General features: G+C 39.2%; 1 protein-coding gene across 1 annotated transcript; it reads left to right on the top strand.

Annotated features, from left to right (window-relative positions):
• The first annotated feature begins 17,256 nt into the window (after positions 1 to 17,256).
• CPA6 (carboxypeptidase A6) lies at positions 17,257 to 100,238 on the top strand. Its single transcript, XM_077186294.1, has 11 exons — positions 17,257 to 17,573; positions 53,530 to 53,605; positions 66,275 to 66,399; positions 69,753 to 69,867; positions 70,801 to 70,902; positions 71,727 to 71,831; positions 85,558 to 85,668; positions 85,911 to 86,001; positions 91,094 to 91,296; positions 96,289 to 96,373; positions 97,724 to 100,238. The coding sequence occupies exons 1-11, from the start codon at positions 17,488 to 17,490 to the stop codon at positions 97,909 to 97,911; spliced, it is 1,287 nt and encodes a 428-aa protein (XP_077042409.1). The 5' UTR covers positions 17,257 to 17,487; the 3' UTR covers positions 97,912 to 100,238.
• Positions 100,239 to 115,813: the final 15,575 nt, after the last annotated feature.

Genomic DNA, 115,813 nt, shown 5'->3' with positions numbered 1-115,813 from the left:
AGCCATGCTGGTCTGCACCCCACAAGGACTGCTGCAAAAGACAGCTGCCACAGATGTGTATTACAAAATCACAGAATGGTTGAGGTAGCTGAGTGTAAGACAGCTAGTACTTTAAGTTTCTTTCTAGTGTTGATAATTCATTTATAAACCTTGGCAAAATTAGGGGGAGAGAATGAGCAAAAAACTATGTAAAAATTTAGCTTTGTAGTTCAGCTTCAGTTGAGAAAAGAAAAAAATGTGATTACAAATATTTATATTCTTTTAACATTTTGAGCAGGGTGCACAAGTAAAACCTAGTAAGATAAGGAAATTCAATTTTAAAAACAGCATGATGTACATTTTGCACATATTCTGTGGGGATTTAGATCCTACACAACCCAGATACCAGTGACTCAGCACACAGTGTGAATTAAAAATAGGACTTTATCCAAAACAAATAAATATTTGTTACAAAGATCACTGTGCTTCAATACATACCCCATCTTTTACTGTACAACTCCAGGCACTTAGGTCTACAAGGTCAATGATTCAGCTACATTGCCAGAAGCCTCCCTTGTGACAAGTCACCTTGTTGCCATATGGTTATGAAACAAGAGCATTGACACTCTGTCAGAGATCTGTTGGATTTTTTTTCCTCTGTCTTCATCTCTAATCAAGTTAGAGCTACACAAAAGTGTGTGAATGACAGCCCTGGTGTCACTGTATTCTTTTGTAAAATCACAAAAGTGTTCAGCCTGAGCAGAACTGACACCAACCTCCCAGCAATATCTTATCAAGATCCATCAGCCCTGGCCTCCAGTGACCTCTTCCAGCAGTGAGCTTCATTCACACCCAGTTTAGACAGAAGTTTCCTGGGTGGAAAAGGTTCACAGTGCTGGCAGCTCTGTTCAGACCTTGGTTCAGGCCAACTGAACCAAGATCGCCACATTTCACATAATTATCCAAAGAGCACATAGATGGCAATTGTTGGCCACTATTTATCCAACCTAGAATATGTTATTAATTGATTTTCATGTTCATAATGATGGTTATTTGTATATGTATTAGCATCTTTTGAAAGGCAGCTTGGGAACCTATTCCTAGCAAGATGGTAGGTAAATTCATAATGTAATCAAAACTATATAAACTGCAGTAGGAAATCCAAAGGGATTGCCTAAAACCTAAAATTATCCTGTGAAGACTATGCTTTCCAAGCTCCCTCACTTCTCAGCAGTGAAAGAAAGTTTTCTGGGGCACAGCAACTTAAACCAACTTGAGTCACCCTACATCCTCCTCTAGAAAAGTCCCACAGGAAGCCCAGGGTTATATGTTTTGTGAGGCTGAAGTTAACAGGATGTAAAAGACCTTTATGTGGCACTATGTACAGTAAGAAGAATAACAGGAACTTGTGGGATATTTTTGTTTGGTTTTTACTTTATTTTTGACTGATTAAAAATATTCCTTAGCTATGCATTTAATTCTCAATGAAGAACAGTGTCAAATTACTTATAGCACAGACTTGTAAGGGAAATTGTTATTTTTTATTGAATGAATCTCAGGGTATGATGTCTCTTTGACTTCCTCTGTGATTTTTTTTAGTTTCCCAGGCCTACCTGACAGCAGCTGCCTTTTCAGCCTGATAGCTCAACACACCTGCAGAGAAATATAAAAACAAGACCTGGAGAAACAAGTAACACCTATTTTGACATGATTAACATATTAAAAAAAAATAAAATGTCAGATGTCTGGTTCTGGGCATATGAGGTCTATAATTAGATAAATTTAAGTCTAGTGTGGGGAACAAAGGAAAGGAGGAAGGAAAAGCACCTCCTATCAGCATCCACTAATCCCACAGTTACACTGCAGACAGGGTGGGATCCCCTGTTGCAGAACTCATTCCCAGCTACCTTTGCTTCGTAGCAGCTTAGTACTGGTTTACTTACTGGTTTACACTGCTCCACTCTGTCACAGCCACAATGAACCTCCTAGTAAACTGCAATAGCTTAGTCATTACCATATTCTGACTCAAGTAGTATAACAAAATACTACCAGTAAAATTAAAAATGTTGGACTTATTCATGGTCACAGCATGGAAATTCCCATATGTTTTGAGGAGGAAAATAATTTAGAAGTTATCAGTTTGATATCATGATGGTAAAGAAGCTGTGTGGGCTATAAAAACCTTTTAATAAAATGCTTTACCCTGCTAAAGTGAAATGTGCTCATTAAACCTCTCCATGGCCATTTCATGATTGGGTGCATATATTATTCATAATGTTTTCACTATGGTCAATACCCAAGATACATTCCCCAAACCTTACAGTATTTTTTTAATATTATGAAACTGTATTTTTCTACTGCAAGTGCCTATAGGTACAGAAATTAAGCAGCTTAAAGAACACAAAACAAATATACTGATTTTGAAACACAGGCACTTCTGATGGATAAGTGACAAAACTGGATGGAAACATTTACAGTAATCTGGTTAATCATTGGATAAAATATAGCAGACCAGTTCCTGATCCCACATATATCATCCACAGGAGCTGACCCATGCAAGCTTAAATGGCATGCTAGCAAATCCTTATGCTCCAAACCATGCACTCACACCCTAAGGTACCTTAAACACTTCCCATGAAGGAATTTGATGTGATAGAGAATCAAAATAGCCCTTATTGAAAAGAAAGCAATGTACATTTGTATACCCCATGTAGTAGTTCTCCGTGGAATGTAAGAATTTTTAGATGCAGTCTGAGTGATTTTATGACAATAGCAGAGGTACTTGCAAGAATACCTACATTCATGAGACTGCCTTAAAATATTTCCATGATGCTTAGAATCTCTGATACCATTGCAGTGTTCTCCACAGCCACACCAGAATGCAAAGCAAATGGCACACCTTTGACAAATTTTTCTCATTTGGGTTCCTACTCCTACTACTCAGGCAATAAGTGGATTCCTAAGATCTCTTCATATATTGATTGCCAATTTTTTCTTTCTGACAAGCTTTCAGCATGTGATAACATCTGCCTGTTTGTTACCTTGTTCTCTTTTTAAGATCCCTCAAACTGATTAAACAGCTTAGCAAACTGACTTTTCATCAGGTTCAAAGCTGAAACCTGCTCCATCACTATCCATCAAAGAAGGTAAGATTACAAAGGAGTCAACACATTAGTGACCCCTGAAAAATCTCTATCATTTCTACTTTCTCTGCTATTACATTTCCTCTACAAACCCCTTAACTTCAGTCCTAGTGCCATTTCTTCTGAAAAAAAAAAGCAACCAATTACACAGAGTAAAGTGATTCTGAGAAACACTATGCCATTTCAAAAGCATCTGGTAGGTCCTGTTCAAATATCACTGATATTTCTTAAGTTATTTCTTCAAGGTCCACAATTCCTGTAGAAGTCTTATTCGAGTAACCCAAATAGCCTGTTTAGTTATAGTAAATTATATTTCCCATAAAAAGCTTTGCCAAAACTTTGGGATTAATGCAACCATTCTTTGGCAAAGCTTTTTAAGAAAATAAAAAATTAATTTCACAGATATCACTGAGGTATAAAAGCAGCATCATGTGCTTTTATACCTCAGTGATATCTGTGAAATTTTATACCTCCACAGCACATTATCTTATGTTCCTAAAGCAGCTGACAATGTGGTCTCCAAAGCAATTTTGATATTTTGGTTTTTTTGGTTTTGAGGATTTTCCTTCAAGTGCCACAGGACTTCTAAATACTCTTGAATAAAAAATGGTTGCCAATTACAATTATTGCAGTTCCAGAAAAACTTTTTACCAATTTATTTCTCCTGTGCTAAAATGTGAATTTCACAAATAAATTGCATGTATACGTATATAGAACTGAAACCAATCTTCTTAAAATTAACTAGGGACTTATTTATACCCAGGCTAAATGAGGTGCTAAGTACTCTCATTTGCCATCATTTTAATTTAAGGGAAATATTTACCTGTATGTGCTTGGAAATTAACCAAAGATTCCATGGTGCCTTGCCAGAAGCTCACTATGCCTTTTCCATAGAATCCAAGTGGCATATCCTGTTTCTGAATGCCAAACATTATTTACATAACTAATAGGGCGCTGCAAGTTTCAGTTCAAGTGCACGAGTTGGGCAGAACATGCAAAAGGTATCAGTCTGGCTGCTACTAGACTGAGGGAATGTACTAAAGGAGAGCTCATCCCACCTCTATTTTCAATGGACTTTGTGATTTTGAAGTTTAGTTTTAACACAAACATTTATCCATTTTGCATCTCAGTTGAAAGAAAATCCATGTGACGAGTGGAAAACAAAGAGCAGTTTAAAAAGCCACAGGCTAGAAATATCCCTCAGCAGTGATCTTGGGTTTTTCTTCAGTGCTGCTCCTAGCCGGGCTTTAGACAGGCTTGAGAAATGAGATGAACATGAAATCCATCGTCCAACTGCAGTCTGGAAAAGACTCTGTGGCTCAGTCTAGACACAAACTTCTTCCAATTTCCACTTGCTGAAGGGGAAGGAATAATTTGTGGGTGATCTTTGCCTGTTATATGTTCCTTCCATCACAAGTGTTGGGAAGATTCGTGACTCTATCAATTCTCTAATTTCCTTCCCACAAAGCCTCCTTGACACAAAAGCACATTGACATGTGCTTACTCATCACAGGAGTCTTACTGACTGGCATAAGTGTTACAACCTAGTCTTAATATGTATATCTCCTTGTGCATATAAACCTGCAAAGTTCAAAGGGAGATAAATTTTTAAGGGAAGTAAACTATATGTTTTAAGGGTTGGAGGAGCCCATCAGTGCAATAAAACTGTCTCAATGGAAGTCTGTCAAAACTTAATGGGAGTTTGTCTCACCGCTATACCAGATCACCTTGCCCTAGAATTAAAATATATTCTTCAATATTATTTCATGTTTTGACCTCGGGCTCTCTGACCTGAAATAAGAGTGAAACAGTGGCAACAAACTTGAAAGGACTGTCAATCCAAAGTTTAGTAAGTACACAAGGAAGGAGCATCCTGGACTATGTTAACAGGCATGTAGTAGTAGTTTGAAGGCAGTCCTTATTCCCCTTGGCACTTGCTGTCTTGAATACTGTGCCCAGTTTTAGGGCCCTGATAAAGAAAATGCAATCATTAAACCAGTGCACATCCAGTGAAGGGCCAGCACACTGCTGAAGGGCTGGAACATTCCTATGAGAAGAGATAGAGAAATCTGAACCTTCAGCCTTGAGAAGGACAGATTTGGAGGAGAGGGAATAATCCCCTGCTAGTAACTATGAGGAGATTACTGAAAAGACAGAGACAGGTTAATACAGCAGTGCATGGTGGGGACACAGGAAACAACAGATAGATGGACACAAGAGAAGTTCAAACATACAAATTAAATCTTTATCAGGAGAGTGACAGTGAAATAGGCTGCCCAGAGAGGAAGCACAGTATCTGTACTTGAAGATTTTCAAGATGTGACTGGATAAAGCCCTGGTCTCACCTCATATATATGCCTCTTTTGAGGAGAAGGTTAGGTTAGGAACCTCCTGAAATCCAGCAGTCTTAAGAGAAGAGAGATTAACCTAGTTGAGTATTCTCTCTGTGCTCTTATCAAGACATCAATTTTTTGCTGCTAAACTTCATGTCATTCGTCAGTTTCCTTACTGAGGGATAAGGACATGTTGTCACAGGTACAACTGCAATGAATGGACACGTTATCACAGGTACAACTGCAATGATCATACAACAGAGTTTTAGTGCTGCATAGACATACTACCAGTAATTTAAATCAACTCTTTCAGGTAATAGTCACACTGGCTCAAACCTGTACCTGCCAGGGCTGGCAGTGGAAATAAGGAGTTGGGAAAACACTAGGTTTGAAAAGAAAATGATAGCAAGACAGTAACTTTACATACAAATACAGTGGGGATAATTCAGACAGCTCCAACAACTTTCTTAATATAACCTGTACATTTTTATACACTTAAAATTATAAATCTTTATACAATTCATCTGTGTTCCATCTTACTCACTTTACTGCATTTACAACTTTAATGCATTACTTGCACAAATGGTCCCAGACATGAGGAATACCTATCACACTAGCAACTGTATCAACAAATGCTAAAATAAAGAAGTCTGGGGAAGGAAAAGAGTGGAAAACATTATCATTCCTATATTATTATCTACACATGGTTTTCCATTACAATCTTACATTGAACACTCCCCCACACACTCCCAGTTAATAACTTCCTTGCACAGACATTAATGGGTTTGGATAGAGCCTTAAACTGAACAACAAACCCCTCCTCTCTAAGAAAAGGAGTAAGACAGTTGAATTGCCATTTATCACTGAGACACTGGAAATTGCTATGTTGAATGGAATGTAATCAGCTGAGGTTGAGAGTTCAGGAGGCAATTGGAAAAGCCAGCTAGGATAAAAGAGAGAGCAACTTGAAAGGAATCTGCAAAGGATTCACTCACTGCAGAGAGTGAGGATAAAGAGATGTAGTCACTGATAACTAGAGGACCTGAGAACTAATGGACAGTTGGAGTGAAGGAATACACTGAGGGGTGGAAATTCTAACAGGATGCACTTTGCACTAAAGGAAGCACTGGCCACACTGAAGTGCCTCAGGAGTTTCCTGCCTCCCTCTCTTTCTGGCAAGCCAGTCCTTCACTGAGGAAGCCAGCCTGCTAGGAATTGATGTAGAAACCTTCCAAAACCTTCATCCAGGCTGCTGCAACAACAGAATGTCTCAAAACGCCACCAAGACAGTTAAGAAGCTAACAAAATACATTTTAATGAGCACTGGTTAATATATTTCAGATTAACCCCCAAAATATACACAAAAATATGCATGCTTTCTTTAATGACCATAGAGGTTTTCTTAAACTATGCCTTGCTCAGACACAAACCTGCACCTAGTTCCAATGCCAAACAGATCCCAAAGACTGAAGCATGGGTTTAGTGCATGCTTTGGAATCAATAAACAGAGAAAATATATTTTTTCATATATGAAAATATATCTATGTAAACATACACATATTTTTATCATGCTAACATGCTAAACACTGACAAAAAATTACTCAGGACATTTTATAGTTTTTGCAATGTACAATTTAAAGCTGTTGGAAGTGCAAATGTTTATTTCTGACACTAGATGGCAGGCGATTGAAGTAAATAGTTTCTGTGGGTCAAGAATAGCCTTGTTAATAAATCAGTTTAGAAAACAAATGCCTGACATTTTGTTTATCAGGTAATCAAATCAAATTGAGAGATATAGAGAGCATTCTGAAATAAAGCAGAACAGATTTTTAAGTTTTTAAAGCTAAAATATTTCTCAGCGAATGACTGCTCAAACACACATGTGTAAGTTCAGTAATTAAATGGAGTTCACAAAGGATTTAAAAAAATGGTGGAACTGATACTACAAATTTCTAACCCCAGCGTATTTCTTCCAGGTGTGCATAGAAGCTATTTGAGTCTCACTTTTACATTTATCAAGTGTTCTGTTGGTCTGTTTCTTTATCAGAATTATATTTCAGAGCAGTTTCCAGCTGCATCCATCACACAGGGATGTAGTTAGGATAATACAGAGCCAGTAAGATGAGCTGGCACTTTTCACTATTCATTAAGTGCCCTTTGAAAATGGTGAGTATGATTATACCTCCTTTTTAGACAGAGAAATTTGGACTGAAGAAGATGATGTGATTTGTGCAGGATCTTCATTGGGCTAGCTGTGAGGTCCAGTCAAAATCCCTCAGATTCTTGGCCTCAGGTTCTAGCCACTGCCTTCCAACAGCATGGTTGGAAAAAATATTCTGACATCTTTCGTCATCTAGCAATTTTTCTTTCATATTGATATTTTATATATTTTATATATTGATATTTTATATGAAATTTTTTATATTTTACATCAGAAGCCTCATGTATCTGAAGGGAGCCTGCAGGGAAGCCAGAGAGGGACTCTTCATCGGGCACTGTGGTGACAGGACAAGGAACAATGAGTGCAAATTGAAAGACAAGAAATTTAGGTCACACATTGGGAAGAAATTTTTCACTGTGAGGGTGGTTACACTGGAACAGACTGCCCAGGAACGTGTTGGATAACCAAACCCTGGTGGTCTTCAAAGTCAAGTTGGATATGGCCTTGAGCAACTTAGTCTAGTGGGAGTCCCTGCTTATGGCCAGAGTGGTTGGGACTAGGTGATCTCTAAGATCCACTTCAGCTCCTGATTCAATGATTGGGAGTTCAATCAGCCTCTGGTAATGGGAACAGGACTAAACCCAATCTCCTACTAAACAACTTCAGCTGATGGTTCCTTTCACATTTATTATGGATCCCAGCAAATAGAGGACACTTGTCCTAGATGTTATAATTTATCCATTGAACTGTATCCACCGAAATGATTCTCTTTAATTCATTGTTCCCATGCTTTCTGCACTGGTTCAGTTTAGTAGATCAGACTTGTATTTGTGCAGCCTTGCTTAGATGGTTCCCATTAACTTCAATTTTCTAATAACCCCAATTTCCTTTGCTCACCTGTTAAGTAGCCTCTTAACCTGTGAGTTTGCACTTTAGTGATATTTCATACAACTATTCTTGATTTGTGCTATTCAGAACATTGAGCAATACGAAATTGTGTATTGTACTTCTAAAAAGCTGGAATTTATTGCACCTACATGGCAATTAACCCAGCTCCCAGAGGGGTAGCTTATGCTTGTGAACAAGTGTCAAATACACTCGATTTAAATCTTTTGATGTACTGTTTTTCACCATCCATACTGACATCCATTCTGTTTACTTCCACTCCAATCCTCAGATTTCTTTCTAATTGCACCCTGTGTAAACTACTCCTCTGTCTTCCCTAGGACTTGTCAGACCAACAACCTTACGTGGATCAGCTACTCTGCCTTTGTAATACATAATATGGAAATACATGGACTTTTCCATAAACTTGCAGAGACCCATTGTTTACCTAAAATCATGAAAGTTCAGGATACATCTTCTCTGGCAATGATGATTCATATTTTCTTTATCCCTTATTAGATATTGTTCATGGTCCTCCTTGATCACTGCTCAGATGATTCCCAATTCTGTTGAGGTATTAGGTTATAATGTTGATTCTTACAAATACAGAACAGATTTTGCTATTGAACACTTCTGCTAATTCTGCATTATTATTAATAATTTAACCATCAAGCAGCACCTCTTTGCTACAGCTAGGATTTACACTGTACTCAATGTATTTAAATCCTTTTGTTCTTAGGCTTGCCAGTCATTAATTTCTTCCTGGTTTTAAATCCTCTTACAACTCAGATTTTATGAAATATATACTATATGTATCCACTGATATATATTTGTCTTTTTTTTCTTGTTACATATTGCTTTTTCCTTTTTAATCACTGCACCTATTTCACTACTGAACCAGGATGAAGTTTTAGGCAGTACTGTCCTATTTCCTGGGAAATAGAAATCATTGAATGATGTCTTCAGGCCATAAAATAAATTATTCTCAAAGGTTATTCAATTCAATACAGTTTTTATTTTCTTTTGTTAAGGAGATATTTAGGAAATAATAGTTATTTTTCATTTGACCCTTAACAAATCCTAATCAGTGTCCTTCCTGTGCTTTATTAATATACTGATCCACAAATATTCAAGACTCTGTGATTCTTATTTAATCAGCTCTCAAACAGGTAATGGTGTGTCTATTGTAAAAAACCTTGTTGATTTATGCTTTTTACTCTAACTACCTCACTAGATGAGTCAAAAGTAGTTTTTCTACAGAAGAGTAACAGGTTTTTTGAGGCATTACAGAGGAAGACTATTATGACATCAATTGTCTGCATTTCTGGCAGGTTGCTGAAGATACTGGCAGAATATGCCACAGCCTTTAAACACTTGTTGGCATTTGGGACTCAAAGATGTGTGAAATGAAGGAAACATCGTGGCACCTCTCTTGCTCTTGAGGGTAAGAATCCAGCGGTGGGATGGTACAACCTTCAGAGAGCTGGGTGGCAATTTCCTCATAAGTATTGACCTTTCTGGCTGCTAGAGAAAGCTCTAGATTATCAATTTAAATCCTTGGATTTAATCCAGGAGAAGAGTCTCTGAGCTAAGAGATTTTTTGCTATGGAAACAGTTTCCATGGTGCATGGGGAGTCTAATTCTATCAGATATATCAACAAATTTGACAAAATTTGACCAAAGTATATGCAGATTATTTTTATATTTTCTTCAAAACAACAATACTCTCAGATGCAGTCACTTGTTTATATCCAGTGGTAGCTGCATTACAGAATGCAAAATGGTATTACACCAAAATACTTCCATGTTAATGAAGATGTTCCTTCAAAAAAGTGTACTTGGCAGTTCATATGGATCTTCACTACTAAGTTTTGCATTAACAGAGGGCAGAAAATTGTAATTAATTTCCAGGAAAAAGGTCCCAAAGCTCTTTTTTGGTGTCTTAGAATAAAGTTTTCGCTCTATGGAGCCTAGATTCAAAAATGTTAATTGCTTGTCTGGTATGTCAGGCACAAGTTGTGGGCAGGAAAGCAGGACACTATCTGGGCTGGAAAAACAAACAAACACACCAACACTTAGAATTTAGCAAGATAATTAATAATTGATAACAGAATAATTGAGCTGATAATGAATCTGAATTGATTTTTTTTACCTGGAGAACTTACCTACTATACTTTACCTGAGTTAAATGTTACCACAAAGGATTATGCCCTTTCTACAGTCACACAGAGATTGGAGGATGATGTGTGAAACACTTTTAATAGTGTTAAGAAACAACAGAGAAAGTCATCGCTTGGTTAACAAGTTGACATCTGCTGACTGACGACTCAGGGAGGAAAAAGTTTAACAGGCTCCTAAGGGGTAAAGGTATTTTCTGCTTGTCTGCTCCTGCTCTGTTTTCATGTGCTAACCTCTTTGGACAGTAACACAGCAGCTGAAACCCCTTTTTTCCTTCCCAATATATTGCTTCCAGGTTGGGGGTTTTTTTGTTTCTCCAATAGTGGAACAGCCTATCAAGAGATAAGGACATTTTTACACTGGCAGGGGGTGAGTGGGGTGTGTCATTTGCTTAAGAAGGGAATTCTAATCAGTCCAAGGAAAAATAAAGCAAAAGGAAATGGCACATCTTTATCTCAGCCACTGCAGTCATACCTGAAATCACCACATTTAAGAGAGCAATGAGTGAAGACTATGTGCTATCTGAGTTATAAAACACTGAGTACTTGTTCTAAAAGGAAAAAGAGATACTGCATTCAGACATGTACTTTAAGGACTAGCTTGGATATCACATTCAGATAACTCTGCCTACCAACGACAAAGAGAAAAAGCTAAACTGTAATCTAAAATGTTCTTTAACTGAATCATGTGCCCTTCCTGCACTGTCATGCTCTGTGAAACAGCATTACCAACATGGATATCAGGTGAAAACAATGCTTGGTGTGCCCTGGATGAAAACATTAATGGCCATCTTCAGCAATTTTTCTTTCTTTAAACAATTTTCCATACTTTCTCTTCATAAAGAGTTTTGCAGGTTGTTCTTTAAAAGGTTAAAATTAAATGGGTATGTTTAAAGGATCACATTTAAAGGAAGGACCTCCCCCCAACAAAACATTACAAGAGATGACCTTTCAGTGAAAATATATGGATCCCACAACTTCCATCAAATGATGAAATGACAAAATTATGAAATTCTCATTATGAAATTCTTTCCTGAATCAAAATTTTGTAAAGTCAATTCATGTTAAGTTGGTATAATATTGGCCAAAATAACTCAGTGGCTGTAAAACTCAAGTGAGGTGTTAATCACAAATATATTTTCATTAAATATGTTTTTGGCATTCCCCATGTTTTCCTCTTCTGCCATATTTCACCAGACCTAGATTTTATTCCTTGGCTTTTTAATGTTTCAGGACTGACAGAATTCTGTAATGCCAGTACTTTTCACCATTCATATTTTCCAGTCTTTTCAGCATTTTTCAGCATTCAAGTTGCATAAAGCTCTGAAGTACATACTCCCTAATTATATCATTTCAAGCTATTGAGGCATCCAAATTTGAAGGAGGACAATCAAAATATCATTCCAGGCACAGATGGTAAAATGACCTGATAATTATGAGGCAATGTTAAGGGTGAGAAAGAGAGGAGGAGGAAAGACACTTTTCTTGCCAGTGCAGCTGACAGATAAATTAACAACTCTGTAGTTTTTGCTTCACCTACCTCCAGTACGATACTCTAGGTAACGTTCCCTTTCCTCCCAGAAGATGCAATAATAGTTCACTGCAGAATGTCTCAGCCAGGACTTGCCTGGGGAGTCACACAAAACACCACTGTACTGAATGTACTCTTTCAGAAGTACCCTTTCCTTCTCAATATTTTCACATGTGTATATACGGCAAATGCCAATTGTTAGAAATAAATATTTGGCACCTGCCATCTTTTGTGGGCAGTAGCTGCTATAGAGCAGTGTTGATTTGGAAGATTTCTAGCAGTGTTTCAAAATAAATATTGTTATCATTTTTCTTTCTTTTCAGCATTGAAAAAACTAATTATTGGGTCCCCAATTATTGCAAATAACGTGTATTTTAAAACTAGATATTGAACCTACAATGGAGTTGGAAGTGGTCAGTCAATGATTGGACTTGTTGATCTTTTCCAACCTCAATGGTCTTTTCCATTGGTCTTTTCCAACCTCAACGGTCTTTCCAAACCTTGATGATTCTATGATTCTATGATTTTATGACATAAAATCTTTCATTGGGAATATGCCACCTATCCTTGGAGCAAAAGAAGTGTGACTGTATTTAAGCCCAAGTACACTAAGACGAGTTTGAGACTCTGGGAACTAAAATGTTTGCCTTTTAAATTAGAAGTACAATCAAATACGAATTCACAAATTCCATATGTTTGAGTGGTGAAATGAAATCCATATGCTAGACTTAGAGTTGCTAAAGACTTGCTCTTACTCTTGGGACAAATTATCCAGCATCCCTATATCTCAGCATGCCCACCTGCAAAACCACTCCAAAATACTGGTTACATGAAGTTAGAGGAAGGCTGAGGTCTTCAATTACTCTAAAGTGGAGAAGTTCAGAGAAGGATGGAGAAATGTGCAATGTGTTACTACACACAAATCATTTGTACAGAAAGTAAATACACATGATTTGTGTAGGAGGCACAAGAAATTTTTAAATTGCCATTCTCATATTTCCCCAGCATGAAATTTTCAGCAGAACAGAAAAGATAGAGGAGTCTCTTGCCTAATAAAAAGGCTGTATTTTCACTCAAATAAAAATCCTGTAAGTTCAATATAGGGAGTATTTTTATATTGCTTCTTTAAGTGTGTTAGCAGGGGTAGAGACATCTGAGATAAAGTCTAGACACTGGAATTTGTTTATCCAGTTATATACACTTCTTATTTGTCATGAGCAACGCTTTTTTTTTTCAGAATGCTTGGCCAAAAAGTTTGAAACCATGTTGCCATATGTGTCTTAAGGCAGAATCTCAAGATAGAGACAGCTTTTCCTCACAAGGATGCCTCCTGCAGAGCCTTTAAAAATTTTCTTCTCCTATGGTTAGCTCTAAGAATTGCATACATATAAAGAAACCTATGAACAAAAGTATAGCACTCTTTCCAAGACTAAAACTGTACTAAGAAATTGACTTATCAGGTTTGTAATACTGTGCTCTGATGTTATTTATCAGTATGGTTCCTAAAGGCTTCGATAGAGGGCTGATCTGTTGATAATTGTCTATTATACACCTATTTTCCTTTAGCTTCTTCTAAAGCAAACCCATATTTAAATGTCCCTCAATTCTACAAAACAAAAAAGGAATATTTAACCTCTATTCCTGTCCTGCTGCAGAATAACAGAATAATAGCAGAAGACAGAAATTCTCTAAGTGCAATTGCTCATTCTTTCACATAATTTAACCATTTTAAAAAAGTTTAGTGCCATTGACTACATTCAAATAAAATTTTTCAGTTACGGTAATGCAGCATCCACAAGTAAATTGAAGACAGAATGTCAAGTCCAATGCAAGTCCATCCCTTCTAAAGATATTTGTATTTCATTTTAGTAAGAAAATTACATCTGAATACCCTCCAAGGTAATGTCAAGCACCAGTTCATTGTAACAAAACTGTCTCAGGTGCCAACAGCAGCCTGTCTCTCATAGTGCAAATCCCAGCATAACCTGCATAACCAACTCCTAGGAGTGGGAAATTCTCAGGTTATCAGTTCTCTGTTGCTACTGTAAGACTCCTGACTACACAGAGTGGTTAGAAGGCTAACCAGCCATGGCACTAATGCATGGATTATATCGCATTCATTCTTTTAGACCACAAACCTAACCTAGAACATAATCAGCAGGGCCACTTTCACTGTCCTTCATCTGACAAGTTCTCTATGGGAGTTAAAAGAAATGGAGAGCAGATCTTGAAAAGGACATTGCACTCAATCAACTTCAATATTTTTAATGAGTTATAACTGAGAGAAAATGAATGCGCTTCTAGTCTAGTTTATCATTAATGAGTGTGATTTACACTAGAAAATGTAAACCTCTTTTAAACTCCTGTTTCTGAACTGTTATGTCTCTAACAAATGTGCAGCAAGGTTTGTTTATTCAAGCCAATGCAACCTTCTCATGAAGGTGAGAGCTGGCACAACTCAAAGGTATAAAACGTGCTTATAAGAAGCTAATGCCCTTTTTCTGTTCTTCCCAATATGTGGCATGTTCTAAAGACTAGGTACCAAATGTAGGCTGCCTGCCCACTCACTTTAAATGAATCCTTTCTTGTTTCCACACTGTGTAGAACTGCCTCTGTTTCAGCAGCCTGTGTTCCTTCTTAAGTGTAGGATGCTGTGATAAATCCCACAACTTGATTCATTAAGAGGGAAACCATATCTCAGTTTGCTCTCCTCTGTTCCATCCAAAGCTGTTATCACTACCAAGCTGCCCTTGGTGTTGGCAATTTCTCTTTTCTTTTCCAAGAAGAGAAGGAAAAGAAATTCTGATTTTCTTTGTCTCAAATCCTTTGCTTAGCTGGGTGCAATTTTGATAGCCCCATTTTGTCAGGAAAGGAGACTTAGCACATGTGTAACTTCCAGGCTTGACTACAGTGTTTTAATCCTTCCCTAGGTGCCAGCATGACAGAATTCCAGCCCTCCCTCCAGTATGCCCTGTAGCATAGTACAATTTAAACTGATGGATCAAACAGACACCAATGCACCTGTATCCACCTCACTCTCCCCTACTTCCCTTAAAGCCCTATTCAGTAGGTTTGAGCTATTTCTATCTTCAGCTTCTCCACAGCTCTAAAAGTGTTCTTTAAAATTATATTTTAAATGTGTTTTAAACTGCCAGAAGCAGTACATATTAACAAAGGTAGCTAAAATTTTTTTGAGTCTTTCTTTCCCATTGTGTTACTTTCCTTCACTGTTTGGTTTTAGTGCTTGAATTTCCTTTCCATCTCATACCTGCTTGCATTTTACTTTCAGTGAATGTTGCATAAAGGCAGGACTAAAGATTGAAACCTAGAGCCACAGAAGCCCATAATTACATTCTCCCCAATACAAATGGAGCCAAGTTTTCCTCTTGAAAGCAAAGTTTTTAGAATAATAGCCAAAGTATTCTACAATCAGATGCCAAAAGTAAAATTCTTACTAACTCAGATAGAGTCAGGTTTTCATCTGGAAAGCAAATTCTTTAGAATGATAGCCAAACTACATTTTTTAAACATTTCAATAAATCAGTGTGCACTTCAGGTGTAGCAAGGATACACAGTAAGAAAAGTAAATGTGTAATAAAGCAGTGGGTTTTGCTTTAATATCATACTCATGCCCTCCAAAAGTCAGTTGCTCAACTCTACCTTTGAAGTCACTTCTGAACAGAGAGCAGAGCTTTTATGAAATAGATGCTTGTAAAGTTGAAGTTGCATTTATTATAAAACTGAAGATTCACAGAGCAGATTTGGGGGCTTGCCTATAGTTAATGGGAAGTGTTTTCAACAAGAGATGTACAGCATGTAAGCACACACACACATACACCTCTGCATATTCTCACCAGAAATGAATTTGAGATTTTAAGTGGGGCATGTTATGGGGAGATGGGAAGCTCAAGAGAGAGAACACCAATAACCAGACTGAAGAGAATAATCCTGCCTTGGACAAAGTCTTTTCCACCTCCAGACTCTATCACACAACTACTGTCAGATTTGCTGCCGGTGTGAAAAAGAGACAAAGGAAAATGCTTGTTTGCCTTTCAGCCAGAGAATACAAAGTGAGTGTGGTTTAATACAGTCCTTTTTCAAAAGGCTCCCTGTGTTTCTGAAACATTAACAGGGATTTAGAGTAGTTCTCACACGTTCAAATGTCAGCTGGTTTTATTTGTCTACAGCCCACATGTTCATTTTGCTCTCAGAGGCAGAAAATCAGTTGGGTTTGAAACACTTTTTGCTCCTTTTTAGTAAATTCAACATAAAGGTATCAAAGGGCTATCCATTTATTCCATATTGGCATTTTATTTTTACCCATATTTTCTTTAATAGGTACTCCATGTGTTTTCTATAAACTACCATACTTTGCAGAAAAATTCTCCCCATATTCCTTGTTATTCTCAGTGCTCCAATGGAGCACTTTACATGAATCTTTCAATATCACCAGTGTGGAAGAGACAGCAAAAGTCCAGTTTTTAAAACATGCTGGGCTTTTAATTCATTCTATTGTATGAGTGTCTCTTCCCTTCTCACTACTCAGACACAAGATTTTCACCACAGCAGTAAACTGAAATCCCACCTTCTCCTGCCTTTATGGCTCCTAATGGTCTCTCTACCACTCTTTGTTTCATGGAGGTGTGTCCCTGCCCTCTCATCAGCCGCAGCTCTTGCCCAGCCGGGAACCTCATCGATAATCCCCCGATGCCACTGACCGCGCGTTGAGCGGCCCTTGCCCGGCCGCCCCGCCGCACCTGCAGCCGAACCCACCGCGCATCATCCTCGTCCCGCCGGCCCCGACGGAGCCGCCGTGCCCTCGGGGGCCGCTCGGCACCGCCCGGCCCTCGCCGTGCCCTCGGGGGCCGCTCGGCACCGCCCGGCCCTCGCCGTGCCCTCGGGGGCCGCTCGGCACCGCCCGGCCCTCGCCGGCCCCGGGCTCCCCCCGGGCGGGGCCGCGCACCCCCCGCACCCCCGGCCCTCCCCGGCGGGCGGGCGGGCGCCTCCCCGCCCAGTCCCGTCCCCATCCCCATCCCCGTGCCCGGGCGCGGCCGACGGGCGTCCTCCCCCGGCTTTCTGCCCTCGCCGCTGGCGACCAGCGACACCTCCGAGCGCCCCGCTCCTCTCGGCTGCGGCCGCGGCTTTGTGTGCGCGGCACCAGCCGCCACCTGGGGCGGGCGCGGCGGCGGTGCCGGTGCCGGGGGTGCCGGGGGTGCCGGTGCCGGGGGTGGCTGTGCCGGGGGTGGCTGTGCCGGCGGTGACGGCGCGGCCCCGCACGATGCCTCTCCGCGGGCTCCTGCCCCTTTGTCTGCTCTGCCTCCAGGCTGCGCTACCGCTCCGCGGCCACCGCGGCCGCTACGCCGGGTAAGTCCGCTCCGGTGCCCGGGGCGCAGCTCCGCGGCCGCGCTCCCTGCGCTCCGCTGGCCAGAGCCGCCCGGTGTCTGCGGGTCCGGGCGCCCCTCCCGCCGCCGACCCGGTCGTGGGCTTGTTCGCTGGCGGGTGTAGCATGTAGTTCTTGATAAAGGTGCTGCGAGTCTCTGCTAGCCAAAGGAAGGATGCTACGCTGGGGGAAAAGAAAAAAAGTTTGAGTGTCCTTGTGAAAAAGGGAATTGCGATTATACAGGGGGGAAATACAGGGGTTTGAGGTTCCACCGTGCTCTGAAATGAATGAAGATCTGTATTTCCTTTAGGGCGCAATTATACGGGAACCTAAAATTGTTCTAAAAAGTTGAACAGTGTGCGCTCATATTAGAGAATGCATAGGAATCTCAAGCAATAAGGGAACTCCACTGTAAGCAAGTGGAGACTAAAACGTTCACGTGCATTTCAAACTAGACTTTTCCTTTTTGTTCCAACGGCAGTTCAAATTTGTGTTAGAAAGGGAAAGATTGAACTAAGTAGTAGTAAAAAGTGAACTTGCCTCCAAAGTGAATGTTTTTTGCCCAATTTAAAGACTTTGTTTTTAGTAAATATTTAACATAGTAAGTTTATGCGAATGAAAAGGCATTTGAATATAGGAGCATTCGAAGCCAGTGGCATGTGTCAATGTACAATATAAATTTCTTTCAGTCACCATCAAATTCATCAGGAAAAGCACACCTCTCTGTGGAAGTAAGAGCTATATTATTCTTTTTATTTTATTGGAGTAGCCAAGCCAAGCATAGGAATTCCCCTTCTAAAATGAAGTTTAAAAAAACATTCCCTAAGCTTCAAGGATTTGGTAATGTGATATGAAGCAATTGACCCCTGAGTCACTATTAGTGATAGAAAATAGTTAAACACTTGACAGCTGTTTTGCCATCTCTGTTCAGTTCCTTACGTTCCAGTATCTGTCTGCACTGCAAAATCAAACAGGCCACCACAGTCAGGAATGCTCCTGACAGTGCCAAAAAGCAGCAGGACAGAAAACGAAACTTTTCTTTAAAGCCAGGGTCCCGCTGTAAGTTTTGTGCAACAGCTCTGTTCTGTCTGTCTGCAGCCCATAGCACAGGCATGGTCTCCATGGTCTTGAATTTAAATTCAAGATAGCATTCAGTTTGTTTCCAGATGACATAGAGATGAATAACACATTGTCAGGGCTGGTGCTTAAATTTTTCTGAATATTAATCACATAAGTTATCTACTACTTTTGACTAAATGTCAAAACACTCATTTTACTATCCTCTAGGTTTAAGTGACATCATCAACTATCATCAAGTTGGTTCAAATAGAAAAACATACATAAAAATTCAAATATAGTACCTCTGCTCATTAACGTAACTCAACAATTTTGTTGAAAATTTTAAAAATAATATTCGCAAGGTGACACATGAAAGACCAGTCCAAATTCTCCTTTGTTGATCTCTGGTTTAGAAGCTTTTGCATAGACTCTAGTCCAAAAAAATGAGACTTCTCATCAGCTTCCAAAAGTTGGACAAGAAAATCACTGCCAAAAAAAAAAAACAAACAAAAAAAAAAAACCCAAAAAACCTAGAGTTAATAATAAGAACTCTTAGTCAATAGGCAATTGTAGTAGGGGGGCCAAGATACATTTACAAGCCTTGCTGAAAATGTGGTCAATATTTGAAACAGAAACCAGAATGTGTACCACATGTGTAACACAAACTGGAAAAACAAGCTAATATTTTTCCTACTCTACTAATATTTTCCCCCCTCTACTAGTATTTTCCATTTCTACTATCCTGGCATTATTTGTGTCAATAAAAGATGATGGAAAGTTAATTTGAAATGGCATGGAGGTTTCTACAGAATTACAAATATATCTTGTCCATCCATCATCATCACAGTGTCCTGGGCAGGATAATTTAAATTCTTCTCTTTGTGCCATTGATTAGAATCAGTTGAGCAAGTATTGCCATTACTACTGAACTTGACTGCCACTCAAGGGGAAAAAAATTTGGTAGGGTTTTTTGGGAAAGCCAATTAGGAGGTGAGTAGTTTTCTAATGTTCACCATGAAAAGGGGTATCCCAACAAACTGACTTCTTTTTGTGCCAAGAAACATCTGTGAATCCTAGTAATTTCTATTGTGTCAGAAGCTGTACCATAAAGGGAAAAGGCATTAGTATAATTAGGGCAAAAGAATGAGAGGAAAAAAAAAAAAGCAATGGAAATGTTACTCATAAACTTAGTTCAGCACTTGGAGGCACACATTATTGTAACTCTTTAGTTGAGAACTTAGACCCAAGACAATGAAATAACTGGAAGTGCACGTGTTTCTCCAAACTCTGTCAAGCAGGCCAGGTATGCCATATGGGCACATCCTTAAATAAATGTGTTCTAGATACCTTTGGGAAGTCAGCAAATATTTGGGGAGTCTCAGCAAAGAGGAAGAAGCACTCGAAGCTCTTGGAAAGACTGAGGGACAGTTGTATTTGCCTTCTGCCTCACACAATAAGCAGGAGCTCAGCCTGAAGGAACTCAAGAGGAGCTCTCTAGAAGACACTGCTAATCAGCCACCCAACAGCAAATTCAAAACTATACTCACACATACTTTTTTTCCTTCCTGCATTTGTATGTTCTGTCCAAAGGTTCCAGGGGAGGTAGATAAGTGGGAGACAAACACACATATCAGGGTTTGGACAGAGTAGAGGTGGAATATTCAAGGGGATTTTTCTGGAGGCAATTACCAGAAGTTCACACAGGAGCAACAAGGACAACCAAATACATGGGAATACTTTAAGCCCCTGAAATAACCAAGTAAATTAAGTAAATTAGAACTCTTTGGTCTCCAATAGAAACAATTTAGTCTCTAGGAGATGTCTGTAAACTTTGAGTCACATGGACCTAGTAGATAGAGATCAGCTATTTTCTGTTTCTTCCAGTTACAGGAAGTGGGAGACATAAAATGAATCTAGTAGGAACCTTTTGATAGTTTACAAAGTAGGGTGCTGGAACAGATGGAGTTTTGTGAGGGTTTTTTTATCAAATGCACCACTCTTCCTACTCTTGGGAATCATATGAAGAAGAAGATAGCTTCCCATTAGCAGGTCAAGGTTTCTTAGAATAGAAAATATCTCTCTCATTTGTTCTTTAAAAATCACTTCTATGATCTTTTTACTTCAGTTCATCTGCCTCCACCTGTACATGGTGGCTCAGCATGTTACCTCCTATTTCTCCCCCACTTTTTGTTCTTCCGAAGCCTTTTCAGAAGTGGTCCTCATCTCACCTCTTCTCTCACTTGCAAATGACCAAGTGCAGACAAAGGCTGAAATAACTTGTACAGTTTTTCTCTGAGATTTTTGTTGCAAGATTTGGGTCTTTTAAAATACTGGATCAAGATGTTAACTCTTCCAAAATGTTATTCTTCAGTGCGTTGCAGTACTGCAGATAATTGTAATTTCTCTTGGTCAGATAAAGGCTATGGTCCACCACATAAAATAACCTGGGAGTCATGTGGAGGTGGATAGCAAGGAAACAGAGAACAGTAAAGGAATGTTCTGTAGTTCAAGATATAATGTGCTGTAGCTACTGGGACATGACATCCAGAAAATTGCATAAACCAACTGTTCACGTAGATAAGGACAGATATCAAATCTGAGAGCGTTCAGCAAATTTCAGGTATTTTAATGCTCATTAATACCCCTGCATACCATAACTAAGTACCTCTGATCCCACAGTACCTTACACACAATGGCTGGCAATTGTTCTGTCTCATGGAAAAAACACATGGGAGTGTGACGAAAATGAGTTGCTGAGGGAATTGAGAAGTGGAAAGGAACTCCTCCTGTGCTATTCCCTCTGCAGATTTTTTCCAAATGTTTTAATCAGGGACTAAAAGCTCTGCTATTTAAAAAAAGTTCTTTCTCTCTGCTGCTCAGCTCTCCCTCCCCACCCCCAAGTAGAAGTAAAATGTCATGAACACAACTGGCAAAAAAAGCATTTGGAAAGCACACCAACAGCATGAGAGGGAAGGTAATTATATTCATTCAGATGAAAACCAAACTTAATGTTTCTCTGGATGGTGTCAGGGAGCTTCTAAGAGGTGAAAAGCTGTGAGCTCTCTAGCAAAAATAATTTAAGTATCCATTTTTTAAAATAACCAATAATTCTGTAGACAAGCACGGCTGATTCCTAAAACCAGAACAGATCAGTGAAATCCACAACAGCTTTGGGACCACTTACCTATTCTTGTCCCAACACCTCAGCTCTAATTATGTACTTTCTCATTACCTGATATTCCCCCTGCACAACAATATTTATGTTGTCCTATAGGAAAAAAATCAAGTTTTCATTATTTTTCTCCTTTATGTCCAATAAATTTACCTTTTAAAGTTTTTCTGCTCTCCTCATTATAAGTGAAAAATATGAGGTGTTTCAGTCTTACTTTCTTTCCCTCTTTTAATTTCTTTTCCAAAACAATTGGAACAGTACGCACATCCTCGCTACCTCAGTGAAGGGCATGCCAGGTAAGGAGGCTCCCAGTTTGTTATGGCTGTGTCTAAACTGATACACAGGTTCATGTCACCATGTGAGCCTGGTTCCCATGCTTATCCAAACTGGGACACCATTGCCTGGTGCTGTGGCTTCTGACCTCTGCAGCTGGAGAAGATGGGGAAAAAAAGCATGGAAAGTAAGGCAAGATACAAAATATTAAGACATGAGCAAAGTTTGCACCCATACTTAGGAGCTTTGAGCTGTCCTAGGTTTCCTAACTTATGTTCAACCTATGGCCTTTCAGTAAGAATGATTTTTTGGAAGTGTAAAAGAAATTCCAGTATTCCACTTTCCTCATTTTTAGAAGTGTGTATGTTACAAATGGTAATGTAGTCTATTATTAAAGAAAATTAAGTTCAGGGCACAGTCAACAATTATGTTCTCAAAAAAAAACCAAAACCACTGGGATACATCTAAGAGATACTTAGAAAAAGATACTTTTAAAAATAAGGAATTCACATGTAAAATCTGCCTAGACCCTCAGTCTGAAACATCCCCTTTGGATACACCAGCTTCACTGTCTCATGAAACTATGCAGAAAAAGAAATAACAGCTTTTCCCAGAGCTTCTGGAAGTAGTTGCAGTGAACTCCAAAGCTCCCACTTCTACACTATACTCACTTGTAGATGCTGCTCCTGTGAGTTCACACTCATAGCTCCTTAAAATGAGGTTCTCAAATCTGAACGTTTTGTACAGGACTTAGCAAGCACTTAACAGGGGACAGACACTATATAAATTACATATATATTGATTTTATTTTTTTTTTTAGTTAAAGAAAAAAGGAATCTAAAATATGTGAGCAATTAACATAAAAGACAGTGGAACCTACATTTAGTCCAGAAGGAAACTCACAGTTTTGAAAAGAGTGAATTTGAAAAAGGGAGATTAAAGATCTGCTTTTCTTGAATATACTGCTGATATTTTATAGGGAACCCTTACTACTGCATAGGACTGTATCCCACACTGCACAATAAACAGGATCCCAAAGTCTCGTCTCCTGAAATTCTAGTATCTGTATCTGTAAAAATGTCATCCACATGTCTGAAATGGCCTTACATGGTCAAAATGCTGCAGGAAACATTTATTGCTGTATCCAGCTGAAGGTGAACGGACACCATCAATCATCTCTATCTCCTGGAGGTAAACTCTGTCATCTACTCTTCACTTATGTTTCCTCCTTAATTTTACTTCTGAATACATAACAGAAACTGTACTCACTCTTCTGTGGTAGAACATATTATTTAAGAGGGCACAGTGTGCATAACGTTCATGCAAAAGTCAAGAAATAAGCAGTTATATTGATCATATATCAGGCATCTCTTTGGGCATGCATATAGCACTAAAAACTGAGAACAGCAGTATAGGTCAACAGTCAGTATTTTTACTGCCCAGGCAATATGATTTGTTTTGCTCTCAGGCAGGAGATTAATAGAATTTTTCTCAACACAAAATAAAAATAGTAAATAATTTAAAAGAAACAGCATTGTTACTGCCCCCTGTCCACCTAACTTACATATTTATGTTGTCAGTATTGTTTTTCGTGCACAAAACAAGTGAAATCCATGCTCTTCATCCTATTTACCATAAGCAGGTTTAGTTGGAAAATGAGAACCAATAATTATGGTTATACATTAGACCTCTCTCTGAAAATTCTGCTGTGGGTAAAATACCCACATTTTTTGCTGGTTTCAGATTTGCAAGAACAAATCCACAGTCAGCAAAATTCTGGAGACAATTAAGCCTAACTGTATTTTTTTTCAGTTAATTATGATTCTGATTTAAAGGCTTTGTTCACATGACTGTACCTTTGGGTACAGAGTTATGGTTCTGATTTGATGTTGGTATTACAGCAAAATGTGCCTGAATTTCAAGGCATATACTAATTTGCACCTCAGTATATCAGATCAGAATCAGACCTTAAACAGACAATGATTTTCAGGAAAGTATCTGCAAAGAAAACTCCAAAACTGCGTTTTGTGGAAGGCACCTGAGGGTAGGTAAGCCAAAGTACTGTGAAATATACTCAGACCAACTAATGAATGGGGACAATAAATTCCATTTTTAAAAATTATTTTGTACCTTGAACTTGCCAAATTAGGAGGATGGGATGGGAGCTGGAATCCAACAGTGGACAGAGAGTATGAGCTCTTTGCTTCTGTGTCTGCCTGTGCAGGCTGAATGTTCTGAAGAACAATGCTCTGCTAAGCCTCCTCTTCCTCTGGGGAACAATGGGACTTAAAGTCTATTTATTTAAAGAGAATCCACACCATAGAGTTACCACACAAAACAATACACAGAACAGCATTTTCCAAAGAGATGTTCTAGGTTGCCTAAATACAACCATGGAAAGAACAGATGTGTCCTACCAAATCAAAACAGTTTTTCTTTTCTTTAAGTTCTGCAGCTCAGGCAAGACTGTGATCCAGGGGAGACTACCACAGCAGGACCTTGAAAATGAGTTTGTAGGGGGTTTATTTTAGTCAAATTATTGTAAGAAAAAATTACCATTTCTTATACTGTATTTCAAATGTCTTCAGAATAGTAATGATACAGTTAGCAGCACCTCATGGCCAACCCAAAGATAAAAAAATAAGCTCTTTTTAGTTGAGATTAAAAATAATCTCTGGGCATTCACAGCCCAGAAAGTCAGTCATATCCTGGGCTGCACCAACAGAAGTGTGACCAGCAGGTAGAGGGAGGTGATTCTGCCCATCTACTCCAGACTCATGAGGCCCCACCTGGAGTGCTCCAGTGCATCCAGCTCTGGGGACCCCGGCATAAGAAGGACATGGACCTGTTGGAACAAGACCAGAGGAGGGTCATGAAAATGGTCAGAGGACTGGAGCACCTCTCCTGTGAGGAAAGGCTGTGAGAGCTGGGGCTGTTCAGCCTGGAGAAGAGAAAACTCCAAGGAGACCCCGTTGCCACCTCTCAGTACTTAGAGGGAGCTTATAGGAAAGATGGGGACAAACATTTAGCAGGGCCTGTAGCAATAGGACAATGGGAATTGGTCTTAAACTAAAAGAGGGTTGATTTAGACGAGATAGATGAAAGAAATCTTCTACAATGAGAGCACTGAAACACTGGAACAATGTCCTGGAAGAGCTCTGGTTGCCCAGAACTCCATCTAACCTGACCCTGAAGGATTCCAGGGATGTATCATCTACCACCTCTCGGGGCAATCTGAACTAGTGAAAGATGTCCCTCTGGGGACATTGAAGTGGATGGCTTTTAAAGTTTCCTTCCAACCCAAACTATTCTAAATTACTTTAGCAGGCCTAATGAAAAACTCTTTGACTTACTCCACTGTACTCCTACCAAGATTACCACCAGATGCTACTCTGAGGCTGCAGTGCAGTCACACAGCCAAACCCTGCTGTGGCCGCACTAGTGGCCACCCGCTGCCACGGCAGTCAGTTGTGCTTCTGCTCCTCCAGATGTGCAGCCTCTGCTCAGGGACTGGCACATCTCTGCCACAGCAAGACAATTCCAGGAGCACAGAGGGGGGAAAAAAACCACTTCTTCATTTTTTCCCCCAGGACTAATTGACAGCTTATCAGGTTGTGATTTGGCTGTTGCAGAGCCTCTGCAGCAGAGGGAAGGGGAAGGAATGGCTGGGTTTTTGGTACCTGCCTGCTACCTCGAGTCTGTTGTCTCCCTGTGCACTGGGAGAAGTTGTCTGAAACCAATTTATCCCAGGTGTGTATTCCAAGGAGTGCACCTTGGGTTTTCCTCAGCAGAATTTGGTGCCTTGATCAGTCCCAACTGCCAGATTCCTCTCCAGACCTATGTCAATGAAACAATCTCTAATGAGTATTTCAGAACCAAAGAGAGTATGATGCTTATTTTCAAATAAGTACTTTCCTGAAATTGCAAAACCAAAGGAAAATTTAACCTTGGTACTAACCATCACCCTGTGGGGCTTTTAAGCAAAGGGATTTTATTATGCTTGATGTCTGAAGAAGCTGTAAGTCCCTCTTTACCTAGTGAACAAGACTGGCATGATAGGGCCTACAGAAAAAATAGCCTCTATTCATTAAATAGGTTGATGTTAGGCAAACAATAACTATTATATGGCAAGAAAGAGAAGACATTTAATTAGGTACATTTTATTAATAACTCTGTCTTTTTTGTCACAGCTCAGTTCCATATTTTAAGGAAAATAAACTTTGGGAAATAAACCTTTTTCACCTTTCAGGGAAATAATACTTGAACTGTATAGCCCAGACAGCCAAAAACATGCTCTGCCCAAAATTTACACCAAATAACAGGAGTCACTGTGCAAGCACAATGCCAAGTCTGGGCTGGTAACTCAGATCTCTGTGCAGAATGAGCTTGTGTCCTTGCCAGTAACACACAGTGTAAACATACCCAGCAGCCCAAAGACAGCACAGCATGTCCTTATCCAGCTCCTTTATCAACAGGCTGGATCCCTGATCCATCTGCCTGTGCTAACAACAATGGTAAAAAATGTAAATGGAGATCATTAATAGAACATAAAATCTAAGTAATTTGCTTTTCCATGTAAAAAATCAAACAGTTTCACCTTCTGTTTTTTCAGCTCAGGTTCTTTTATTTTGCTTTTACCAGAAGCAGCTCTCTTAGTTTTGAAATAGTCAAACATGTAGTCATGTTTTGACATGACCAAAAAAAAAAGCTTCAGAGGAAATCAAAGAATCTTTTGTAAAAGATAAATAAATGTAAAAGGATAAAACCTTTTGTATTCACTATCCAGCCACATAAAAATAATTCCTGATGTATTTTCCGAGGCCTAGCCTAGAATATAAGGTGAGATATTTAATTATGCATGTTTTGATCACTACGGGAAGGGTTTTTTCTGTTCAACACTAACTTGTCCTGGAGAGGGTGGTGATTCTCCCTCTGAAGCAGCTGCGAGGAGCAGGAAACACAGGAACAGAGGGCTCCAGACCTGTGTCCAGACCAGGTCTTGGGAGGAGCCCTGTCTGCTTGCCATGGGCTGTGCAGTGTCTGAGCACATTTTGTGTATCATATCTCTCAGAGGCCCCAGGCAAAGGGACATCATCTGGTCAGAGAATCATAGAACCATAGAATTGTTTCATTTATAAAAGACCTTGAAGATCACTGAGTCCAGCTGGTGACCTAACACAGCAGAGTCCACTACTGAGCCATGTTCCTAAGCACCACATCCATGTCTTTTAAAAACCCCCAGGAATGGCTGAGAATTGTGATTCAGCCATGTCTGTGGACAGCCTGTTCCATTGCCTGACAACTCTCTCAGTGAAGATTTTTTATCAATTTCTGTCAGACAGACACGTGACAAAGTTGCTGATCTACTCTTGCCAGGTGATTCTGGGCCAACACAGAGACAGAAATGTGGATATTTCAGGCTCAAAATGGGTGAGGGAGGACTCAGGGTCTTCAGCCTTTCCTCCTGTCTCCAGCATATGTTGTTTGCCGCGTGAAGTAGTTACACCTTTCAAGGCCTTCCATCTAGCCTCACCTGCCAAAAAAATCTCTGTCAAATTAGAAAGTAGGTGTCCAGTGAGTTCAGGTGCTTTTGCAGTTCAGAAGCAAGTTAAGAGGTGTCACAGACCTGGACACTACAAGACCATCAGTGCCCCGGCAGTGCCCACTCCCTCTACTCTTAGTTCTTATCCAGTGGATGGCATGCCACCCACCAGTGTGCTATTTTTTTTTCGTATGTTCATCACTTTTCATTGGACCTATCACCCCTTTTTCATAAGATAACTGGTGGTTTTCTTACTGTATGGTGAATGACGGGCAAAAAGGCATCTCAAAAGTCTGGTAGTCAGCACAGACTGCCCCTGTCTGACCAAGGTGCAGGACAATTTGTAATGATTAGCATGTATCATCCACAAGCATGAGAAAACAGTACAGAACCATAAAAAAATTGGTTATCTTAAGCCTCTGGGAGATACTGGAAAAGTGGAGTAAAGTCATTGCCATACATGTTAAGGAGTCAGTATAGAGTAGTGCTCAGGGTGAGTTAAGCCCTTACACCTCCCTTTTAAGAGGGGCAATCTCTCCAAATCCTATGAAAGGTCCATAGAGGAAGAATGGTAAGTGAAGGGCTCCATGGACCAGGAAAACCTGATTTTTTCTTCTGCTGAACAAAACTGTAAGAGTGAGAGCAAAACCCAGAGATTTCACCTTGTCACATGAGATCAGTCCTAACAATTTGCAGACAGTGAGACAGTGCCATGAGCCAGTTTAGGGTACAGAACAGCAGAGAATGACAGATGAACACTTTCCTCTGTGAAATCTGATCTTTCTGCATTGTTTGCCTTTAATCCAGTGACCATTATCTCTGCTGAAAAAATACATGTGAGCTTTTATGTGTGACAACTGCACTCGGGGTGGTCTTTGAATCAGAAGGCGTTTGGTCGCAGAGCCTGCAGCAAGTCACTGCCACTGCAGCCTGCACAGTTATATCAGGAAAAAAAAAGCATGCAGGAGAGGAAAAGCCTTCTCCTGGGTGGTTAAATGGGACAAGTCTGTCAAAACTGAGGAAAGAGCTTCCTAATACTCAGGTGTATTTACTGTGAAGTGACATTAGCTGAGGGAAGAGATGTACATTTTAAATGTTTATGCCACAAGTAATGGATCGGCCAGATTTCAGTTATCTTGTTAGAGCTAATGCAATACAGTCTTAATGGAGTAGTTAATAGCTGGCCAATAAAAATGCAAAATAACAATTCTGCTGAAATAGAAAATAATTTGAACAAACAAACAAAAAGACTAGGCAGAAGGGAAATGCAGGGATCTTACTGGGAGGACCAGTTTTACAGCAACCAATGGAAAAATTAACTATTAGGGTGGATGTAGCAACAAAAGTCCCTCTGGCTTTCTGGAAAATATTACTTTTTTTCAGGAGAAAAAAAAACTAGCACAAATTTCAAGCAAAAAACGGAGTAATTTTAAAATTAGCTGTTGTATAAAGAACTTTGCTTCTTACAAGACTAAATAAATGGGTGAACTTAAGGTAATATTTCTAAAGTTATAAAATTGCAGAGAGAGTATTTCTTTCTAAACTGCATGGCTGTAAAACACCAGATGCCATACAATGAAGTCATCTCAGACCAAGACTGGGATCTGTTGCCTGTGAGGAGCACACAGATGCTTGCTTTTAGCAGTGACGTCTTGCTCATAAAACAGGAACACCACGCGCTCTTCGCTGCATCCAAAACTTGTGTCCCCATTGCGTGTGGGATTTTGTTGTTTTAAGATTAATCATTACTCATGTAAAACTAGGAAGGGGGAGTTTTAAATTACAGTTTATGAAGAGAGAAGTAAGAGTTGTCTTATGTTATGTTAAGGATTAACTGAAGGAAATGTTGCCTCTTGGTTGAGCTTGGCAGCCAAAGAGGCCTCTGTTGTTTTGGCCGCACATTATCCTGATGTATGGCTAAGGTCACTCCTCTCTATTTCACAAAAGCAAAAATGGAAGCACAAAAAAGAGATATGTTTTTCATTTGAGACAGAAAAACCCCAAAATTCCACCATAAACACAAAGTATCACCTCATATATTGTGCTGCTTCTTGCACAATAAAAGTGTTTGGCAGCTTGTTCTTAGCCATGGAGCATGCCAACTCCATTTTCCATGAAACTTGATGTAATGATAGATGGTCACAAAAAAAGTACAATAAGAAAGAAGCTGCAGAAATACAGAGCCAACAATTTAAGGGGTTTTTAAAGCTCTACATTTGTGTGGTATTAATTGACACAGTGTATCAAGTGTCACTCAAAATGCAAATATTTTGCCCATTGCAGCTTTATTGACTGCAATAATTGCAAATGGAAATGAATTCACCCTATGAATTTATCCCAGTGTACAGTGTAAAAAATACAACTTAAATTGAAAGCATATAAAAGCAGAGAATGGGATATTAGCTGGATTTTAAAAAATAAAATCAAAAATAAACACAACTCTCCATCTGGTTTCTGTATTTAGTGTTTAATGGACATGTACTGTTACTGCTAATTTAAAAAAAATCCCATTTGTTTGCGTTTTTGATAAATCCCATCAAAGCAGCTGTCCTTTTCCAGGAGAAAATGTAGAGCAAAGCAGAAGTTCAATACTGATCACAGATTTCATAATTCATGCATTCAAGATAGCATAAAACAATACAAACATTACACAATTTTTTCATCTGAGATTTCATCTCTTTGAGAGCATTTCAGTAAAATTGAGACACATCCTATCTACCTGCAAAAAACTCAGCAAAATCAAATAGACCAACCAACCTTCCCTAGCTCAGCATTTCACCTTTAGATGGGAGTAAGCACACAGAAGCTCTGTCTCATAAAAACACTGGGTGCTACAGCAGCAGCAGGAGATTTTTTTTAGTGAAAATGCTGCTTGGGGGACATATCTTGGCAAGCAGCAGCTCCCTGATGGAAATAGCATTTGGCATCAAAAAGTTCTCTCCCAGAAGCCCTGTGTACTTAGTTTTCTCAGCTGTCTTTTTTCAAAGAACCTTTCCTTTTGCTGGCTGTGCAGGTGCTGAGCTGAGATTACAGCTTGCTGTATAAAAACCTGCTCCTTTTCCTCATACCTGCTCTCAGTTCCCACCTCTCTTGTGCTTCACTGTCCTCATCTTTCCTCCTAAGCATCCTGCTGGACCGTTCTAGGTAGGGATTGAGGTATTCTCCTGCTGGCTCAGCACATAATTCCTGATATTTGCTGTTCTGTGACTGCAGTGTAATTAGGCAATAGCAGTTTCAGCTCTAAACAGGTCTTTTGGACAGTGGGCCCAGACAGTATGATAAATAGCAATCTCATCAGGTGAAAATAAGCCCAACAATTTTTTGCTGTTACAAATGTTTCCAATTTAGGGATTTGGTTTCAGTTGGACAGAAGGGAAGAAATGCTGATGGGATGATTTGTTTAAGGAGCTAGCAGCTCTCTTCAGCATTTCTTTAATTTTTGTGAGTTATTTGATCAAGAGAGATCTTAAATCATACTTAGGAAATTTTCATCAAGAATCAACAGACAAAGCTCTGTTTTGTAATATGTTGAGTAGATGGGAACAATGCTGAGAAATAACTGATACCTGAGCACCAGACTCCACTGACACCCTCTGAACTTGGTATCCTATTCTGCTGGATCCCTCTGGATTTTGTTGGTGTCTTTCCTTGGGTTTAGTGGTTTTCTCTGTGTGGGAGCTGGAAATAGGGATCAAAAAAGAGGAGGAAGCAAGAGGTCATAAACAATAGCTCTGAGTGACATAACCTACCCTGGTCATTTCAGTCCAGTGTAACACATCCTGGATGAAGTTTATAGCAATGTCCCTTTTCACTAAAAGTTAGAAGTATATTTTTATACCTTCACACAAATATGTGCATCATTATCCATGATACCTCAAACCTGGTAAGTCAAAGCAACACCTGCAAAGGGAACTGTCTTTCATACAGAAAGTATGAACAGCATGATGTCATGCAGTCAGGTAGACTAAACAATCTGTCTTTTTCAGATAAAAACTATAAAACCTTAAGAAACATTTACTGTATCAGGTATGTGATGAAAATTACAGTAATAAATCTGACATGATTTAGAAACTGTGTTCCCAGGACAATTACAGAATGCCCTAGGCATTTGCTGTCTGCCTGCTCTTAGGCAGAACATGTTTACATCATGTTTCATAAATCCAACTTCTGCAGCAGGGGGTGGTTTATTCTGAGAGCACAGCAGTGAATTCTCTAAACAAAATGAATGATGTAAACCTCAAAGGGCGAGTTTGGTATCTCAGTGACAAAGACACAACATTCAAAGGAGATCTCTGCATTTGTGGTTTCTTGTAGTTTAGCAAATTATGTTCCAGATTGATGTTAAACAAATAATCAGTGTGGTAATGCTTTTTAACAATCAAGTAATAAACAAATGTAATAGCATGTCTCAAGAAATCAACTGTAAGTTGTTTTAACAGTGCATAAAACATCTGCTTATTACCACAGATCTCCAGCATGGAGAGTGGCACTGGTGGAACTTGCTGTGTGTTGTCAGGGCCCTGAGTCTGTCCTAGCAGCCCCTCACCACCCTGCCTTCTTCCAACAGAAGAGCCAAAATCATCCTGTCACATTCAGTGGCCGAGCCATGACTCAGTTGTAGCCACGCCTTGACCTTTGAGAACACAGAGTCCCTGCTGTGCCAGTCGAGAGTTTGGGAGAGCAGCCAAGGCACTGCAGGGAGGTTTACAACAACAAAATCAGAATCCAGCCAAACACGAATGCTCCTTCATTTGATGGAAAGGTGATTACTGGGCAAATAGGTGAAATTTTCACAAGTTTCAGTTCAGAGCATTAAACCTTTTTTTATCTCTGTGGAGGTAAAAACCTTACCATCCAATAACAGCTCTGGCTTTCCTGTTTAGCAGAGCTCCCCAAAAGTCAATTTTGTTTCTTTTCTTGGTAGCATAAAGGAATCCCAAACCCTACTGCCTTATTTCTCTGCTTAAAGAATATTTTTCAAGTCATACTTTTCCTTCAAGCTTATAGCTTTGTTGTCCCTTTAGATAAAATAAAGAACACTGCCGTCTGATTTTCTGATATTTACCTATTGAATTTCTGGGGGAAAACACAGACATTAATTCAGGAACCTGCATAATTCTGAGCAGTATTGGCTAAGAGGAATCATGTGTTGAACAGATGATAGTAAACAAAATGTTTTCTCCAGAAGTTACTTAATTCTCCAAAGTGAATGAAACCATAATGCATGTTAATTCATCTTAATTCATGTTGTGATGAGAATTTCCTAACCTCACTCCACATTTCTACACAAATATTTGTATTATTTAGCTATAAACTGAGTTCATTAAATGAAATAAGGAAAAAAAGACACTCTGTACTCCATTTTACAAACATTTCTCCATAAGTTAAGTCATATTGGTAGCAGATTTTGAACCCAGCTAAGTCCAAAGCACTAGAAATAGTAAGATAAACTATTTAAGGGTCACTTTTTGTGTGTTTTTAATTGGCAAGAAGTAACTTCAACCTTTTGTTTAAGAAAAAAAAAAAGGAAAAAAACAATTTAGGTATGTTGGTGATGAGAATACCTCCCATTAAATTGTAAATGTTTTATGGTGTACTTTTGGGATATCAATCACAGGACCCACAAGCAAAGAGTCAGTGAAGGAAAGAGTCTTCCAGGCGTGACACATCTGGTTCTTTGGCAGCCTAAACAGACTTTATATTGCCAGCTTTAAATTGGGCCTTTGAGTTTGCCACGTGCTTTATCTGTTGATGGGATGTCTGCACTGCCATCTGTTCCTGGTTGCAGCAGCTTTAACATTTAATATTTAGGTTTATTCCCCTCCCTTCTCTCTCTTCAGATGATCTCTATGCAGGAAGGCTTCACACTCAGTCCTTGTGCTTAGGGCTTATGGCCTTGCTCTTCTAAGCCTCTAAATATTCTGCATTTCTGATCAGGACTTGGACAAATATGCAGTACTACAAGAGCTGTGACCCTGCATCACCAACAGTTCTACACTCAAAGGCATTGAAAAGCATCAATTAAAAGATTTCCATCTGCACAAGACTCTTGATGCATCCATTGACTGGTCAGAAGCTTCTCAATTGCTTTCTTTACTAAACTAAGGCTCTATTATCAAAAACCCAGTACTAGAGGAAGTCAGCTGTAAACTGTATTTGTCAGTTATGAAAATGAATCTAGAATCAAATGAGTATGTCCTCACAGATTGCAAATGGGCCCATTTGTGTATATCTTGATTTAATGTGTTCTTCAGAGAAGCACCTTACTGCTTTTAGAAGTAGGTAGAATTGGCTGTTAGGGAAAAAAGAGCCTTGATTATCTCCTGGTTGCTGAGTCCTAATAAAACATAAAATTCCTTGAAAGGAGTATCTGTTGTTTCCAAATTAGATGATATTGGAAATAGATGAATTTAAATAGTTTGCTCTTAGTCTGTTCCATTTCTGGACTGGTTACAACATCCTGGTACACTTGCCCCTACATTTGATTCTTCAGTCTGTATATAAAATACTTCTGCAGTTATGGAGTCAGTTATATATCATGCTAATCTTAAGAATTACTTTTTTTTTCTGCTCAGACCATGTAATCAAAGGCAACAGAAATATCATGGAAAATAAGTTTCCACTGTGAATCTATATACTCAAAGCCAGCAGGTGAATAGACTAATGCTTTTGTTTTTCAGTATCCATAATTTCTTAAACTTCTCTTGGGAGTCTGCACAAACTGAACATTTAAAGTCAGCAGTGACTGGGAAAACAGAGGATTGCAGATGTCAGCTCTCAGTGACTCCAGGTGCTACTTGTCACAGGTGCCACTGCAGGTGTTATGCTAAGTGACAGTCAAGTGTTTTCATACAAATGTCTTCTAAGCAGCCTTCCCCCTCACTGCCTCCATCTTCCTCATTGCACTCCCTGTTCCTGTGATGCTGGTGTTCCCATTTCTCTTCCAATTTAGTGTTTTTAGTGTTTATTTAGAAATTGTTACTGCCATCAAACCTCAGACCAGCAGTGGGCACAGAATGGATTATCAATCCAATATAAAAAGTCATTGTAGTGTGGAATTACTAAATATGCTGTTAATCTAATTTGAAGTTTAATAAAATATTTTCACTTATGAAATTAGTATCAGAGAGCATAAATAAAAGAGTTCTGCTTCTTCTCTTTTTTCCACTGTGAACAGTAACGTGACAAGGGAATTCAGCATTTTCATTCAAGGGAATGCAGGCAAATTCTACTTTGCCCTTCAGAGGATTCCCAAAGGCAAGTTTTAGGTGTTACTTATTAAGTATAAGCCTGAAGGAGAAGTATAGAATCAGGAATCTCTTCATTTTCACATCCAAAGTAAAAGCAAATGGCAAGCTAGCAGCCACCCTGCCCTGCTCCCTAAGGCAGCCATGGATCTGGTGTATTTCTGTATTATACTGTATTTATCTGGTCATGTGTGAGAACATGGTCACTTATAACAGTGACAACATTGACAACAGTGCACCAGGACAGTGCACTTACTGCTGTGGCAGCTGTATCAAGCTCTAGCAGCTTAACAGGCTTCCTGTAGGCAAATAGCACCCAAAATATTCATCTACCCAGGGAATTAGGCATCTGTTAACTTTATCTGATAGGTTCTTTGTTAAACAGTTCATTCTCTTGGCAATTGACCTTCAAAATAAATGTGAAATGCAAACTTCAGAGAAGGAAAATGAGCCCCAGAAATCTATCAGGTCACTTAGTAAAATGCATCACTATTGGCTCAGACAGAATGCTTCCTAATTTAAGGCTGACATTTATATGTTACTCTAAAATAGCTAAACATGAATGCTGAAGAGACAAAAGAAGCTAGAAACATCAGAAATAGTAGTTAAACTTTTACATCACTTAATTTTAAAAGTTAGGTTAATGGCATGAGGTTCTAAAATCTGTAAGAACAGGGGATTTATGGGTTTGCAAAAGACATTTAGAAAGATATGTACATGTATAAATGAATCATTAAAATGTTTTATGGAGAGATTTTGAGGAAGAGTGCTCCGGTATCATTGACACTTGCTTAAAACTGTAATATTTCACATAAGAGTCTAATGTGGAGCTGAGAAAGATTATTTTACACATTTAAGTGTGTACTGACTTTGATAGCATTCAGATATCAATGCTTGTGTAACATAGTGCCCTTGTAGGCAGAAAACATGTGTCAAGTAGAGCTGGTAAAAACAAAAGTTACTCTGCATGTTTTTTGATTAAATTGGCCTTTGACAGAATAGAAATTTCTGTGAGGCTTTTTTCGTGCTTGTGCTGATGCAAAAAAAAAAAAGAGGCAGTTGAGATATTTAAAATATATTTTAATTTTTTTTCTGAAAGCTAAATAGATTAACTTTTTTTCTTACTGCTTCTCTGGGAATAAATAAATTTCATGAGTAGTTATTGACAAATTAGAATTTCTTTCAATAGTGACAAACGTTTGAGTGTGAAATTTCTCTCTCCAGAAGACAGGATAACTTGTAGCTCATGTGTTAATGACACAGATTTGAGTGGGGAAAAAATGTTTTCCACAAGCAGTGGTGGAGGATATAAATCCACCCTCTCAAACACATGGTCTTCTGTAGGAAAAATGGCTCTCCACGAATTTATCTTTAAAGTAAATTTAAAGTACTTTTGGTTAAATTTAAATCTAAGCAGAGGCCTATTTATAAGTCTTGGCATTTTGAGTCAAAATAACCGCCCTCCCAGGTTCTCTGTGAGCAGGCAGTACTGTGCAAACTTTCTGATCAGACTGGACCACCTGGTGCTGAGGACCAGACATTCTCTACATTACATGGATCTGGCTGGGTTTTGCTTTGGTCTGGCTGATCTCATCCCACAGACTAAAAGCTGGTTTGTGTTTGAGGTGCATTGTATGTACCCCAAGAGCATCCCTCAGTTTGTGTTCAGTCAAATTCATGCACCCTCAGACTGGTCCAATGTGTGTCACAAACCCAGAGGCTGTGTCACAGTGAGAACCACATGTGTATGGGAAGGGACTCTCAGGTTCACTTCAGAAGTGCACTCCTGATCTGAATTAAAAGGTTTGTGTGGCTTCTATCCCTCTCCCAGCACTAGCACCTAAAGAATAAGGTGTCTGAAATACTGCAGCTGTTAAACAGCATGTGTGCAGCAAAGGTTTCTTCCTACTCTCCATCACTTATCCTTGATAAAGATACTGAGATTCTCCTGGAAGAGAATATGGAACTGCTATGTTTGTGATGTCTTGCTTCTGTAATTTGTGGGTATAACAGGGAGTAGTTCCATCCATCCATGATTCCTTTCTTTGCACATTTTTAAAAGTTTTGCTCAGCCATTGGCTCCTTTTTCAGAAGAATGCTTTCACATTGTAAGCAGATTTGTATTGCCTAAAAATGAAGTAATTACACCACACCCAACACAAAAATAGAAAAGCAGGAGCTCTCAGTATCAATTTCTTCCTTTAATTCATTTGCAAAGGTGTCTTTTGAACCCCTCCTTTATGGAAACCAAGATGTCAATAACAAGAAATACAAATTCTCCAATAACAAGAGTGGTTAATACCAGGCTTTCACTTATGAAATTACTATAAATGGAGTCATATTACCATGAGTGGGTTTAAGAAATGCAGGGCAAGTCCCAGCAGCCCTGGAGAGGTTTCTGAGACTGAGCTGAAGATTTAAGAGGAGGCACCTGCTTGTCTGCCCGTGGCAGCTTCCCTTGCAGTAAACTGAGCACAGCTGTCACAGCTCCTTGCTCAAGGGCAGAGGGGAAAACATCCCCTTCCACACCACACCGTGTTCATCTCCACACCACCTTGGATTTCTGGTTTACTGAAAAAAGGTGAACAGAATCCGTGAGGACAATTTCAAATGCTTCAGCAGCACACTGCTGTTCCTTGTGCAGGTGACACTGTCCAGCCAAGTATTCAGCTGGCTGTCACCTACCACAGGTATGTCCAGCTAACTCTGGGTGAGAACACTGTTCCAAAATGGAAATGCTCTGATAAAGATACTATGATAAGGATAACAACCTTTTGTCACATACTAACATTCAGAGAATCACAAAGCAATTTTATATTGCATATGCTTTCTGGAAACCCATCAAGAGTTATTTAAGGAATTTAAAGTGCTTGAGGCATGAAGTGAAGGCAAAGGGAATTGTCTTGCTTTAGGCATCCTGACAAAAACAGTTGCTGGGGGCAGGAAACTGTCTCTGGTCAGGGCAAGTGGGATTACTGCAGATATCTGAGGCTCCTGCAGTACAGCCCTTCATACAGCACCACTGAACACTTTGCTAACTCTGTAATGCAGTTGTTCATTTAATACTCATTTGTACTATGTGTTTCTTATTGCTCAAGACTGTACTCCTTGAGCTAAACTCAGAGTTTTCTGTTTACAAAAACAAGCAAAAAAATGCACTGATTTTCTCCTTTTTCTTTAACATTGTTCAGCAGTTCCTTGTTGTGCTGGAACTGCCTTACCCAAACTTCTACTTGACATCATTTTGGTGTGAATATTTTAATCTGCTGCTTGGATGCATTTACTGTGCTGTTTCCCAGTTGAATAGTAGTTTGGAAAAAAAGTTTGGAAATCTACTACTAAAGAAATATTTCATTATTATTTATTTTATATTTATGTTGTCTCTAATTATAATATTAGAAAGATTTATTAACACCATCTTTGCTGCTTCTGTAAAAAAAAATATTAAAAGCAGTTGATCTAGTGTACCTGTGTAATTTATTTTTCTGTACACCTGGCAAAGATTTAGAAAAGACTGGCTTAACTTCCAACATGTTTCCAAAATCAAAATGTGACAGATAAGCTAAATATGAATGGTGAGGTCTGAAAGTGACCTTGTTTTTTCTCCAGCAAACAGGCAGACCTGAGCAGCTTTAATTGTAGTGCTCACTACAAGCAGTTTATGCCTGTATTAACAGACTACAAAAAATATGTAATTACCATGTTGAGCACAACAATATGAGTCTGTTAGGAATGGACTACAAATTTGGATTATTCCAACATTCAGAGTGTAACCTAATAATTGCTAACCATCACTGATCTTGCTATGAGAAGTCAGGAGACCACAACTCATTTCATGCAGACCACATTAATGTGGTTGATTCCAACTCTAGAGCCCCTTTCTGCCACAGAGGAAGTTTCAAAATAAAACAGAACAGTGAAAACAAAAAAGAATCCTTAAAATACACTGTATTAAGGATGTTTAGGTGATGTAGTAAACTCCCTTCACTCTGCCATTAAGCCCAGACAGGAGATTTCACATGCTGCCTGAGTTATCTCCATGCTAATTTGGGCTATTGGTTGGATTTACCATTGGGTGGTTTGCATTGGAAGGGACCTTAAGGATCATCTGGTTCTGACCAGAAACGTTTTACTTTTCTCTCCATGCAGAATGGGAAAGTTTTCTGAATGTCACATAATTTCTCACTTGTCCACATTGTTGTCATTGTCCAGCTGTGTTTCAGGTGTAGACTTTTATTGCAAAGTGCTCCATCTCAGCCAGCCTTCTGGTACAATGGGGAGAACTTTGATATTGGCAGCTTTGTTGGGTATTACATCAACTCACCCTACAATCAGTATATTTTTAAATAGAACAAAAAAAAAAAAAAAGGCCATCAGAATTAAAAATGTTGCTGTGAGGACTGTACTGCAGAAAGATTTATTTGTCCATGTCCCCATAATGATCTTTGGATTTTTGGGTGATAAACATCCTGCAATGAACATTTTGCCCCAGCATCTGCAGAGCACAAATGTCAGCAGATAAGAAAATTCATGATCAGTTTATGCAAGCAGGTGCAACTCTGTTGACTTGAATAAAACAAAGTGTATTAACACCAAAAAAAAAAAAAAAAGAGAATGCCAAATGCTTTTGAAAGGTATTTTAAAGAATAGTTTATTATTTAAATATTTAATATAAATCCTTCTCCTTCCAGTCGTAAACACAGGTTGCCTTGAAGTTAAATATCAGCCTCTCAACACAGCTATAATTTATGGACAGCATTTATTCCTTGGTGAGGTATTTTACCTCCCTTTAGTTACATAAATAACCTCTCCAAGACCTGTTAATTTATTCATTGCCTGTTAATCCTTATTTGTCACCCTTATTTTAAAAATATACATTTATCTTCTGCTAATGAGAAACAGGAATAAAAATTATTCTCAGTTAGTTCAAGGAAGCATCAGAATGTGCAGAGTGTTTTGGTTAGTGTGCAAATCTCAAAATAAAGCACTCAAAGCAGTCATAGCCCTGGAATCAGAGAACAGCAAGTTTGGGAGGAAAAAAGGAGGAAAAAGGCAAGAAAACAGAAAGCCTTAATATATGTATAAGGTATTAATATAAAATATAAATAATAGAGTATAAAATGGAATAGAATATAAAATAGAATATATAGTATATAGAGAGAGAATGTAAAACAGCTTAACTGCATTGTGCTCTATACTGCATTGGTCCTTACAGAAATATTTCACTCTATAGATGATGAAGAGAGGTCTTCTAGGAGGTGATTTGTGTCTTTGTCAGTCTGAAGAGTGTTGAGATGCCCATCTCTCACTATGGGCTGTGTCAGGTGAGATGGCCTGGCATGATGTGGAACAGAGCTGTGCCTGTACCACAGGTGATGCAAGCACCTGCTAGGAAACAGATGTGCTTTGCCAAGACACGTGTTGTCATCATTTTTACAAAGTGCTCCCTCTCAGCCATTCAGAATTTGGTTTTGTGCCTGGTCTGTTAATGAACCCATGTTGGTAGAAAGGGCAATTTTTTTTTGTGTGCCCACAAACATCATCTCCCATGTGTCTTCAGACTGTCATAATACAACAAAATCATTCTGTCTATTCACAGCACCCTGGCAGAAGGTGTGGGAGGGTTGCAGCACTGCTCAGGGAAGACCTGTGGAATTGGCCTCCTTTTCAATTGGTTTGAAATTGTGACAAGCTCAATAGCTGCAGTTAAACTAAATTATTCTCTTAACCAAAAGCAGAATTTCCACTTTTTTGCTTAGGGAATTCTTACTGTGGCATGCTGTGAGGTCAGGGTATTAGCCAACTAAGAGGCACAGAAGTTTCTGTAGAATTCCAGGTTTTCCCACAAAAATAACTATTACCACTATAAAGAAGTAAATCACAAGCTTGCATTTCCAGATTTACTCAACACGTATCTCCAGCATCCCTGAAGTCAGAAGTGATTTTGTAGAGAACTGACACAGCTTTAATCTAGTGGAAAAAAATTATTTCTCAAGCAGCTTATAAAAATGGGAAAATAGAATTGCCTTAATCGCTGGTGCAGCTGCGTTATAGGAGCTGTCTTCAGAGAATAAATAATTTCATTGCCACTAAAATATTTATATCCCTTTTCAAGCCTTCAGTTTGGTTTTGTTTTTCAAATAGTATTCTACATTTGGTACGCTTTTGTTTTCTTCAGCACTCTAGGTATCATTTTTCAATGATAGGATAGCAGGTCAGTTTTGTGTAAGATACTCAGGACTGGTTTGAAGAACAAGAGGTAAAGACTTTGTTTTAAAAAATCCAACCTGGATTTTTTTCAGGTTGCATATATGTATATCACAACTAAGTTCAAAGATTCAGATCCATCAAATTATGCACAGCTATCTTGTTTGTGCATGTGGATGTGTTAAACTCTTCCTTCCCATCCGTGCCTTGCTGTTAAGTGAGACTGCGAACTTGCCATCGAGTATAAACATGTTTAAATGTAGTATCCTGACATTTTTTATCAAGATGTGTAGCTGAGTGAGTGCAAGAACTGTGATGTATGTATTACACCATCACTGGGGATTAAGGCTGTCCTTAATCTGACCCTGAGAAACCTTGTGCCAGGTTGGAACCTAAATTTTTGGCTGTGAAAATGCAGAAGGATGAAATGTAATATCCTGATGGGCCAGACAAATGCAAAGACGTTGGGAGTCTTGCACAGCCTTTATAAAGAGAGCCCCATGTGCAGCAAACTGAGTTTGGTTGGCTTTTACACCCCAGCTCCTAAATACAACTGACTGTGGGTGCATCTGAGAGGCCCCTGATAATATATAAAGTCACTTCACTTTTAAAATAATGGGGGAAAAAAAACCCAACAACAAACCCTTCACTTTGTCAGTCATTTCCCTGAAAAATAACTGAACAAAATTCAATGTGTTAAAGATGAAGATTATCAAAGCAAAAGCACTTCTACATACCCATTGTGATTATGTCCCCAGCTTTAAAATCAGTAATGAAGAAGATCCTTGTGGTGATCACATAAAAAAATTTTTGGCTTTTTTTTTTCAGTTTCCTGATATATACAAATGCCTCCCCACATTCAGATCCTGCAGGCAATTAGTGTACTGTTAATTTTACTGACGTGTAAGGTGACTTGTATATTCACATGCAGCTCCTAGATGTGGTTCCACATATATTTTCTGTCTTTATTCTTATCCATCTTATCTATGCTTTTGACAAAATATTGATAGAAGTGCTGCAAGCAATCATCTGAGGAGCTGCTGGTCTGTGAGCAGAGAGTGTGCCAGGGAGGGCTGGGAGTTCACTCCCAAACTGGCAGCATGGGCTCTCCAGAGGGGCTGGTTCCTCCCTTTGGGCAGATTATCAAGGAACTCATATGGTATGAGAAATAAATGGATGTAACCTCTGTTTTTCCAAACAAAAAGCCTCCAAAAAAAAAAAAAGTTACAGAGCCTGAAAACAGCTTCAATGTATCTATAAGCAAAAAGATTATAAATAGCATCCATAAAGCTGCTTGGAGCAGCTGATTAAGTGTTTTCCTTTTTGTGTGCTAAAATAGTCCCACCACAGAAGGTTTCTAAACCTTTTCTATAAATTCATCACCATGGAAAAGGGGTCCTTAGGAGAGAACAGTCTGTGAGTCATCATAAGCTTTCTTGTTGTAGTACTACATCTAGTTCCAAAGGGTTGTTTTGAACTCTCATGTAAAACAACACCCAAAAACCAACTGGCCTTTATCTGAAAATCATAAAAATGTGAACATTAAAAATCTGTTATACTTAGTAAAATAAAACTCCTTATTGCAGGCACATGCACACCTAATTTGTTTATACGTAACAGGAAATTGGATTGATATCTGTAAGGAAAGATGGGTCAGGAAATACACTGCAATTTGAAGTATATGTGGTGTAGAATTGTAGCTGCACTTTGCAGTGCATAATTCTTTAAAGTGAAACAAAAAAATATTCATGGAAATTACTTTTCTCTCCTTCTGCTTCACACATTTGGTTCCCATGTTCACTGAAAATGTAATTAAACAGTTTTATTTTCAGATTTATTCCAAAAGATTTTTTGAAAGTTGATTTAAAGAAAACCCATTGCATAACTAAGCATCCAAAAACACCTCCAATTTTTTCAAAACAAGTCACTGTACAACACCTGACAGTGCTAAAAGCAAAGTACATTTGTTAATATTTGCTACCCAACAGTGTGGGTTGCTTCCAGGGCATACCCAGACATTGCTCAGCAGTGTGCACCTTGCATCCTTTCTCAGGCAAAGGTGTTGAACACAGGGCAGTGGAGTCACCAGGATTCAGCTGGAAGGCAAGACACACCCAGGTTGTGCATTAAACTGGGAAATAGCCCCAGGTGCAGCTGTGCCTTTGCAGACTCACTGCCAGGTTTGTCTCACTGCTCTCTTTATTCAAGGCAGATGGTAGAAAGCAAAAGTGACACAATGTGCCAGGGGTCATGGAAACCAACCATCCAGCATTTTTAATTCAAGGACTCTACCATATATTTCTGCTTTATATGTATTTAATCTGTGCCTTTCCTGCAGTATCATTTCTCCTGGGAAGATCTCCTGTTTGAAGAGAAATTTGCAAATACCATTTGACCTCAGTCTAGGTGTGCAAGGTGCCCCTTTGCTGAGGGACTCTCATTGCTGTTCTGAGACACTCTACCTGGACACAAAGCATTGCATCTCAAGTCAGCACTGTCACCTTGCTCATGTCCCTGGGGGGACAATAAGAGAGCTGCCTGTGTGTCTGGGGGTCTCTAGCTGGTCAGAGTGACCCTGAGATGTGTTAGAAAGTCTCTTTTCCCGGCCCAGCGCTCAAAGAAGGAGTCAGAACTCTTCATTTCTCGGTCTCAAGGTTGTTTATTGTATCTTATCTATAAAATTCTTTCTCCTGGCCTGCCGAGGTCTGCTCAGCAGGTCAGACAGAGGCACTCTGCCTGCCCCTGGGGTGGTGTTATCTTTTTATACTAAAAACTATGTGTACAATATTTATAATTACTTTCCAATACCTATCATCTATGTTAGACAGTGAGCTTCTACTCTAAACCAATCTAAAAGTGCCAACATCACAGCAGAAGATGGAGGCCAAGAAGAAGAAGGAGAAAGGCTGGACACACCCAGATTCCTCCATCTTGCCCCCTGAACCCCCATTCTAAAAACCTCAAAAAATCTCTTTTTCACTCTGTGATAAATTCACCATCATTCTACTTAAACTTTCATGGCTTGTAATTCTTCACATAATAATTGTTTTTTCCAAAGGCTAAATCAAAAGCACAGGGGTCTTGTGCTCTGTGCCCAAGTCTCTGAGCCCCCTGGGCAGGGGCTTGAGTCTTCCAGGGCAGCCAGAGGAATTTCCTGGGTTCTGACACCCGTGAGACTCAGAGTTGTGGCAGTATTTAGCAGGTAGCATCATGTGCAATTGTTTCTGAGCTTAGTGCATGAAGATTTAAAATTTCTTCTTCAAAACAGCACCTTAAATTGATGGAGAGTTCAGCACCCACGTCTCTATTATGCTTCTCTGAGACAGAAATACCTAATTGTCCTGTAATGAAAAAAAAAAGCCTGCCTTTTCTCTTTCTTAACCTAGCAAGACTCCATGGAAATCAATGGAATTATGCCAGCCTGTTGCAGTAACACCAGCAAAAAGAGAATTTCCTTACAGGATTTTCCTCACTTTTTCCAGTAAATTTGCTGTATTCCCCAGCTTTGAAACCTACAGTTCCTGTCCTTTTGCAAAATTGTGGAGAGGCATTGTCCTTTATTTGAATAGTGACACTAAAAGTGTACTTTCCATGAATTAAAATATATAATCATTATGTGGAAGTGGACTAGGCAAGAAGTGATGATAAAATAGTTTGGGGAAACTTAGCATGCTACAGACATCTCATGCAGCAGTATTTCACACCATAACATTTTTTACTCCATAAATATTTTCATCTTTCTTGCTGTAACTTGCATAAATGAATAAATGCATAGAAAACACTAATGATAAGCCCTAAATTAAATCTAAGCTCACCATCTTGACATTTACTTTTTAAAATATGTATGAGGCAATTCCTCTGATCTTTTTTTTATACACTTACAAACACATGCTTACAAGTTATTTGTGTTTCAGGGCCAAGTACAGTAATGAGTAAAGGCTTCATCCTCCTATTGCTGAAAGACTTTGTACAGTCATGAGGGCTTGAGGATCAAGGTTTTAAATTGAACTCAAGAGATTGCCTATCAGGAATAACCAGATCCTTCCAAACTTGGTCCCATTCAGCAGCAGGAATTGCTACATGCTCTTAACCCTCATTCTCTATGCTTTGAATGATCATTACCTACAAAAAAAATAAACTTTTTCTTTTTATTTCCAGTTATTTTCTGAAGCTATTTATTCCATAAAGATTCAAGATATGTTAGGAAAACTTGATGGACTTAATGGCTGAATTAAAAGAACTAGGGTGAAATGCAATAGTTCAAGATTAACATCATACATACAGGAATTTCTCTGTATTACTGCAAATCCTTTGGTTGGATCAAGGAGAAAAACCAGCAACATAGTATTCAGCCACAGGATGACTGTGATTTTCAGTGTGTTAGGACCATAAAATTGAGTTTGTATGAGAATTTTCAAAGGAATAACAGAGCTTACACAGTGCTTTTGGCCCATGCTTTTCAGGAGCAGAAAACCAGGAAGAGGTGCAGAGAAGAGCTATAGGGACATCTGATTAAATAATCTCCAGATATCGCATCAACAAAAATTCTTCTCTTACTCTATTAAATTATTTCTCCAAAGATGGAAATAATTTTGGATTGAATATATTACAAGCATTATATGTATTATAATAAGAGGAACAGAGTACAATTAGAAAAGACCTACTGGTCATAAGGTCTTCCTCTTTGCTGTTAAAGGAAATTATGTAATAAATTTGACAAGTTTTTTTTTTCTGGGCCACTGATAAACATTCTGTCTAAATTAGAGGATAGAAAATATAAATTTGAAATAAACACAAATTTAAGTGAAGAGTGTGACTTATGAAAATAAAAGTAAGATTTCTTCTTCTCTGTTTTTCAAAGATAGAAATATTATCTGATCCTTGAAAAGAAGTCATCAAGGCATATAAATTACATGCCCCATTCAGTGGTTTCCACACAGTTGGAAATGTGCAGGTATTTGACTGCAGTGGCAAGTAAAGGTCAAGTAAAACCATAACTTATAAAAAGTGGAGTCCAGATAGTTTATGTTCTATAAATTAAGGATTTTCTATGAACTTCAGACATTCAAAAGGAAAGGCTTAAAGCTTACACAGGTATGTAGTAAGCTATTTATTAGTATCAGAAAAACAGCTATTTTACTTACTTCTGGGTATATGGGATTTTTAATATAAGCACCCTTTTAAAAATATCAATTTTAATGTGTTTTGTTCATGGTAGTGCATACTGAACTTAGGCAATTTTATCAGAATACCACCAGTTTAAAATTTTCATTAAAGACTGTAGAAGATTGCTTTCATTGAAAATATACTTTATATTTTCCAGGTTAGTAGCTTGCCTGGACAACCAAAAGTGGGGGTTATTTCCAACCTTTGAGCATATTTCAAAATTCCACAGCTGTCTCCAAAGCAAGAGAGCATGGACACCTCTTGAACTCTTTGCTGTTATTCTACAAATATCAATACATCAAAAAAATCGGAGATGTGAAAAATACTATATTATTTGAAAAAGAAAAGGGTTTTTTTCAACGTCATTGAAGGCTATGGAGTAAATGCAGAATGTTTCAAGACTTAGGAAGAATTGTAGAATTTTTTTCTGTGAAAGCTGTATATATTGCTTTCCACCTATGGTCCCTGCCTTGCTCCCTTTACCATGGCCAACAGGAAGCTTAGAAGCCATGAGTTTATTTATGTCCCCATACTCTCCCAAGTTTAAAGGATGACATCATCTCTGTTTGCAGGGGCGGGGAGCTGAACCATGCCCACACAGCCAGCTGAGCACAGCTGTGCAGCCCAGCCTGTCCATCAGGCTTTGCAGGCAGGTGTGTGCCTGGTCTCAGAGTCAGGCTGAGTGCCAGGCTTTGGCAAGACCCTGTGCTTCGAGCACACCCACCACCACAGAGACCGGAGTCTTGCTGCAGACAAACCAATCCACCATCAAATATCTCTAACCAAATACAGGGTCTGTGGTTTTTATACGTGCGTGGATACAAAGCATGTGGAGCTCAGTATAAGGAGCCTTCTGCCAAGCTGGCACTGAACCTCACTGGAAATGACCTGTGGTTGTTTGTTCAAGGTCTTAAAGGAAGTCGGGGAAGAAAAAGTTTAATGCAGTCTTCTACCATTGAACCTTTCCCCCTTCACCCTTCTGCTCTTGGCATCTAGATTCTGTAACAACCTTCTGACAGATTTGGTGTTCCTCCTTTCACTGAGGCCAAGAGCAAATCTGCTGCACAGAGTCCTGAGATACTTAATTTGGAAATAGTTGCTGCACTTGTCTCAAAATGTACATGGGGCTTAGAGTGAACTGAAGCAACTCTGAAGCTCAGGAAACCCAGTGAGCTTCTGTGTGCACTTCAGAATGATGGCAGCTGCAGGAATGTGCAGGCTCTGGCCTGAGCTTAAGTTAAGTGATCAGGACATGGATAAATAATGAGACATGACATGAAAAATTGCTGAATATGACAATGTGAGAAGCTGACAAAAAATTCAGAGAGCACTGTCAAGTACAGCTGGATCTTGCAGAAGGTAAAGGAGGAGGTATTTGAGAAAAGGTTGAATTTCACAGGTAATTGAAAGGGAGTACCGGGGAAGTTTTTTGGGCAACAATACCTGGGTAACCCTATCAGTGATACCACATGAAGCTGAGATTACCTAGAAATGCCAAATTTGGGTACCCATATTGCAAGGCTGGGACCAATTGGGGAAAAGTAATTAGGGATGGGTTGTTTCTTTGAGAGGAGGTAGCGTGAGCAAGGTAGAAGTGTGGTGAAAGGGAGGATGAAGAACAGGAAAAAATGTATGCAGCTGATGTAATCAGATCTGTTCAGGACACTGGCTGGGGAGTAATTGCTTGCTACAGTCTAATCAGGACATTAAATCTTGTCTGGCCCCACCACACAAGTTCAACATGCCTCTGCAGGATGAAAAGGGGAAGCTTTCCTCTTTGGGCAGAGGGAGGAGCACCCAGATGGACAGATAAACTTTCTGGTCCTGTCAGGCCTATGCCAGGCCTGACAGCATCACCATCTACTCCTTGCTTCCTTACAAAGCACAGAGCAACTCACCTTATTGCCATAAGCCATGGCAATAAAGAAGTAGATGGGGTTATAGCAGCAGGTCCTTTCAATAATATGTTACCAGAATGATGATGATCCTTTCCTTAAAAGTAGCTGTAGTTCAAATAATATGTCATTGGAAGGATTGTATCCAAGTTAAACAATCATCAGCTGTTTCATGCAAATATGTTATTACAGTATGTCTCTCAGGAAATTAATATGAATGAGTATACATGCTGTTTCATTTAAGCAGATTATTGCAGCCTCCCCTGCGGATCTTAATCCTGCACAGTTAGCACAATATTTCCTTGTCAGCTGGTTGCTTAATTTGGTCTGTTTGTTTAAGTGTTTATTGGTCTTGTTACTTCTTATTTTATTTTCTGCCCTGAATCTCTGCCCTCTTTCTCTCTTCTTTTGCACATGACCGGATGACACTTGATGAAAGCAAGACAGCATTCATTATTACACAGAGTTCATTTTTCTTTTTTGAGACAGAGACATGCACTGAAGCAATTGGTTCCCACTTCATGTGTTTAAGCTAGGTGGCCCTATAGCCAGTGTTTATGAGACATGGGAGGCCAGCTTTTATTGGAAAAGCTTTGTTCCTTGGTTGGAATGAAAACTGAAATTTTTGCAGATACTAACATTCCCCTACCATATGTGTCTGAAATGAAGCAGTGCAGAGGAGGACTGCTAGTAATATAGCATTGCTTTAGTCTGTAAAGTTTCCTGCTGGGTAAAGAAACCCTTTTTGCACCCGAAAAACATCTATGAAACTCAGATATTCTATGCTTGGGAATTAGCAGGTAAGTTCAGCTTCCCAAGAAGTCATCTGTGCTATGCTGATAAATGTAAGGCAATAACATACTTTGCCTGCTCAGCATTTCTGCCTATATTACCCAAGCACCTATTTTTTGTTCAAAATTATAAATTAGCTAGCTCTTTCTTATACTAGGAATGGTCTCAGTTTTCCTGCCTTAATTGCTAAAAGGCAGAAAATATATACATTGCTATCTGCTATCTAGACAATGCAAATGGGGTTCTCTTCTGTTTGGGTCAGCATCTGCTGTAATACAGAAAACCATAATGAAGGGCTCAGGAAGTTTTGTAAAGTTCCCTTTCCAGATGTACCCACCAGGTTTCAGGAAGAAACCCAGCCTTATTTGTCTATCTTGATTTTGTAGCACTACTGAATCACAGTTAAAACTCTTCATCCCACTAACAGAGAGAGAGAAAAACATTAATGTTTTATTATTTCTTAACCTCTTCACTATCAGAATTTAGTGGGGAACAGGGAATGAAGCAATTGATCTTTCATCACAAATGATATCTGATGGCATATTGGGAGTTGACAAGAGGCTTTCATACTGCAGATCTTTTCAGATGTGTCATTCAGCCTTAATGAACCTCTAAAGTGCAGCAACTATGGCAGCTTGTTCTCAAGAACTGTAATCCCTCCTCTGCTATTAGGAATGGATGCCTAATAAGTGGGGATTTATTTTCTTTCTTTTTTTTTTCTATAGGTATTTGATTTATAGCATATCACTTCCTAAACTGTGTTTAAAATACTTGTAAAGCCTTTGCAAACATGCTTTTATTAAATTCCATGTGAGAGCAGAGATCTGATTAAGGTTCACATTAGTCAGGAGAATAAAACAATAAAAAGGATTTTCCTGAAGGAAATGAGGAATTTACATAAATGCAGTTCATGCCATGTGACTTCATCAGGAAAGTTTCATGAGAGAGAACTGCTAATTCCATCAGTAAAGAAGTCGTAGATTTGCTGCAAAATAGTTTCTTTGGATCCATCTGGTCTGTTCATAGATGAGTAAAACCATGAATTAAATGGGAAAAAAGTAAATGAAAAAGCCAAAGAAATAAACCAAGAATTTAAGTCACCATTGGCATCAGGAAGTATTGCTCTTCCCAGGGCCACGTAGCATATTCTGTGTTTCCAAAGCAGCTGTGTCATTTCTCATGCTGTTCCTGAAAAATATAAGGGGGTGATGACGGGGAAAAAAAGGAGTCATTGCATGTCAGTGCTGGCCAACAGCTGGTCACCCATTTTGCTCAGACACAAGGCTGTCCCTGGGGACATCAGCCTGGCTTCTACTCTGCTCACCACACTCATTCAGTCAGTTCATTTACTAAAGCTTGTGTTCTGCTCTTGGCAAAGGCTTTCAACACAGCTTTGTGTTTACACAAAATTCAAAAGATCTCACTAAGTCCTAGCTTTAAATTCCATTAATCTAATTGCTAGGGGTAAATTGAAAGTTTGTCATGGTGGATATAAATTTCTACACTAATTTATACAAAATATATCTCATCTTGCTGTTTGTTTAGAATTTTTTTTAAATAAGGTTAAAAAAAAAAAGATTTAAAGGCATCATGGTTAGAAAATTAACCTTACCTGCATAAATCAGCAGACTGCTGACATATGTCTTGCCGGCAGCAAAACTTTCCCTAGTTGGATATAGACATGATTACTTGTTTGTTTCTCCTCATCAGCTCAACATAAAGGATGGCAGGGGACCTCACCAAGGGATGGTCCTGAGTGTTTGGGGTGCATCTGCCATTTATTAACCACATTAGTACATGATTTGATAGATTTTGTTGGCTTTTGAATAGTGGGTTGGTTACTGAATTTCTACCCTAAATTCAGTGGGCATTGCATAGCATTTAGGGTAATAATTGGATTTCTTTAATGTGAAATGTAGCCAGAAAAGCTATAAAGCTAAAAAATTACCTTAGAACTGTCGATATCTGAAGTAAAGCTAGATTTCCTGTCTGTGCTTTGTTGAAGAATGCATAATGATTATGCACTGACTAGCCAGCCTACTGAAGTGGGTGTTAGCATATAGTTCTCAGGAATCCAGTGTATTCCCACAGCTTGCATGCCCAAAAATCAAAAGGGCTTTGCCATAATGGCTTAACCATCTCTTAATAAAATACTGAAACTACCATGCTAAACTGCTAAACTGCTTGCTATGAGCTCTCTAGCAGCAGACTCAGCCAGAGCTTGAAGCATTTCCCAACAATGTGTCAAGTGATCAATCTGTCACAGCACCAATACTTTCCTCTCCGGGGCGGGTTTTTCATCCCATTGGAAAGGACAGAGTTGCTGAGCTAATCGAAGGCAGTTTACAGTTTGAATTCAAGACCATACCTCGGTGATATCTGCTCCTTCGAAATTCCATTACAGCTGTGTAACACATGCTTAGCTACTTATTTCATTAAAATCTGGTTTTTATATGTTGGTTGTACCAATCCTTCCAGAAATGTCTGATGGATCTTTATAAGCTACATCAACTGCCTGGGCAATCATTACTTCTTTATTACTTTTTTATTATTTTCTTCTTAACAGCAATTTAGTACTTAGAAAGAAGTAATGGAAAAGAATATTACTCTTGGATGTATGATAAATTCAAAGCATCTATTTTCCTTTAAAAGATGCAGCAGTTGTAGTATTCTAAGAGATTTATTCCTCTCTGTGCAAGCTCCAAAACAGGAGGTTAAATTTGGCTTGGAAGCATAGTAATTTCTCCTAAATTTTTGGGCTGCCAAATTATAACAAGAGAGCTTTCAGAAATCTTTTTTTTTTTCCTTAGGCATAAACCATTTGTCCAGCAAGGTCAACAGCAGGCAAGGCAAATGGACTAAGGTCCACACCTGTGGGTACATCAGTGTTACTGCAGCAGTAGCCTGGGGTCTAACTGGACCGAAAACTTCTCAATGCCATGTAGGATTTGGAAGGTTTGGGGCCTGTCAGCAGGGGTGAGAACCAAAACTGGAGAGCTGAGACAGAAAGGAGAGCAAATGTTGACTGTAGAGAAAAGACTAAAAAAGAATAGGGGGCAAGGTAAAATTATTTCCAGAAACAGGTAAGACACTTCAGAATTCAGAATTTATTAGTAGTGCTTTCTTCTGAACTGGCAGTATTTAATGCTTACCTATGAATGCATTAAGGATTCTTGCAGCAAAGGTGAGTCCTACCAGAGCTGTAGCTGCAGTTCATCAAAGGCAAGACCTGGTGCCTGAGAACAGCAGCAGCTTGGGAGCCTTCCTAGAACAGTGAGCCAGGAAGGGCACACTCAGCAGTGATAGTTGGCCAAATACCTTCTCACCACACTCAGAACCTTCAGCAAAGGAGGAGAGCTTACAGGATACTTGAGAGTGAAAACTCTCAATGTCAAGGGAAATTCTACTGTTTAAAATTCCCAGATAATATAGAAACTGTAGATAAAGAAATTGTTTAAAAGGCATTGTGGCTACTGGATGGAACTGTAGAAATAAAGATATGCATGACTGCCAAGGTCTCTTGGAAGAGAATTACTGATTATCAACAGTATAAATTAAAAACTCAAAATGTAGGAAAATGCCAAAATTCACATTGGCCACTTAAAGTTATTTCATCCTTCTTGTGTATGGCTGATATTTTAGTTACATGATCATTCCCTCTATTTTCTGTGGTCTCCAGCATCCCATAGGCCATGACAGATGGTGGTCATTGAAGGGTCATTCCGTTTTTTGTTTCCTATTTGCAAAATTATGTCCATTGAGATCATAAGTCATAGAATGGCTGGAGTTGGAAGGGACCTTAAAGGTCATCTAGTTCCAGCCCCCCCTGCCATGGGCAGGGGCACCTTTCACCTGAACACGTTGTTCAGAGCCTCATCCAACGTGGTCTTGGACACTTCCAAGGATGAGGCATCCAAAGCTTCTCTGGGCAATTAGTTCTTGTGCTCCTCACAGCAAAGAATTTCTTGCTTGTATCTTACCTAAACTTACTCTATTTCAGCTTCTGTTAAAGAAAGTTAATAAATTCAGCTACTATTATCTAGAACCTTCTGAGCATGTGTGAGCAGCTATTAACTTCACAAAATTTGTGTAAGTTTTAATGGGTAAAGCAAAAGGCATGCCCCAATATGAAGACCACCTCTTTTCTCAAGTCAACTCCCCTCTTGAATGCATGAAACAATGAACTTTGCAAAGTCCAATAAAGGTTTAAACATGAAAAGACAATGTATTTTACTTAATCTCATCCTCGGAAACAGATCAATCATTTTGGAAAAAGATTTTCTTTGTTGTTCTGAGGCAGATATTCAGTATGGAAGATGTCAGACTGAATGGTTTAACTTAGAAGGAATGAACAAAACATTTGGATGTAAAGGGAAGGTCAAGCTGACACTGATCTGTAAAGAGCAAATAATTTCTACGGACTTGCATAATCCAGCAGCAAGTTTAGAAGCAGAGGTCCAGCTAACCCAACATTTTCCAGGTGCTGAAAAAGAGCACAATTACAGTAGCTATCTGAACCTAATTACTGTCTCTTTGTATTGCTGCAAGGAGTCTTAAAGTGCCAATTCAATTTCCTGTTTTTGGCAGTGAAAAAGTCATACGAGTTGTTCCTGAGAGTGAGAGGGAAACACAGATCCTGAGGGCTGCATTCAACAGGCTTAAGGTGAGTTTGATTATTTTCATCTTCTTTTTCTGATCTTTTTTCAAGACTGTAGTGGATTCACTGACTTGCCTTTCATTTGGCACTTCAAATTATTTTATTATCTGGAAAGAAGTCTTTGCCCATTAAATTACTAATTTACCAATAAAATAGCATAAGTATTAGATTCATCATGCCTGACAAAATTAACAACACTTACTTTCTTAAAGTGATACAGGTGCCATACTTTGTAAATTTGCTTTCTTTGTTCTTTCACTTCTTGCTAGCATACATAGTTGTTTCATTGTCTGCTCAATTGTTATTTGAAACACTGAGTTAGTTCATATTGTGAACACACAGAGTAATAGAAAAAAGGCTTCAGTTTAAGAATCTCTCTGGCAGAATAATTTTTTAGAGGCAGATTACAGAGTGTCTAGCACAGGGAGCCAAAGTCTTTCTTCCCTGGCCTTTCCCTGCAGATATAAATGAAAAGCAGCAGTGCCACTGCAGCAGTGCAGCACAGGAGCACTCTGCAGCATGCTGCTTTGCTGGCACAGCTTACAAAGGCAGAGGCAGCATTTCCACGGCAGCCTGGCTCACTGTCCCAGAGCATGGGGACTACCTGTAAGCCAGGTCTATAGTCCTGAAGAAAGGACTGTAGCATGCACATGCACTGCCCCCAGGTACCGTGGGACAGGGATAAGCTTCGTTAATTGTCACCAAAACAGCCTAACCCGAGCAGAGTCAGGCAAGTAACAATTGGATCAATATGTTGAGTGCCACAGCATTTGGAGCATGTGCAAAAACTTTGGGCTGCTCACTACCTTCAACTCCAGCAAGCCATGAGGCAGTCTGTGATGTAATTCTGCCTCTGTTGTTGAAACCTTACATAAATGATTGTGTTCTCAGTGAGGAACAAATGGAGGTGCATATAATTTTCTAGTCCAATAGTTAACATCTGGGATACAAGTAAATCAAGTCTCTGTCTGCATTCCATGTAAAACAAAACTAAGGTGTTAGAAGAACTCTTACGCCCTTCCATCTTTCAATTATGATGAAGCTTTCTTGCTAGTGTTTTTTAAAGAAAGAGGACTGAGTTACCTTAGCTACCTTAGCCCAGGAGAAGGCTTACTGCTGTGAATACTCCAGCAGTCAAGACATTGACACCTTACTAGCTTTAAGTAGGAAAGCTGAGGCTGTCTTCATCACATCTGCATTTCTTAACACTGTGTTTGGTTAGTTCCCCATTCAAGATGCTGTGCTGTGTAACCCCCATTCTCAAGACATCCAGCCTGTGCACATGTTGAATGAAAAATTTCAATGTTCAAAAGAGGCAGTGTCATGATGCCATGGATTAGACACTTTGCAATTGTTATGCCCAACTCTCCTAAAGAATATTGTCTCATATTTATTTCTGCACTGCTTATTAAGGACCTGACCTTCACCTGTGAATGTAACACCCCAAAGCCCCAAATACATGTTTTACTCCCAGTTAGGAAAAAAACCCAACCATAAACCTGAGCAATACATGTGGAAGCTGGTTTTTGCATTAATTTCTTCCCCCTGGATGTTGGAAAATGAAGAGGGAGCACATGTGGTTTTTTCCTTTCTCCTGATATTGTAAAGCCTGCGAAGCAAGGGGGTTGCTCACCTTCCTGTAACTGTTTCTCATTACAGAGCTCCCTTAGGCTCCCAGAAAGAGATTCCTTCAAATCAAAGTGGGAGCAGTAGAAACTTGAATAAATAATTGCATACTGTAACTCTGAGAGCAGGATAATAAAATTTTGGCAAACTTCAGCAGAATCTGACTAGTTAATTAGAAAATGATTGATTCTGGTGAGAAACTAAGCTGAGGAGGTTGAAAGGATGACTCAAAAAAGGGAGAGTGTAGTGACATCCAGTTTCATGAGCAGAGGCTGGGTTTGGCTGCATGTCAGGTCTTAGGGCTCTTCCATCTGCAGCTGCTTCACTACCCATCTGCATGGGGTGGAAGAGACACATGAGTGGATAACAAGTAATAGATATGTTTAACATTATTTTATCGTATTTCCACCTGGCAAAAAAAACCCTCAAGTTATTCCCTCATGAAGAAGTGGATCAATAATGACACTCCTCAGAAATGCCCAGTCTTTACAATAGCAGCAGAAGTCATTTGTGACTGCAAGTCATCAGGCAGCCCCACTGGAGAACCATGTATTTGGGGCTTTGCAATTTTTAAGTCTCCATGTCAATTCTCCCCATCCTTCTCTCACCCCCAGGCTTCCAGAGTTGAAATTCAATGTACAGTGGATTTATGTTCTGTTTTTTAAATACCAACCTTTAAACACAATGCCGATTATATGCTCCGGAGAAAATGAAAGACAATGCGCAAAAAAACCCTAAAATCCTCAGTGGTGCAAAACAAGCTGCAAACAAACCCCAGATATAGTCCTGTTGCCATCTTAACACAGTATGCCTGACAAACAACAGAAATATGAGCAGGACTGTCAACAGAGATGTATGAATTGCTATAATGACAAAGACTGCACTTTGGATTTTTTCAGTTTTGAGTCAGAAAACCAGAACTAGTTTAAAGACACATCTACTTTGAATCTGTTTTGGTTTGAGCACTAAATTAGTACCAACCTGCTACATTATTCACACATTCTGTTCCTCAAGGGGGAAATAAAGATGGAACCAAGATCTTTTCAAGATATTACAGTTTTGTTATGTTATTCAGTGTTGTGCAAAATTCAGTTTTCAACCTGAGTTATGATGTGGCTTGATAGTATTCTCTACCATTGTCAGTATTATAAGAATAAGAAAAGTCAATAAAAATAAAACTTACATAATTTTTGTTGTTGAATTGAGAAGAATACATGTACTTGGGTTTCAGACATGTTTCTCTACCCTGGAAATTTGGTCTATTAGAGATGAGGTATATTTCAGAGGGCCAAAAGTTACATTCTCTTGGCATGTCAGGATTAGTCCCAATTAGTAAAACAGGAATTGCAGTGCAAAAGTCATTTGGGGAGCCCAGTTTACCCCTGGTGTGATCCATGCACAACATAAATATTTTGAATAAATTCCCAGGACAGTGCAAGCACAGAATAGGTTCTGCACAAATGGATTGTATGCCTGTTCCATGATTTCCTTGCACAGAACAGACCATCTGTGGTAATAAGGCAAAGGGAACACAATCCCTCCTATCCCAGGCTTCCTCCTCGCTGTGTCTGGTGGAGGGAGGTTTTCTACAGACTTGTGGTGTTCTGTGCTCATTCCAGCCATCCTTTAAATTTACACTTGTATGGCAGAGTGATTTAGCCTTTTCTTCCAGCATACATCTCATAACCCAAAGAATTATAAGAAAAACTCCTCTTTGTTCAGTTCAAATGACCCTATCCTTCTGAAGGACATTATCACAATAAGCTTGAAAAAAAAGATCCTGATGATCCTATTGCAAAGGCAATGTATTTTGGTGTCAGGCAGAGAATAAAGCAAATGCAAAGATACCCCTCCTTATTGTCTTCTCATTTGGACAAAGGGAAAAGAACCAAGAAGAAAATAAACCAGCAGTGAAAGAACAGCAATGTGTCATAAATAAAATGTCACTAATTTTATCTGCCAGCTTCTTAATTACTGTCCTTACCCCTGATTTTTCCTGAGTAGATTTTGTCATTTACAGTGTACTCTAACACCAGGGCAGTGGGGAAGGAATTGGTGAGAACTCTGCCTTTTGCCATGTTGAAGCCAATGCCATAGAGGTCAGCAAGGTCCATCCCTTTTGGGAAAAGCACCAGACACCAAAGGAATACTTTCCTGAATGTGCATTTACAGAAACCTACACTGAGAACCTTGAAGGATCATCTGGGAACTGTCTATATGTCTCGATGTATTTGAAGTATCTTAGAATGTGTCCTGGTGATTAACTTGGACAGTGACAGTTGAGCTAAAACATAACCCCCAAAATTCATACAAGAATTTCAAGGACTACTGAGGGGTTTTAGTACTCGTGGAAACCTCTTGATGTCAAACGGGACTACTCTTCTACCAATACCTGAGCTGTAAGGTTAATTCACACATTTTTACAGAAGTTCTAGTCCCTAAGAACATCTGAAACCTAGCATCTGGAGCTCCTCAGGAGGGATATTTGCCCCCCTTTTCTAAGGGAAAAAACAAAAAGAGTCCATATAATGCTTGGTGTAACAAATCCCTGAATTCTACCCAAATTGTCCAGGCTCTGCTACCGTATGAATGCCATTGCCTATACTGAGTGAATAATGGATAATGAATGTTTCATTCCACACATTTTACTTTTGTTCATGAATTGCCCAGTGGCAAATCACATTAGTCATAATCACTTGCTGAGTAATTTCCACAAATTAGTTTTGGTCTGTAGCTCCGTTGCCCACAGTACTTTGTTATTAATCATTATTATAAATGGATTCCTTCATAGGCTGGTTCTGTTAACGTTGAGGTGACAGAATATTGCTTTTTTTCCCTGGTGGGGTGAACATAGCATGTAGATCTGCACTGCCAGTAAAAATAGCCAGCTGTACGGATAAAAACTTTTCTGCTGTGAGTTCTGTAAAATTGCCTGAACATGCATGTATTCAACCAATAAACTCAGCTACAGTAAAGAATAAATATAGAAACCTAAATATAAAGAATCAGATCAGCTCAAAGCAGAAGAAGGGGGCTCTGGCTCAGACCACTCTTGTCTCAGCCAGGCTGAGCAGTTCCCTGTGCCTCCCCACCAGCCCCTCACTGTAGGACTACATCTCTGCAGAACAAGTTCTCAGGAAACTCTTGTGCATCATGCACTGCTGGGTATGCAATTATTTCTTAGGGCAATATGTGTCTGAGGTCAGAAGAAATGAGCAGGTGGGGAACAGAGAGCCATGCTCTTTTTTGAGGCAGGAGGTGGCAGTTTCTGTTTTCACTGAGTGACAGAGGTAGTAGCAGCTGGCAGATGCCATCAGTATGTGTACAGCGGTATCTCTGGTCTCCAGCATGTTCCTACATCATTTCTTTCAGTCTCTGTGGGGAAGAAAAATAAGACCCTGGTAATTGTGCTTCCTACCAGCAGCACCACCCCACATCCTTAGACATGTTTGGCACAGACCTTGTCCCAAAGCCCACTGGGGTAGACGTGACAGTGAGTATGACTGAGGTCAGTGATGCTGGAGCTCCTGCCTTGGCTTCCATGCAAGATGGATAGTATGCAAGTATCCTATATGTTACATAGCAGTGCTCAGGAACATTTTCATAGGGTTGTTATGGACTAAAATGCAGCAAATACTTTGACAATTCAAGTGCAAACTCAGGAAATTGTTTATTTTCCTAGCTGTACATCATTGTCCAGCTTTTAGATTGGCTGCTGCTGTAATGCCATCCCAGGTGCCAGTCTTGAATTCTACACTTTCTGTTGCAGTCCTCACTGTTACAAATAATTTCTCTTTTTATATATATGGTACAAATCTTTAATCCTGACTTAGTGTTTAATAAAAGAAATATCTTTTTGCAGGTTCACTGTTCTACTCTAATAATTTCCAAATTATTACAGTAATCAACAAATGAAAGACAAACACTTAGGATGATAGTACCACACAAACATGAATATTACTGCCCATTCTCTGTCCCCCAGGACTCCTCTTGTCCGTCTGCTGTCCCTCTGCTTTGTACACCTCTCCAATGACTGCCTATTTTCTCCTGCTCTTTCTTGTTCAGAAGACAGTTTGAGGAGCCTGTAGCTGATTTATGAGCCATTTCATGGTTTTAATTCTGTTGAACCTGAATGACAGAAACAAATGTCACATTCCCAAGTGCTTTGCAAAGAAATGGGGATTTTCTTGGGTACTCAGATGCAGCAGATTCTGTTTATATGCTCTGGAATTTTCCTTTGTAAGCATTATTTTTGAAGTAGCACTTCATTTGAGCCTTGAGTGATAACTTCTACTCCATCAGTGGTCTACAAGCACTTTTTATCACATAACGCCTGACTGGGATCGGGACTGTTTGTATAGGTAGCAAAAAAGCAACTGCTCTGTGAACATTCCTGGCATAATAGAGTTAGACCACTCATTCTTTGGTAGTTTTTATAAAAGAAATTCCTGGGCACAGCCAGGCACTTCCTCAACTTTGAGAGGAGCCAGCCTAGCAGGCCTTGAAGCCAGAACTCCATTCCCTTTTGTTTGTTTTCTAGCCCATACAGCAGCTGCTTATCTATTGTAATCCCTGAATTGATCCTGTCATTGCAGTTCAGGGAATCAGAAAAAATGTCTCATAGAGGAAAAGGATCCCTTGGCTATAAATCTGATAGTTTACACCTCCATAGGAAAATGCTTTAAAAGGCTTCAGAGGACAAAAGCCTGTTTGAAAATGCAGTAAGAAAGCCTGTCAGCCCAAGTGGAAAGCCCAATTTGCAAAAGGAAAGAACTAGCTCAGCAGCCAGGGCTGCCTGCATTTTACTTTGCACCTACAGCAAATGATGCTTTAGATACTTGAGTTTTCAGTCTAGATTTTACCCTAGCTCATGGTTAGGGTTCCAGTCAGATATTAGAATATTTCAGATACACAAGGAACATCAGGTGACAACAGAGGGTATTCATCAATATATCAAAATTCATGTTTGGAAATCACTTGCCAGGCTTAGAAGGAAAATGTCATTGCAGAAAAGCTTTAGTGGGAAAATACAAGATAGAGCAGAATAGCCCAGGTAGTGAAAGTATTGTTCTCACAAGACACAGAAAGCATGGGCTTTCTGAGATGGAAGGAATCTGCTTCCTCTGAGGAAGCCTGAGCCTGAGCTCAACAAGCACCAGCACACCCCCAGTCACCAGCACACCCCCAGTGGAAGCAGAATCAAATCCAGGGCTTATTATTCCATTTTCCATGCAGGGCAGCAATAACTGCAATTTGAACTAAGCTATAAATAGCTTAACAATAAACAAAAGAAGGGTTTGGCCATTTTTTTAATGAGTCTGTTAAAGACTTTTTCACATCTTTCAAATATACTTAGCCCAGTGGCATCTGTACTTGTAAGAACAGATATTCAGTTACTATATAATTGGGTATGAGTTTTATCTCAGTGACTCTCTTGAGGAATACCCTACCAGTTCTTTTCAATGTAGAGCCCTGTGTAAAATTATACCAGTGTAAATAGAGTGGGAAGACCATTACTTCATTATAGTTCCACAAAGATTTGCAAAACTTAAAACTTCAATCTGTGCATTGTTCATGTTCTGTTCCTGCCAGTGTTATGATTGCTGCAATCCCATGAATCATTCCCAATTTATTGGCACAATTACTCTTACCAGCCTCACTGAAAAGCAAATAAATACTGAAAAGTTAGAGCCAGTAAAATGTCTAGTGCACTCAATCAGAAACCTAAATTACTGTGCACTGGGACTGCCTTGTAAGTCCTTTTAGAAAGCACAGGGAATTCTGCACTGGATTGCCACTGGACCATTTTGCAGCACATAAAGGGCAGCTGAAGCTGATTGGCAATCAGAACTATCAATTAAGTTCCTTAATTGGCAGGAGAAAGTGAGGATGAAATCAGTCCTGGTCCTGAAAACATTTGCAAGGGTGAAGACATTTGAGAGGAGCAGCTCTGCACTTTCCAGGTGAACCACAGCACTACTGGAATTATGCAGCAGTGTCAGAGTGAACAGGAGTCATTCCTGCATGCCTCTTTCTTTTCAGATGTACCAACAGAAGTCTAAAATTCTGTTGCACGCTGTACACGTGTGTGTGAGGGGTGTTTGTGTGCATACATGTAAGTGGCTGTGTTTCTCATGTGTTAATGGGATAAAATCTCAGGTGGTCAGACCTCTGATGATTCCAGTAAGACTAAAGCAGTTTCTACTTCTACTCTCTGCTTTCTGCAATTGGATTTATAATTGAAAACTTATCTATTGACTTTCAGGACTGTTTAGGGGTTTTATGTGTCTATACATGAGTATATGGACATAAATGGGAAACGCACATTTCATGAAAGAGCCCATGAGCAAAGAGCACCCCTGTTTTCATTATTGACTGCCTTTTCCCTTTTACAAGAGACTCAGAAATGCCAAGCCATTTCAACTGACAGCATCCTAACAATAGTTGTATTCTGAACTTTACAGTTGATGGGATTTCTTGATGAAATCCATTCATGGCGATGTTAAGGACAAGGCCATCTTTAACAGATGTATTGCTGGACACAACTCAGTAGGAATAAAAACTGGAATTGCTAGGTAATAAAACATACAACAAAATTACTGTCTTCATGGGGAATAGCACAGATAAATCATAAACTATTTTCTCCACATACTAAATGTAAGTTATGGCAAAGTTATTGCAGTTATTTTCATGACAAACATCAGTCATCTCTTTTGATTGATACGTAATTGCAGACCTGATGAGAGCACTAAGCATCTTCCTTTCAGGCTAAATGGAAGAAGAAATAAAACATCTGCTTATGAAAAGGTAGTGAGGGACAACTGGAGGCTACTGCTTAAGAAAATGGCTTTAATTTCAAAGACCACCCTAAACACCATGGGTTAAAGAAGCTGGGGATTTATTTCAGTGACTTAAATTAAAAAAATAAGATGGTAGGATTTATGCAGCCATGAGAGTGTTTGTGGGGAAAAACAGTGAGACTCTTTTCTTCCCAGGCTTCCTTTCCATGAGCATGGAATGAGCTGGAGGAAAACTGAACTAGTGAATAAAAATCTTCCTGTTCTGTTTTCTGTCTTGGCAGAGCAAAAGAGTTTTCAGTACACCATTTGTGAAAGTGTTTGTATTCTTGGAAAATTATTTGCATAATTTTAACTGTGGAGGAAATTCTGAATCCTATTAGTTAAGCACCCAAATATATTTAAAATATTTGTCCTTTTGCTTTGTGCTGACTTTTCCTCACTGTACTGACCAAAACCTAGAGACATGAGTAATGAGTTCAGGGTTGCTATATCTTGGAAGGTGTCCAGGTAAGAGCTGATAGATTTATTTGAGCTGTCTTTAACACCTCAGTTTAAAGAGAAATTGCCTACAAAGAAACTTGGCTTTCCTAAGAAAATATTGTACCACAGAGACTTAAATGGGACAAGTGAGGTTGAAAAAAGAACAGGCAGTTAAAAACGACTACTTTTTATGTAGTTAAAGTTAATAATCTCTAACACATTCTTTGTTAAATAAAGCAATAATGTGTTTAAATGCTTTGGAAAAAGAGACTTGCCTGTGTGCTCTTACATACAATTTTTTCCTCATAGAAAGCAATAGGATGCTCATGCCTGCAGTGAGATGCTGGGAAAGAGCATTCCCTGTGCATCTGGGGAGCCACCACTATCCCTGAGAACAGGTATTCATGTCATACTTGAGTGGCAGGTGCTGAGTATTTGGTCTCCTCATCCCAACTCTGAACTTGCTGAGAAATCTTGCCTGGGCTCTGCTTATTATCCAGAGGCTTTAAACATCTCAACACCTTTTAAAGGCAATGTGCTGCTTGAAAGACAAGAAAAGATGTGCAAATAAGAGTGTTCTGCAAAGGAAATGAGAATATTTAGGTTTCCAGACATGCTCTAAAGCTTTTCCTCTAGCCTCAAGAGACCAGGTGAATTTTGAGGGTCCAGTATTTGGCTGTACACTCAGGGGGTTTTGTAGGATTTCTGCATCAGTTTTTTTGTGTAGCTGGAGAATCTTCATTCCACCTAAGAAATCCTACCACCCATACAGCAAATAGAAATCTTTTGGCACTGACTGGTACTCCATAATACTGTATAAAGGCTCATGTGTAGTGTGTGAGGGTAACAATAGCAATACAGAGAGGGCAGAGAATGGGACAGCAATTTGTTTCACTGCCACTCACTAGCCAGCAGAGCCCAGCATGGAAATCCAAGGCATATTTGTGAGAGGAATGATGTTGAAATAAGAGTGATGACTTCAATAAGACCCTCAGTGTCCGTGGGAGATGCAATGATGAAGTGTCCCGAAGATGACAGCGAGTAGAGGATAGTTGCACTTGCTCAGTCCAAATATGCCTGCTCTGAAATCCATCTTCTGTTTGTCAGTTTTTATGTGCTTGTCACACCAAGGACAAGATGACAGCTGCAATATATATATAAAATGTCTGCTGGAGAGACATGTTCCTTGTTAAATGCTTTGTAAGGCAAAATCCAGCCAGTGACTGGAGTGGTATTCTGGACAGCACAGGTAACATCTCCCAGAGAACCACTGACTGCTTTGTTTACATTGGAAAGGATGAGAAGTGGGAGTCAAAGGAGCCAAATTACCCAAACAGGGAACTGAGATGAAGCAGAATGATTTGCACTCTAAATATGGGATTTTTTTGTCTCACTTCCAGGACAATGCCAGGAGTGAAATATTGCATTTTCACCAAAAGAGGATAGTGGCAATATGCCACAGATTTCATTAGTTAAAATAAGATGGCTTCTGCTTTAGATATTCACTTACAGGCAGTAATGTGAGGGACAATTAGAATACCTCAGATCCTAAAAAGTCTGGTGATGTTATAACTAACAGTGTGAATATTGGTTGGTTTATCACCTCCCTGGTGATGGAGAGTTTCACCAAAATAAATCCTGAGTAACTGTCGAGAACAAATACACATTTCAGGTGTATATCAGCTGTGATTTGTTGGGGATTTTTTTCTATTTCAGTTTTGTGTACTTAGATATTGCAGTTGGCCAGGAGAGTTGTTCTTAGCTTGTATGTAGCAATTAGTTTTCATTTTTATGAAGATGGCTCAAGCTGAGCTGATTGATAGACTGTTACTCTAAGAGCAATAAAATTACCCTTTCTGATGTATATTTTTTAGGAATAAATCTTAAAAGTCAAATACACATATGGCATGCTCTTTGTAAAAGTCAAACACACATATTAACCATGTGTGAAATTACCTATGTTGAAATAGGGGGGGATTTCACTGGGTGCCTATAATTTATCAAAATATGAAAGCCAGATAAACTAACAAACAGAGGGTGTCAGTGCAGTGAGATGATCTTTATCCGTAAGCAGCATTTAGCACCATTTAATTCATGACTTTGGTTTCTGCTGACCATCTGTCATAGCTGCTGCCAGCTTCACAAGCCTCGTGAACTTTGCCAGTCCTGTGTCAGACTTCAAAAGATGCTGCACCCAGCCACCAGTATGACCTGGATCCAGAGACCATATTGTGGCAGCATGAAACAAAGAGTGGTTTTGGCAAGAACAAGAAGAGGCTGGCCCTGTGTTTCAGTTCTGCTCCTTCCAAAGTAGCAGGCATTTAATTGGATTAACTGAGCTGAGGTCACCATTGCTTGAAGAGGTAGCACCAGGTTCAGCATCAGATGCCCTCTTAGGATATTCTTACTCAAGATCATTTGAGAAATGGTGAGAACTAAACCTGTCTTTCTGTAATCTCCCTGTTGCAAGACTGTACTCCTCTTGTAAATGAGATCCATAGTAAGACCAAGTAAATGCATTTGATGTTTTCAAATACCTTCTATGGCATAAAAGAAGTGAGAAGATTTTAAAGTATAAATTATAAAAATCTTTTAAGATACCTGGAAAGCAGTGAGCTGTATCAACAGGTTCATCAGTGCAGCCTGGTACAGCTGATGGCAACAAAACAGAAAAGACAAAAAAACAAAAGACATTTATCAAGAATTAATCCTTTTTAGATTCTCCTTAAGAAATGTGTGGACATGTAGCCAGCATCAATTTCTTTCCTTGTATTCAGCTCACAAATGTATTTTTAAGGCCTGTGGATCTTGGCATGCCTCTTTGTCATGTTGATAAAGAGATTATTGCTGAAACTCCCATTTTTAATCTCCTATGAATATCCAGAAGCTCTGGAAAGAGTTTTGTTGACTTGTATTCTTTCCACTGTTCTCACACTGGCTGAGGAGGAACTGTGCTCACCTCTGTGAAGGAGTATGTGCTAGTACACAATTTTATTACAGGGTGCAGAACACTGAGTTTCAAATACCTTTGAAAAAGGGATTTGCAAGTTTTCTTGCTTTCTTTAAAATTCATGCCCTAAAATTTCCAAGTGTTTTTCAGATTTGGCAACAAAAGGAAGTAAAAATGGACAAGAAACATCCCTTATATATGTGCAGATACAGATAACACAATAACAATAGTGGTTCAGTAGCTATCATTTTTTACAAGATTGTAATAATCTGATTATCTTAGTCCTGTTATTTTGACATTTAGTATAAAATTATTGTGTATTCATTGTCTTGGTGGCCTGCTATTGACCTCTGATCAGCTTATTATCAAGAATAAAGCTGGAGTATATTTTCCAAACAACACTGGAATGTGCTATGCTTTTTATATCTCTTTAGCATCTTTTGTTGCTTTTGTGAACACAGAAAATGCTTTGCAAAATAAAAAAGACTCATGGGTTGAATAGGAGTTGGGAATGTATATTAGTCTGAGGAGGTGCATGAAGCTGGAAGTAGCTTTTGTTTTGATCTGTTTGAGGAGGCATATTCTGAAGACTGTTCTCTGTTCCCACTGGCAAATCTCCCAGGAGAGTTGTGGTAAGCTGGACACAATCAGCCCTCAAAATCTGCTCCGTTAGCACAGGTGTCAGGCTGGACCAGCTGATGCAGCTCTGTTGTCTCTACCATGCCTAGAGGGTTGGCCCTACCTTCAAGCACGCCTTCTCCTGGGCTTCCCCACCTACACTGAATGCATGTGAATTACAGGTTGGTTCCTGCACTACAGGTGGACTTGTGGCAGCCCAGCAGCCCCATCCACATCGTCGAAGGCTCAGCCGCTGACGTGCGAGTCCCGCGGAACGCGACGCGGAGCCTGCTGCCCTTGCTCCAGCAAGCAAACATCCAGTACACGTAAGCCCACGCTCCACTTCCCATGCCTCACTCCTGAGAGCTGGCCTTGGGGCAGGTCTGCACCTACCACACCAAGAGTGCTCGAAAATACCTTCCACATCCCAGCAATTAGGCTGGCAGACGGCATTGCCCAGAAAACAACCGCTTTAATGGCAGAGCAGCAAATCTCCCACAGGCAGCAGCTTTAATTAAATGTCCTCCTTTGGAGTCAAGCTGAAGTGTTTTCAATATATGTGAAATCACATCTGTTAAGAGAGGGTTGGTAATTACTAATTCTGCAGCCTGCTCTGCCTCTTTCTTTATTTAGCACAAGCAAGGTTTATTTACAAGTGAGCTGCAAATGCAGAGGCAAAACTTCTGCATCAATTATATAGGAATGACTTCTATTATTCTAGTGACCAATGCAAGGCACACAGTACAAATGCAGTACATTTTGTTTCAGATATTATTTATAATGCTTCTTAAAAAAAATTCAAGGTAATTTTGGAGTATACTTATCCTTTCATATTTATCCATATGATGTACTGGACAAAAGTAATGATCCTGTTTTAAAGCCTTCTCAATGGCATGTCTAAGCATCTGAATAATCAGCCCATGAGTTCTCAAACATTTGCTGAATGAAGACCTACATGAGGTTATTTATACTTATTTCTCAGTGATAAAAGGATGGTATAAATCATCATGTAGATGTATTTATGTATACGTATGTATAGTACTCATCACAATCCCATTTTTATTATAACAATGCTCTCTTCTTAATTAGTTGTTCTGAAAATACAGAAACAAACATAAGGAAATTAGGTACACAAGTTCCATAGCTGCAGTTCAGAGTGACTTTCATGTGTCTGAAAGTCTGCTTTGGTTTTGTTTATGTTTAAAACTGAGATGGGGCTTTTTCTAATTGTTTTCCTGTGTTTATAAAAAATGTTCCCTAATTACTGTGACCCAGCAGTTGTATTCATGTCTGCTGCTGTTCCTGCTCACAGTAATCACCTTCAATTAAATGACAGAAGGACATTTTATATGTGTTATAAACACTCTCTGTGCTTGAAGACCTCTGCTTGGGTTGCAAAGCAATGTGCAAGCACAAGATCTGCCAGAGCAAAAGGTTTCTGCAGTTTATCTCAGAAAACATGCTGCAAACACTGGATTAATCTTCCACAGAGAAAATCTCTCTGACTTTTGGCACACAAGTTATGTGCACTTGGAAGGAAACTGAGCAGCATTTTACCCGGTCCAGACTTGTCCTTTGCTCTCCCTCTTATTCTCCTTGCTGTCTGTTTCGGATGGTCCCAGCCATTAGGAACAAAACCCTGCAAAGCATGTGCTTGTCCTGACAAGCCTCCTGAGATCTGTAACTCCACAAAAGCCAGGAGGAATCACCATGAGAGCAATAACAGCCATAGTCAGGGAGCAGCAGGAGCAGGCTGGCCAAGCACAGCCATGCTCACAGCACAGCTGGGATGGGGACCACAGCCCTGAGCTGAAGTGCAGCTCCACAGCAAAGATTTTGTACAGCTCCTTTTCACGTAGCTGATTTTCAGAGTTTTTTTTAAATTATTTTTTCCCCACACACTCAATGGAGTCAAATTTCTACATCCCTTTTGGAACTGGAAAAGTCTGAGCCGAACTCCAGGTAAAATTTCAGCTTGATGCAGTGATGCTTACCTGAATTATGACACATTTACAAAATCAGGAAGCATTTCAACATCCCTAATAATGACCAGCCCTTGCCTGTAAAACAGGCTTATCTCTTTTAGGGTTTGCCTTCCTAACAAGATGAAAACAAGCCAGGTATCAGATAAACTCTCTGCAGCAAGTTGCCTCAGTTGTAAGCTTGTTTGGTAAAGAAGCCACTTATGCTGCATTCAGACCTGAGGGACTTAAGAGCCTTTGTGTTATAAACACACACAGTACATAGTCATTTAAAAGTAAAGAAAAATTATCAAATCTCATCCAGAGTACAGAGTGAGCTTGATTCTGGTAGGTGCTTACCCTAATCAGAATTCTGCAAAGCAGTCCAGCTTTTGTTTTAAACTATTAGATGCCCTAATGACTTGAATAAAATCACTCCTTTAATGAGCTCTACAGTACTGGTCTTATAGCATACATAGCACCTTGCAAGTCAAGACTATAATCCTTTAGTTTGCTTAATGAATGTTGCTGATGTAGAACAATATAATTCCTAATTATACAACTACTTCACTCATGCATTGGAAGATGGGAATAACCTTTTCTTTGATTCTATATGCAGATAGACCTATTACCTTTGAGGCATCTGCTGCAGAGCTGAGTTAGGAGCAGAGTAAATGCCATTTCTTTCCATCTTTTTCCAATCACAGAAGCTAATGCCTATAAAAATGTGAAAGGTTGAATGTGACTGTCTTTTTATGGGAATGGTGAATTAGTGGCATGGTGATTACACATTGCCATGCTTTAGGAGAAGAGGGCATACAAGGATGACTCAGTTTTACAGAAATGTTGTCACACATATCTGTGACAGTATTCCCAGCTTCTGCTACTCTCTGGTGGGATGGATGCATGCTTCAGCTTCTTCATTATAACTATTTTTAGATGTTTTCTATATTATAATTTTGTATTTGCGTCATTTTTTATTTTTGCCATAAAACAGAAAAGTTTCAGCTTACACAACTCTTCCTGCATTTTACTCTTAATGCAAAGAACCTCTCACTTTTGATGCAAGTATATTTAAATTTCACTTAGCATTTTTCATATTTTTCCTGAGTTATTTTAACAAAACTGGCAAACAACTACAGCAGAGCAAATAATGTAAACAACAAAGCCCACCTTAGATTTTTTGCATGCTGTTTTTTTCTTGTTTCAGACAGAATGATAATGCTACCAAATTTTTAATTTTTTTGTTTTGCCTCTACAACTTGTAGATATATGTAATGTTCCATGACACTCCCAAGAGAAAGTGTTTCCATGTTTTCCTAAGCTTACAAAGATTTTTGAAATGGTTTGAAATCAATTTTTAAGATCTATGATCACATTGTACAATTGGATTATAAAAGAAGACAGTAAATGTTGCTCCATAAACAAATGAAAGTGGGTGCTTCTTCACATTGGCTACATGATTTACATCATTCTGGTTCAGTCATTTAACAAGCTTATTGTGTTTTTGAAGGCACTCTTACATTTCAAAGCATGTGGAGTATTTATTTGGCAGCTTTTATTCAAGTGAGCCTGAAGCACTCTATTGTCAAAATGTAACAGATGCAGTAAAGTCAGGATGGTTTAACTTCTGCAATATTTCTCCTAAACGTGATTGTTGTTCAGATTTAGACTGTGTGTTCTTCTAGTTTTTCAATAATATCACTATTTTTTTTTAGGATTCTTATATCAGACCTACAGCAAGCAATAGAAAACCAAACTGCAGGGAGGTCCCATAGGAGTCGAAGGTCCCTCCCTGGGTATAACTATGAAGTGTACCACTCCCTGGAAGAGGTGAATTGAAATTCATATTGTGCCTCTTATCTACTGCAATGTTGTGTTTAGTAAGGCTAAGGTTTCATTCTCCCTGCAAGTTCTGGTTACCTGTCCATCTTCAGGAATGTTCTAAGTGTTTCTTCTTCAAAAATAGGCACTTCCTTAAAAAAAAATCTATTTAATATTTGTATTCAAGGTTTATCTTTACATGTAACTGTCTTTCAGAGCATCTGAGTTTTGCTTTTAAAGTAGGTCTTTTACTCTGGTTGAATAAGAGATTTCACTCAGTGATTGGTCACACTAAGTAATTTAATTAAGCAATACAAGTAAATATTAAAGTATTTGCACAGGAGGTACAAATACGTAAAAACACTTAGATATGAACTCATTTATGAAGAATACTCTCCTAGATGATAGCTGGGTGAATAATTCCTGTTGATTTTAGTGTGCTCACCCACACAGTTTCAGTCTGCACCTAAAGAAAGTCACTAGGCTGAGCATGGAGAGTGCTGCACCACAGGATCTGGTGCCCACTAAACAAATACTGCAGGTAGCCCTGAGTCCTGCATGGAAATCTTTTTGCCATTGTGTTCTGGCAGGAAGAAACATGGACCTTCTTTCTTCATGCCATCAATATTTAGTGGCAATGGTGGATTAGCCACATCCCTATATTTTCCATGAAGAGCTTATGTATTCCAGTAATACCCAACAATGAAATGGAAAAAAAAAAATCCCATGTGAAGGCTGCATCCAGCCTCTGGCTATAGAGCTATGAGTACCAAATAAAAGCATGGTTAAAGTGTGAAAACAAAAACAAACAAGACAAAAATAAAAACTACAGGAAAATCAAAAAATAGAGAGAGGACAGAAAGCTGAGCCAAATAAATGTATTGCAGTTTCTTCCCATGAAATGTAAAGATTGAAGCAATGATTTTATTTTTGTGTTTGCAGATCGAGGACTGGATGCATTATCTGAATAGGACTTATTCAGATCTTGTTCACATGTTCTCTGTTGGAAAATCCTATGAAGGGAGACCACTGTATGTACTCAAGGTAAAGATTAAATAGTCATTAATGAGACTAAAATCTGGAATCAGAGACAGACACTTTATGTTACAGCATATACACCAGAGACACAGCTTAACAGTGCTTCCTAAGGATAAGCTGCTAAAATCTAAGCATCTCTCTGAATGTCATCTTTAATGAAAAATGGGAAAAAACCTGGAAAATTAATAGCCAAATCCTATTTACCTGGATTGGATATGAATGGAGAAAGATAACAGAACAAGTTCAATTACCAGGATTTGGATTTAAGTGGATTGCAAAGCTTTTTGTTTATAGACAACTAGGAGAGCAGTTATGCTGGAGAGAGATCCCAGAGGACTGTGGAGCCCTTCTCAGCATGTGTCACAAATTCTGCTTCTTTACCTACTGACAAAATTTCAGGGCTTTGTGCTCTCAACTTACATCATTAGGACCACAAATTAGAGTGTGTCAGCAAGATGCAAAAAATCTTACTTTCAATGTATTTTCTTTTCGCCTCCTATTGAAGAGTTCTGAAAATTTGATTCACTATCATGCAATTCATGTAGTGTCCTTGCTCCTCACCCTACTCCATGTAATAATCATTCCTCATAAAAGAGGAACTTACAAATCTCACTTCTGCTGCAATTTTTTCCCATAAGTCAGCCTCATTATCGTGGCACACCTACCCAACATTATCTTGGCCATACCTTTTAAAACAGTAAATTTGTGTTCCTTTTTATGAGGAAATTAAAAATGGTTTAGCCTCTCTCATATTCTATTATTTTGTCATTATTGTGTTTTCATTCATGTGATGCAATCTATTGGTGTTTTGTGAATCTTCACACTTCAAGTTAGGTAAAAGATCACGGCCCTACAAGAAAGCTGTCTGGATAGACTGTGGGATTCATGCAAGAGAGTGGATTGGCCCAGCCTTTTGCCAGTGGTTTGTGAAAGAAGTAAGTGTTTAAAATTTACAGTCATACAGTTCTTTCTGTTAAGTAAACTTTGCATTTTTGCTGTACCATATCTAACACATTACTAATATGGAAAGTAACTAGCTATTATACCTCTCTTTTGAAAAATTATTTGTGGAATGCTTAACTGCCTAATAAACAAAGCTGTTAGTGACAGCCAGACACAGCTAGACACAGGACAAAAATATGCCAGACACATACTGGCAGAGATATCAAGTAGGATTTTATTCCAAGACCTAAAAATGTGAAGGTTTTCAGTAATTTTGGTAATTGCCCAGGTAAATCAGTGTGTATACTGCTTCAGATCAGTTCAGCAGTATCTTTGTTTTAAGGACTTAGTTTAAAAGAGACATTTCTCTTTTGTGTAATTCCATAGGAATAGAAGGCTAAAGTCACAGAATCGTGAATTAGAATCACAGAATTCTTTAGGTTTGAAACCACCATAAAGATCATCATGTCCAATTGTTAACCTAACACTGCCAAGTCCACCACTGAGCTGTCACCCCAAGTGCCACATCTACACATCTTTTAAATACCCCCAGGAATGGTGACAAGCATTTCACTGGACAGCCTGTTCCAGTATTTGACAATGCTGTCAGTGAAGAAATTTTTCCCAGTATCCAAGCCTCCCCTGGCTCAACTTTGGGCCGTTTTCTCTTGTCCTATCACTTGTTACTTGAGATGAGAGGCTGGCTCCCACCTGGCTGCAGCCTCCTCTCAGGTAGTTGTAGAGAGCAATAAGGACCCTCCTGAGCCTCCTTTTCTCTAAAGACCCTCAGATCCCTCAGCTGCTCCTGGTGACATTTGTTCTCCAGACCCTCACCAGCTTCAGTTCCCTTCTCTGGACTCACTCCAGAACCTCAATGCCTCTTTTGTAGCGAGGGTCCCAGAACTGAACACAGGATTCAAGGTGCAGCCTCACCAGTGCTGAGTACAGAGGGACAATCACTGCCCTGGTCCTGCTGGCCACACTATTGCTGATACAGGCCAGGTGTCACTGGCCTTCTTGGCCCCCTGGGCTCACACTGGCTCATGTTCAGCTGCTGTCAAACAGCAGCCCCAGCTCTTTTTCCAATGGGCACTTTCCAAGCACTCTCCCTCAGCTGGTAGCACTGCATGGGGTCTTTGTGTCACAAGAGCAGGATCTGGCACTTGGCCTTTCTGAATAGTCGGTCTCAACCTGTCAAGAATTCATCTACCATGATTCCATGATGGCAACTGTCATAGTTTTTCTGCAATGGCTTCCAGCTCCTGCTTGTTGCCCATCCTCTGTGTATTGGTATAAATGTGCTCCAGTTGGGCTACTGATCCAAATGCCTTCTGCAGGGAAGAAGCCCTAATTCCTACATGACCAGTTTTAGGCACTTCTGTGGTTTCTAACACATCAATACCCTTCTGTCTTTGCTGTCACATGGATCTCCATCCCCAGCCTCCACTGTGATGGCAGACTGAAGGACCTGTCTCGAACAACATCCCTCAAACATCCGTATGGTGCCCCCAGGCTTATCAAGCCTGGTTTTAACCTCTTCCACCTTCAAATCCAGTTTAAAGCTCTTTCAATAATACCTCTTAACTTATGATCAAAGAGCGTTTTCCCCCTTTGAGATGGGTACACACTGGGAAGCCTGCCGTTGTGTAAACCAACCCATGGTCAAAACCCCCAAAATTCTGCCAGTGGCATCAGTCTTGGAGCCAGGGATTGATCTGCTGGCTGTTCTTCTTCATAGATGGATTTCACCTGAAATGATGAATTTTGTATTATCTGAAAAGCAAGTGATCCAGTGTTTCTTTGATTCTATCTTATTGGGTTTAATTCTCCCTTTATTTTTGATGTCTAGTGTTTAGTCTCCATACTTATCCATTTGCAGTTTTCAAATGAGAGGTGAAATCAAATGGAATTGGAATTTTGCTTCCAAATTGTCTGTTTCTGTTTTGGTTCTGGTTTGTTGTTTTTTGTGGGGTTTTTTGTTTTGTTTTCATTTGTTTGGTTTTGGTTTTTTGGGGTTTTTTTTAATATCAGCACTTAAAGTCTTCTGATCTGGGATTCATTACAGATGCATTATACATACAGATGCATCATATTACAGGGTTTTGCCATTTCCCTTAGCCAACAAACTTTTGTTCAAGATGAGACATTAGCTGCACAATGGAGACTACCTTGCAACGTAAGTGGCAGAAGTCAAAAGTGGCTTAAAAATATCCCCACAGGTGTGCTTTGAGTACTTTGCATGCCATGTTTTTGCACAAAATAAGGGTTGCAATACACTTTTACAAGCTTCTTCCTATAAACACACAGTTTTGTCATTTTTATTCCCACCCATCTCAGTGTAATTCTACAATGTATTAATACCTCCTCTGATTTTGTGAGAGTAAACTTCTGCATCATCAACACCCTAATGCTGAGATGGTCATATAAGCATGTGTGGCCTACCCTTGGGAATCCCAACAGTGCATAGGAAAGGTACAGAAATAATGAGGCCACTACAGTTTGGATAAGCCTGTCACCAAAAATAGGCTAAATGGCATTCAGGAGCTGTTCTCTAAATTTTGGTGTGCAGCAATTGTGTGTCATCTTGTTAAGACTTCTGTTAATGTGAAGATGAACTAGCTTGCAATTTCTGAGCAGCTTTCCCACCCAGGAGAACATGCTGCAGTAAGGATGGAAGCTGGGACAGAAAGGCACTGGTGGGGAGCCTATTGTTCAAATTCCTCTTTCTTCCCAAAGCTTCCCCATAAAGCAGTACAATGTGGCAGTAGGGTAAAAAATCACAAGACTTCTCTGCAAACCTTATAGCACAATATAGGCTATGGGTGTGTATATAAAAACCTTCTGGCTGTTTTGTGAGATCTTCAGAGAGTAGCTTGTAAGGCTGCTTCTCTAATTATTTAAAAACATTTTGCTGGATTAAAAGTAGTCTCCACAGAGCTCCTTCAGACTACAAGAATGTACCACCTTTGTCTGCCCGTCCCTTTTTAGAGCAGTATTTCAATCCAACATTAGAGCAAAAAGCATCAGGAAGAGAATACATTATGCTCATAATGTATTAAAAACAACTGGCTAAGGAGGAGAGAGGAGATGATTAGATTGCTTGGTTTAGGATATTACTTTTCTCATTGTATGAATTAGAAATTTTTAGTAAGAATTCTGGGAAAACTGAAGGTCTTTCTGTGCTTCAAACTCTGCAATTCTCTTTTGCTGGCAAACTCTTCCCTTAAGCACCTCTGCAGCCTGGCAGCTCAGTTTTCCATCCTCCCTGGTACTTACGGGCAGTTCTGAGAAAGGGCTCTCAGCTTGGTAACAGATTTTTCCTGGCATGTTTGTTCACTCTAAGGAATAGCACCATAAGTCCATTGATTTAAGGCAAGCAAGAAGTAGTGCTGGATTTACATGATGTTGGCTTCTTTTCTAATAGGAACAGCATACATGCATTCCTTTACTATGCAGGCAGCCTGTAATGTCTTAGCAAGCTTTCACTTCACCCTGTGATCTCTGACACTTATTTTTATTGAATATATCCATGTTCCTGTGTACAAGAAGGCTTTTCAGACAATTTAGCTTAGGAAGAAAACTCTCTATGCATGAATGCCACTTAACATTCAGGCCTCAGACTGGGTGCCTCAAATGTAACCAAATACTCCAATTCAATTTGGGAACCCTCAGTATCTGGTTTGCGCCTCTAGAAGTGGCAGTTTCTGGGTGACAGTGGATTTGCTGCAGGCAACAGGAGAGAACCTCCAAAGGGTGCTGAGCAGCTGCTCATGTGTTTTTCCTGGGCATGGCAGCAGCTCCCTGCTGCCTACAGAGAATCTGGAATTGTTCAGCTAAACTGGACCTGGCTCCCACCTACTTAGAAATGCAAAACAGACTAAAGCAGATCAGACTTGGGAAGTGAGGAGGTAAGGCTGGAGCATGGGAAGGCAAGAGGCTGCCTGCTGTGCAGGCTTGTTCTGTATTTGGGCAATTACAATAATTAGGAAAAAAGAAAATAATAACTAGAGAAAAATTTATAGAGAAGTTACATATTTAAAAGAGAAAAAGAATGCACAGGATATTATGTGATAATATATTTCAAAGTACAAAAGCAACCTACTCACATTTTGAAACAAACTAAAGGACAGCAAAGACAATGGTTTGGGGAGTTGTGGGTTTTGTTTAGTTTTCTGTGTGTTGTTTTGGGTTTTTTTTCCTTATAATCTACTCCAGAATGAGCTCTAGCTTGGCTCTGTGTTCCATAGGCCTGATGTTAATAACAACATCACTGTTTGTTTCTGTGGAAGGCGCCCCTAAAAGTCTGTAGTGTCTCAGCTAAAAATAATCAGATGTTCTGTCAGGATTAGCTGTACTGCTGGCCTCTGGCAAACCTCACCTCATTGTCATTGAACTTCAAGTCAAGAAAGGGGACACCCTGCACACAGGACCAGAATTTTAGGTACCTTCTAATGAGCCACAGAGGAGTGGCTGCCCCTGTACTGTAGTGAAGTACCAGTCAGGTCACAGTAGAATTCCACCCAATTCATGCCTTACTCAGCTGGAAAGTGATGGAGCAGGGGCTCTGAAAGTGGAAACATGGCAAGACCTGTGGTGGAGTAGGGAAGCAAGACAAACTGTAAAAGGAAACAGAACTGATTACATGTGGGCTACTTTGAAGGCAACCCACAAAGATAAATGAACCCAGAACTTGTGTCCACAGCAAGAGATTCAGGGAAAAAAAAAAAAAAAAAAAGAAAGGTTTGTTAGCCTAGAATTTTAAAAAGAGTACATGGGATCTAATATATGAATATGTGTTGGTAAATATTACTAACTGAAAGATACTCTAATATATGTAACTACTTTGTAGAAAGCAGTAGACTTTAGAAACAAAATTCAGATATATCATGTATTTTTCCAAAATTAAATAGCCCTCACAGAAACAAAGACATAATAGCTATAGCTATTTTGCAAAAATACAGTTATATATGTACATATGTTAAGTAAGAACATTTAGCTCCTATTCATTGTGAGAGGAGAAGTAGAATTCAGCTATCAAATCATCCTGACCTTAAATTTAGGATTTTACCATTTCTTTAAAAATCTGAAATATGGTTCACAGGCTGCTATTCAAATTAACATCAAACCTAGATTCTGTTTCAATTTTAGTGAAAGCAGATGAGGATTCCCATTACATCTGGTTTGACTTTCTTCCCTCTAATAAATGCTGCCATTTGATCCATTTCAATGATGTATAACCTTGAGATGTCTTTCATACAATATTTTCAGAACACAGCATAGCTGAGATGTGACTTCGAGTTGAGTTATTCTTTATTTCTGATGCAGGAATTTGTATTTCAAGATTAGAAAATTCAAGAAATGCAATTAAAAATCTTCAAGAAGCATGCACTGATTGTTCTTGACAAAATGTTTTAAGAATCCAGTGTCACCTGTAATGTCTATTAAGATCAAATGCATCTCCCTAAAGGAGTGACCTCATCAGGGCCTCAAATGAAGGTGAAAATAGTCTCACACTTTGGAAATGCAGTGACCTTCACCACCTTCTTCTCCCATCCTCAACAATGGTCACAATTATTTGAGTTCCCAAATTATTCAAGATAATGCATTTGGACTTCATCATCCTCCCAGGGAGCAAACATGTAGCCCCCAGAAAAAGAAATTAAAGGCTGAGGGCAGTTCTCAGAGGTATTTTGATGTTTGTTGGGGGTTTTTTTTCATGCTGACATTGGTATTGATTTATTCCAAAACCAGGCTAGAAACTCATCTTTTCACTCCATAATAATGAGCCAAGAGAGACACACAGACTGTGTAAGAAGCAAAGTGGCAACATCTGCCCCCACTATTCCCAGCCTGAGACTGATTTATGAGTCACCTCATGGGATGCATATGGGATGCATACTGCCAATTAGCCAGCCATTAGGCTTGTGGACCAGGCCCCAGAGAGCAGTCTTTACCAGGAATTTTGCAGCATTCAAGACCTCAGATTCTTCCTCAAGAATGTTTATGAAGTGTTTGAGTGCAGCCAGCTAGAGGAGCAGCACAGAGCCAGAGCTCAGTCAGGACAGCAGTGCACTTAGATGCAGGGCCAAGCAGGAGACACAGACAGTGGTAAAAAGGGTTGGCTCTTCTTCTGCTCTGCTCAGGCCATGTGCTCAGAAGGCAATAAAGCTGTAAGTATTCTTAGTTTAAGATCTGCTGAAAGCCAGTGTAGCACTTATACTCATTCTACAAAATTCCACAGTCCGTGTCCTGATGGACAAAACATCTGCAATCTCCTGCATCGACAGTCAGAGCAGCACTCAGTCATTCATTCCAGTGCTGAAGCCCACACTGTCAGGAAAACAGCTGCACATTCTGGATCATTGCTGGGTCTTGCTGAGCTCCATCAAAACCAGCAGTCCTTTAGGATTTAGAAAATTTCTTTCCCTCTGTTATCTGTAACTACCAGAGCCTTGAAATACTGCCTAATTATCAAATTCAGATATCAGTTTTTTCACCCACTTCAGAAATAGTCTGATCTTGGGGGCGTGCAAGATAGTTATGTGAAGCAACACAATAATGTTTCCTAAAGATTATACACTTTATCTATCACTTGTCAACCAACTAAAGTCTTTTGAACAGGTACAACTGAAATGCTGTGTTCCCACATCCCAGGGGTTCAGACTAAGATTATTTCAAAGGATGCTCATTACACCTAAATTTAGTTATTCTTTGAGACAATGTGTTCCACCCACTGTGATAGGCTTTCCGTCTCCATTTTTTGGAGTTCTCCAAGTGGAAATTTTGAACCACAGAGGAAAGAAAGCAAGGACCTGACTGCCTCTCCATATAAATCAGACATTTGGGCCAGTCCTTTTCTGGGTACAGGTATGCCACTGTTCCTAAAGTATCTTTGACTGATGGTCCTCAAAAATCTGAAGAGCTTTTGAAAAAGGTTGAAATATTCCAAAGTGAATGAGAGGCATGCAAGGCCAAAACAAACATTATACCTGCAGCTTTTTCCTTTCACCCTTTAGCTGGATGCTCTTTCTTTCCAAAATCTGTTCCCTTCAGCTAAAGCTCTTTAGCTGATGTTGGCTTAATATGAAATATTTGCTGCTCTTTAAATAATTGCATCTTTTTACTGTGTGAAATCTTCCTATCTGGGTTTTCCTCCAGTTGATCAATTTTTAGTTTACCCTTGGTTTAGGAGAGGCAGAAGCTTCTCAGGGCTGTTTTACCCCCCCCTTGCAGCCTCCTTCACAGGTGCCAGTGGTGGTGATGGCACCACAAAAACTGGGTTTTTTTCACCTTGAAGGACCAGTCATCTCTCCACGAATGTCAATCTCTCCACGAATGTCTGCAGCTCTTTCAGTAAACACAATACAATCATTGGAGCTTAATCTTAATTGTTTACCATATTCTAGTCTCCCCAGCTGTCTTTTTAGCTGCCTAATTTCAGAAAAAAAAAGAAAAAATTGGACTTCTCTGAGTGCTCCCTGTATATTCATTATCTGAAAAAATCCATCTGTTTCATCCTGCCATATCTATATTTGAAACACTCAGCCTTACTTGTCTTTAGCTAATTCATCCTTCTCTGTCAGGAGCTTCTGCCTGAAACACTGTTTGTTTTTTCTCCATCAGAGATCACCTCTTCCAGCCTCTTCACTCAGCACTTCATTCATCAGCCTTTCAGCAGCAAGAGGCACTGGTACCAGTGCAGAATTTGTTTTATCCTCATGCTTTTTTTCCATCCTGCAAATGCTGTTCTTGCCTTTTGAAGTTCATGTGCAGTGTTCACACCTACGTGTAGTAGTTTCTGCTTCTACTCAACGTCTCCCTGCCATTCCACAGCTGTTTCAGTTCTGAATGTGCTCCCTTTTTTTGGCAGCCATCCTATACACCACTTCTCTCTGAGTATCTGCATCTCTCTAGCACATGCTTGCTACTGAAAGTCTGCACCAATTCTGAGGGTAAGGAAACTAAAGTAGCAGGGAACACTATCAATAAGAGTTTCCTGATCTGGGGCCTCGGTTGTGATGCCTTTTTTTTTTTTTATGGATAAAATCTAAGCCAATGCCAAAAAGTTGGAGTGCAGTACCATGGTATCACCACAACGAGGCATGTGATGCATTGTTTTAAAGGCAACTGTGGCAAACCATTTTTATGCTGTGAAGTATCTCTGTCTCTTTTGATCCGTGGTGGAATTTCCCAGGTTTTATTCAACAATAAGACAGTTTAGGGAAGGATCTTTCCTTTGCTGTCACACCTTGACGATAACAAATAAAAAAAAACAGTCAAAATTGTTTTTCAGTTTTCCAAAAGGAAGTACTGCATTATTTTTTGTGTGCACTTTCAGCTACTCAGCTGCATCTTTCTAACTACCCATGACCTTAAGAAGGTAAAAAGTGCTTTAATTTTGCTTGCAGCTATTAATTTTTCACAATGTAAGTAGATCTTGATAAAAGAAAAGTAACACTGCAGCTGTGTTGTGCCTGTAATAGGAATTCCTCAATGACACTTGCTCCTGTAAATTCTTATTTAAGTATTCATCACTAGGACATTCAGATTCTACCCCCTGAAGGCTTTTAGGCTGCTGGGTATGTTCTTCTTCAAGACATGAAAAGAATTCACATTGTTGTTCCAACACATTAGTTGCCCTGAGGAAGAAATTCTGCTCTGTATTTTAGCAGTCCACTCCTGTATGATGGTACTGAGTAATTAGGGCCTCAGTAAAACTGCAGATATGCAGAAACACTACTGAGCATGAAAAAGGACTGTGAAAGAAAATTCCATATGTTGGACAATTCATTTGTTCCAGAAATGGAATTAGAAGCAATTGTTTGTATCTTAAGTATTTAATTGTGTCTCAAAAATTTAATTAAAGCATGTATTCAAGTGAGTTCTCTTGAACTGACTTGAATATGTTTCCCTCAATATGTACTACCATGGAGCAACACCATTAGAATGCAAAATTCAATAATTGCATTTTTCAGAGGCCTTATATCTTGGTGGGCACTAATTTCATACAATTACTAGTAAAGAAACCTATGTTGCTCCTTTCAAAGCATTCACAGTGCTTCAGAATAACTCAGGCCTTTTTTTTCCCAGATAGGCAGCCCATGGCTTGTTTGGTATCTAAGAGGTTTTTCTTTTTTCCTTTTGTACTCCCTCTCTGAGTGGAACCAAGTTGTCTCTCCAGCTTCTACTAAGATCTGTGTAATTATGCATCTTCTTTCCCACAAGATCCTGCCCTTGTTTGAGTGGTCCCAGCCTTGCACAAGATTCCTGGAATGGCTGTTTGCTTCTCTAACATGTCCATCCCACCATCATCCCTCTGCCTCTTCTCTGCTTCAGCATCTTTGCCATCTGCATCCTTAAGGAGCTACACAGTCAAGTCTTTGGGATTCTGCAGATCCTTCTTGTCAGATTCTTTTTATGGGTGTTGAGGAGTAGTTGCAACACACTCCTCTTTCTCAGTTGTTTCTGGGTTTTCTCCTGTGGTAAATGCCTTCAAAGAGGAAGGAAGGTTTTGCATTGTATTAAACAAAAAGGATAAATCAGACACAGTTCAAGCTTCAGCCTTAAAAAATTTGACCCTTTGTTTTAAGCCATTTGTTTTTAAACACTCAGCTGTATCTTAGCATTAATAATGGGCTTACCACTCTGCTTGTGATTTGAATGCCAAAGCAGGACACTAGCAGTAAAAGGGAAAACAGAGATAAAAAGCTGCACTGTTTCCAAGAGCAGAGACAGAGCTAATTACTAACTTGCCAAACTGATAAAGTGGCAATGAAGGCCAGAATGGCAGATCATAGTGTCAGCCTGCTAAAGTGTAACATGTCCAGATAAAAGTAAAATATTGCCAGAAAGTGTTTTAACTGATATCTGAATAATGGCACGGAAGAGTTAATCCTGTTTTCCGAGAAGCAGTTTTGTGCAATTTCTGGCAGAGCAGTAAATGGAGTCAGTTCTTTGGGCTAAAATAGTAACTGTTTAATTCAGTATGATTTTTTAATTCAAAATCAGAAAGAGCCAAAGCTGATTGTTACCTTACATTTAATAATAATTAATTGTGGGATAGCAAATCCTTATTAAGCTCAATTGGGATTTCAGAGTTTCTCCCAATCCTGTCTCCTTGCTTTGTCCTTCTCACGCAATCCCCTGATTTTATAAAAAGCCTAACTGCATCCTAAATCCATGTTGCACTCTTGCCTTTATTGCCTTGGCAGTTTACAATATAGCTCTTTTGTTTACTTCGTCCTCTAAATTAAATTTCCTCTGGACCATATCCTCAGCCAGCCTAAGCTGCTGTAGCTCTATCAGCAGCCATCACCCAGCTGATCCAGATGATGGAGCCCCATCTTATTAGTCCCTGGTGCTCTCCCCACCCCCAGGCAGATTGCTTGCACGGCGTTGGCAGCGTTCCTCCATCATCTGTTCACTCACTAATAACACGATTCAGCGTTTATTGAGCTGCTCTGGCTCCCTGCACATTCAGCAGCAAAGCTGCTATTGATTGCATGATGGGGAAGCAGAACCAACCCATATTCTGAGAGCTCTCTGCTCACCACAATGTAGTTAATTCACTAATGGTTCCTATTCACCTTGCTCGTGTCACAGCGGAGAGAAATCCTTTCAGCACGGCCGGGAGGGTGGGGAGGTGGTTCCCATGACCCCTGTTGGGAGGACCCGAGAGTCACGTCACAAAAAGCAAGTTGTGGGCTTTGCTCCAGCAAGGACACACCTTGGGAACTGCAGGGCTCATTGCCAAAGATTCCACTGTCTGTGCTGCCTGATTACATACATCAAATAAAAATACCAGATAAAAGCAGTATGAAAGATGTATTTTCAGCAGAAAGAGTGAATATGATCTCACACTATCTGCTTGCTTTCAAAGAAGAAAGCCACTCTAGATCCATTATGTTTTTAATGAAATACTGCTCTAAAAGGGTGACAAAGTTATTTTAAGCCCCATATATTCTTTAAAGAACTGAATTGAATGACAATTTGGCTCTAAACCAATGCTAATACTTTCAATTTTGAGGATTATTACCGGGGACTATAATGCTTTCCAAAGTCTCTTCTAGTATTTTGTCAATGACAACAGGCATTAAAATAACACAAAGTCACTATAAAACTTGACATTTTGCTGCCTATATTTTTTTTGGGTTTCTAAATAGTGGTGCTTTCACCTAGCAAGGAAAATATATTCTTCACAGGATTTAAAACGTATTGTATATTAAAAAGTCTTAATTCAAATATTTTCATTATGCCACTTTTTGCAAATTTGGAAAGCTTCTGAAAAATATGCAAAATTCATTCGTGCAATTTTAAGCAGTGTATTACCTTACATTAATTAATTATCTGTAGTTATTTTAAGGAGATGATTTTAAAAGTGTTTTAAAGAGTTTAGTCTTACAGCATTGCAGTTTAAAACATAAAATATAGCCTAGTGTAACAAAATGCATAATTACCAATGTAACTGACAGCACACAAAATACAGATACAAACACATATACCAATTTCATCATCACTGGTATGTAGATACCCACCATGGGTACACAACCTGAGCTTAATTTGCTAATACTCTCTAAAAATAGAAAAGCAATAAAAAATCAAGGAAGTGGTATGTGATGCTTAATTTTCTCCTCAGCTAAATTACTTCTCCCTACTACTACTTCTGAAATAAGCAAGATAAAAATGTTCATTTTCTTTAACTCACATTTTGGAGCATGGATTTGTTCTGTTTCCAGCTGTAAGAACAATTTTACCAGTTTAACATCCATACTCATCACATAGGCTCTTAATCCTGTCCAGATTTAAGTGCAGGGCCAGCCTAATGCACACAGTAGCCCTGTTTACTTCAATACATGTCACCTGCCTGTGAAATAGCAATAACACACAGTCCTTATTTTCATGGTCATTGTTTTTGAGTAACCATAGATTTGAGAAATCAGTGTTTTGGCAAAATTAATTTTTTTGCAGTTCCCTTAACACCATTTTTTTTATCCAAACCTATTTGAATACTTGATATGGCTTTTTAATACAAGTAAATCAAATCTAAATGCAAGACCAGCTATGAATTCTTTGGGAATTTCAGGCAAATGGACCAGGGACCATGACCTCCTCATTGGTTGGGGCTTTCTCCTGGGCAGTCCATCAAGATTCCCTTCAAAAGCACACTGTCATTCTCTTCTCCCCTCCAAACAAGATCTCTTTCAGGATCTCATCCTAAGGTGCAATGCTCCACACCATCCTGTCCCCTTTCATTCTGTGCTTTGCCTTGCCTTGTGTTTCTCACTGTCCCCTCCTGTTGCCTGGCTGGAGCAGAGGAGCTGGGTGTGGAGTAGCACTGGGTGACTTGGCTTTTCACAAGGATCATGTGCTGCTTTGGATCTGACAGTGAGGCTGAAGGACTTGCACGCGCAGAGCACTTTGGGAGGGTGAGATGAAGCTGGGCAAGGAGAAAGCACTGCACAACAGAGGGACAGTTAATGAACCACATAGGAGAAGTATTTACAAGTCCCCCTAATCCCCTCAGTAAAGAAAAAAAAGTCATACTCCTCCATGAGTAAATTTCAGCTCCAGAGTTGTCCAAATATATGGTTATTTCTTACAGATATTCCACACAAAGCATCCATCAGCTCCCATGGCAGCTTCAGTAATTCAAACAGCTGCATCGTCAGGAGCCCAGAAGTATTGAATTCCTGTACTTCACACTGCTCCCAAGCATTTGTCAATTGAAAAGCATTTAGCTTAGTTTATTTCAGAGCAAATGTTTCCCTTTGCTCCCCAAACACATGCTACTCTTCAGATCTGAAGGGCCAGAAATACTGCAGAGCAGAAGGCTGTAATCACAGTAGCAGGAGGAGAGGAGCCAGGCTCTGGCATCTGTCTGAACCCAGCATCAGTGTGATATGCTTTCCACCTGCCACATGAAGCACTGGATTTCTTATAAAATCGGGAACTAAACTTTGAAGGATGCAGATTTGATGCCTAGCTATGTCAAGGGACAGTATTTGCTAGAGAATGGGGAGTATAAGCTTCCTGGAACTGGTAAAGGAGCATGTCCGGCCCTAGCAAATAGAACTGCTGAGTAGCCTCTGGTTTTGCTGCATTTTTCTAAGATGCAGAATGGATAAAAAACTAAAAACTTTCCCTACCTAGACTTCTTTTACTAACCTATATACTAAAGGTTCTCCAAAAATAGAGAGGTATCTAAATTGTAAGGGAATAAACTGCCTGTATTGATAACTGTGCATATAGTAAGTGACTTTGAATACAAACAAAAGCTGTGTTGTTAATCTGAGCCTTAAATGCTTCAAGACCTTATCAAATCACCTAGTGAGAACAACAGGGCTGCACTGTCTTACAGGAGCTAAACTCATTTCTTCAACTAAGAATCTATCCCACTGACTTTCAGCTCTTACCTCAATAAAAATTTTGCATGCATTTTCTTCTCTGAAATATGAGTGGTATTTTCTTGAGTATTGAAAGCAACTGAGAAGCAGAGAGAATAGGGTCTTTAGAACACCTTTTTCACATGTTCACACACTGTCTGAATCACATTTACAGGAAGATGTCAGCCTTTTGGACACAGCTAGAAGGATGTCTGTGCTGCCATGAGAGCAGACCTCTGTATTGCCAAATGCTTCCTGACTGTCATAGACCATCACAATACTTAATTGGGAAATTATTTTTATTATGGAAACTATTTTCTTTGGCTTTTCTGCTTAGGCTCTTCACACATACCAGACTGATCCTGACATGAGAAAGATGCTAACTCAGCTGTATTTCTATATCATGCCTGTATTTAATGTGGATGGATATCATTTCAGCTGGACAAATGTAAGTGATGGCAGTAGTATTATTCGAAAAATTATTCAGACAAGAAAGATCAAATAGTTATTACATTATTCAAAGGTGACTCTGCATAAATCTGGTCCATCACTTTGTGCCTTGGAAATAAATTATTCCATTTAAAACAGAATACTGAATATGTTTACCAAGGTTAATTTGTTATGTGTACGAATAGATTTTTGCCAAAATAGAGTAATATTGTTATTTAAATATTTTGTAACTTATGCTAGGATCGATTTTGGAGAAAAACAAGATCAAAGAACATGAGGTTTCACTGCCATGGTGTTGATGCTAATCGCAACTGGAAAGTGAAATGGTGTGGTAAGTATGGAGATACTTTGATCCCCCAGTCCAGATTACCCTGTATTTACTTATTCAGCAGAGGTAATTATCCAGGTAGGTTAGATCACATCTGTTGTGAAGTGTTCTCTTTTCCATAGTTGAAGTTTTTCTTCCCATAAAGCCATAAGCCAAGGCTCAAATCTTCCTACTAACTTCTAAAAAAAATAAAAGTTCTCAAATTTGGGAAAACAGACCTTATCATTAGTAAAAACTTGTCATGGAGAATGTGGCAAAATTTTTTAAATCACACATACAGCTATTCTGTATTTTGGCAATCATATAAATAATTTGAAGCATAACATTGAAAATGAACCATGACTTTTCAAGATTTACCTGTAAATCTTACCTTTTAACTGTAGCTTCAGGAAACACTTCAAGCTTCATTTTATTCAATTTGCCATTTCTCTGAAATTATTTAACTTTGGAAATGTCAGACTGACTTTGCTGGCCTCAGTGTCCTTAGGGCCATTATTATCAGTGAGTTAATAAAGAAAGAAGGTGCTTCTAAATGCATGGAGATACAATTTTAAACTCCCAGCAGTTCTGTAAGTATGCTTCATAAAAATTTTTCATAGAGAATGCAGCGGTAATGAAGTAACTACCAGAAGATTTGGAATGGATCCACCAAGAAAAAATGGTATTTTCTTAAATCTTACCTAAAGATTGTGCAATTCACACAGGGGTAAGCAGCCCCTACAGGTTCTAATGTAAGGAAGTAAGAACACTTAAATACAGCAATATAAACCTGCTGACCTGCTGTCCCATCTTAAGGCACTTCCTTTAGCTCTCTGTGCAGCTGTTGCCTCAGCCAGCATTAGCCCACCTTCCTTATTTATATTACAATGTTGTAAAGACAAGAAATTGTGCTTGTGTAGTGCAAGGGCCCTGCCTTCAGCCCCTCCCTCTTCCTCAAGATGTTTCCACAATACTTGCAGTAGGGGTGAACACTATACACTCTGGCTTGAAACAGCTGGGTTCTTTAAGGAGGGCTTTGAAAATTGTAAAGATAAAAGTGAGTATGGACAGATGCCTACATCCAATCCAGTATGGACCTGTGAAATTTGCTTCAAATTGTTTTCAACTCTACCTGCTCTAAGGAGAGGACTAAGATAGAAGCATTTACAGAAAGCCTGGGTTAGTTGAGAAACCCTCTTTACAGAAGACAGTCCCAGGGCTGCTATCACAATCTTTAGGGCAATTTTATGCTGCAAAAATAACGTTAAAATGAACTGTTGCGGTGTGATGTAATAGCCTGTCCATGCCAGTTCATTCCCCAGGTGTGCCAATAACCTCTCCCTTCCCCTCCCCTTGCCCCCTGCTGACTGCTGTCCGTCAGTCTTGCCATTCCAGCAAGGGTGTCATTGTGATTGGCGAAGTGCAAAAGATGCCTCTCAGCCCTGGGGACACTGGGCCATCCAGGTGTCATTTGTCCCCTGAGACTTCCCCCCCTTACCTGGTTGGTGGCATACCTACCCCTTCCCTCCCCCTCTCCCTTCCCTCCCCCTCTCCCTGGGGTTAGAAGACACAGCAACCACGCAGTTGTTGCTGCATTCAGAGGCCTGTGTGCCAGGAATAAAGCTCTGGATCTAAACCCTCCAGCAGAACCTGACTTCTTTTCCTTCACCTCGCCTAAAGCCTTTCTGCCAGAGGTAAACCTGAGCTCCTGCATGCCTGGACTTGTTCCAAGTGCCCAAATGCAGCATCCAGCCAGCCAAAGGTGTCTCTGAGGTGAAACCACCTCAGCTGCCGCCTCTGGTCAAGCAGCAAGGCCCAGACGAGCCCAGGCACATTCTATCCGGCAATATTGGTATTTCATTCCAATAATGAACGAGTCCTGCATCACTGGTACCATTGTTTACTTAAGTGCATAAGCCACAACTGCAGGTATTTTTTGGGGACGCCCATTTACTGTTCAGAAAACAGCTACTGGTATAACTGGAATGATCAGTTCTCTTATAGTTGAGAGATGTTAGGTACCTATCAGTGCAAAATTAATACAGAGTGCATTTTCTTTCTAATTCCAATTAATTTTTCTTGGGTTCCTCCTCCCTCTTCCTGCTCCCTAGTCACTGTATCAAAACACATTTTTTATTCAGTCCTAAAAATATTTGCTTAGTTTTCATACAAAAAAGTATTTTTTCTAGGCTTAGGGAAACTGTAACAATACTCATGTGTTGTGTGCTGTAATCCCCTACTTGTTGCATTTCTCCCCTGCACTGACATGAAAGACTGGTCCCCACCTCAAGTTTAAAAAATAAAAATTCTTTCAAGTCTGCTTCTCATCCCAAAAAAGCACATGCTCAGCTTCCAGCTTTGGACCCCAAAGTCTGTCTAATTGTCTATTTTAATGGAGACTAAAAAGGTCTTTCATGAACTGAGCTGACTGGTACTCAGATGACCCTAACCAGTCACCTGGCATTCTCATTAATACCTGATATTAGATGAGTCAGAGCAGAATCTGGATCATATCACACTTTGAGGCTTGTGTAATCATGGTGTGTTTAACATTTAAAACTGCAGATGCTTGTAAAAACCTTTCCATTCAGTTCAGTTGCACTTAAGAGTTTTCAGACAGGCTTGAACTTCACAGTGGGGCTTCCAGGCAGGTGTGCAGTGGCAGACTCTGGCCTCAGCAAAGCCACCAAATGCTATCAGCAGTGAGCTAGTCAGTGCTGATAACACAGCATCCCATCTGCTTTCCTCTTCCTTTCTAGTGTAGGACTTTGATGTAAGCTTTATGACTCTCTAGGGACCAAGCCAAGGGCCATATCACTGCTAGATTTCATGTTGCAGCAACCTGTGCTCAAAAGAGTGCACACAAACTGCACACAGACCCACATGAATACTGGCAGCACGAACTCTGGGTAGAAATGCTCTTCTTGCAATGCACGTATATGTGCAATAAGTAGTGGTTTAATGGTAACAAAATAGCAACTTTAAAGGAAATAATCAGTTACTTAAAATGAATTTAAGTCATCGGGCAAATCGAGTTAAAGTGGTTGCATCCAAATCTCCAAGAGAGCAATAGTAGAAGTTAAAATTTCCAGCACATCCCAATTTCCAGTGCACCCCACTGCTCACTGAGGACAATATCCCATATTGGCAGAAGTGGCTGCAAGGAAGTTTGAAAACCATGCTCCAGCTCATTCATCCTCTCAGTCTTTCTTCTATACCAGAGCACTGGTTTTATCAGTCTTGGCACATATTTCCTCTGTTCATTGGGTCTCATTATGGATGTTAGAGGATCCTTGTCCTCCCCTGGTATGCTATCAGGTACAAAAACAAGACAGCATGGTAACATTTTACACAATTTAATTTGTTTCTTATGACTGTAACTTAGAAATGTCCAACTCTGTTTTCATTCTTGAGTTACTTAAAGAACTTCCAGTATGAAAATTGAGCATACCCTTACATTATCCAAGGCCACCATGGAAACCTCCTCTTTTTATCACCAGCTAGGTTTCACTTAAGGTAAAGCATTAACTACCTCTGGGATGGTACATGGCTCACCATAGTAGGCTGAACAGTTTAGAGAGGTTTTTTTCCTTCCCTGTAAGTCTCTAAACTAAGCCATATTTTACCATTGGTCATTTTATCATTGGCTTGTAGGGATCCACTGTTTATTAACAGTGTTATCCATTGCCATGATTTACTATACAACACTGAAACAGGAGATGAAGTATCCATAAAAAAAAAAAAAAAAAAAGAAGAAAAGGCAAAGGCTCTGGAGACTGTTCAATAGCTCTCCTGCAGCTATATTACCTGATAAGAAATTGAGGCAGAATGCTCTTGGGATTTGGATGACTTGGTGGCCATCTGTTCTGCATGGAGAATACCATCTGCCCTCTCTATAACCCTTCCATATCCACTGCAATCCAAGCACTAATACCTTTGAAATCCCAACCTCTTGGCCATTGAACGGTAACCTCAATTTTCATCTTACAAATTAAACTGCAGCATGAAATTCTTCCATTTCTTTCTTTTTTCTTTTTTTTTTTGGCATTAGGTTGATTGCATAACCCTGTTTTACTTGATAGCACTATGCCTTCTCACACACAGCTCTTTTCATATTAATTGGAGGTGGCAGTACTTACTATACAAAGGAAAGCTAATAAAACACTGTTGTTGTAAGTCCCTGATGGCTCTAGGGAAGTTTGCAAGCAAACTATTATTATTCTGCAGGTCAATGTAAAACGTGTGGTATTTTGAAATTGCAGCAGATAAAAGAGCAGAGTAGATTTGCATAAATATTGTTCTTTTAGGCCCAGGCCCTAAGCTGTAAATGAGACAATGGCTTAGATCCAGAATTGCTAAATTATAAAGGAGCCACCACCACATCTCCTTTCCTAAGTTTCATCTTTCAGTACCTCGTGGTATATTATATGCAGGCTACTCTTGTGCAGCTTGCTGCCACCTGAGCAGGTTGACACAAAGATATCCTCAAAACTGAACCCCTGCCCCAAACTTGAAGCATAGTTAGGCCCTGTGCAAATTGAGGTGACTATTTTAGCTGACTGAGCAGTCATCCTATGTGGCTTTACTTTTTTTTTTTTCATGAGGTTTGCAGCGGTAAAAATAGGCAGTAGTCAGGAGCTATTATCATGTTTTTAAGATAATCCCTGTTGAAGTTACCTACCATTGTAACCACCACTGTCATAGGTAATACATTAAAAGCTGTAAAAGGCTAGATTTGTCCTGGGAGTGACTAATGAAAGAGGTACAGCTCTCTGATTTCAAATAGACCAACTGAGACCCATCAATAGTTTTAATACTGCAATGCTGATGCAAAAAGCCAGGAAGAAAATGCAGTGAAGTCAGGTTCTCCTTGTATCCTCTGGGGAGAATCACCAGTAGTGGGCCAATTAGGAGCTTGGTGTGCCTATGAGATGAACAAGCAGATTGCTGCACTGAGGTCCCCCAGGCTCATGCCCATCAGGCACAAGAAAGCAATTTAATTTGTTTCTTGCTTTTCACACTTTTGCACATGGGCCAAAAGAGGCTGAGCAGCCAGAAGCTGACCCTTGGAATTTCTCTGTGATTGTTCACACCAACTTTCTCTTTCAACCTCTAGATGAAGGAGCTTCACTGCACCCATGTGATGACACTTACTGTGGTCCTTTCCCTGAGTCTGAGCCTGAAGTAAAGGCTGTTGCTCACTTTCTCCGCAAACACCGGAAACAAATAAAAGCCTATTTGTCCTTCCATGCCTATGCACAGATGCTGCTGTACCCTTACTCCTACAAATATGCAACCATTCCAAACTTCAACTGTGTGGTAAGTACATTAAAGCTTGGAGATTGGGCTCCTCTGTATATTTGTGGCACATTTTGTCTTGAGAGGAGACTTGATTCTTCAATACTTTGCACATATATAATATTGAGCAGTATTTATTCTGGATCCACTTGCAATCACATTTCTGGTTATATAACCTTCACTCACCATGACTCAGTGGTGATTTGATTAAAATGGTATCATGCCTTTCATCCATCAGTCCCTTTAAATTACTTTGTAGGTTAAATCCCTAATTTTAATTATAGTTATTATCATTTTATTTAATTAACTGTAATGGGAATTGCGTAGTTAGGTCCTTGGGCATCTAGCTGAAATTCTGTCTCTTCATGCTCAGAACTTAAAATCTAGGAGCACAAAGAAGATCATCTCCAATGTTATGAACAAAATAAAATTGAAATTGTTTATATTTATCAGTTCAAGGAGGAATCTCTTAGATTTCACCAAAATTAAAGCTTCAATTGCACTACGTATCATTCAGGTCAGACATAGTGTTTTTAACCCTTTCAGACAAGCAGGTAATTAAAACCAGGAGCTTCTCTATATTAGAAAAATAAATTAAAAATAGTACACTTTTTGATGTAAGCCTATTGATTCACAGATGAGTACATTTCATGTATTCCATGCTCATCCAAATGCAGAGCTATTCCCTCTGCTTGCAGTCTGAGGTCTGTTTTAGCCAACCTCCTGTTCATCAAACCCCCCTTATGTCTTATTCTCTGAAGGACACATGGCTAAGCTTTGCTCTCTGTTTGCTCCTGCTCACAGACCCACATTGCACCAACCAGTTCCAAGCCTCTTTCTTTCACCCTCAGTCCTGAGTAAAATTACATATTCCATTTATCTCCCATTTTGACCTTGAAAGTTGCAATGACTTTTAACTTCCTGGTCTAAGCTAGTTTTCTCTAAAGGAGCTTAACTGCACCTTAGATTTATCCTGTGCAGAATGAATGATGTTGTCAGTCCCTGGGGCTTCACTGAAGTTTCACTCAGCTGTTCCCTCAGGAGGCTGAGCAGCCAGGACTCCACAAACTAAACTCTCTTTGTAGGTTTATTTCTGTTGAGACACTTAATTTCAGTAGCTATTAAACATTCTTCTGTCTGATGCCATTCCTGTGAAACAGAGCAAATTAGAAGTTAACTAAGCAGCCAGAGGAGCTAAAAATATGAGACTTGTGGGGACTGATCACCAAACCCTGTAATGACAGTGGGTAAATTTATGATTTTTATTTTTTTTATTCCACCTTCACATTCTTTTGGGTAATGACAAGGAGAAAGGAATTTCCTAAGTGAATTGATGACAATTTAGTTAGCAAAAAAACAGACTGGGAATTTAAAATCAGAGGTTCTCATTCCTTTGAAGATCAGCAGGTGCAACTATATTTTTTTTAAGAACAAACAACAGAGAAGAAGGTAAAGACGTAGTGTTAAGAAGAATCAACAGCTTCTCTGCAAGTATATGATTATTGGGTATCTGACTAAAATGTCCAGAGTAATATAAGGCAATAGCAGATGCTATAGATGGGAAATTACTTGTAATGAGAAGGAAGATTTATCTGAGAGTTTTCATGCACATCAGTATATTTTGTTGTTCGTGTTGCTTAAGGGATAATTCCATTCTGAAATGGGACATAACTGCCCCTCAGCTCGTACACATTCTGCCTTTCCACCCATTGCTTTTAGACCAAAGGATCCCAACTTTTGATATTTAGAAGGTGTTCCTGAGGTTTGCAAGACCTTAGATCAGGCTTCTCATCAGAAGGAGTGGAGCACAGACCTAAAGGAACAAAAAACTATTTTAAACAATTCCCATGGACAAATGAAAACCAAATACCAATTCTAAATATCTTGTCAGTATTTGAACTTCATACTTCTTTTCATTGTGGTTGGTCAAAAACAAGAGGTTGAAATAGGAAACTGAAGTAATTTCCTGTTATTTATAAAGCTCATTATAGGGATCAAAGTGAAAATTAAGGGAATACTTGTTGGTTATTTATCTGTGTGTTTTAATACTTGCCTACAGCTAAAGGCTCCATCACCTGGTGGCTCACAAATGTATGGTTTTTAATGTTTAAGTCCCAAAAACGGTGACCTAGGCTGAGGTTTCGGATTCTCCAGTTCTCTTGGAAGTTGCCTTGAGCTGGAAAGTGATAGATCTCTATTTCCTGACACTGATGGAACAAGCATTGCTGGTTTACGTGGGCGGTGTGCAGTGGAAAACAGTAAGACCCCACATGCATAGCAGATAAATACTGCTCAATCTGTGCTAACAGTGGGCTATGATTAATTTTGAGCAGAAGAAAGGCTGTTTCTGTCTGGGTCAGATCATTCTAGTGAGCTGTCAGTTACCATTTCAATTAAAGTGTTCAATTATTCAGAGCTGCTTTGAAACTGGAGAGCTGTGTACTGATCACAACATGCATATTCTGTTCTAATTTAGGCTCAACTCTCTTATTAGCACTCTCCTGAAATCTGCTCTTTTAAGATGCTTAAAATGAAAGTACTCTTTTAGATTGAAAAAAACACCAGCAGAAACACAAATCCATCTCAAGAGTTTTAAATTTCACCTGATTTTCATCCTTTTTCTTCCTGTACTGTCATTTGCCTTAGTGTTTGCAGTGAACTTATATGGCATGACTGAGTTTGTGTACATCTCTGCAAAAATCTGGTAATTTTATGTGGCATTTTCTCCTTGAGGGTGTTCAAAGACTGGTTGCCTGAATTTATTCAGGATCTAACCTGCACAGTATGATGCAGTTGAGAACTGTCCCTTTTTGGGGCACATGGGTCTAACAGTGGAAGCCAGCTTCATTCCTCAAGGCTAAGAGCTTAAAGTTCACAGTGCCCAGGGATGCCCAGGGTGAACTTGGACTTGGGGTGCTCCTGGTCTGACCTCCAGATAGCTTTTGCCTCTGCACAGAACCCATTACTGTTGTGCTGATTTTAAATGGGCATTGCCAAACTATTTCGTTGAAAGATTTCAACAGGATTATCTGTTGTCTCACTGCTGTACAATGAGTAACTCATGCACAGGGAGTCTTCTCATTTGTGGCTATGTTCTACTTGCCATGGTGCATTTATCAGGACTTTGATTTCCGGTTTTCTCAGCTCTCCCAGCTGAGCCCTGTATCCTGCTCCCTTGGCATCAGGCCTCTTGTCAGGCCATCCCAGCTCCTCACTAAGACCCTGGGATGGTAAGCACTGCTGCTTGTAGATTTTGATTGAATAGCAGAGTCTCGTACTTGGGACAGTGCAGGCACCAGACAACAGCTCCTGGCCACAGCTGGAGTTCCCCTTCCCAGGCCCTGTGCAGCCACAGCCACCATGGTGACCTCACACTGCCACCCCACCACCTTCACAGGGTCCAGCAACTCCAACCCTGTCATGGGTCTTGTGTGTCACAACTCAGAAGTCAAGGCATCTGGAGGAAAGTGCCAAGTGACAGCACTTCTATCCTCTCCCACAGGACAGGTCCTTCTCATCTTTGGTGTTAGGGTGAGTCAGAGGTTACCCCTTACACTGGCTGGCAACCACATCCCAGCCCTGCAGGAGTTTCAGCAACACCCAGTTAAGCAGTCCTTGCCTCCACACACTCTCCAGTGGAGGTGGGAAGAAGTCAAGCTGAAAAGGGCAGAGTCTCCAGCACTATCAGCCTTCTGCTAAAAAACCAAAAATTCTGGTTTTGCCTAACAATATTGTTTGTAAGGGAATAAAAATGTTCTCTTTCATTTGCTAAGAGGAGTTACTGTGTAAAATAAACTCACCAAAGCCCTACCTGCATATCAGGAAGTGAAAATGAACTTATTCTTATTTCTGGAATGACATTTAAAGCAGTTTTCTCTGTCTTCTCTACTTGGACAGACAAAGCCTTCATGGGTCAGACTAAGGATTAAGTCAGAATCCCAGCTCCTGACAAGGGCAAATAGTGGAAGGTTAGGAGAAACATAATCAATGGAAGGCAATTAGAGGGTAATCCTTCTCCAGTGTATTCAATTAGTGCCTGGTGAATAACAAGGTAAGGACTGAGTTCATGAAAACTCACGTAAACCAATCAAACCTGTTCAAGGAAATAAAACTAAAACAACAATTGCAGCTTCATGCAGTGGTTCAAAGTCCAGAGTTTCTAGCTCCAAAGATAATAATTTCCTGTTCTCTACAGAGAGGCGACTGTGTTTTCCCAGCCTTCACTGTATATTTGCCAATATCCTTTTCTTTGGGGTAATTTTCCTTTCTCTGTGTTTCGATGCACTATCCATATGTGAGTCAGAATTTTCCATGGGCCAGGCCTTTTGCATGCAGTTTCATGGGACGAACCATGAACCTCCTAAACAGCCTTTCAGCTGCAAGCTGTTGCAATGTAGGCACTGATTTTACCTCTACAGGACTGAAATCACATTTCTGAAATAGTGCAAAGAGCTCTCCAAGACTACATCATCAGACCCCAGAGAAAGCTGGACCAGCAGTGAACATTTACCTGCTGATCAGAGATTCAGGAGTGGAACTTGTCTCCTGGTTCCCACTCTGCTCACTGAATCACTGTGAGTGTCAACAAGACATCATTTCTCCTTCACAAGCTCAGCAGAGACAAGGTTTAGTGAACTGGGAAATTCATGTTCAGAAAATGCATGCACGAATTTTAAATGGCATAAAAAAGAGATTATTTCATCTCATGGTCTTACATGTCATCTAAATTTGTTGTGTTGCTAAATTGACAAATATACCTATAATTACAAACACTTAATGTCTGATCATTCATGGTGCAGTGAGCTCTTTTATATAATACAAAACCAAGTTTTTCAGGGAATTGCTGTCATTAAAAATAAATAATGCATTTATCCTTTGCAATCATTTTAACTTAGCTGCTGTGGAACACAGCATTGTGCCAGAGGTCAATGATCCATTGACTCAGGTTCCAATCACAATACAGTATTTAATTCAAAGTCTAATTTATGTATTTGATTTTTTTCTTCTCCCCAGGAATCAGCAGCCTATAATGCTGTTAATGCTCTTCAGTCAGCCTATGGTGTAAGATACAGATATGGCCCTGCATCCAGCACTTTGTGTAAGTTTCCCTCTGCAGATTTGTGACTTTGACCTTCCTACAGTAAGAGGGAGAAAACCCTTATTATAACAAAGAATGCAAACACTATTTAAAGTGAACTTTGTTCCGGTTTTGGGTTGTGAGGACGGCAAAAGAAAGTTTTGCAACTGATTCAGTCAGTTGATTGCAGTAAAATTAACTCAACTGATGTAACAAAAGAGATTAAAATGCACTTGAGAGTCAAAAGCCAGTAAATAACATATTCATATCATATAAAACTATGGGGTTTTTTAAAAAGAAAAACTAAGGTCTTGAAAACCATATCTTTATCAGATACTGCAAATGCACTACTAAGTTGTAACAGCATATGTCAGGCAAGCTCTCTGTACACAGATAAAACAAAAAGTTCAACAGGTTTTAACAAGACACTTTTTTTCTTTACTGAAGCCTTGAGGTCTGAATGCTGTGGCTAACGATAATAGACATTGAAAAAAAGTGAAAAGCTAAAGACTTTTCTCAAGTAACTTCCTGCATCTCCTCTGCCATTGCTGTGTTTCAGCTACAGTTCCACTTATCACAAGCTTCCATCTCACAGCATAGTCATCATCTTGTGCTCATTACACTGCAGTCAGTCACTGTGTCAAAGGAAAAGCTGTGGGAATTGATGCCAGAATTGCACAGGTTACAGCACATGAGAGATTTATGTCTATAAAAAAGTGTGTCTTGGATAATCAACATATGGAGACAAAACTATTTCTTTCTTCAAAACTCTTTCTTCTGACAAAAACATAAGCAGCACACTTCCTCAGGAAGGTTTTTTAATATTAGACATCACCTATGCAAATGCTCTCATGCTGTGGGGTAATGGTGAGAAAGTAAGACAAATGAAAATAATTTTAAAAGCATTTTAAAGAGAAGATGGCAGATTACTTTACCAACTTTCCTCCTTCTCACTGCAAATGAATTGCCTAAAAAACCCAATTTAAAGCTAGGAGCAGCAGAACTCTCCAGTCCAGCTGGGAGATCTTTGTGGAAAGAAAGCATCAGACTGTGTTCAGATGGAGACGGAACAGTTTGAGGCTTTATTCTAGATATTCACTTTTATTAAAGTTTTGCTTGACACAAAACAGTTATAATAATTTTTTCCTATGAAAATGAAGGGACTAATCCATATTGTGGTGAGCACATTTCACCATGTGCTGAGTGTTCATGCTATTCTCTGAAGGGTGTTCACGATCAGGGCAAGCAATAGCTGGAGTTGCAAGAATACTCACTGAGTCACAGAGACAAAATGCCACAAGAAGCCTCTGGTGATTTCAGCATGACCTGCATTTAACATTTTTAATGCTTTCTCTGAATTTCCTCTTTCAGATGTGAGTTCTGGCAGCTCTATGGACTGGGCTTACAAAAATGGCATCCCATATGCATTTGCATTCGAGCTGCGTGACACTGGCCATTTTGGGTTTTTGCTTCCTGAAATGCTGATCAAACCAACCTGCACAGAGACCATGCTTGCAGTTAAAAATATAACCCTTCACTTGCTGAAGAAATGTCATTGAGATGGATTTCTAGGAGCTGGAAGTAAACATTTTACTCCTAGTGCTGATGCCTTTCAGTGTGTTCAGTTGCCATTCAAAGTCTTCAGAATTCAAGAAGCTAATGGGAAATGTGATATTGTTTCTGCCAAATTAACTTAGAGGAAAATGGAAAAAAATCATTCAATATCTGCTCTTCTAAAGTCCATAAAGCTGATATACTAACTTAGTTACCAGTTTGGTGCAGAATATTTTTGCAAAAAACCTTTATTCTGCAATTTCAGTGAGGCCAGCTCTAAAATAAAGTGCCACTGCCAGGCAGTTCCGGGCCTTACACCTTCCCCTAATATGAAGACCTCCCAGGGGGTCTCTCAAACCAAGGGATAAAGTTTACAATTATGTAAATGTACCCTGTGACCCAACACAGACCTGTATCTACAGCAATAAATGCCTTATAGTGGTAGCTGGCTGCACTGCAAGTGGCAGTGTGGCTTCCTTCTGCGTGTATACGTACATACATACATATATGCACTTTTGTGATTTTTGAATTCATATTATGCAATAATTTGAACCAAGGTTTCTTTTAACTGTTCAGAGAAATCTACTTTCAAATGTATATAATTGGTGTGGGCTCAAAATCAACATATTGTCTTTGAAAATGTAACTTTCCTAGTGATGTAAGGATTATAATGGAATACTATTGAGCTAGACAATGTTCTGCTTTATGGAGAGACAAAGCAACTTGCCATGACTTGGAACTTGAAGCTGGCAGTCGACTGGTGCATCTGGGCTCTGCTGTAGATAGTGACTGCCCATTTCCACCAGCCAAGGATTTAGCCTTAAACTGTAATTAACTGATGTTTTATTTATCAATATTCTTGCAGTGAGTTCTATGGCTCTTTGGCTATGTGGCTCTTCTTCCTGGAAGCTGTATTGTTTTGCATGTTTTAAAGGAATTAATAAATTTTTTATGGATTCTTAAGTGAGACAGAGGTGAAGGTAGAAGCCTTACAGCTGAAATAAAGTGAATAAGCACCATGTTGAAAGAATAATAAAAGTACAGAGAAGATAACATGTTGAGGGATTTTTAGGACTTTTAAAATACAATTTTTTAAATCTTATTATATCTGCAGAAGCATATATTTTACTTAATGATTTTTGAATTTAATCTTATCCACTACATATTAACGAAAACATATTTGTTAATAAAATGGTCAAAGACTTTTGAAGTATTCTTCATATTTTACTTAAGGATAAAAACTTTAGTTCAAGTATGTAGCAATTTTACCTATCTGTAAAACATTCCTGATGCTAAGGATGGGGAATTAAAAAAAAACAACAAAGTCCTCTCTAAATAAGCACTTGAACTTAGCAAATGGGCAATCTTTATAAATCTTATAAGAGAAGTACTGTATTTAATTAAGCATGTTTTCAGGACTGCAAAAGGCAATCAGTGAACAAAGATGACAGAATTGCATTCTATTTGTCTAACATTTTGTTAATAAATGTGTTTATTTTACACAAGTTTCTGAAGGTTTGTTCAGATTTGTTTAATTCAGTCTTGTTTGAGTAACGTAAGTTTCTATTCTGGTTTATTAAATGTCTTGGGGACAGAAGCCCTCAAAATAGTAATTTCCAATTGCTTATGTCCATAACCATTAAATATTTTGAACACAGCAATAACTGTCTTTTGCTATGCACACATTCCTGACCAATGGCCTTAATAGCAGTGTAAATGATTAGCACCAATCATTATGTGTTGTTCTGAATTCAGGTGACAAGACTGAACTTACTACAAAGACATAAGAGACTGAAGAAGAGAATGAATGAGGGATGTCTAATTAGCATGAGGCAGGTTTACCTCTGAATTGCTACACTACAAGCCTGGACCAGGAACAGGCAGATTCTTATGTGATGGTTTGATTCCTGCTCACAGTCCAATAGTTCACCATGTGATATATTTCAGCTTTGTCCTCATACCATTACAACTGCATTGGCAATGAAAAGTAATTGAACTCTTGGAACAAGGACGGGAAACAAACAAATATCCTCCTTTAGGTACCAAAAGGACCTAAAATTTTAGACCTAGTTGACCTTCTTGGACAGGAATAACTGTAAGTATTCTTAGATTTATCTAAGACACTTTGACATTTAGAAGTACTTGGTATCAAACCCTTTCTATGAATAAAGCTACACACTAGTATATGGATGGACTCTGCTTGAATACTATCTATGACATGCAGCTGAGAATTCTGAGCTGAGTTGTTAAGACCTGTGCAGGGTAATTTAATGCCCCATAGCTGAATACAAGTGTAAACAGTCTCTGAGCCCTTTAATTTCAAGATCATTAAAGCTGGTGGAAAGACAGTCACTAGGAAAGAACAAACTCTGTTTCCTGAATTAAATTTTTGTAAGACAATTTTTCATCAAAAGAGTGATTCTAAATGGAGTACTTTACCCTAAGGAAAAGACTAATGGCAACCATCTATTTGGATAGGAAATCATATAGCTTTTGTGACTTATAATGTTACTTGTCAAGAACAACTCTTCTTTATCTCTATAATTGCTTGCTTCTCTTCCCTTTGTACTTTTCAGCAATTTTTATTGACTACAGGACAACAGAATTGAAAGCTGGTTTTAAGAAAAGTGAATTTATTTTATGATCATAGGTACAGTTTATCATTCAACACAATAAAAAGTACATGAACTTACTAAAACACTGTTTTAGTAACCCAGCAGGTCCATGCCTCTTAAGTCACCCTTCCCAAAAACAAGTATCACAAATGATTTATTACATTAAATCATCATTCATAAATTGATTTTAAAAAATGCCTTTAGAGATCAAAAAAAGTATTGAGCTTTGTTGCAAACCTTGAATAAAGACCACTGCTGATGGGTGAAGCTCCTTGTGTATTTTCCAGAAGTTGCTTCAGAAAGGTCAGTGTATTCAGTCACTCATCACATATAAAGCCTATGGAAAACTGCAATTTCTTTCTGAGAACTGCAATACCTTTTCTGAAATCTGAATTGGAAGAGTCCAAATGGCCTTGAATGCCAACATGCATTTATATGCAGAGCCAGTCTGCTTGTTTATAGGAAACAGCACTGTGCAGATTGAGCTGCCTACTCAAGGACTGCAAAAAATATCCATTAGTGGACAAGACTGTGTCTAATTCTTAAGGTTGGGAAGAAAGTCTTGTATTTCCTATGAAAAATAAGTTAATGTTCAGCTGCTCCAGTTTATTTCTGTTAAACAATCCCTTCACTTTTTATATTTACAGTCATTTTAATGGCAATTAAAGAATAAGATACTTGGTAGCATGGGTAGGGTAATAAGTATTTTTGTAAGCACTTTAACCTTTCCTTTGGTTGTGCAAAACTACTACATCATTTTCATAGCTCACTGTTTTGTATCAGTCACATTCAGTGTCACACATGCATTAGTGTTTTTGAATTCTGTGCCTAAAAGCCACATATTACCATCTTCAAGCAGTTCTTCAGTGATGGTAAAACACCAGAATATCTCAGATGCACAGAGTTACAACTATTGCTATGCTGTAGAAAACACAATGAGAACAGAAATTTAAATAAATTACAGAAAGACTTTTTAAATATAAACACTGTGGCATTAGGTATACTCTCTAAAAACATTTTTAAATGCTCGCAACACAAAATAATTTGTAAATTTGTTGGAAATTTAAAAGTCTTCTGTCCAAAGTAAATGTAGATTATTTGCCATGTGCTTAATGTATGCCTGACTCTCATAATTATTCAGGATAAAAGAGAGCTGCCTTCTGAGTGACTGCATCAATAGATTTTCCAGCCCTGTCAGCACCACCAACTGATGTTGTTGGTGGGTCTGTCTTGGAGGAAGTGGAACAACTCCAGAGTGGTTTTCACTTTTCTTGGCTGAACGTGCCTGTCACCCCAAGCATGATGTGCTGGTTGAGCAGCTTGTCAGAAATTCAGCCTTAGGCTGCTCCTGGTGTCAAAAGGGCCTGCCTTAACAACAAGGTCTTCTGTTAACATCTGCAAGTTTGGGAACTAGCAGTGAGCTAACACATGATTCTCCTTAGAAAACGATGTTTGGGGCAAGGACATTGAGAACAGGGAAATCTTTAGTCCCTGAATGCTTGTCCTTGCCTGACAGGCAGGAGCAGTCAGTCATGCAGAAAGTCTCAGGTCTCTCCACTTGTAAGGTGGAGGTCCTTTCAAGCCCTCTTGTGAGAGACCACGTCAAGCAGAGCAGGGCTTGCCCTTGGATTCAGACATCAGGGAATGCACTCATAAATAATAGATTCAAATGTTAATTAAAAAAATCTGCCACTGTCCCCAGCCATGCAGAAAGCATATTTTTCCTGTGACAAGGAAAATCCATCCATTGCCATAAAAATGTGGGGTAATATATTCCATCAGTCCTGCCTGCTCTGAAAGTCCAGCCACTTTAACACTGCTTGGCCTTTTTGAAAAAGACATGAGGCAGAATAGCCATAACAATGACATATTTTAAACTACTCCCAGGCCTGTAGGAGCATATACTTTATATAAAATAATATATAACAGCTTCTGAAATAAATATTGTGGTATGACTAGGAGCAGGTGTTTTAATCTTTTTTGCTGACAATAATGTGCCAGGCTATTCCTCTGCATACCAGGACGGATCAATACTGGGAGGAGTGTCTCTTTTTTAACCAATTAATGAAACTTTTTTCCCAATTCTGAGCAGAATAGCAAGTTAGGCCTGAAAATGCATACAAAAGAGTCAGATAAAGTTGTATTTTAAAAACAGGATTTTCAATTTTCTTGAAAATAATGCAGCTGTTAAAATCACAGCCATAGTTTTCAGGTTGCTTATTGTTTTCAGCATGTCATAACTGAAGAAAACCATTTACAGCATCCTTGAAAGTTGAGCAGAGATGACTGACCTATTCACTATTTAATTTCCCTTGTTTCATGTTGCTTTGTTTCTAGATTGAGAAAATCTGTTGATTAGGCTGAATTGATGGAGAGAAGTCAAAAAGCTGAGTGTAAAGGATTTTTCTGTGCCTAATGAGCTAGAAATAGCTACTTAAAAAAAAAAGTAGCTTTGCTTATTTTAAGTTCTTTACACAGACTAATTGCTTTACGGTGTTTGAATTAGATTATCACATTCACAGAGATGGTCTGGGAAGATCTATTGTTATTTTGTTGTGAGCCAGCCAGTTTTCTAAGGGTTAAAATAGTGACATGCCTAACAGTGCTGTAGGAGAACCAGAGCTGCTCTTTAGCCTTTATAGCACAGAATCTGTACTTGAGCCTTCTCTAACAGGACAAATTTGCTCTATCATGCTACAGGCACCTCCATTTTTATCTCTCCATTAAAAAAAATAAATACTGTTTGCTGGTGATGACTTCAAGCTATAAAAGACCCTAACTTTTGGTACTAAATTTAAAACATGAACCTGTTAACATGTGTGAACTTCCCCACACACCTACGCAGAGCCATTCACACACAAACACTTTGGCTGCACAGTGTGTACTGTATGATGGTTTATGTAATAGTATAGCTGCAATTCTTGGCAACCACAGGGCTGCTGATGGCAGGTAGCATGTGTTCAACAGCTCTCCTCTGCCTGCTGGAAGCACACATAAGTTCAGCTCATGTGGCCATTCCCTAAAAGCCATTTCACACTATCTCACTGCTGCAACATGGGAAGTTCTCACTTCTGCAGTGTGTGTCTGTGGGTTACCTGCCTCGACTGCTGACACACCATCTACAAGCTCCCCTCATGGCACACTCTGTGTGCTGCACCCTACAGAGCTCAGAGGTCAGCTTTTGCTATTATGAACATTAGGGCAGAGGCTGTCAGAGAGTGTTATGCCCCTACTCCAAATGTAGATTGCATCCCAGAACCAGAAAGCTTTTGTTACCTTGTGTGTAATGAAGAAGGTCCCAGACCATTGTCCAGAGTGAGCAAAGGAGTGTGGAGATAGTACCTGGAAAGTCTGGAAGTGTTAAGGAGAACACTGGAGAGCCTACAGGCCCATACTAACTGCTGCCAGGACTTTTGAAACTGCTTCAGCCCATGAACAATTCTTCTATACATTAACCATTTGCAGGAATACATTTTTAAAATAGTAACTTAAGACAAAAAACCCTTTATCTCACACACATTAAATATTTTCTTTTGAAGTTTTTGTATTTATTTTAATGAGGTTTCTTTTGTGAGAAATTAAGTCTCTTGAGAGAAGCTGAGGTAGAAATAATATGAAGTTGCTGTCATGTGAAGGCTGTTTAGAGAGCCAATGGATGCAGCCCACTACCTGTCAAATACACACTTCCCAATACCACAGATAACAAGCACAACCTTCAGCAGAGGCCTCAGCAGAGACCTTGCTGCAAACATGTCTGAAGACCGGGATATTCCTCAGACAGCAGTTTTGATGCAGACTGGCTAATGAATGTTGGGAAGCTTTTCTACAACACTCTCCTCTGGAGCTGAGAGTAGGAATATCAGTTTTTCACAGCTGTCAGGACTGCACTTTTCAAAAAAACATTAGTCTGTGTCGGAGTTTTAACGGAGAAAGGAAGGTCCCCATTCATTTCACGCTCCTCTGCACAGCACCAGGGAAGGGCTCCTTTGCTGCTGTGCCTGGCTGCAGATCCACTGGCACCCAGCCCATCAGAAACAGGGTTGTTTGAAATTGATGAAATCTCTGACTTGTTTTTCTTTTGCCTTTATGAAAATCATAAACAACCCATCGGTGCTAAAGCCAAATACGCACAAGAATAACTCTCATTTTAAGGGTCTGTTGAAGGTCACACGAAAAGGTGATTTCTTAAAAATTCCTTTTTGGATTCAGCAATTTCCATTCTGTTGAAAACTAACAGTTTGTATGTACATGAGGGAAAAAATAATCCCAAAAGACAAATGATTAATGGAAAATTTTATCCAAAACTAAACCAAGTACAGTATGTACCATTTTCATGGCCTAATTCTGAATGCACAGAGGAAAGGTGGGACATTTGGAGTATGTTTTTTATTTTCACTTGGTAGCAGGACTAAAAATAAGGGCAAAGGAGAGAAGTCTATAACACAGAATAGAGGAAAGGTACAAATTAAACAGCAAGACTATGCCCTAAGAGCAGCAGAGATTAACTAGTATAAAAAGGCATTTTTATTTTTAAACAGGAATAAAATCACTGAAGCAGCAATACTTTTGAAAGGTGTAAGAAAATAATGTTGAATAATGCTGATATTTGAAAAATCCAGAGCTGCTGGGTCAGATGACACACTGGGAGAGTGAACAGCTATCAGTCACCAAATAAACAGGTGGAAGAACAAAACTTAGAAAAAATTTGGCAGATAAGCAAAGATTAATAATTTTAGATTGAATGACACTCTGTGAGGAGGATAAAAATAACTTCATCCTGAATAAGTAAAGTAAACAGATACTGCCGGGATTATTTCTAAAAGTAACAAGCACAGTAGATGAGAAGGACACTAAAATGAAGAGAATGACTTGTCTGTTCATCTGATGATGTCAAAGCCCATAATCAAGCTTCTTTTACCTCAAAAATTACCTGCCTCTGGAGCGCACCCATGGGGACAGTGTTGATTAATATTCAGCGATCTTGTGACATATTAATATTTGTTGTATGTGGATATTAGAAAGAGGTGGAAGGTATCTCTCTAGTTTAGCTTACTACCTTACTTGGCAATACCAGTGTTTCCCCCTCCATGCAAGTTTGCACTTTACCTCTCCAGCTGTACATGTGGATAAAGCCTAACACAGCCAAGCCAGAGTGGAAGCTGCTGTGTGAAGAAGCAGAGCAGTGGATTCCGTACAGAAGTAGCAGAAGTTGTCTGCATTATATTCGGGGGTATTTCCACAAGAGAACATGCAAAAGTATTATAGAACCATGGAGCTCCTATAAGACACTAGAAACTAAAAGAGGGTTAAGATTAGCTTCCTCTATGGAAAGTCTTGCTTGCCATAGAATTCATCAAAATATTGATCCCACTGCATAGAGCAGAAATGCATTTCTTCTTCCAGTTTTCTTTAAATACCCATAATGCCATGCAGCAATGATTATTCTCAATTCTCCTGCATTTCAATGCACTTTCATAAGTACACAGCTTTTCAAGAACAGATTGATATCATAGCTGAATAGGATAAAGTTGCAGCACAACCAATATACAGTATGAAACTAAAGACATAATAAATTCCAAGCAAAAAGCATCACTGCAACCCAGGAGATGAGATTTATGCAGGAATGCTTCTAAGGAAGCCTTTCTTAGGCTTCCTCAAATCTCAACAATGTGTATCTATTTAAATCACACTTCATGCTCAGATTCACTGGAGTACAGAAGTCAAGGTTACAAGGAATGTGAAAACTATTGGATATGTACCATTTTACTTGCCATTCAGTGTGGGAAATTATTTTAACACTGCCAGAGTCAGTCTATTTGCCTAATATATACCTATTTTTAAAAGGAAAAATCAATAAATAATCCTTAAATTCTGCAAATTTGTTATACAAAAGATTATAACATATCAAGGCTGACACACTTAAATCATGAACTCTCAATGTACTTCACATTAAGTGTTCCATGACAATTACATACACCACCATAAAAAAGATCCAAACCTTTAACAGCACAGTCAGTATAGTTCAGCATATTGACAAAAAACTGGCAATAATCCTACAGCCAAAAGCTTTACTTCAGATTTCTGAGATATCCTAATAAATCTACCAATTCTTAACATGTTGGATAAAAGAAAAACAGGCACCCTTTCACCTTCTGCTGGGGCATGGTAATGCAGGAAACTAAAGAACAAAGAGGTGTTTGAGTTATAGTTTACCAATGCTGCCTTTCACTTTCTGTTTTTCTGTATTCATTCTCTGGGGTGGCAGGCCTCAACTTTCACCTGTCTGGGAAAAAAAAAATTCATGGTCTTTCTGCTCTGAAGGTGAGATTTAACTCATCTGACTTCTGTGTCAAAGCTATTTATCTAAACTAAATTGACTTGGTTCCCTCTAGTTGGTAGAGAAAAATAAAGGATGTAGTGGATGACAGGCCACATCTACCTTAGACTTGGTGCCATCAGTACTGCTTGAGTAACTCATTAGATGTCAGTCTTTTTGCATAGCAAGAGATAGCCTATGAGTCTTAAAAATGTTATTTACTTTAGTTATAAATATTTGTCTAACAGAAAATAATGTTCACATAATCAGCAAACTGTCTAACTGTATTTCTGTTGCACAACTTTAACTCGGGCAGGCCTAATTTATTCAGCCACCACAAGTGAAGCCTGGCATCTTTCAGGTGCTGTGGACCATGGATGCTTCTCCTTTTCTGTCTCTCATGTCTCTTTTAATCCCACCTGCTATTTTTGTTACTCTACATTCACATTTCATTTCTTCCTTTTATTTTGCTGGAGAGAGACCCAAAAATGTAAGAGCCTCCATAAATAACAATTAGCCATCTAACACTAATCTAATGAGTTAGCTGCTTGGTGAATTCTTCTTCTTTTTTTCCTGGACAGACTTTTTAGAAGTCAAACAAATGCTACTACACAGAATACAGAAAATACCAAAGACACATAGTATACCAGTACATGAATAATCAGGCAATGCAGAGTATTCAGATTCTGTCATGAGGCAGTTCCAAATCTGTCACTGAAAATAGAAATTTCCAGGGTTTAAGACCTTGTGCATTTTACCCCAGCAGTTCCAGCAGCTGCCTGGCTGTCAGCTGCCTGCTGAATCCATAGTAAATGCCCCTGTAAACAGTCTCCTCTGTTAATTATCTATTTTCCTTGTTTCTGATATTTAAAGGATACTGAGCTTAGAGTGAAAATGTTATCTTAATTTTTGTAAGAATGTATAAGAACTCCATGTTTGATGCAAAATATTAGTAATGGAGACTAGTAAACAAATATTTAAAGTAAGCTATAAACTCTTCAGCTTCCCACTGCAAAACCAATCTTTTTCTTGTAAAATTCTATACCTTCATTAGAAAGAAACCTCATTCTGATATTTTTTCTGAGCCAGTAAAATAAAACACAGTCACAGGTTGATGGTAAAACATTTATCAGAATTGTATGTGTGAAATACTTTCTAGTAAATGGTGTAGTAAAAGCAACCTCAGAATTTATGTGCAGAACTAATGACTACAGATTTTTGCATTGTGATTTTTTAAATTAATGTTTTGCAATTATTGCAATAAAATTTATGTTTGCAAATGCACCAGACTGGTATAACACTATATTTCACAGAGTGACCACATTTATCAAATATGCTCAAATTTGCAAAGCTTGCCTATAAAACACTGCTGCTATCTCTTGGATTTTTAAACCAGAGCACACAGTCAGCTTCCATAGAGGGCTCACACCTATTTCAAAGGACACAACCTCATTCTTATACAGTACACTGTGAATTTAAAGCAAATTTGCATTTTAATCTTCTACCTTTGATACAGCACCACAGTAAAAAGTGAAAATGGGAACTCAAACCTCCACAAACTCAGGGAAAATTCTGATGGGGTCTCATTTTATGTGACATTAATACCTTAAATTGCTATTATAAAGTAATGCATGATTGTGTACCCTCCTTTAAATATTTCTCCATGAACTATTATGCCTTAGGATTAAGGCAGCTATCATCAAGGTACCATACATACTGCTGCACCAAAAAAACCCAGAAATTCCAGGTGCCCATGCTGAATGTGCTGGTTTCTAAGTGTCCACACCAGGACTGACCTCATGCATGTGAGAGAGCTCCCTGCCAGCATGCCTCATTTTGAAAAACTGCACCACACTGCATCCTTCTTAGATCTGTTTTCATGCCATTTGTGCACATTAATATCCTTGTTATTATATCCTTCTGCACAATAATACATTATTTCTCTTCTAGAATGGTGAGCAAAGAAGAAGCAATGTGCTGACAAGAGTTTAAACAGGAAAAGTTAAGGAAGGAGAAACTAATGAAAAGAAGTGGCTTGTCAAGGGAGGATTTTAAGGATGACACCTGCAGTAATTCAGAGGCATGACCCTCATCTCATGTAGACCAATTTAAGCTCCATGCTATAACCTGCTATTAAATAAAGCAACTTTTATTGCTAAATGTATCTAATCCCAGAGGTAGCCAAGGAAGTAAGTTTGGTCCAGGTATGTATAAAACACCAGAAGGACTATCATTAGCATTGATTTGTATTGTTATGTAGAACTACCTGCTGCATGTCTCACAAACTATGATAAATGAGGTTTGTACCAGCCCAACAATGTTTGTTTGACTTTCTTAGCAACAAAAATTATAAATTGAATTTATAAGTAATAGTACCAGTGGCACAGCAAAATTTTCTGATAGCCACTGTCCATACTTCTGTATGGAAAGACTAAGAATTATAAAACAAAGAAACAGCACACAATATAAACCTACAAATATCAAAACTTAACACTTCAGGTCTGCCTGGATCAAAACCCAGACAGCAGCAGCTTTCAATGTCATGACAAACCATCCATCGTACATACTGTGAAGCAGCCACTTCGGTTTTTCATGATCCAGATTGCACATCAGCTGTGACATTTGACTTGAAACTAGGAGCATAATGGGAGCCTAATCAAAATTGTTGCAGGTGTTTCAAAATGTCTTGTAAAAATATTTGAGTACACACCTAGCAAACAGTTAGCTAACTGGCATATTAGAATGAATTGCTGCACTGCTTCTTTAGTATCTTTCATTTAGACAAAAGTACCTATAACTTCCATTCAATTTTATCTTTCAAGCTATTCATATTAAAAATCTTTCATTCACGTCATGAAGACCACAATTTATAGAGTATATGCTCAAACATCAGTTACTACATTTTTGACAGGAAATAACCTGCTGCAGTTGCTGGAGGAAACAATCAGGCAGATTCAAAGCTCATTTCATGGCATTTAGAAGTGGTTATTGCTTCAGTCTCATTGTTTTGCACCTTAATACATGTAACTTTTATGACCTCTCTAAGTGTTTCAACACAGATATTAAAATACTTGGAAACCACCCTTGTTATTCATTTGACTTACCCTGCCCAGAGATTGAAGGGATATTTTTCTCCACCTGAATTCCATTCAACTTTTCTCAGTTGATTTTCATTTTCAACTGTTCTTTTCAACTTCCATTTTCAACTTTTCTTTATTAATAGCTCGTTGAAAGACATCTGCATAAACCTTTGAAAACACTCAAGTAAAGTGCTACAGTGAAAATTCACCTCAGATCAAGGGGAAAAGAGGCATCCAGCATATAAAAATTAGATTCAGACTAATACTTCATGCACTCTATATCTAGGCTATTTAATTACTAATCTGTAGGAAAACTCAGCATGCTTTACACTGATCATGTCACACCAGTCACAGAGACCTTCAGGAGACTGAAGCTAGGATAAAAAAAAAAAGGTGAAACAGTAATAATTTTCAGTAAATTTGTTACTTTTCTCATTTGTCAGATTATTCCAAATTTTTCAACTGACACTGAAGATTAAGAATGTGGGACAAACTATATACTATAGTAGTCCTTCCTATTACAGGTGTTTGAAGTGGTAACTAATTAACCAGGCTCACCCACAGAGTGATCCAGGAAATCCATAATGGTAGTGACAGCATCTCTCAGGAAAAAGGGCAATCATGTCGTGGCTTCCTCCTTTTCAATAGTTTCTCCTTAGAATCCAATAATAGTTCCTTAGCAATTTTATTCTCTGAAGTTGGCTGGGAGAAGCAATAAATCAGGGGATCTTATTGCTAGATTTTCCATACATTCTCCAAATGTCTTCTTTTGCAGTGCAAAGGTTCTCAGAAAATTGCCAGAGCTTTATATTCTTGCCATTTAGAGACAGAAATATTTGCCATCATGAAGGAGTCACTACACTGGCTTGAATTTACCTTTGCATTGTGTCACATACAACAATAACTGTATAGTAGCTTCATAGTTCAGGGTGAATTTATGCTCTTCATGACTATGTTCCCCAAAAAGCACCCTCTTAAACAGTGTCCCAGAAAATCACCTTTTCAAACAGCTAGGGCTGTTACAAACATAATCAGGCCCTTAAGTTAGAAAAACTACGAAGAAACGTTTTTAAAATCCTGTATGACCTTTTTTTTTAAATGCATTTCCTTCTGTCTGTAAGATGGATACTTACACTCCTTCATTCACAGTATTAGGGAACAGAATGCTGAGGTACCATGGAAGCTGGGAACTGAACTATTCATCTGTTAGCAAGAGCAACACGCAGAACAACAAGTTAAAAACTCCTATAGGTAGGCTAGAAGAAAAGGTATTCCTGCAGAAAAAGAACTAGAAAAAGGAATCATATTCCATCAAATGCACTGGTATAACTTCCAGTACATTAATTCAAGCTACAGCCAGGGGCCTTTGATATCTTCTCAGTTTTCAGCCACAATTCAAAACTTTAGTCCATCAACCACAAGAGGTGAGATTTTTCTTCACTGCTCTCCAACATTTTTCCTACATGTCACAAACTGGCAAATGGAACGCTTTGCTAGGAGTATGTTCCCTCACTTAGCTGTAGTATCAGGAATGTATTTTAATACACCAAAGTCCAAGATTACCTTTTTAGCTTTAAGGTATGAATTTGTCACCTTGAAAGAGCCTCCTCACAGTGATGGATGTTTATTTCCTAACTGGTCACTCCAGGGTGTTACATGCTTTTGTACAAATGTTTGGAAAAAACTACCTATTGGTGCATATTCCCTCTGCTAACAAACACTTGCTTTTTATCTCATTCAGTGCAACAGTGGATATACTGCAACCTGTTAGAATACTGTGAACAAACTGACCTCTTCAGTTCCAGAATTTATGCAAAGAAAGTCCAAAACAACATAAAAACTTCTAAAATATTGAAGTACATTTATGGTGATAGTATCTCTTGCAGTTTGGTTGACAGACTGTGATCCTTTGCATATGGATACACCAAACATTCTGGATTATGCTTCACCTAATTTTAAAAGGGTGGCAGCCCTATGAGTGCATAAAGGGACCAAGAAGAATGCTTGGTTTGTACCTCAGTATTACACAACCAAGCACCACCAGCAGACCTGTTAAATCTTATGCATTCAGTAAGAATCTTGGAAACTTCTCCACCAAGGTCCCTGCAGTTGAGAACATAATCACAGCTTCTCTCCTGTTCCAGGTTCCCATCTGTCAGATCCATCTGGACTCTGCTCCATTATGCACTGATTATCTGCATCTGGTACATGAAAACAGGATGGGAACAGGTGCAAAGTACTATACAGGAGCTAAAGAAGGTGACAAGTGAGCCACCACAATTAAAGGTTCAATTGCAGTGGCAGGAATGCACTAGTCCTATCTATGGACCTACCCATCCTATATATGGGGTTACATACAGAGAGTAATGTCCTATATATGGGGTTACATACAGGGCTGAGTGCTCTCTTGCACCATGGGAACAATCAAGAAAACTTATATTAAAAGTAGTAGTTTAAACCATACTTTAAGTTGGCATACAGCAATACAGTTGCAATTAAAAAAGGAAAAAAACCCAAACAAAATAATCCCAAAAAACAACAACAACATAAAAATCACACAAAAAAAAACCCCACAAAGAAACCCTGCAAAACCAAAAAAACAAGCATGACCTCTTCTTACCTATTTTTGTGTTCCTGTTCTTGTGTTATCCATGCCCCTGAGCTAACACAAACATCTGTGAGGTTGCCTGTTAAATTGGGATATGAAATATATGTGGATTCCTTGTCAGGTTAATTTCAATCTAATTAAATTCTAAATATAATTCAGCACATAATTCACCACACAGCAATGCAAATGCTTACACTGACAAAGAAAGTAAGAAACATTTAGGTAGGACAGGAAGGATTGCATCTTCTAGTAGTGGTTTTGTCTTATTCAAGCTTAAAGTGATCACAGTCTAATAAACACTGTGCTGTTTCAAAGGTCATCAAGATGATTTAAGACAGTGCCACCACAAGCAGCAGTCCTCCTCATCACCCACATTCCTCACTTCCTTTCTTGTGTAAGATTTACTGAATATGCAGGTAAGTCTGATCAATTCACTGATCCCACTGAAAACTAACTTTCTTGTAAAATCGATTTTTGGCTGAACCACAGGTGAACTAACTGATGGCACAGTTACACAGTTGGACCAACACAAGAAAGCGGATGGGAGCTCAGACAGGTGAAAGAACTCCCTTTGGGAGGCAGGACAGCTGAAAATCATTAGATTTTTCTAAGCATGAAATTGCACTTTTACTATTCCCTTTTACTGCTCATCTGACTTTTAAGCAAAGGCTTCTAGTCCCAGCTTATCAGCATTTTTAAACAAGCACTACATACAATTGTGGTACATAAAGCCAGCAGAAGCAGGTGCCAATTGTTCCCTCTCACATGGAAAGTTCTCTACAGTTTTTGACTAAACAAGTATCTAACACTTACTCAAAACAGTTTAAATATATGAAACAATATAAATAGCTTCTAGAATATTCCAATTAACTGGTAAATAAAAATGTACTAGATAGTAATTTTTGCAGTGTTTCTCAAATACACCTTTTTCTCTTGTGTTGCTCTATGTTTAAATGTTAAGGCTCCAAGAAAGCAGTGATGGTTTTGTGCTTTAGGGCATACATACTACATGCTTCTTTTAGGTTGGACAGAAAACATTTCTCAGGTTTGATTGGACAACTGTAACATTTCATACATCATGTTGCCAGCAGGCTTAGCAGCTTGAGCAGAAAAAACAATAAACAGTCCTTTTCCATATCTTCAGGACTTCAGCAATGAAATAGGAATCTCCACAGCTATGAGGATTACAGTTCTTTGGTCAGACACTTACTAGTAAAGCAAAGATCTGCATGCTGAAACCAAAACAATTCAAGCATTAGAATCTGTACACAACAAGCATTTTGGATTTCTTTGCAAGGCACTGCTGTCCTACAGTATGATCTGCTCCTCAGGGCTCTGTAGTGGGCCCAGTCCTGTTTAATAACTTTATCAACAATCTGGACAAGGGGATTGAGTGTACCCTCAGTCACTTTGCAGAAGACACTGAGTTGGGTGGGAGTGTTGATCATCTGGAGGGCAGGAAGGCTCTGCAGCTCTGGACAAGTTGAATTGATGGGCCAATGCCAAGTCCTGCCCTTGGGTCACAACAATCCCATGCAGTGCTACAGGTTTGGGGAAGTGTGGCCAGAAAAATGCCCATTGGAAAAGGATCTGGGGGAGCTGGTTGACAGCAGCTGAACTTGAGCCAGCATCTGCCTGGGTGGCCAACAGGTCACTGGCATAGTGTGGCCAACAGGACCAGGCAGTGATTGTTCCCCTTGACTCAGCAGTGGTGAGGCCACACCTTGAACCCTGTGTTCAGTTCTGAGCCCCTCACTAGAGAGAAAAGCAGGGGGGTGCTGGAGCATGTCCAGAGAAGGGCAAGAGAGCTGGTGAAGGGTCTGGAGCACAAGTTTTGTGAGGAGCAGCTGAGAGAGCTGGGATTGTTCAGCCTGGAGAAAAGAAGGCTCAGCAAGGCCCCTTATCACTCTCTACAAATATCTGAAAGGAAGTTTTAGCCAGGTAGATGTCAGCCTTTTCCCCAAGTAACAAGTGATAGGACAAGAGGAAACGTCCCCAGGTTGCACCAAGGGAGGTTTAGATTGGATATTAATAGAAATTTCTTCACCAAAAAGGTTGTCAAGCTTTGGAAGAGCCCTCCCAGGGAAGTCAAGTCACCATTCCTGAAGGCATTTAAAAGGCATGTAGATGTGGCACTTAAGGACAGTTTAGTGGTGGACTTGGCAGTGCTGGCTTTACAGTTAGGTTCAATGACCTTAAAGGTCTTTCCCAACTTATATAATTCTAGTTAGGGATCCATGTAAGACAAATACTCTAAACTTCACCTTTTCGTTCTCATGAGTTTTCTCATTCTCCTTTCACTAGAGATAAACCACTAGCTTTAAAAGTAATCAGCAAAGAGTTAAACACGTTCCTGTAGTCTCTGTAACAAAATCTCCCCTCAAAATGCTTCCTCAAACTCCATAACTTTTTTTATAATTGACCAAACATTATTTTAGTAGCTGGCTCACCTACTAAATTAAGCTGTTATGACAACTAACTTTATTCAAAGCTCTGGGACCCAGCACACAAGGTGATCACCATTCATATCTCCTCCCTAAATGAATGCATGGGACTTTTTCTCTCCAATACATATGTAATATTCCCCCTGGGATTTCCATCCTTATTAACTCAGCTTTGGGAAGGAAACTGAATGTTAATCTACTGGACAGGGGATTTACAATAAGATCTCCCTGTGTGACTTCAGAAGCAGGCTCTGCACTGTGGCAGAGTTTAGGCAGTGTTTTCTTGTGACTGGAATGTAGATGTAGTAGATTACCACCTGTGCCAAGTTACAAATTGAGTCAACAGAGCAGTTGTTTGAAACTGAAAACAGAATTTGAAGATTCAAACCACATTAAAAAATACCCAAACCAAAACAAGCATTCATATATTAGAGCAGGAATGAAAGACATGGAACTGAGTCTTTTTTTGACAGGTCTTTTTCTCCAGATGCTTCAGCAGTAATTCTATATGCTCAACTAAAGCATATTTTACATGTAAAATTATCTTGTGCGCAGAATATGAAAATAGACATTAATATGAACAAAACAGATAACTGCAGTGCTCAGTGCTCTTTACATGCAGATACTCTTTTCCTTCATATTGCAAGTCTATTTCTGCTAAATGGACTGTGAAAATCAATTGTAAACTCCATTTGCTAAATAACTTGTAAGGCCTGACTTGGCTAAGGGAATCTGGACTCAAATGATTTGTGCAAACCTACCAGCAAGAACTCCATGGAAATTCTTAACTTCTGCCATGTGGTCACCGGCAGGCAGCTTTGAAAGACCAAAGTAATTTTGACAT

This window comes from Agelaius phoeniceus, chromosome 1, assembly GCF_051311805.1.
Source record: "Agelaius phoeniceus isolate bAgePho1 chromosome 1, bAgePho1.hap1, whole genome shotgun sequence".
In the NCBI taxonomy this organism is placed as follows: domain Eukaryota; kingdom Metazoa; phylum Chordata; class Aves; order Passeriformes; family Icteridae; genus Agelaius; species Agelaius phoeniceus.
This window is presented reverse-complemented; position numbering and strand designations above follow the sequence as displayed.

Excerpts from the sequence above, each read along its gene's own strand:
- CPA6 (XM_077186294.1), top strand. The coding sequence starts at position 17,488 with ATGCCTCTCCGCGGGCTCCTGCCCCTTTGTCTGCTCTGCCTCCAGGCT. Across the intron at positions 66,400-69,752 it reads CAAGCAAACATCCAGTACAC|GATTCTTATATCAGACCTAC; the intron begins GTAAGCCCACGC and ends ATTTTTTTTTAG. Across the intron at positions 85,669-85,910 it reads ATCATTTCAGCTGGACAAAT|GATCGATTTTGGAGAAAAAC; the intron begins GTAAGTGATGGC and ends AACTTATGCTAG.